General features: G+C 40.0%; 2 protein-coding genes and 1 non-coding gene across 5 annotated transcripts in view; 1 reads left to right on the forward strand and 2 right to left on the reverse strand.

The window, feature by feature from the left end:
- The first annotated feature begins 9,733 nt into the window (after window positions 1-9,733).
- Window positions 9,734-82,935, forward strand: sema3b (sema domain, immunoglobulin domain (Ig), short basic domain, secreted, (semaphorin) 3B). Of its 2 annotated transcripts, none has more exons than XM_041051707.1 (18): window positions 9,734-10,250; window positions 57,750-58,419; window positions 61,611-61,768; window positions 62,954-63,016; window positions 70,714-70,833; window positions 71,162-71,255; window positions 71,467-71,586; window positions 71,720-71,862; window positions 72,088-72,202; window positions 73,815-73,884; window positions 73,987-74,131; window positions 75,930-76,149; window positions 76,242-76,333; window positions 76,464-76,505; window positions 76,677-76,834; window positions 76,990-77,045; window positions 78,631-78,770; window positions 79,014-82,935. In XM_041051707.1, the coding sequence occupies exons 2-18, from the start codon at window positions 58,236-58,238 to the stop codon at window positions 79,524-79,526; spliced, it is 2,433 nt and encodes an 810-aa protein (XP_040907641.1). In that variant the 5' UTR covers window positions 9,734-10,250; window positions 57,750-58,235; the 3' UTR covers window positions 79,527-82,935. The 2 variants fall into 2 exon arrangements, with proteins under 2 accessions (XP_040907641.1, XP_040907650.1); XM_041051716.1 differs by lacking the exon at window positions 9,734-10,250 and adding an exon at window positions 49,638-49,821.
- trnal-caa lies at window positions 37,784-37,856 on the reverse strand. The gene has a single exon. It is a non-coding gene; the product is annotated as a tRNA-Leu (tRNA).
- Window positions 82,936-99,991: 17,056 nt separating the features above from the next.
- sema3bl (sema domain, immunoglobulin domain (Ig), short basic domain, secreted, (semaphorin) 3bl) overlaps window positions 99,992-144,179 on the reverse strand; it is a 67,894-nt gene continuing 23,706 nt past the window's right edge. Inside the window, exons 2-16 of one of the 2 annotated variants that reach the window (XM_041048676.1) lie at window positions 143,887-144,047; window positions 136,554-136,613; window positions 128,391-128,510; window positions 119,673-119,763; window positions 117,635-117,751; window positions 117,267-117,409; window positions 115,000-115,114; window positions 114,845-114,914; window positions 114,030-114,174; window positions 109,240-109,471; window positions 108,920-109,011; window positions 108,515-108,556; window positions 108,173-108,398; window positions 105,837-105,964; window positions 99,992-104,537 (exon numbers count right to left, since the gene is read on the reverse strand). In XM_041048676.1, coding sequence (XP_040904610.1) covers window positions 104,025-104,537; window positions 105,837-105,964; window positions 108,173-108,398; window positions 108,515-108,556; window positions 108,920-109,011; window positions 109,240-109,471; window positions 114,030-114,174; window positions 114,845-114,914; window positions 115,000-115,114; window positions 117,267-117,409; window positions 117,635-117,751; window positions 119,673-119,763; window positions 128,391-128,510; window positions 136,554-136,613; window positions 143,887-144,047 — 2,255 coding nt within the window. In that variant the 3' untranslated portion in view covers window positions 99,992-104,024. Of the gene's footprint in view, window positions 104,538-105,836; window positions 105,968-108,172; window positions 108,399-108,514; window positions 108,557-108,919; window positions 109,012-109,239; window positions 109,472-114,029; window positions 114,175-114,844; window positions 114,915-114,999; window positions 115,115-117,266; window positions 117,410-117,634; window positions 117,752-119,672; window positions 119,764-128,390; window positions 128,511-136,553; window positions 136,614-143,886; window positions 144,048-144,179 lie in introns of both variants that reach the window. The other variant, XM_041048668.1, reaches the window with a different exon arrangement.

The raw sequence follows: 144,179 nt of genomic DNA on the forward strand, positions 1-144,179 counted from the left end.
CTCATTTAAAAACAAACGTGTGGAAATACTCAGTTTTGAAAGAATTTTTGTGTGCAATCAAATTAAATGTATACTTGAAAAAAGGCAGGGATGTGATGGAAGAATAGGAGGAAGAATGGTTTGAAGAGAAAAGTGGAAGAAAGAGGGACAGACTAACACATGTAAATGGGTTCATCAACAATTTTGGAAATGGAATGAAGCATTTTCATTGTTAAACCACTTGTCACAACACAGTCACATTAGATTAGATCTCTTTTGATAGTGGCATAATCCAGAAGGACAGGTGAGAGACAGGCACAAAGAGAAATGGACTGAGGAAGACACAGAGTAAGCAAAAGGAAGAAGACATGCAGTAATGGGTGGATGAGTGAGTGAGTACAGAGGGAGATAAAGGGGTGTACGGTGATGGACAGAGCCAAGCCGTCCAGTCTACCATGGAATAATAACAGATAACTGACAGAGTGTCATTAAGGGAGTAGAAGAATATGCAGGTCATGGCTTACCAAGTCAAGTTAAAAGCTTTGTTATTTAGGTTAAATATAAATTATGAAAAGGAATGTGATTTTGTTTTTTTATTGTGTGCGGTGACACCCAAGTGTTTTAAAAACTACAGCTGAATTGTATTTATTGCTCTTTGGATGATATAAAACCAAATGAACTTATGGCAGTGAGTGCAAAATAACTCCCGCAACACATGACAAGACATATGATGAAAAGGAAAGTTTAGAGTTAGAAGAGGAGCTGAGGGGATAATTTGAGAGAATACATGTGGAGACAAATGAGGAATTGATGGGAGAAGAGCTAAAGAGAGGGGTACGGTGAAGTTCAGGTACAGTAGCTACTGATTTCACTGTTTGGACAGGCAGTTTATCTAATTAGAAGGGCTGTGTGTCATCAGCAATGAAGGGAGTGAAGGATGATCCGCCGAATGTGTTTACTTTCGGACGTTTCTTGATTCCCATCCTCCCTTAAATGGGAGGTTCGGTTCGGAAATGATATACTGCTGACACACATGATCTAAATATGCTTTTTTGTGCAACTGTTTATACTGCAAGTTTACAGTAACGCATCTATATTGAATGAATTTCAAACAGTCCATTTCCTCTGCAGGAACTTTATCGGGAACTCAGGAACTTGTTTAGAAATTTAGGAGCTTCACTTGCATTTCTCCCTTTAACTTGTCATCTGTCTGTAGTACCTGGGGGTTGTTTGGTCAAAAAGGGTCAAAAGATACTAAAACCATTCACCTCTTTTAAGTCTTTCAGCTCTGGCTCTTCTGACCTATTGTGCTCTGACAGTGTATATTTTCCCATAAGTTTCAGTGTCATTCCGTCCTGTGCTGTGGATCACTGGCTCTTGGTTCTGGTACTTGGTTGACCCCCAATCCTGGGAGAATCGCCCAGAACTCTGGGATTCATAACGGAGCACAGGGAACACTTTGTCCTTCTCTCCTTCTCATCCTTTCACTTTTATTTTTCCCTCTTTCTTTCTCTCACTCACTTTCTTTGTCTTTTTTTCCACAGATTGCTGTTTCCTATCTAAAAAAAAAAAGAAGGAAAGAAAGAGAAAGAGAGATTGTCGTGGGCTCAAATGTCAGAAAGTCAAGGGTTTCCCAGCCAAGCAATTACACAGACTGCGGGACAACAGTGACACACACACACACACATGCGCACACACAAGCTCACATACAACATACACATCACACGCATTAGCTTGTAGTAAAACCGCAAGACTCACACTTTGAAAAAGTCACAATTTCCAAGTCTACACACATGCATACTTTCCGGTTGCCACCTGTCACTCACGCTGAGGCCTGTAGACACACACACACAAACACTCAGTGAGGTCAGGTGGTATTTCAATCAGTGCAGCTGTGTGCTCTCCAGAGCAGTAAAATGATTTTAGGTCCAGTGTTGGCAGGCTTTGATGAGTCTAACACACCACTAAGTTCTGGTTCATTCTATCTGGCTACAAAGGCTCTGACAGACGGCTGCTTGACCATTATTAGGCAATGCAACTGCACCTGCTTGATGTGTGAGAGCACACACACACACACACACACACATTCACAGAATCACACACAATCGAGTACATTTTTCTGTATAGATTTACAAGCCATGGGAGAGAAGAGTTGAAAGAAAAATCAACTGGGTTCCCACTGGCCTTGAAAATGTCCTTTCATGGCCAGTAAAATAAGGCCTTGAAAGTTTTGAAAATGAATGGATATCTTTAAAAGTTACAGTTTTACACAAGGAAACTTTAAGTGGGTCCCTCAGGTAAAATTAGGATGGCACAGCAACCAAACATTTGAACATTTTGCTTTCAGTAATGTGTTAAAAGCACATTTTTAGCCAAGTTAGCAGCACGGTGCTACTGATGACAATGTCAGTCTATGGTTGGTCAGCTGCTCCACCTCTTGTCTGGTCCAGACTGAAATTTAATACTTATCTGTTGTGGATTGCCATGATATTTCGTACACAAATTCATGGTCTCCAGTGGAAGAATCCCAGTGACTTTGGTCATCTGGTCCCTCCAGCATGGCAGAGTTTACTCCTCTCTTCTAATGAAAGGATCTCCATGAAATTTGGTAATGCATGTTCATGTGTCCCTAAGGAGGAACTGTACTAACTTTGGTGACTCCTTTACTAGCACCAGCATTGGGTTAAAATTTCATTTTGTACAACTGAAACTTTAATTGTTTTGCTTGTCTCAAGTTGGCTCAAGTCTCAAGTAAAGTCATAAGTCTTCATGGTGACGATCATTTCTACATTTATTGATAATATGTGGTTCTCACTCCCTGCAGCATTTCAGAAGTGGGGACCACCAATATGTCTTAATCTAAATTCACCCTTTTTGACTTTTAAAAAAACCCTAAAGTCACTGAAATCCTATTTGACTGTCAGTCAGAGAGCATTCCTTATCCAGAGTCTGCTGATGTGTTGAATCATTTTGTGTAATTATAGGAGAGGCATGGAAGAAAATGAATTCTTTCCGGACTGTTTGGCCTCCTGGTCAACATGAGACTCATTTTTTCACAGAGTCCTAAATATAATCTGTCCATTGGGTTTTCTTACTAATGTAGTATTCCAACATGAAACTGGTATGCCAAATAATACAGGCCATTTTAGACACTTTTGGCTTGACAAATAGCCTTTCTAAAGTACTCTAATGCCTTCATTGCCTTTTGTTGTTGAGTTTTGTTATTGGATACTTCTTGGGTATTTTTTTTTTTGATACATTGGCCTCTTTTGATATTTACATGAATATATATGAGACCCTCTGCAATATCTTTGTTTTGGTCAAGCAGGAAGCTATAGGGGTGTTTTTTGAGAGCAGAATCTATCAGCTCTTCTCTTCTCATCCTCATGACATAAATCATTAATGAGATGTGTGTATCTGCCTGCACCTCTCTCTGGTCAGTCCCAGGCCTGCAGTGCACAGCACTGTGTGTATTTGTGTGCAAATCACCATCTTGTGTGTACAAATGTGTTGTATTTTCTTTAAGTTTATATACCTGTCAATGTGTACTTGTATGTGTGAGTATGAATCTGGTGTGGTGCTACTGTAACTGTACCGTGAATGAGTGCATTATAATGTACATGTGAGTCTGTAGTTGGGGTGTGAGTGTGTGTGTGATGGAGTGATGCATACACTGGGGTCTTTGAAGTGTAAAGTAACAGGCTTTTTTAAGTTTTGGATGTGAAATATTTATATGAGCAGGAGTGCTGCTTTGGGAGGACGAATCTAGAGAAAGAGAGACGAGGACAGAGGGATGAACTCGTGTTTAAATAACAAATAAGCAAAGATCCATGGTGCCTTTTAGAACCAGTCTATTATTAAATTGCCCTGAAAAGATTTGGTCACATCCTGTCATACTATTTCTATGTTTAAAATCTTTGATGAAAGTTTCTGCAGGTTTGAAGAAGACAGCTATAAACTGGCATCTTGGCGATTTGGAAGCAATGAATGATTTCTGTTTAACAAATAATGAAGGCGTACAACTAACACTGGCTTTAAAGAGAAACTGAGCTGAAACTCAGATGTGTATTACTGTAGCAATTAACAGCTGAAACCTTGACCTGTGTGTTTACTGAATTATAATTTATATTGATCTCTAGCTGTTTATTCAAATGCACATTTCTTTAGGAGCTTCTGGGCAGTGATTTTGTTGGAGCCAAGTTTTCATTGTAGCACACTTTCAATACTCCACCACTACAACGTGCAAACCGCATGTTGTTAATGTTTCTCCTTTCTCTGCATTACAATGACCTGTCAATCTAAACCAGTGAATACGGGCCTGAAAAGAGCTCAGTGGTGGAGACCTGGTGAATTTGGCACTCCTTCTGTGTGTGTGTGTGTGTGGTGAGGTAGTGTTAAAGGGTAAACTGAGTTTTTTCTAATTTACAAGAAAGGACAAAGGACAGAAGAAGCTGCAACCTTTACAGAAAGCCATGTGTACTATTGGATGCATGTTTATGAGTCTGAGGGTTTGTGTGTTTTTGCTCTCACATGGGTGTGTGTGTGAGTGTGAGTGAGTGAGTGAGTGAGTGAGTGAGTGAGTGAGTGAGTGAGTTAGTGTGTGTGTGTGTGTGTGTGTGTGTGTGTGTGTGTGTGTGTGTGTGTGTGTGTGTGTGTGTGTGTGTGTGTGTGTGTGTGTGTGTGTGTGTGTGTGTGTGAGGCCAGACATCAGTATTGACAATAGCCTGTTGAGACCTGGGAGGAGACTGGCTTCGTTAAAAGAGGCCTTGAACAAACATAGAATAGAGTCGGAAGGATAGAGGAAGGGAGGAAGAGAGGGAGGGATGGAGGCAGAGGGAGTATTTGGTGGGATGTAAGAGAAAGGGAGGGAGACAAAAATGGAGGGAAACCAAGGGAAAATGTGCAAATGAAGGAAATATGGTGCATGGAGTCATGGAGATTGTTAAAAGGAAAAAAAAAACAGGACTGGCATGTGGGGGTGTATGGATGTAGAAATGGAGGGAAACTGGGATAGATGAAAGAGAGGATAAATTAAACAAAGACTAATTGGAGGCAAGGAGGTAGAGAAAGAAGGATTAGAGAGGTAGTGAAGGAGAGCAGTAGGGAGGGATGGAAGCAGGGAGGAGAGGCATGGAGGGGGCAAATGAAGTCAGAATATGAAACAAAATGATTAAAGATGGATGGATGGATGGAGAAGAGAGGGAGGGGATGAAAGAAAGGTGAGGTGAAGAGAGCAGAAGAGTTGCATGAGAGGAGACTGGGGCTGGCCGGATGGAAGGATGATGGAGGGATTTAAAGGGGAGGAGGCGATTTTAGATGAATGCAGAAGAAATTGAAAGGAAAACCACAGGCTTCTCTGAGTAAAGGTTAGCTCTGATGGAGGACAGAGGCAACAGGGTCAAGTGTGTGTGTGTGTGTGTGTGTGTGAGTGTGTGCGTGTGACAGAGCAACACAAAGAGACAACAGAATGTACTTTTCCTCACACATGCCTCCCTGGTTCTGTGTGAATGAAAAAGTGGGAAAGGGAAAGGGGGTGTAGATGGTGTGTGTGTGAAGGTGTGCTGGTGTAGTAGGAGTAGCAAATCAATAACTGATAAATAAATTATAAGCCACAAAATTTCAAAAGGCTCCAGCAAAAACAAATGATTCAAGTACTCACAAGCTACAAGAGGGGAAAGAGGGGCGGGTGGGTACTGCAGTGTGCATGTGTGTAGTGGGATGGGTGTTTTGTGTGTGTGTTTCCGTTGTTGCAGTGGAAAATATGTGGTGGCTCAGTTGTGGAGGTGTTGATGTTGTCAACACAGCGTGACAGTTTTACACGCTCGTGTCCGGTTTGTGTCATCAGGTAGTGTTTAACAGGCTTATCAGACTTTGTATCTGGTGTCAGATAACGGTTAATGCAAAAAAACCTTCTTCATTACACATGCAAGCAAATACTGCACATATACTAAAGAATTAACTAGTTAAGAAATTTAAAAATAAGAAACCCACTAACATTATGGAAACCATGTTGGAGAAGAGCCAAAGCAGGTAGATAGCAGGTGAGGAGAGATTCTTCATAGGTGCTATTTTCATTATTTTACAATTATTATATAGTTTATTGTATATAGTGTTCCTATGTATAATTGTAAGAGACTGATGTAATGATAGCTCTAACACTCACTGTTGTATCAGCGCGTCATATTTTGTGATGTTTGGTAAATCTGCTTGGATACTTTATGGCTCAAAAAAAAGGAGGGGTATTTTTTTTGGTGAAACTAATGAGGGGATGATGGGAAAGAGGAATCTTTGTCAGTAAGGTAGAAAAAAAATCAAATGAGGTGTGATGCCAAAGAGAGGTGGTAAATGCAAAATGTGATGTTGTTGTTGACTCACACTAACAATGCCGTTGATATTTCTCATAAGTGTATATAGAAGTGTCATGTTACCTTAAGCGAGCCCTGCGGCAATAATGTAACTCAGAAAAGCCGTCTTAAGCAAGTCTGCAAGTTTGTGTTTTACAATGAGTGGAAGATGTAGGATGGGATGTAGGAACGTATTTATATCTATCAAAAACAAAATGGTGAAAGACAATCAGATATTATGCATGCTTTTATATGAGATTTCTATAAGATGGTATTTTTTAAAATACAATTTTCACTGGCATCTTAGAATCATTCATTTTTCATATCAAGTAGAAAAAATGAGAAAAAAAACAAACAAAAGAAATGAGCTCTGTGAATATGAGATGCCTAAAAATGGTGTAGTCTTTAAAGGAAATGATGAGATTTATGGGGTGGATGGGGAAGGTTGATAGAAAACTGATTGTAGAAATGAACTTGATTCCTGGTTGTTACCTGCTGAGTCTGAGCACTGCACAACAACAATAAAAAGCACCATAACCTCCAATACAGGAAATGTAAACGCTGGGTAAACTGTCCGTGTCAGACTGTAATGCAGCTTTATTCAGCACAGCTGGATGAAAACTGATTACAGTGGAGAGAGACAATCAACAGCAGCTCACAGAGAGCACATCTGTTGATACTACATTGTTCTAATGTTTAGTATTTATCTGTTTTCTGTGATTTTTTTCTTGGCTTGTTCTGCTCTTTTTGCTCTAATTTGTTCAGTTTTATTCTACTCACTGGTAACAGATAGACACAAGCACCAGCATATTTTCTGTTATCTACGCACACACACACACACATATACTCACACACTTCTTCTCCCAGTCTGGAGTCTCCAAGGACCTTCCGTGTGTGTGTGTATATGTGTGCGTGATAATGAAAGCTGCTGACTGGCAGTTGTGATTGGCTACCTCTGAACCCTCTAGAGATGGCTGTCTGAATGGTGCCAGCTAGACGCCAGACAGACGGCACACTGTGTGTTTATGTGTGTGTGTTTTGTGTGGGCAAGTGTGTTTGCATGCGTTTCTGTTTACATGAACGCACCTTCAGCAGGTGTGTGTGTGTACTTAGTGAGAGTGGACCTCCATGTGTTAATGTAAATGTCCTCATTGTGTTGTGTGTATGTGTACATGAGTGTGCGTCACTGATACCGTGCCCCACCCTATTGTCTGGGGCCTGATTATAAATACAATAAATTAGTCCATGTTTTGTGTGAGTGAGTCCCGTAAGGTGTAGGCTTTCACCCTTGTGGTATGTAATCTCTATTTCTGTCTCTCTTTTTTTGTCAGCCCCTTCCCCTTGTTTGTCCGTTTGTCTCTCATGGATTTACTGTCATATAAATATTATTAAATTGCTCTCAAGTGGGGATGTCATATAAGTAAATGATTAACAGATGTGTAGGTAATGCTGCATACAGTATACGCAGACACTACCTCAATGATATTGCTTTACTTACTGAAAAACTTATTATCTTCTTATTTTTTCTCTAGTTTATGATTTATCTATCCCATATTTGTTCTCGTATGCTCAGGGATGATTTTTGCTCTTATACAAGTTTAATTATTAAAATTCTGGAAGCTTCCTAGTAGGTTATATTTACAGATTAAGTGCAGTGCTCATGGAAACATCATTGGCAGATTGTCAGGGAAGGGAAAGTTTGGCTTGTTTGGGATTCTGTTCCTTAAAGCGACAATATTTTGCAGTGAAATCAGCTGAAACTGTCCTCCTGTTAAAACAAGACAAAACAAAACAAAAAACAAATAAACAAACAAAAAGCCCTCAGTCGTCTGTGTAAGGAGCTTATTAATATCCACAGTTACATTTTATTGTTAGGCAGCCATAGTAATTAAAAGAAGCATTGCTTCTTTTGACCACGACTGTTCCACAACCTTAACTGTGCATTTATTATTATAGTCATGACGATAAAAGTCCTCTAACCTTAAGGAGGTACTTATTTTAACCCAAACCACAATGTTTTCCTAAACCTAACCAAACCACAATTGTTCCACAACGTTGACCATGTGTTCATTATTGTTACCATGATGGCAAAGCTCGCAGCTGGTACACTTCTATGGGTCGTATCACAGGGCAGGGACAACTGACCTAGAAGGTCGTTTAGGTTGGAGGACTTGTTAAATCAAGTCAGTTAAATCAAGTGGAACTGCCACAATAAGAGGATCTGCTTGAAAGCACATCTTTTAAATAAAATGTGTGAACTTATTGCCCTGTCAGAGACTGAGCTAAGCTAACGAGCTAACAAGTTTGCCAACTGATTGTTAGCACAGTCCTTAGCTTGGAGAGCTTTAATTTTCCCCTTGAGTTCATTTTTCTAATTGAATCAAATGGTAAATAAAATACCAGATGTGTAAGCAGAACAGTATAGACTTCTTAGTAAACACAACGACAATCCCTAATATTTATTTCATATTTTAGTTTTCTAACCAATGCTTGAATTACACGAGAGGCCTGAATTTCCCCATAAACAACAGAAATTCTGAGCGGGACATTTGTAATGTTGCACCAAATTACATATTAAATAGATAAAATCATTAACCATCAATTAAAATCTAATGCCCTGTTATTGGTCAATTTGAAATTCTGATCTGGACCTGTGTAGGGTGTTTTTTTTGTATGACTAATTATTTATGTATATTTCTATCTCTCTCTGTGTGTGTCCTAACTTCTTCAGAGAGGCAACTTTTTGTGGTCAGCAACACATTTAAACAAGAGAAATACATATTAGACAAGCTTCCACAAAATCCCTAACAATAAAGTATTACTTTGCATTTTTTTCTTTTCTTTTTCAAGTTGCAAAGTAGGAGAGAAAAGGTCAAAGATATCAGAGTTTATAGTTTGATAATTTGGGTCTGAACCTTGAACTCAGACACTTGAATCAAGTAACATCCACTCATGGATGAGTTAACACTTTAAAGAATCTTTAAAGGAAGAATGAACTTTGTGATGGATCTTCAAACTGAAGTGTTAAGTGCACCCTTACAGTCTCACCCTGATCCTTATCACAACTAAATCAGCCAAAAAAATGTGCAGGATCACTTAGAAACACACACACACACACACACACACACACACACACACACACACACACACACACACACACACACACACACACACACACACACACACACACACACACAGTACTGAGCCTTTGAGGATAAAGCACGTTGAATCATAACAACAGGAGAAAGACACTGTGGCTGGGTGACAGAACCAGGCAGTGACTTTACCTCTGGACTGTGGCAGAGGGAGTGGCGTTGAAAGAAAGAGGAGGGTGTGGGTGTATGTGTGTATGACACAGGGAGCTTTGCTTTCATGTCATGCTGAGCAGTGAAAGAGTATGTGTCACAGACAACAAGGCAAAAGACAGAGCGTAAAAGTTAGGCAGAAAGAAAGAGACAGGGAAAAAGACAGAGGAAGAGAAAAAGGGGGAGAAAGAAGAGACAGGGGAAGAGTTGGCTGAAAGCAGCTTCTGTCTTCCCTCCCACCCTCTGACAGTCCTCCCCTCCTCTCTGCCTGGCCGGGAGCGAGAGGAAAAAAGAAAAGGAGAGCAGAGAGAAAGACAGAGAGGGAGCTCAACCACGCTTGCTCTTTTAGCGCAGGACTCAGGAATTCCAGGACCTTTGGAGCTGTGCGCACACATACACACACACTTACCCACACACATGCTGGTTTTCGTGTGGTGATACAGATCTGAACGGGACACAGACAGGGAGGATAAGAAAGAGAGACAGAGAGAAAATTAGAGAATAGCCCTTTCCAGCCCTTTCCTGTGGACTATTTGACCATGATGGCACCTGCCAAGGGGAAAGTGACTCGGACGGGTTGAGGACTGAAACAGGACACAGGCAGAGGAAGCTGCTGCTGAAGGTGAGATTTTGATTAAATTACATAATCTCTTAAGGTCTTGCATCTCTTTTTGTCTTTTATGCCAAGATCATTGTCTCTTACCACATTATCCCATATCTCTATCAAGTGAAGCTATTTATAAGAGGTTTTAATTTAATGAGAAACTGATGTAGGAAGTTATGTGTTTTACTGTGGGTCAAGACTGAAATGTGTTTTTACTTGCATGTTTTGAAAGTTGAATGATTTCTGTTTTTTATCTATATATTTTTGAAGCTGGAGAATACCCTGTGTAGGTGTTTGTTGGAATGGATTATGCACTTCTCAGTGTGTGTCAACTCTGCTGTATTTGTGGTTTCATATCAGTGTTGATCATTAGGGTGATTTCCTTGAGTAACATAATAGCGTTGCCGGACAGTGTGTGTGTGTGTGTATGTGTGTATTTTTTTGTTTTTTGAGGGAATGTATGCAAGTGAGAACATTTTGTTGGTTTGGTATTTTAATTGTATTTGATCAGTGTGTGATTCTTCTGAGCACAAATCAGGAAAGGAGAAAGAGTTTGCGTGCATGTGGGGGTGCATGTGTATGTCTTGGATGTTTTATTTCCTGATGGTCCACCCGTGAAAGTGGGGGATTTAGAGAGAATTATTATTGCTTTTGCGGAGAATCTGTCTTTTTCAGTTGGCACTGATAAGTAACACTTAGGTTGTATTTTCAGTTTTAGGACATTATAAGGTCTACATACATCTTATGGCTTGGATATATGAATAGTTTTTGTTGCTTTTGTTGCTCTTGAAAAATAAATCATTCTATGAATTTTAAGTGGACCAAAAATCATTGGTGAATAAAGAAAACAGTGGACATACAGAAGATTATAAGTCTTTAGTCCTTTTACACCTGTGATTATTGTGTGCCTCTTCCCTCCACTCCTCTCTTAACCCTCCATCCCACCACACTCTGCCACTTTTGTTCTCTAATCTCATTTACTTCTGCCTTTTCTGCAGGTTTTTGCTGAAATCCCACAACTAATGACAGAGGCTTATCCCATGCCACTTTGCCTCAGTATCATCCTCTCTCCCACCCATCTCTTTTCTCTTCTTCATCCTCTTTCTGACTATTCATCTGCCTTTATAAGGCTTTTGAAGTTTCTCCCCTTTTATACTATTTCTCATTCTCTCTCACAATGCAGAGTATCAGCATCTTCTTCACCAGCATGTTTTGTGTGTGAGTGGGTGTATACGTTTTCAAGCTCATAGGTGTGCATTTTGTCTGTCATCTCACCTATTCAGTCCTGTAATCCCAGGTCTCACAGGTCTTAATAAGCCCTCCACCCCAAACCCACCTTAACCTGCACTGCAACCCTTCCATTACCATACCACTGAAGCCGACACATTAACCCTTAATTTACCTTTGCAGTAAGGGTGCAGTGGACAATCAAACAAGGTGTTACATGTTACTTATTGTGCGGTCTGTTGTAGCTACACAAACTTCCTTTGTGATATCTTAAGTGATAATCAGTCACTGCTGACATGGAGTTTAGTTACAGACAGCTTAAAGATATCTCTGATAATTAAGTTGAGCCTTCCAGTTGACAGTGACTGTAAATACAAGAGTATTTTCTTCCCCATCTAATGACTTATACCAGGAATGATTTGATAAATGACAGAAAGCCATCTTTTTTGATCCCTTTGCTTCTTTAAAGAGGAAGATTTGTATAAAACCTTTTGTGACTCCAGAGCAAGCTGCATGAAATCTGATAAAATGCCTCTAGTGATGTCATTTGAGACGACAAGTTTCAAGCTGAAAAAATCTGGGGGTGTGGAGTTGGAAAGACGTGATACTGGACCTCTGTAGCTTGCTCCTCATAAAGTATATGCTTGCGGCTGGTGGCCTGAGGCTACATTAGCCACTACTAGAAAAACACATCTAAATCTCTGACCTTTTTGAAAACCTTTCCATTGTGTGCCCAACAGTCTTACTTGAGTGTAATGCTAAACTGATGATTTTAAGACTGTGTGTTACACTTTTGTGACATTTTTCTTTTCATGGCTACTCTTGATGTAGAGTAAAAAAGTGCTCATATCCATAAAAATCCTAAAAAACAGCTGGACACAGAAGGATCTGATTAAAAGCAACCTTACATAAGGTCTGATTGATACATTTTTAGGATTTTTTTTAATTTGATTTAGGAGAGGTATAGCATAACTAATTCAAATAAAACCTAAATAGCTCAGATTTTAGATTTAGAATTTATGATTTGAAAATAATTATAACTCACTTTTTGTTAACTTGTTCAGTTATTAACAAAGGCATTGGGTCCATGTTATTATCCTCTTTGTCTCTGGCCTTTTTTTTTTAGTCCAATGTTTTAGTCCAATGTTAGTCTACTTAGCCAGAAAACACCAACTCCAATGGCATTATTTCTCCTCCCAGTGAAACTCTGCCTCAGTGAAATATTTGTGTAATTATAAAATTAAATGTGCCGTATTTATCCAAGGCTTTGGAAAAAGACACTGTGACAGGCACAAGCACACTTCCTTGTTACAGTGCTGCAGTGTGCAGAGATTTTAACATAGTGGCCACTCGCTGAACTGCAGGTCGTGTGATGCCCTAGGACCCAATGAAACACTTTTTAAGAAATACCTATAAAACCAAAACAGGAATCTACTTCTTGGCATTGTCACAATTTGAACCACTGGCTCCAAAATAAATGTTAAAGCCACAAATACATAAAATGTTTGGATTCTTCATACATTGTTCATAAATTTATGAGCCGTTCTCTAGATGTCACTCTTTGCATTGTCTTTTCATCCATGGTGGTTAATGCTGCTCATGCTAAATTCCTAGCTCTTCTCCTATGTATTTCAAACACACTGCTTCTGATGCAATTTTAAAACACTACACTTCCTGTGAGTCAGATGGTGTTTCCTCAGGGCAGACAGGTAGAATGTCTAGAACAAGAGAAAAAAAATAGCTTTCACCACCTGGTCACATGTCGCATTCGCTTTTTTCCCCCAATCATTTTATAGCAGGGAGCAGCAAACTGGACATTTTTTTAAGCTAACAGCCCCTGTAGGTTCAAGGTGGGTCTGTTGATTACCTGGTGATGAATTGACCACCAAGGTAACTTTATGGTGAAAGAAGCTAGACACTGATCCACTGCCACGCCTTAAAACCCATTAACCCCCATTTCAACCCTTCCTCAGCGGAAAAACCCATTAACCTTCCTTTTAACCCTTCCCTCTGGCTGGAACATCCACCACATCAGCAGAAAGTTGGTAACAAATGCGTAAAGAAGAAACACAAACGTTTAGCAAAGTATGGTACAGTGTATATACTGTGTAGACTACAGGATAGATATCTTCTCTTGGATTATCATTACTGATCAATTAGCTATGTAATGGCTGCCTCTTTGTCTTTTTTCTATTTATGTGTGTGAAATATGAAGTGAAGATAGTAGAAAGATAAGCCACCAGAGTCTCATTCTACACCAGAGTCCAGGTGTAGAATGAGAGAGAGGGATGGGATAGAGAGAGAGAGGGGGAGAGAGAGAGGAGAGAGAGAGAGAGAGAGAGAGAGAGAGAGAGAGAGAGAGAGAGAGAGAGAGATTGGGCAGTGATGTCAGTTTTCCTTTGTTTGAAATATTTAATGAGTGTCTCTGCTCTCTTGAAATATTGACTTTTTCCCATATAGCCAGAGGGGACAGACAGGAGCGGAGGTTGTTCTCTCATTCAAATAAAAAGCAAAAGGCTGTTAGCATCAAACTTTCATCGGTTTCTTTTATTTATTTATTTTTTGTTGTCTTTTTTTTGATCCTTCTGATTAAAAAAAAAAAGATACTTGCCCTTGATTTGGAAGACTCAGCTAATGAAAAGTAAAAAGTGTGTGATGAGTGTGTGTGTCTGTGAGAGAGTTTGTGTGACACTGTAGATTTTCTGTGTGTATATTTCAGTATGTGAGACCAACATGTGGAACCCTGTGTATTCATAGGTGTGTGTAGATATGTGTGTGTATATGTGCATTAAACATTATACATTATTACTGTTCTACATTTGTGCAAAATCTGCACTTTTCAGATTAATGTGATGGGTATTAAGGGTAACAGTAACTGTAGACTGATGTACAGATTTCCAAACACTAGATTTAATACTGAAATTTGTTTAAAATAAATTTTTGCTTTGATATGATGTTTTCACATGTCTAAAAGTAACTATTTCCTGTTACATTAAGACACTGTTCATCTGCAGTTTCAAGCACATTGGGTCCTCTAGTGGTGAGGTCAACCCAGAATATTCTTCTACTGATACAAAGTAAAGCAAAAATGAAAAGAAAACATATATAATGCAGTGTGTTGCAAATAATTTAGTCTTCCAACTGAAAAAAAGGTGGTCAAAATAAAAAGATATGTTCAAATCATAGAATACTTTTTTATACAGTGGTCTGGCTTAGTCCATATGTACATCTAAATGTCAAAGGTTTATCTGCAAGTGTCATGAAACAGTAGTTGACAGGTCTTACATTATCACATTTCCCCTGATCATTCAGTAAAGCATGTGTAAAAACAACCCATGGGCAGGAATTTTGTGGAAGATATGGGATACGGTGGCAGATAATAGAGCTCATGTTTTAAAAGTGTCATTTGATATGTGTAGATAACCTAAACACATGGATGGATGGATAACAAAGGGGCTGAACCTGAGGTCAGCGAAAGATAATTTCCCCAGTCCATCACTGTGTTAAAAAAGTAGACAAAGGATGTTAGTTATTCTAACTTACATAAAAGTGCAGATAATACCTTAACTGATGTTCAAGCTTGGCCTTTTAAGGTGAAGGTCTTCAAAGATAACAAAGAAAATGGAGAAGGTGCACAAAAAAACATTAAGATGGCAGGTTTCTTTGATAATGATATTGATTTTCAGTAACACAGACAAAAGAATAATGGGTCAGAGTCACAGGCAGACTAGAGAAGTGACAAGAAATCCTCCCATTTAAACTGCTGGACTTCCCTTATTTGCCACTGGGCAGTGTCACCATCTAAGTGCTGCCTGTTTCACATGTCACACTTTCTGTCCTGGACAAATATAATTGTTCTGTAAGACAAGTAACATCCAGGGGCCTGTTTCACAAAAGAAATTTGTTTTGAATGGTGAAATGTGTCAAAATAAGTGAAAGAAAATGATAAAATGATATCATGTTAATCATGTTTATTCTACAAGGCTGTTATCAGATTAATATATTTCTCACTTTCTCTATTTTCTCCCTTCTTTTATTTTGTTCTACTGAACAGGAACAACGTTGCATGGTAAAGAAGAAAAACATGATTTAGTGGATAGGGTTTGTGCTGATTTATTTTGGCACGTGACAAGACCACAGTCCCTGCTTTACTTGGACCAGACTCGTTCTCCTCTTCATTCCTTGTGTTTATACTGACTGCCATCACCACACACACACACACACACCTCTGCATGAGTGGCATGGCTAATATATATCGACTCTGAATCTTTTCACATGCCTTGCTCAATTTTATTTTGGCTTACTTAATCCACTTTTAAAACCGAAGGTTAGGGTGTATGGTTTATTTTTTTGCCAATTCTTCCCCTTCATACCTTCCCCTCCTTCCATTTCTTTGCCCTCCACTTCCCCTTCTTGCACACACTCAGAAACATGCACACACACTTTTCCCATCCCTCCTAATTTCTTCTTTCTTCCTTGAATGCTCAGGTCTATCTATCACTGTTGCAGAACAGCTTTTCCTTTGCCAGACTGACCTGTAATTGCACTCTCAATCTGTGCAGATGCATGCGTATATGTGTGTGTGAGGGTGTACGTGTGTGCGTGTGCATGTATGTGTGTTTGTATGTGTGTGTGTGAGTTTGGACTCTGGGCCTGTCCTGTCCTATCACCTTGAGCGGTCATGCAGTGTTGAAGGTGATGTGGAATTAGGAGGCTTTACGCAGGAAGATAGGAAAATAACGAGATTCTCACCACCTCTGACACACACACACACACACACAAACACAAACACACACACACACACACACAAACATTATCACACATATACAAGCACCCTTATAGTTTCAGAAACTGTCTCTGCCTCTTTACACATGCACATACACAGACACACACTATGTCCCAGAGGAGTGCTCGAGGGGCTTACGCAGGGGATTTTGCTGTTCTGCAGTGTGCCTGTCAGATAAGACAGGAGACACAGGCCTGCCTGGTGACACACTACTGAGCGCATGCAGTGCACCCTCCTCTCCTTCCCCTTCCCACTTTAACCTGTCACTCAAGTCACCTGCCATCCTCTGCTGCCGCTGGTGATTATACCACACACACACATAAGGACTGTCAGGTAGCTCATTTGGTAAACTCAAACATACACACACAGACAAATACACACAGGCAGGGATTTTTCCGCTGAGTTCCCTCACACCTCTTTATCTGTCAGGCTGGTTTGGCTGGGACCAACTTGCTGTTACGAGAAGACTACTGGAGAGTATCCACCAAACTTAGGTTTTAACATTATAAACAGTCCTGATGTCACTATTTGATTTAAAAGAGGGTGGACAGTAGTTTGAGGCAGAACCTTTACTCTCTTCTTCCCTTCTTCTTTTTTTTTGTTTCCTTACCAACCTCCAACTCCTCTGTATTCTGCCTGCCTTTCCTTAATTCTTCACTCAGATCCTTTGCTTATTCCTCCTCCTCCTCCTTTCCTTCCCTCTCCTCCATGTACCCCCTTCTTGTCCCCTCCTTCTCCTCCCTCTTTTTCCCCTGCCCCCCCCCCCCCCCCCCCCCCCATTCCTCTCTTCTCACCACCTGTAATCCTGCTTACCGCTGTTCTGCAGCTGCTCAGGATCACAGATGGGAAAAGAAAGAGTTATAGAAAGCAGAGAGAGAGTGTGTGTTTATTGCAGGCGTCTGTATTTCAGCACTGATGCAGATTTTTAAATATTATTTTCACTACTAACACACTCTTGTTTTGATGCCAGTGTTGCCAGTAGAGATTTGGTGCAGTAATGATCTGGAGCTGCTTGGTAAGAAAGTGGCTTTTTGCCAGCACTTCCTGTCTCTCGCCATTCCCTGTACATCCACTCATGTTAAATTCTTCTGTAAAGCTGCTGTCAGCCCAACAGCCCTTCCTCTTTGTTGTTCATTCCCTCTTTCTTTTTCTTTTCAGTTGGTCCCAGACTCAACCTCAATTTTTTTAATTCCAGTCCTACTAGTCAGAGGAAGCTCGTGGTATTTCATTATTTATTATATTTTAACATAAAAATAATAACAAAAGTGACAAAAAGATAAATAATTTTGTTATTATTATTAGTGCTTTGCTGGACAATTATCTGTGAGAAGGAACAGGAAAGACTGATGATGAGTGGCAGGTTCTAGAAAAGCCAGAGCCCATAATGACTTACAGCCAAGTAACTGGGATGCCCTAGGGCTAGAGACAATTATTTTATTATTTTCATCACCAAGTCATCAGTCTTTTTTTTTTTTTTTTTTTTTTGGATGAAATCAATTCATTATTTAACTAATTGTTTAGTATACGGCAAACGGTGAATGGGATGCATTTACCTACTATAGCGCTTTATAATTTGCCTCTCATTCACCCATTCACACACACACACACACACACACACACACACACACACACTTGTGCACCAATGGCAGCAAGCTACCATGCAAGATGTTGGGCTGACCATTGGGAGCAATTTGGGGTTCAGTATCTTGCCCAAGGACAATTTGACTGTTGGACAGGAAGGACCGTGAATCGAATCACCAACCCTGTGATTAGAGGACAACCTGCTCTATACTTCACTTGATTATCAAATTGCTTTTGATTCATTTCTGTTTAGGCTAATAGTTGCAACCCATGTCCTTATATTTTTGATTATGGCTAGGACACACTGCTGCATCAGACTTGTGATGGACAAAGAGACCTGTCCAAAGTTTTTTCCTTCCCTCTGTCCATGTATGCATGGGGACATATTGCCCAGCCTGTGATTAGGTACTAACCACCAATGGAAATGCTTCAGCCTTTACCTTTTCTGTTTTTACAGTATTTTCCTTTCTATATTGTACAATGTTAAAGTGTCCAATCCTCTCTATAGAAGCCAGTTGTCCTCCCAAATCCACCCACCCTCCCATGAAAACCCTCTTGTCTCCGCCCTTGGTCTCTTCTGTCTCAACCAGTCATCCCACCACCACCACTGACACCATCCCCCAGCCCCAGCCTTTTGGCAGCTCCTCCAGGCAGGCTAATTGACTCAGTCCCAGGAGGAGGGGGATCATGCCACATTTCTAATTTGGCTTCCCCTCCTCCAGATAAAAGCTACATCCCTCCAACCTTCACACCACCCCCCCTTCCGGGTCTCTATCAGTCTATCCCTTTATTCACTTGTTTATAGTTCTATTTCTTTTTTAAAGGCTGGGCAACTTACATTTTCAAGTATGCAAAAACAACAACGTGTATTTCATTTTTGTTTGTCTGCTTCTAGGTACCTTCTTATTTTCTTTTTTTTTTTTTTTAGTTGGCTGCTTACATGACTGCCAGCCCCAAATATAGACATTATAGACAACTGAATACATGAAAGGACAGTTACACACACACTCAAAGAGCACAGCACCCTGCCTTTGCTCACCATGGGGTTCACCTTCAGAGAGCCTCCATCTCCACAAGCCGCACCTGGGGATTACAATGGGTGTGTCTTAATGTGTGTGCATGTCTGTGTGTATAAAACACACTTTACCCAACTAACAAGCAGACAGATGGAGAACAAAGACATTTTGTTATTGATTGTAACACACTTCAGAATCAGAAGAAATAATAATAAAAAAAAGTCTCCATGGTTCCCAGAACGGGAATATGAGATTTTGCTCTTGTGTACATCAAAAGATAAGAGATATATTTTTGTGAACCTTTATAGATGTCTATAATGTTTGCACAGGACTACCTTCACATAATTCTGTTTCTGTTGTTTGAATGCATTGATGGACATCAGTACAGCTGTTTTATATATGTGTGTGTGGATACATTAGAAATTCAGAGCATATGATTTAAATGATTAGAGTGTGTTATGTGCTTTTCTGGCCTTTGTGTGTGTGTGTGTGTGTTGTAAAAAGCATTTAAGGTTTTGTTTGTTATTATCTCTACAACAGAGAGGCAGAGTAAACCTCAAGAGCATTGACCCAAGGAGAACTTTTCTGAACGAGTGCCTGAAATTAAACAATAAATACACTCACCCACGCCAAGTATACACAGAGCAACACAGCAGCACAGCAGGAGTTGGGAATCTTGATAGATTCTGTGCAGGAAGCATGTTTGGTATGTAGCAGTGGCTGTGGCCATTAGTAAAATGACATTTTCAGATGGACAGAAAATGGTGTAATAATGGCATTTTGTTTTAAGGTTTTGATAAAGGTATTTTGGCTGCAGGCTAAGGGTTGACTGGTCTTGTGGAAAAGACATTCGACACGTGCAGAGCTGTTACCTACAGTACAGTATGTGGAAAGACTTCAGGCCTGCTCTTTGTATTTGTAGAGGAGTGGAAAATGAATCTCTGATCCTAAATAAGAAGTGAGAGCTGCTTGGATTGATAGCATTGTCCTTTTGTATGCAGATTTCCTTTTTACTACACTCAGAGGTACAGGAGAGCTACATTTTAGCGTGAAATCTTTCACAGATGTACCTGAACATAATGGGCCCCAGATGCCTTTACCTTTTGATCCACTATAAAGATACTAAAAGGATACTTAGGAAGGAAAACCTGGTAAAAGTTCAGCATGAACTAAAGATAAAATTTCTAAATTCAGTACAGCAGTGTTCATGGGTGGGAAGCCAGTGAGGGAACACGTTCATACAACATGTTGTCTGACCATGATGGAAGGCAACTGTTAAATCTAATTGATAGATTTAATTTACCAGTATGTCTATTCATATATCACATTGTTAGAAAAGCATTAACAGTTAAGAGTTAAACTGGGCTGAAGTATGTTTATAACAACACCATAAAGCAACATACAGTTTCAGATTTATTCAGATTTAATAAAGATGTGACTGGTTTCTGTCCCACTGCAGACATTTGTCACCAACCTTTTCTCTCCCTTTCATACCTTTACTGCTATAATGGCCTGGAAATGTCATTAAATAGCTCAAATGAGGGGTGATGAAATGAACACACATTAGACAGAAATTTCACACCTGTTTTTATTGGCAGGAATGACAAGATACCATCCACAAGTATAGAGCTGACAGTCTTTAATGTGACCACTGACTATGGAACTGGAAAAGAGAATTGGCTGGTGTCTTATGTGTGGGTGAGGGGGCTTCAAACAGCAAAGTCTTTCATGCTTCAGGCCCTATGTTTATATACTGCTTACTGCAACCCTCATTAGCCATGGATTTGTGTGTCTGGGTGTGTGTGTTTGTCTTTTGATGGCTGTGAAAGTGAATTTTCATGTTGATTAGAGAAGGAGAGTCTGTTCCTGCATACTGCATATATGCATTTGATTTTGCGCATATATAACACTGTGTTATATATATGTTTTCATGCATGTTTTTATAATGTGGGACAATATGACTGATTACTTACATGTCAAATGTGACTGTTGACAGCTGCACAAAGAGGAGTTTTAGGGAAGGAGAAAGAGGACAAAAAAGAGAAAAGAATAGTTGTTCAAGTCAGTGATGAATTGATGTGAAATATGTTGGAGCAGGTTAACTCTGTTCATTCACTTCAAGCTGTTTCTATTATGTAATGAAGATAAGTTGGTGTAATTACAGCTTCTGATCTCAGAAAAGTGGAGGCAACTGGTCACTTCACCCTCCCTGTTTAGGCATTTCTGCTCCATTTCTAAGCATTTTAAATCTTCACTACCCACTGTCCTCTGTCCTCCACGTATTCTCTTTTCTCTCTGACCTCTTCTTTTCACTTTCACCCTTCCACATGTCCTGCCATTTGCAGCCTTTTTCCCATAATGACAGATGGAGAGATTCAGAAGGTTGGATGGCAATGGCAGAAAATTGGAATGGGGAAGTGATGAGCAGGTACAACTGTCAGAAAAGCTTCATTTGTACCCATTTGCTGATAAGGTCAGTGTTACCTGAGGGCAACATAAACACCCACCTCCGTTCCTCCCTTGTATACCTCCTCCACATTAATAAAACTTCTTGTACAGGTATCCCACTTTCAGGTACACTTAGTTGTATTTTTATGCAAACATTTTACTAATGTTCTTTCAACATAGAAAATTACATCTTGACAGCATCATAACATTACTTTGGAGAAACAGTACAACAGCATTGAAACTGCATGGTTAGGAAGAAATCAAGATGACTGCACCGACAGCACAGAGTCATCACTCATGACAAAACCACAGTTTTTAAGATCTGTCATTGGTTGAAAGCTGGATTTGAACTTTATTTTGCACTCACTGGAGAGGCTGTCTAAATCCGATCCAGACCTTCTGACAGAACAGATCCAGATAGATCACTACAGGACACTGCACAGGACGTAAGAAACAATCATTAACAATCGACACTGATTGTTAATCAGTACTTTTAAGTTTTTCCTTTTACTTGAAAGTTAATTTTGGGAGGTGGAGGGGTGTGTAATGCAGGGGCACACAGTGCGCCATGGGCAAGGATTGCAACACAATTCCCCCCCTTGGCGATGGGCCCAGATTATTTCCTGCTTTATCTTATATCTGCTCTTTATTTTTATGCACATATGCTTTTTAACGAGTCCAGTATGTGTTTTTGTATCTGTTTTCTGTGCAAGCACTGTGCATGTGGCATCAAGATGGAGTTTAAGATGTGGTATCCATGTTAGAAAAAACTGTCTTGCGTTTATTGCTCGAGGGCAACACTTGTCATTATGCAGCTGGCAGAAATCTTTAAGTTGAAACTTGAAAAAAGCACAAATGTCTCCAGTGAAAACAGATTTTCTTAACTCCTGAAAAGCATCTGTATTTGGGGTTATGAGGTACTTACTGTGTGTGTGTGTGTGTGTTTCATTGTGTACTTCTGTGTGTGTGTGTGTGTGTTTTGACAGTAATGGTGATAGATGAAAGTCAGAGACACAACGAGTGACCAGCATTCTGCTGGGAGTTTAGTCTGTGTGCTGCACATATAAGTGAAGGAAAGAAAAGAGCAGGCTGTGACATGCTGAGGAACAGTTAGTTTCGCCTACATACCTGGACACACCTTCACTCTACACACAAATATGATGCATACTTATTCCTAAAGCTTGTAGTACATATGGTTACAGCTCTTAGGAATCCATATGATTGTATTAAAGTGAAAATCTCACACTGAATATGTAAATTTGGTATATGTGTTCTGTTTTTGATAAGACTGGATAGCATCTCTACTCAAGCCACATTTAAAGTTGTAGGACTAACAAAACTGGACTTGCTTTTAATAGAGCTTTGAAGTTTGTATTTTCTACAAACTTCTGAATTCGTCTTTTTTTTTATAAAAATAAAGACAAATTCAGATTTTGAGGTTCTCATGGTACATAGACCACTGATGTTTGAGTGTTATTTTAAAACTGTTTAAATGTTGTCAAGTAGTACCACGGAAGCAAGCAGAAGCTAAAACTGTTTGTTTGTCAGATAATTGTTGGATCATGGCTAAAAATGGCCACAAACTGTAAGTAAGAGTTTAGTTCACATGGGGTCTTTTAAGGTACAGTAATTTTGCACAGATATCCTTATGAGTACATTGTATTGCCTTCTATTCATTTTGGACAGCCCAGTAACCAGGCTTTGTTCCCCATGACAACTGGTCCCCACAAGGTCCTGGCAAAATGTGTACACACATACATGCAGACTTGTGAGGACATTTTATTAACTTCACATTCATGTTACTGGGAGAACACATGAACAGACTTTTATCCCCATAATGTGATAAATATATAGCAAACACACACACACACTGTCCTCACACCCTGTCATGAGTCCTGCAGGGCTGCTGCGTAGCAGAGGAGGGTTAACAGCAGGGTATAGCTACATACTGACATGCCGATGCTCAGTTCCTGAAAAAAAATGCCAAGCACAATTATTAGCCAAGTAAGCGAGACCTCTCTGAAAGCCAGTGAACCGTAGGGTGTAAAAGTGAAACTCTTCTATCCCATGCTGCGTGTTATGATCTCTCAGTGTGTGAGGTCCTGTCATCCGCCCTCCATGTGAAGCCTGAGACTCTGTAAAGACGCTGTAAAGTTGTCGGTTCATATCTGTAATGCTGTCACCAAGATAAATAGTGCTTGAAATTACACATTAGTGTTTAAAAAAGTAGTGTGTTTTTTTAGTGTTGCCAAACTCTTTCGCACAAAACTTTTTTGAAGGCAAACTTTGTATTAACTAGAAACCAACTGGCAATGGTATCACACCAGCCATGATACCTGTCAGCATGTGGCGTTCTGACTTATGAGTTCTCAGAAGATAAAAACAATACCAGCCATGCTGTTGTGCTTGGTAATAAATGCATGTGCTTAGTGACTGACGTACCCTTAGAGTTCTATTGACCGGTTACAATCAGCCAAATGTGCAGGCTCTGCTGCCTCTTGTGACCCCTTTTAATGGACCTCTTGCTGTAACTCCCAAGAGTCTTTAACAACCTTCTCTGACCCCGAATGCTGAACCTCCAGTTAATCATAAACTTTAATTTAAGACTTAGTTCTTGTTATTTTGAATACTAGTTTTACAGTATCAATAAGCAGCGACCACACCAAGCTTGTCAGTCAGTCAGTGTCCTAACTCCATCCATAGTGTGACATATGAGAAGACAAAGAAAAAGGAACGAAAAGCAAAGGAGGTAGGGAGAAGCAAATCTGCTGAATCCAACCCCGTATTCAGTTACTGGCCTCTCGTTCTCCCCTCTGCTCTTCCTCTCATCCTGACATGAAATAGTCATTAGATGTAGTGGTAATTCAGCCCAGCCGTCTTTCCACATTAGCTAATGTGCATCAGAAACGTCAGGCGTGCGTATGTGTGTGTGTGTGTGTGGTGTGTTCATGTATACAGTAACTGGAACCCTGTGTATGCGGGTCTGTGTGCGTCAGCATTTGGAAATGTGTGGTTCTGTCAGGACTACCGCTTGTGTGTGTATGTGTGTTTCTACGTCAGACGGTTCGCATGACAAGATTTTCTGTTCTACAGTCGACAGGTGCTAAATAATAAAAGCACCAAGAACAAGAAGGAGGGAAGGAAAAGACAAGACAGAAGTACATGAAGTGGAGACGAGGAGAGGCAAGAATAGAAGAAAGAGATGTGGAGAGTAGGAGGAGAAGAAAAAAGTGAGAGTTTGTTTAATTCTAAGACTCCAAACATCACTTTCTCCTCTGAGTGTCCTTGCTTTGTTTGGATTATCTCTCCTCTACTCCTAAAAAAAAAAAAAAAGAAACTTCTTTATTCCTCCTCCTCAGCTGCTGTTGGTGAGCAGTGCCAAACAGCAGCAGTAGCATCAGCATCAGCGGAACTCTTCTCATTATGGAAGGGAGCAGAGGTTTTTGGGGATGGGGAGGGAAAAGCAGCGCTGTAGGGCATAACTGGCATAACTGATGGTTTGTTGGTATTGTGTGTCTTGTGTATGAATAAGGTAATTTCCCCCTTTGAAACAGGAACTCCTTACACAAAGCAAGAGAGAGGGAGAGAGAGAGCGAGCGAGGGGGCGGTTGAGCAGAAAATGGAAAAAAAAACGACACAAAGGAGAGCAAGACATCACAAGGTGACATCTGATGTCAGGTTTCTGTGACTGTCGCCTCTGTGTCTGTATTCATACAGTACACGTGTGTGTGTGTGTGTGTGTGAGAGAGAGAGAGAGGGAGAGGGAGAGAGAGTATTTTAGGTGCAGGAATCTCTGTATGTTTTCACTTGATTTTCAGTTCATATTTAAAATGTATGTGCATAATGTAGCTTAAAAACAATAAATGTCACTATACACCAGCATCTGATGAAATGTACAATTTCTTCTGAGCATAAACTTGAGTGTATAATGAGAGTGTGGCAACAGAAAGTGTCAGCTATCTACCCGTGTTGCATTTCATTGATTCACCCAGATCTGAGACAGCTGCAGTCAGGGGCCCCTCTGTAACTCTATACATAACACATAGGAACACACACACATACTTACACACACTCAGAGGCCCTCACCTGGGCACAGTGAATCCTACCCCAAGGGCAAGTTTGGGGAGGACAGCTGTGAACAGCAGAGGAGGCCAAGATAAACTACAGGAAGAGCTAAATGTTATGGAAACTAACACACTGCAGCGCTACTGTGTGGCAGCTCATCAGAGCCGACCTCTGCATTCCTACTTTTTTTTTTTTTTTTGCAGTGTGTGAATATTACAGCGCATCCTGCATTTGTTTCAATCTGCTCACTTGAGGACCCAAAACCAAGAACACAGACTCAAGAGGTAGGTGAAAGTTTAAGACTCAATTTATTGCAGATAAGGTAATGAGCTTGGATGAAGGCGGTTGAGGATAGGAATGTTTGGGCCAAGCAACAGGCTGAAAATGGTCTGGGCAGGCAAAGTGGAGGACTGGCATAGCTAGATATGGCAGTTGTGGCAGAGTAGGACATGCAAACTGAAGCTGAACCTGAACAGACATCTGACAAAGACAGAGCCTGATGCGACTTCACAGCAGGAGTTACAGGTAGTGATATCTGAGGCACAGGGAAAAACAAAGCACAAGCATGGAGCAGGAGAAGCACTAGGAAACAAACTTGAGAAAAACAAAGAAGTTAGCTGTGGTGGTTTACCACACCAGTAAACACAAAGATCTGGTGAAGACTGAAGGTTTGAGCCAGAGTTTATATACTACCGTGGGTGGAGGAGTTGATGAGATGACGAGCTACAGCTGTGTAGATGAGTTTGGTGGAAGACAAATCAGGTAACCACACCCAGCTCCGGACACACACACACACACACGCAGTGAGAGAGACAAACTGAGGACAAACAACTGGGTTCAGCTGACAAAATGTCTGCTGGAATGTTTGAATTAAGTCATTTTTAACATGAGGTGTGAAATATACAGAAATTTGTTGTAGAAATCCAGACCTCCAAACAAAGAAAAGCAGTAAGCGAGAAACCAAAAAATGAAGACACATTTCTTTGTCCTTTCCTGTGTTTTATGATGAGCATGCTGTCTTGGGGGAGTAACATAAATCAATTTGACCGGACTTGGACGTGGCCACGGAAAAATATGTCATGAAGTCATTCTTGTGGAGCCCTGAGCTGAGTGTGCAGGTTGGCCAGGAAAAGAAGTGAGAGATGGAGTCTTCTGGAGGTTGGCAACAAAGCATTGTGCAGACAGAATGACTGGTATGTGTATGTATCTACAGTGTGTGTGTATGTGTGTGTCCCAGGATGGGTGAGTAGGCCGAGCACTGAGGCGGAGTTTGGACAATTGAAAGAATTCCTGACTGCATTCTTTCTCCCATGAAAACTCCCATACATACCACTGTTGGTTTGGTTGTGCTCTCTCTTCCCCAATCCCCCCCCCCCCAACATGTTTCCCTCGCTCTCTCATTCATACATTCACACTTTTCTCTCCCCTTGGCCAATTAAACTGTCAGTCTGTCTCATGATCTGGCTCTCTGTCTCACACTCTCTCTATTTAGATTCTTGTTTTGTAGAGTAAGCATTCGTACTACTCTCTTTGACAGAGAGAGAGAAAGAATGAGGAGAGAGTAGATGTGACTCCCAATATCCTCTAATCCGTTCCCCTGTGTGTGCGTGCGTGTGTGCGTGCCTGCATGCGTGCATGCGTGTGTGTGAATCCTCTCACTATGACAGCACCACACATGGTGAAGCTTATTACTGTCTTGCTGCTTACCTCTTTCGGTGTGTCTTGCATTCCTCAGCTACTCTTTGTTCTTATGTATCATGCTTTAGTGTGTGTGTGTGTGTGTGTGCTGCCTGTGTGCAAGAACTCCATGAGTGTTTAACACCTATTAGCGGGGGATTTCAGATCCCTTCACAGTAAACGACTAAGGTGACTTTATCTTTAAACACATGCTCATCTGCACCCTGCATATTCCCAAACTGCTGACAGCAAACACCCTGTGTTGTTGCTGAATTTCAGTAATGTTGCACTGCAGTATGAATTTTCCAGGATGCAACTTTGACTGATGAGACATTGAGAGTTGCATGCTTTTGTCTAGTTCACAAAACTCCAGCGTCAAATCTCCCTTTGCTGTAACTTCTTGTCTCTCTACACGACTTCAGGCATGTTGACACTTATGGAAATGAAGTGAGCTGGGGATAAGGGGATTTGTTACCAATCCCATCTGTCATCTTCCTAAGTGGTCTCAAATCCCAGCTTGCACTGTTGGATTATATACTAGTTCTTGTGAGAGGATGATGAGCTACACTAGGACTGAAGGTACAGGTTTCACTTTTTAACACCCATACTCACTTACCAGTGGAATCTGGCTTGAACTCCAAAAGGAAATGTTTCTAGAAACCTGGACAGCTGTTGCACTGAGTTTTGTTGCCATGTATTACTGTAGATTGGTTTTAAAATATAACAGCTGTTCATGGGGAAAATGAAGGGCATCTGCATAATAAATGCATTCAGAGCATTTCAAATGGCTAGCGCTGTTACCTGCACCTTCTAGTGAATATACACAAAATGCTCCAGTTAAATTCAATAGATACTTGAAAGTAGTAAGTTGTTGCACATTTGCCAGGAGTTGCAGTGTTCCTTTACTGCCTGGAAAATGAATTTAGTTGAAACACAGGCAGTTGTCTATTCGCTCCTAATTCACCACACTCCTGGGTCACATCTCACATGGCGTAAGTTCTCAGAAGACGACAATACTTTAGACATGTTGTCACTTTAGGAAATGAAGTGAGCCAAAGCTGCCTTCCTTGGATTTGTGACCAATCCCATCTGTCATCTTCTTAAGCATCTTCAAATTCAAATCTGCTGATCCTTGCTAAATCAACTACATTTTCATGCAATAGTGAACTTTGGACCATGGTTCAACTGTTGATGTTTTTACAGTTGTGGAATTACCTAAACATGCCATTTCCACATGTTAATTTTTTGTTTTGTTATGGTTACGGAAGAAAAACTTTAAAACCTCACTCAAATTAACACACACTCACAATCTTTTTTCACGATCACATCTTGTCCATATAATAACTTTGTGCACAAAAATTGTCAGCAGAAACATGAAGGACATGGGCAAAAAGAAATATCAAAAGAATACTTAACAGGGGTGTGTTCAGTGTGAAAGGGATCAGACACATTTCACGTTGTGTTTCCACATTGTGGCACTTGTGACCACAAGTATCCACAACTGACCTTCAGTTTGCCTACAAGGGCTTGTGCTCATTGTTAGCATTCCTCATGGGGAGCACAGGGACAGTTGTGCTTCGTTGGTCTCTAACTATCCCATTTGGTTTCAATAAGGAATCTTGATAATGTTTACAGGAAACGTGAGAACAAATGGAAACATTTTTATGTTTCCCTCTCAGAAATTTGCTGCTGTTGTGACAATTTACTAAACAACTAACCGTACAGAATGAGTTGTGCTTCGCTAACCTTTTGGCCCATTCTTTTCCCTTTCCATTGCTCTTTTTCTCTCTCCTATACATTGTTAAGGCGGCTCTCTTATTTACCACACCATGCTCTTCAGAAAGTGAGGTAAGATTTTGCTCTTTCTCTGTTCCTGATGTTTCAGATTGTGCTCAGCTAGTTTTGGTTTGGCAGACAGACTTTGGTGTATTCTGTAATCTTTCCTGCACCGCGGTCTGATCCACCCAAAATCAGGAACATAAGCCACAATGACACAGAACTGGCAGACTGAAGTGGTTAATTGGCTAATTAATTCTATGAAGCCCCAATCAAAGAGCCAATTAGCATGGGACACATGCAGTTTGACATGGCCAATTAGTGGCAGTGTTCAGCCTGAACTTGTTAACTATGAACTCGTTAAGTGTGTTAATTAATTAGGCAGGGTGAATGAGGGGAGCAGAGTGGATGGTGTACTCCCACTGCTCTATCTGCCTGAAAAGCAGACAATACTGAAGCTTCAGTCTATGTGTGCCCGCACACTATACGGAGTGTATTATAAAATATATTTCTGTTTGGATGGTGAGTCTTACTTTTCAAGAGCCACCAATGCTGAGCCTCTATCTGCTCCAACATTGTATCATTGTTAGATAAATAGTGCACTATGTAAAGTAGGACATATCATGTGATCTCCATCCTCTGTAATGTGAGCTGAGAGCTGGTTGACAACAGTGGTATCAAGAACCTGTATTTACTTTATATTCGGTAGAAGAAATGTATTTTAAATTATTTGTCTTAATCTCTAACTTTTCGCTTTAGTTATTTTCTAACGTTTTTTGCACATTAAATGCTATATTCAACTTTAGTTATGATTACTTTTACATTACTTTTATGTTTTGTCCAACTTTTATCTGTTAATCTATTCACACAGTCATGTGGGGACCTACCTGCCATCAAAGGTGAAAAAGGTGGTCCCCACAATATTCAAATTACTTTCTTTTAGGCTTGAGACTTGGTTTTGGGTTAAGATTAGATAAAATTTATGACTAGGTAAAGGTTGGGGTTAGGTATGTAGTGCTTATGGTTATGGTTTAGGTGATCCTTGAGGAGATACATTTGTCAGAAAGAAATGAAAAAGAACTTTTACAGGACTATACATGTATCCTAATATGTATTTAATAGGCCTGATTCAAGTCAGACAGACAGATTCAGGTTTCTGGGTCTGTGAGCCCTTTGTGAACTTCTCATGTGTAGACCTGGGAGAAGTATGTGTGACTCTGATCTGCCGTGATCTGTGTGTGTGAGTGTGTTAACATTAGTTAATTAGTTTAAAGATGAGGTGGTCACTGGAACCACCAGTTCAGCCATACCAGGTCATGTTGGGGTTTCTCCTCTCTGTGCTTGGCACAGAGTGTTTGGGATAAACTCTCCACTAATGTTAGTGTTGTCTAGAGACAAAAAAGAAACTGGAACATAAAAGTAGTCAGATTAAAGGTGTTTTTAGACAAGGAATAAACTGAGTGAACTCAGGTTTTTCATGCTTTCCTGTTTTAGTCCCAGATAACATTGGTCAGTTATTTGTGTAGACAGCACTGGCACACGTTTTTTCTTTATTTTTTTCCTCCCCTTAACCTAACCAGTCCTACAAGGCACTGGGAGAGCACTGCACTTACAGCTTATCATGGTATTTCAATTACACATTTTGTTTTCATTGAAAGTGTGACAATGTATGAGATTTTCACTTGCCAGCAAAGATAATAAACTGTAAGTCTCACAGGTACAGCATGAGACGACAAGTATAATCTGTCACAGACTGAATATACAGGTCGCTCAGAGAAAGTAGGAATCCAGACATTTACAATATACAGTAAAATGTCACAGATCGTTACTCTAACTGATGTAATTATGTGACGTTCCAAGTGGGACTCTGGTATTTGGCAGTCTGAGAGGAGCAGCATGGCAGAGGAGTGAGAAGTGTCATGAGGAGGTAAGAAAAAGAAGAAATGAAATCATTTATGAGCAGGCAGTATTATTCTTTCCTCAGTTATTCCTCTGGGTTCTGCCTCTCTCGGTTCCCTCTCTTTTTTCCTCTACTTCTTTCTCTCCTGGTTTTATTATCCATCTCACTTCTCACTGTCTCGTCCTCCAGCTCTCTGTCTATGCTGTCTCCCCTCTCTGTGTATAGTGCACATTGTGTGACTAACCTAATTAAGTGTGTCTGGCCTACAGCTCAGATTCTTGTTGAAACACACTCTCAGTGAGAATTCATAGTAGTTCCATTATATCACCCATCAGATACTACAAAACGGGCATGAGTAATCAAATTACAGAGGAAAGCAACGATCAGTATTTGTGACAAGTTGCCACAGAGAGGAAATAATTTTAGCATACAGTGGATTGTCCTGATCCAAAGCTCTGTGGCCTTCAACTGAAAGAGGTGACACACACTGTTAGGAAATGATGGATTGCACCAATTCATCACAATTACAACGCACTTACAGGCTGTGTAAGATTTAGTGATGCTTGACCTTATTCTCATGACACTCATAATTTTTGCTAAGTCTTGGTGCTCAAATATTTTCATGACAATACGTTAACAGATAAATGAAGACTTCAAGGAACACTAGCTAAATAGTGATCTGTCTTTTGAGCAACAACCTAGAACAGAGTAGCCAGAGCTCATCAAATTCACAGAGGTCTGAAGGCATTCAAGCTGAGAGGTTTGTTAGAAAGGGGTGAAAAGTTTTGGTTGTGGTCATAGCCTACTTAAAGCCAGAACAGTTACAGCAATGAAAGCCTGGTTTTGGTGCTCACAAACAGTGAAACAGTATTTCCACTCAAGCAAGAGAATGTCTATTGGCTACCAGAGCATTTCCAAAATCTGGGGAATCTACATTTTTTGAATAATTTTCTCCAGACTTCTCCTTTGAGAAGAGTCTGGCTGTGTGAGATCATTCACCAATAACTTGATCAGAAGTAAAGTTAGCTAGCTGCTGTAGCTATTGGCTGGATTACAGAAGCAAGATGTGGGAGGTTAAAAAAAAAGATACTAGAAGGAAGACCCTCAGTTCTCTTTTCCTTTAAATAAATTCATTGGTGCTCTCTTTAACACCAGTAAAGCCTGAAAAACACCTTTATACACAGTACAGCATCAGAACATCCATCTGCATTATTTTCTGCATAAACCTACTCACTGGCAGTGGCCATTTGCTCATAAGCATGAATGAATGCACTGCTCCAGAATACACCACTGTCCTGATTTTCAGTGTTGTTGGTGTATATAAGGTTCGCCTTAGCTCAGCTGTGGTTATTCCAGGTTAAAAAGGGAAAGAATTAAGTGTAAAGCTCTTGCTTGCTCTCTCAGTTTGAATATTCACACATTTGGGTTCAGTTTAGATTTCACATATAAAGCACAAACAGCTTGGCATATGTTCCATTTTCCACATTATTTATTGTCTTCAAATGATCTGATGTACTTGTTTTTACAAGACATTGCAGTTAAAGTAAAAGAAGTGAGGAAGTCTAAAAATCATAGACTTATTTGAGACGAAGTGCTTAAAGGCGGTGAGATCTTTCCATCTCGTGTTGATTTCCCAGACAGATCTCTGTTGCAGGTGTGGTGTGTTTATCCAGCTTTAGACAGAGTGCAGATACAACTGGTTGTCAGTGTGAGAAGATCCTATAGTGTCTGATGTGTTTCCCATCTGAGGGATCGAGTGGATGTGCTGGCCGGAGGCTGCATTAGGGGAAATCCATTGAAATAAGAAAGACAAAAATAATTAACCACAATGGGTACAGGCTGCCTTCGCAGTTAGTTTAATTTGGTCTTATTTTATTTCATCTTATTTATTTATTTATTTATTTTAATGGAAATGAAATGAGAGGAGGAGATAAAGATCATGAAGGGTGGAAAGTTGATCTGTCAGAGCAGAGGAGAAACATGGAGGGAGGACGATGAAAAAGAAAGTGAGAGGAAGGAAAAAGTGAGAACCCAAAGGAGGAAAGGAATGGAATAATTCATGAAGAAGAGGCAAAGAAAGAGTAAATCTCATTAAATGAGGTAGTTCCAGGGCGGGAAACAACAAAAAGGAGCAGGAAAAAGAAGAGGAGAAGGGAGGCAATCCCTTTCAGAGCTCCTCCAAATGGCATCATACTTTTGTGGTCGTGGACTGCTGCCAAACTCTGCGTGTGCATGTGTTTGTGTGTATGGCTTCCCTGACCAGTGCGCAACTTATTCACAACTTTGCTCCCTCATTTTTTCCTCTAACCAGCACTCAGTGAAGTCCTGACCACATATTTACAATGTTGAAAGGCACCACCTATTTTACAATCCTTCCTCAAACACATGGCAAGAGAAGCAGTTTGCTGCTGTGTGGCTGTGCTGACCAACATGCAGGGTTCACTGTGGTGGCCTTGACAGATGTCTCCCACAATGCATCTGTCTTACATTAGGAATCAACCCATTGTGTGTTATTTTTGCTATAGATGCACTCATGAGATGCTAGAAAGAATGGAAAAAAACATGAACACGGTAACATGCTGGCATTTTTTTTTTTTAATTGTTTATGGGATACTTTGCAAGCCAAACCACTTGTTTCTGCAGACAGACCAAATGTAAACCCGTGTCTATAAAAGTGGAAATAAAGATTCAAATCAATGAGCAACTTCATGACAAAAAAACAAAGAAGAAGGAAGTAAAATAAGCAGCAGTGCAACTCTGCATTACATGAAAAGTTTGTGGTGAAAGGAAGACCATCTACAGCATGTTGGCTTGATATATCTGTATTCAAAATTCACAATTTTTCTTTCAAGTGCTGAGGCCAAGCTTTGGTAAACCACAGGCAATGTTCTTTCAATATCCTAATACACTCTTAGACCAACCCATGCTAGGGTTATATGAGGTTGCATGCAACACACACATGCTCACAAGTACACACATACAGCATGCACCACACACTGCTGGTCACTGGAAACTCCAGATTGGTTATGTGTGTTACAATGAAAGCTGCTGACACACACACATATACGCACACAGTAATTTTATGGTAGAATAAGATTTGTGAGAGCAGACCTAAGACATATATCATAATATCCAATGAAAGCCTGAGTGGAAAATTGAAAATGATCACCTCTGGGCTTCCGCCAATTATTTATTAAGTGAAGAAAACTTGAATTGGGAAATTTTAAAAATAATTTTGGGCTTCACATTTCATTTTGTGTGTGCTTACCTAAGGCAGACCGCTTTGAGATGGTACCTCTGTGACCGTCAGCCAAAATTCTTTGACAGAAGTTTGGTCCTAATCATTTTAGTTCAAATCCTTCCTAAAGTTGAGCACAAAAGATTGAGATCAATTTTTATGCATCCAAAACTGAACAAAACTGGACAGAGTAGAACATGTATACACTTGTATATATATATAACCTTTTTCCATCAAATGTTAGAATCTTGCTTGTACCAGTTACCACAAGATTTGTCTTGGTTTTTGCTGTGGTCAAAGCTGTAGAAAGCTCATTAGTATTAACAATCAAATTTTGAAATGTAATGCTTTACAAGCAATACTTGAAGCTGGTATAATCAATATTTTTTATGTTAACAATGGATGACCACTTGTATTTTAGAGGTCCCTCAGAGTGACGAATTACCCCAACTCTGCAGTTACTCTCAGTTCTACGTTATAGTCTCTTTCAGCACATCATGATTCATTTCATTTTTCTTTTTTTTCTATTTTTCTGCTTGCAACTTTACTGTTTTTTTTTCCCCACTCTCACTGCTCCCATTAACACTGGTTTTGGATGCAGCAGGTAACTAACTGTTCCTGTCAACTAAAAAGCTCACCAAGCTGAAAACAGAATCAAATGGCGTTAGTGACTACCTGGTGACCATAATGGAGCATATGGCAGCTAAAAAAAACCCCCCCAAAAACCCCAAAACAGATATTGCCCTCTTTAATTTATATCAGGTGGCAATTAGCACAACTCCAAATCAATACGTCATATCAACTTAAAAGGTGATAATATGTCAGTGTTGTGTTTCTGCTGCCCCCAAGTGACCAAAAAAATCTGCAGGTTTAAGAGACTCCCCCTAGTACTGGCAATGCATTTTACCAGTTAAACACTTATTAATATACAGTACCAGTCAAAAGTTTAGACACACCTTGTCATTCAATGGATTTTCTTTATTTTTATTACTTTCTACATTGTAGATTCATACTGAAGACATCAAAACTATTAAGGAACACATAAGGAATTATGTAGTTAACAAGAAAGTGTTAAACCAACCAGAATGTTTTATATTTTAGATTCTTCAAAGTAGCCACATTTTGCTTTGATGACAGCTTTGCATACTCTTGGCATTCTCTCTATCAGTTTCATGAGGTAGTCACCTGGAATGGTTTTCCAACAGTCTTGAAGGAGTTCCCAGAGGTGCTGAGCGCTTGTTGGCTGTTTTTGCCTTCACTGTGTGGTCCAACTCATCCCAAACCATCTCAGCTGGGTTTCGGCCAGGGGATTGTGGAGGCCAGGTCATCTGACACAGCACTCCATCACTCTCCTTCTTGGTCAAATAGCCCTTACGTAGCCTGGAGGTGTGTTTGGGGTCATTGTCCTGTTGAAAAACAGATGATGGTCCAACTAAGCACAAACCAGATGGGATGGCATGTTGCTGCAGAATGCTGTGGTAGCCATGCTGGTTAGGTTTGCCTTGAATTTTGAATAAATCACCAACAGTGTCACCAGCAAAGCACCCCACACCATCATACCTCCTCCTCCATGCTTCATGGTGGGAACCTCACATGTAGAAACCATCCGCTCACCTTTTGGGCATCTCACAAAGACACAGCAGGTGGAACCAAAAATCTTAAATTTGGACTCATCAGCCCAAAGTACAGATTTCCACTGGTCTAATGTCCATTCCTTGTGTTTCTTAGCCCAAACAATTCTCCTTTTCTTGTTGTTCTTCCTCAGTAGTGGTTTCTTTGCAGCAATTCGACCATGACGGCCTCATTCACGCAGTCTCCCCTGAACAGTTGATGTTGAGATGTGTCTGCTACTTGAACTCTGTGAAGCATTTATGTGGGTGAGGCTGGTAGCTCTGATGAACTTATCCTCTGCAGCAACAAATTAACTCTTGACAAGGCACACCTGTTACCCTGGAATGAAAACCATTCCAGGTGACTACCTCATGAAACTGATTGAGAGAATGCCAAGAGTGTGCAAAGCTGTCATCAAAGCAAAAGGTGGCTACTTCAAAGAATCTAAAATAAATAAATAAATAAATAAATAAATATTCTGGTTGATTTAACACTTTTTTTGTTAACTACATAATTCCATATGTGTTCCTTCATAGTTTTGATGTCTTCAGTATGAATCTACAGTGTAGAAAGTAATAAGCCTTTACCTATATGTAATCATACCTTAAATGTAACACCACTTTCCAAAAAAGTCCTCTGAAGTCTAAAACTGGTCCTCACAAAGAGTACAAGTGCCTGCACACACAAACACAGACAAATCTGTCTTCTTTTCCACATCGTCTTCTTTATCTCTCATCTTATTTCAGTTAAATTTGCCTTGAGGAGATGTATAATGTAATTCAGCCAATTCACATTAAAGTAATAAGACATGAGGAGATGCACTATACTGTCTTATTTCTGTTGGAGCGGGTTTGCTGCGGTTGCAGTAAGGAGGCAGCAGGCTGTGTGTTTAATGTGTTCGGGAGTAGTCGGTTTGGCCAAGTTGGCTGAGGTGTCTTGGCGTAAATGCTCTTGTGGTTTCATTTACACAGAGAGAGGGACTGTGTCCCTATTTATCTGCCGTATGAGGCATATCAGCACTGCTGGAAGGCCTCTTGATTGATCACAGTCTGTGGTTTGAACCAGGTGTCCATCAGAAGGAGTGATGGTTGATGCATCCTTGTACTATTTCACAAATTAGGGGGGAGTTTGGACAAAAGTGGAGTTAAATCTAAAGGGATAAACCATTTAAAAGATAAACATTTTCACTGGAAGTTCTTTCCACAGAAGATATAGTTCCTGTAAAAACTATTAACATGTTTTTATCCAGTCTAACAGGGACACTGTTTCTGGAAGCAGATGTTGCTGTTGAGTTTTATAAATGTAATTTTTAATGCTATGAACACCACAAACAAATCTCACCTTTACCAGAATATAAAATGTCACTCCAGTTTAGTGTTTAATTCTTCTTTGCTTTTGTCTTCTGACACAACCTACTCAAAGGATGGCACTACGTCAAAGATAGCTCTTAGACTTTCTGGGTACAGTTTCATTGCAGCTGCTGGATGAGGAAAAGCTTCTGTACAAGCTCAGAGAGACAGTACAGACCGAGAGCTGTGGCTTACAAGTTCCACATGTTTACACTGTAGACAGCAAACCGAGGCACAAAGTTGAAGTCATTATGACTGTGTAATTAATCTTTTTAAAGAGCTAAAAGCTAAGAGGGAACAGTGTGTGTGACTTGGCTGATATTTGTAGAGCATTAGCTTGATCCATCCTGTAACTGACAGTGAGTGTGTGTGCTGTCTTCCAGGTCGATTGTGTCCTGTCCCAGTATGGATGTTCTGTACTTGTTGATCAGAACTGGCTCTTGTCTAGCGTCTTCTCCATTTCTGTCTGTTGTCTTCCCTCTGGACTGCAGCATTTTTCATTCCCATTTCTTTTTCCTTTGTCGTATATATTCATTGCCATCCATATTATAAGATGCAACAAGGAAGATGTTTTCATGTGGCACTCACCATGTGTAACTGTCACCTGCCGAACCACTAAAGACGTAAGCGGAAAGATCCAAAACAAGATCATGCAGTGGATTAGGCAGGATTTATGGTTGCTGTCTTGTTATGATTTATAGAAAGTTATTAAGTAATATAACATCCTAAATCTTATCTATTGCCACTGTCATGTCATGTCATCATCTGCCACTTATCTGGGTACAGGCCCAGGTCATGGGGGCAGCTCCTGCCCAATTCACAATGCACCGAAGTCCCATGGCACCTCCACGGGTGGTGAGCCCATGGGAGGTGGTGCCACCCGGAGTGGGATTCAAACCCACACCCCTGAGAGGTTGAGTCTCATGCTCTACCAACTGAGCTAACCGGGCAGCTTATTGCCATTGTTATCTTTAAAAGTGCCCAATGGACTAGATTAAGATAATGATAATGATGTCAAATGTCTATATGTATCCTAGCACCAGTGTTTCTTCATGTTTGTCAGGATGACAGCTTCAAGTCATGTCATGTTAAATCCACTTTTCACATTTGTGTTAACTATATTTGCAAACAGTATGTTCTCTTAAAGGTCCCATTGTATGGAGTCATTATGTTCTTAATGTGATACATTTCCTGCAAAGACAGGATGTTAGGGAAGGTTAGTCATGAACAGAAAGACAGTTCTTTCCTTTTGTAAAAGCATGGTTGTTTCAGACTTACTGGTTAAACCTACTTTTGCAGCACAATGTCTCTGCCCTCTGATACTTCTCTGTCCTGATGCACTGTTTTGCAGGAAGTAACACTTTTCCTTGAATTTCATGGCATCTTTAACTTATGGCTGAATTCATGCGTCACACCAAATACAAACCCAGACAAATGAATGTGGCTTTCTTTTGATTATATAGTGTCTCATCCATGGACATTTGTCTAGAGTGATTGTGATATCTTCGATGACTGAAGTTGTGATTTGTGCAATCACCTGCATGCTGCACATTGATTGCATGTCTCAGTATGTGACTTTGAAGCTGTATGTTAAGAATAGCGGCCATCAGCCACAATTCAAACTGCAACTGTCATTTCTTGTTTCTCCTCTAACTTTTGGTCTGAGTATCTCTTTCATCCTTCCCTCTTCATCCTCCCTCTCTCTTCAGGTTTTCATGCTGCTCAGAGTTTACACAGCTTTGTTTTTTCCCCTTGACACGTTGGCTCCAAAAAGAGGGGAGGAGTGGAAGGAGGGAATGAAAGTTGGGGGGGGTGGAGAAAGAAGAAGAGCTGAGCCAAAACAGAGGGAAATGACAGTTTGTTTGGTCAGGACAGCCTATTACTTAGAACGCTCTAATCTTCCTCCACTTGGCCGACTACCTGTAACCTCAAACAAGATGGATGGAGCGAGCACAGAGGCAGAGGCTGTGGCACAGAAATGATTTCATTTTATTTGTGGACTAAGTTGTATATTTGACCCATTTTAACACCATAAATAGAATAAACTACCAGGTTCTGCTTGAAATAGGCACAGCACAATATTTCCATAAATTATGGCCTTAAAATAGGGTGACACACAGCTACCAGTGGGCCAGCATTTATAGACAAAGATTACAGACTAATGCAGAATCACAAATACATTTTTAACATTTTCTGAAAAGCTGTGTGATGTCTTAATAATGCCTCCTGTCTGCCAGCTGTAACTGGACATCTTGAGCTGATGTGCTTGCCTAAAGCAGAAAAAAAGTATTTTCTATCTTTAGCTGACGCTGGCTTCAGATGAAAATAAAAGTTGTTGCATACTGCTTCAAAAATATATAGATTCCAGATTTTATTTTAGTGTGTTTAGACATTTTTTAGTGGGTGTGTGCAAGTGTGTTTAATCTCTGTGACTTTGGGGCTATGTTAATGACAGCTGTTGCCTCTGTGATAACGAGGTGATTTCCCATGTTTCCCTGGCAACCTAAAATCACACCCTGTGTCATCTAGTGTGTGTGTGTGTGTGTGTGTGTGTGTGTGTGTGTGTGTCAGGCTGGCTGACAGGCTCCTTTTTGCCTTGCTTTGTGTCTAGAATAAATGTGGACTCAATTGTTCTTCAATTACTTTGCCATTCAAATGAGTGCTGCTGTTAAAAAAGTCTTTGTTCTCCAATCGGGATTTGTATAAGGTCTTGGATAATTTTAGGAGCATTAAAATCCTAAACATGTTAAAGATTCCTCTTTGGGAGCCAAATTCATATTATGACTTGGAATAAATTTTCCATTATACCTGTGAAAAGTAGCTATTCTCTGTAACTCTGTGGATCAACAGAAAATTAAGAGATGTGACACTGCAGTTTTTCCTGTGCAGTCAACATATTAGAAGGTTCAAAGAACTGATACTGTGTGAATTATCCTGGTAAATTAAATTGAAAGTTAACTGAAAGGTGGTCTCCGCAGTTTTTGACCACTGTGTGAACTGTTGTTTGATTTGCCTGAGCTTGTGGGTGGGAATCCAGTGAAGGATTACATTCTTGTCGCTGCACAGAAAAGTCACGTTGCTTGGTTGGAGCACCTGCACAGTTGTGGGTGGATCTGACAGACAGTCCATGTGTCATGAACGAAGCACATGTCTGTCTGCAGCCTTTCCCAGAACGACTGCGGAGTTTGCAGTGACAAGAGTTGTGGACGTTTGAAATGAACGAAACAGGGACAAAAGTCTGCAATAAAGTAAAAGAAAATGTAAAACAGAAATGGTAGGAGTGTGTGTGGGCTCTGCGGTTTTTATATCCTGTCCTCTCCTACTCTTTTCTCATCATATAATCTTTTTTTTTTTTATGTTTATGAGATTTCCTGTTCCACTCCTTTATCATCCTCCTTGTTCTTTGCCAGCATTCTGGTTGTAAGAAATAACTTTCCAGGTGTGTTATGGGTGTCCTCAGTTGCTGTTTGTAACTTTAGCCAGAGATACACAAGGAGATGAACCCCAAAATGTTATGGCATTAAATCTGCTGCATATCATGTCACCTTCTACTCTTATATCTACCTCCTCTCATGGATGTTGATTCATACATTCACTCCCCTTCTTTCATCTGCCCCACTAACTATCTTCAATTACTGGTTGATGGTGGGGATTTCTGGCCCGCCAGACACAGACGGTGCTCCACACACCTGAGAAATATGTGCAGATGCATGTGTGTGGTGGGAGATTTAAGTGTTTGCGACTGAGCAGCTGTTTCGACAGCCTAAATCTAAAAGTGAAATCGCAATTATGGCAAAGCTGAAAGTGCTGCCACCACTTTTGTAATCTGCTTTAGCAGTGATGATCACAGGCTGTGTGTTTGATTAGTGTCTGCAGGTGTGTGTGTGTGTGTGTGTGTGTGTGTGTGTGTGTGTGTGTGTGTGTGTGTGTGTGTGTGGTTGCTCTCCATGTCTGGCAAAGGGAAGAGAACTGCTAGATTTTTTGCATGCCTCACTTTGGGAGAATGATTGTAAGTGAAGGTTTACATGGTCTGGTAGTGTTTACTTAAAGGTTTTGCTGATAGTGTGTTGTGTACAGGGAGTCCAAGATAGGCAGTAATTTCTTCCCACCAGTGTGATAAATCTCCAGTGTTTTGACACACTCACACATTTTGCATTTGAAACTTAAAACTTTTAAATATGATTGCGAAACCTGAAGTCTGTACCTTAAACAAAGCCATTTTTCAAAACCCTGTTTACATTTGGTTGTATCTCATTTAAACGTTTGAGGTGAATGCAGAATATACCAGTTATATGCCCTGGTTACATGTTGAAATATAATAAAGGCAGAGCAGTTCTGAACCTCACCTGTTGGTTTGATGGGTTCAAACAGACTAATTTTAAGGTCTTACACTTCTTACACATTAGCTTTGATATAACAGGGTTCATAAATGTGTGTGACCCCTCTGTTCTTGTGTTTACTGTTTAAGTTTTATTTGAAAAGCTAAAAAGAAAAATGTGAACAGCAGAAAATCCCATTTTGCCAAAACTGGGTTTAAAATTAATTACTACAGTTTCATATAATGTGATTCATAACTCTACCCACTGTGTTCACAATGAAGCCAGTAGTGCCAGACAGTGTGCTCATATATTTCACATATTGCGACAAGTAGAATCACCTGTGTGTGTCAGGACCGCTAATGTTCTCGTGAAATCTGCTCATTGCCGAGCTTCTCTCAGATTTCCCCCGGGGGGGTATTTGCACACTCACACACTAATAACTGCACAATCTAGAGTCTCAACAACCCATTGGTGTGAGTGTAAAGCTATGTGTGTGTGTGTGTGTGTGTGTGTTTTTAATCCATGGTGGTGCTGAGAGCAGCCTGTCTGGTTGGATCAGTGCCCATCAGGATCAGGAATCATTTCGTTGGGTCTGCTCACAGCTATCACGTCTCAGGCCTTAATGAGGCAGCACAGTGTGTGTGTGTGTGTGTGCTATCACATGCAGCCTATGTGCTTTATCGGCCTGCTTTTCAGCAAAAATGTCTCTCCAAATCCATGTGTTTACACAGCCGAACGTTTTTAACGACAGTTTGGATTTTAAGATTTTGTCTTTAGAATCACGGGAGTAAGAAAATTTCTGTCAGTTAATATTACACATTTCAGATGCATTAATCCACTGCACCCTCTCTTTCTGTCCTAACCAGTACAACATAACTCTTATCTAAAAAATGTGCAGTCAGAATACTGACATTGTTGCAGGTAGATGAGCTGCTGACTGATATTCTTCATTTTCTTCATCAACTACTACTGAGCTGCTTTAGCCCTAATTTAGCCATTTAGTCCATTATAATACATAACTTACAATCGTCAGCATGTTTGACAATGAAAAATGAATGACTGATCACAGCACTCATATTGATGTACATGTATGTTACCATGGTTACCAAAGGAGTTCCATAAACATAACAACAACATTGCTTAAACAGATAAGTTATTAAGATTGCCTCATATTCACAAACATAAGGCAGTGGATGTATTGGTAGCAGATGGATTTATTAGTAGTTTAGCTTTTCAAATTATGCTAACATCACATATCTGCTAATCACAAATGGTTGGTCTGTTTGCTTTCAGATTACAAATGAACCTCACCAGAGTCCACTTGGAAGTGGACCGAGACCTTCTTTTCAAACAATTTCTCAGTTTGGTTGTTTGGTCCAGGGGAACAGATGCATGTGTGGGCCTTTAAAACTGTAAATCTCAATTTATATGTCTGTGTGCGGGCTGAAGTTTAAAGATTCTGTCTTTTACTAGGTGATTTCCCCAGTCTTTGTCTTTCATCCATCTTCACTGTGATCTGTGCTGAATTCTCTCAAAATAGCAGCAGTGTACTGACAGCACAGGTCTGATTAGAGTGAAGCTCAGAATTACAGGGCCTGTCGAAGTATGTCAGGCAAAACCAGTCTATGCCTGTAAATCTGACACATCTAACTCTTGTGTCCATACTTGATAAGAAAGGGTGATTGTTTAGTCTGATTTTGTTAGTTTACAGATTTATTAATACTGTATCAAGTGTTGTTAAGACAAACCAACAACATGATCGAGACTTATAGCTACATTAAAAATGCTTTACAAAACAGATCAACTGAGACATTTTGTCTAAGAAGAATTGCAGCTGTTTGTATTACTAAATATTAGATGGAATGATATTATCAATTTATATCAGACATTATGAATTTATTGTTTCGTTCACTGCCTCTAGAAGCAGGCCTTCAGTGGTGATCAGCCAATTAGATGTAATAGTGGTGGGAACTGGTGGAGAAATGTGCATTCCACCGAGAAACAGTGCTTATCGCAAGTGTGTGTATGTGTGTGTATGTGTAGAAGAGAAAAAACCATGGTCATTCAAGGTGCGGTAATCCACTCAGTGACCTTCGGCACCTGCTCTGAGGTGTGTGTATGTGTGTGAAAATGTGTCACTAAAGCCATGCCATGCTTATGTTTGAAGGTGGTCTTATCCACCCGCTGACCCTCTGAGCCAGATGGTGTGTGACTGCATGCCTGTGAGAGTGTGTGAGATTGTGTCCCACCTCTGAGTCTCCTGGCACCGCAGTCCGTCCCCACACCCACCCATACCGGCCTCCTGACATGCTAACCCGCCACCCCCTGTGTCCTCCATCCTTTCAGTTGGGTGTGATCACATCAAAGTGAAACAGGGAGGATTACAGGTTTCTGTGCCCCAAGGATTCCCAGGCCAGGCCCTTCCCTCTCACTCTCTCCCTCTAACTGTAACCCTCTCTCTCTTTTCCGCTCCTGTCACTCTCCTCTGGGGCCCCTGTAATCCCTTTGCTGTCAGGAGGTCAGGGGACCATGTCATGAACAACCAGTCAGAACACTTATAGCACAACTGGATATGGATAGCTAGCTAGCTGAGACTGAAAACAAAGAGTAGTTAATGTTTCCGAGTCCGGTCTTTTGTTTCCTCTGTTTTTGGCTACTTTCACTTCTTCTTTTCCTTCCTTCCTTCATCTGTCTTTTTACCCTTCATTTTTCTTTTTCCACTTTCTCTTTTTTATTTGTATCAGGTTGTCGTCACCCACATGCTTCTTCATCAGAAAGCCCAACAAAACCACCCAAAATGGCTTTTTGTTCAACCCCATCTACACTCAATTGTTCGTTTTCAGTCCCTGACGCACTGCTGTGGTTCCTATTAAAAGACAAATTCATTGCACACACGCACAAACACACATGCACACAGGCACAGTGAAGATTAGTATGGTGTTACAGCTGGTGGAAGGGGCTCCGTTATCGTAATGATGCTAATGATCCACTTAGTACTGGTATTTGTTTTATGTTGGCTCAGCATGTGACACCCACAGAGCCCTCAAAACACACCAAGAAAGAGGAAAGTTCTTGGTTGTCTCAGTGGTATTTCATGCTGCTAATTTTACAAGCATGGCATTCAGGCCCGGATATTTCTGCATCTGCTGAGCAAATGTTTATAATGCAACACATGTAGTGTTGGCAGGTGTCATACCACCTCAACGTCACATTCATTTTACTGTTCTGGTTGGCCTGCTGTAAATACATGCCATCTGTATCCACTGTTCCTCCTTTGCTTTTGAAGAATCTGCCTGACTCTGCATTTGTGTGTGTAGCCTTGTTGCTACACCCTGATTCCTTCCTCATCAGGGTGTAGCAACAATGTGATATTCCTGTGTCATCTCAGTTATCCAGCTAAATTGAAAGAGACATTGAAGAGATGTGACAGAAGCATGGATGCTGATCATGATGATCTGAGCAAGTCTGTAGAACCCTGGGTGAATTCCCTGTGGTCCATCTTAATTAGAAAGGAGATGAACATTCAGCCTGCTCACCTGTCATCCAATTACAACCACACATTCACTGGCCACGTCCTTTCAAGGAGGTCACTCTCAAAACTGGCCATGTGCTCTCCGACACCAGGGAGAAGGAAATCGAGCTGGGGGCCGCTGAACTTCACAGCCACAAGCCAGAACACATCTTGAGATGTTGAAATTACCATTTGAATTCAATATTTTGCTGAGGCATTCTCTTCCAACAATAACACTCTGCTTCCACAGCACTTGTGTTAATAAGCACAGTTTTAAAAGTTAATATGGTATCATTAATTTCAATGAAACATGACCTTCCAACACTGGAGGACTTGTATTTTCCTTTTATTGTGGGTGTTTTGCCTGAGGTTGCCTTCAAAAATGATTCATCGCCACATTAGTATTAGTGCAATATGCTTTGGTAGTTGGAATACCTAATTCTAAATACCTGGAAAACCTATTCTGGGATCTGGTCCTTAGTGTAAGAAGCCAACTTCCAGTCTGAGTGTATATTTCTGTTTAGCACCACAAGCAGCAGGTACCCAAGCTTTTTGGCCGCTGCTGTTGTGCAGCTACGCTCAGGTTAGTGTTACTTTAGCTCCTGAGTAGATTAAAAAAGCTTCCTTGGGAAAATGTTTGTACATCCTCTGGAAAATGTAAGCACTATAGAACCATGTTTTTGTAATGAAATAAACAGTAGTGTTTTTGTAGGACTGTTGTAATCCAGAGTGAGAGCGCGTGTCTTTGGTGGTCACAGTGTACAGCGTGTATTATACATTCTACTCATTATATAACACAGAGTCAGTACATGGTTAAGCTAATCATCTTATGAGACCAACAGACTTTGTTTTCAGTCATCCACAGAAAAAAACAACAGTTTTGTCTCATGAAATATGCACTCAGTCTGGCTCAAGAATTTCCTCATTTTTTGATAGTGGATGTTTCCTATTTATTAAATTAACGCTCATCAGATCTAGAATGAGAAGTTCAGGGTTATCAGAATTTTGTTTTCTCTCTCTCTGTAAAAATAATAGAATAGATTCCCATTTTGATTCAGTTCAGAAATTCTTTTCTCAAGAGAGGCTCAACAACTTTGTCAAAGGTAAAAGAGCACATTCTGGAAGCACACAATTAGCATTGCACAAACAGTTTTAAATAAGTACAGTAATTAGAGCAGTCATGTGAGCATGACTACTTGTCTGATTATATAATGTAAAACACATGACATAAATCAATAGTATCCCTGACATCTTATGAAACCAGTGAGCTCTAACTATGGTAATCAACCCAACCCTGCCGAGACACTTAAACTTTGCAAAATCATCTGTTGGTACAAATTATGTAATGCTTCTGTGTGTTTTATTATATATCACTGTATGTATTTTATGTATTCTTTTAAATCAAAAGAATGCATGTCCCAAGCTAAGATACAGGCTCAGGCCAGAGTCCAAACCTTCCTGAAACAAGTTACAGCTCAGGCTGATGATGATATCACACAAAACACTGCAGAACAGCATACAAAACGTAGTAAAGTATGAATTAAAGGAAAGCTGTGACTCAGGTTATAGTCAGGAGTCAAGAGGTTTAATTGTTATGACACGGCACATTCTTGATGCTGAGCTAGTCACTCATTTCCCTGTAGGCCGACAACTTAAGATGAGATATAATAAAATAAATATCAGCTTTACACCTTTAGACTTTGATTTCTCTTCTGTATATACATTTTTAGAACACCTACATTCAATGATAAATAGACCTTGAGACCACAGGGGGAGATTCCTATGTGGGAGACGCCGGCCTGATTGAGGTCCCACCACAATCTAAAGATCATTTTGGTTCATCGACTTTCAATAAAACAAAGATTCACTAAGATGCTATTAGGAAACAGAGGCCTCATCTGCTTCAATAGCACAGAAGCTTCAGCTGAGACAAAAGCCTTTGTCAGGATCACAGTGCTCACTCTGCAGCCTGTAGAGACATCAGACTGGTTTATGACAGACAGGTCAGCAGGGGGCGGGCAGTAGGCTGAAAACGTGCGGCACAAGCACCCACACACACTCACTTACATCGATCGTTTTAATTGTGGGCATGCACTTTCATGTGCACGAAAGGGTTTAAAGGACTGAAGGAAAGTATGCATTGTGTGTAAAAGTGCAGGGATACTTGGAGACGACACACACACACACACACACACACAAATGCATGCATATAAACAGTGAACCCCCTAATGTGAGACCCATGACCTCTCCCTCTCCCAGCCCAGTCAGAGTGGGTTTCTAGGTGAGCGTGTGTTTGTGTGTGTGTCAGTCAGTGTTGCCAGGCACAGCGCCGCACCTGCCATTGGAATGAAGATTAAAGGAGAGGGGCAACTGGGAAAAAGACGGGCACACGCACAGAACGCAGTATAATTGTGAGTGTAACACTGTTAGAGATTTTCATAGCAATACACTAGTGTGTTTTTTCATTCTGCGTGACTGTAACATGATGCTGTTTAAAGAGATAAAAAAACATATTTTTGAGTTATGTCTACTGAAGTCTCTCTGACAGGAGGAGCCAGATGTGACACAGTCAAACTGTCACAACTGCATGGCCAGTACAACAATGTGCACAACAATGTGGACCATGTGGACTGTGATATTGGAGCAGAAACAGCACTGTACAGCTTCTATGCTGAGATGAGAAAACCATTCAACATCATCAAAGCTCTCTAAAGCTCCCTCAGGAGTGTTGCATTTAGTCATATTTTTGGGAAACGTGTTTTGAACACGAGCATAGCCATATCAGTGGACAATAGAGGAGTGGTTTATGCTGCAGGAGCTCTCTGACTAGTTGAATGGATGCTTTCATACTTTTTTCCCCTCGTGAAAACTTGTCATCAAAGGAACACATTGTAGCTAATTGTATTGAAGTTAACCACAGCAAATTTTCTCGGTAAAAAAAGAAAAGAAGCAAAATTTTACAATCACCTATCAAGTCTACAGGGGTAAGTGTGTGATATTCAAAATCTTTTGGCTTGAGTCCAACTGGATGTGAATTAAGTGAGGTAAAAAGTTGCTAAACTTCACTCTGGCATGTATGTGGCTTCTCAGAATCTGGTCTTAAACATGGGAAGAGACAGTTTTGTTCTTGTCTTCACGTCACTTTTAAACAAACCTTCCTCCTTCCTGTTTGTGTTTTTCATACACTTGTGTGTTCAGAGGCTGGCCATCATGAATAGCTGACCCATGCTTCAACCTTGATATGTTCAGAAGATGATGTAAACCCTCATATGGTATAATCGTATGCCAATTACCCTGTTACTATATGCACAGTAGCTTATCGGGCTTCATGTCATCCACACCAGCATACGGTTACTCTCTTGTATCTGGAAATCTCTCTCTTTGTTTGTGTATCTCTCTGTTTGTGTTTGTAGTGATTTTTATCCAAACTGCTCTGTTATCTAAATACATCAGTATCCTCTCTGCCAAAGAGATTGTTAAGTCTTTTGAGGGAAGTCATGAGTCTGCCAGAATAAGTGTCAAGAAGATTCTTGAGTCTAATTTTTGACTCATTTGTGACTTGAGGCATTGATGCAATGTGCAACATCAGTGATCCTGGTTCATCACATGTCACACTGTGTGAGGTGGGTCCATTAAAGTCTGGGTCTGATCATACAGTATCATTTCTGAGGCGTAACGTAACGCAACGTAGCGTAACCTAAGTAACTCCAATTTTAACTTTTCAGGAAATAGGCAAAAAGAAAATGTGAGGTAATGTACATTTCCATCAGACTATTGCAGAAGAAGAGTTCAGAACAGGACAATATACTTAAACGTGTGTCAGTCAAATCTCAGACAATGGAAATATGACATTTAGGTTTGTTTCATGTATTAATTTGAGGAGCAATATTTAGAATCGAGGATTTCAAAGATCAAAGATTTCACCACCTTTCTCTCACAACAGCCCAAAACCCACAATGTATAGGGGTTGTTGAAGACAGACCCAAGTCCAAGTCACAAGTCTATATAGTCTCTGCTGATGTACTAATGTTTAATGTTTTTAATAGACGTTAATTGAAGTCACTGATCACAGTGATAGACTACAAAGAAGAAAAAATGTTTTAACCAGGTACCAACACAGGCATACAGTAGCCTCATAACACACTGAGAACAACACAGTGATGTCCCTGCCCCTTTCCATTCCCCTCCTCTTACCTCCCACCTTTCCCTCCTCTCTTCAACCCCTCCCTCCCTCTCCCTCTCTCTTTCTCTCTCCCCTCTTGAATTAAGTCCATTATTCCTGCCTGCTCGCCCTCTGAGCACGTCTACTCTGCTCAGCTCCTGTGAAAACTCTGTGTGTGTGTGTGTGTGTGAACTCCTCGCGTGTGTGTGTTAAGAAGAGTTTTATGTGTGTGCATAGGATTGTGTGTTTTTCTAAGTGGAGCTGGAGTGGAGCTGTTCATCAGTGGAGCTGACTGCAGACAGGGGAATACTCAGATCTCACTGTGCTGCCGTTTAGCTTACACACCGGCTGCCATTTGGACTTTTTTTTTTTAAAGTCTCACTGGACTTTTTCGCACCAAAGTGGGACTCTGCCGCTGCTCTCTTTCTGCCTTCTAGGCACCATTCCCATCACTGGAATTACTGAAAAGATTTTTTTTCACAGTTTTGCAGGAATTTCTACCTGCCCCAAACTTAATTTCTTTCTTTCATCCTTGCAGTTTGTGGAGTTTAAAATTCAGTTGTTTTCATCTGATTCCAGATGAACCTCTTTGTACATTCACCTTGAATTCAGACATGCTCAAGCTTGAGAATGGGTCTTTTGCAAACACATAAGAAGAGCTCAGTGAGTGTTTGTAGGTGTATATACACCACTCTCTATACTGTGAGTGTATAATCAAGAGGCTTTATCTCATACGGGCATGTTTATTTTCTTTTTTATTGCAATGGAAAAACTATGAGAGATTAAACTGCAAAAAAGGAGTACTGTAACTATGGAAACGGCCAGTGCTGTCAGAGGCATTTTGGGCTCAGGTGGATGCTGATCCCAACCCGGAATGATCTGAACTCTTTTGGAATTTGGTTCCCCTGGCAACGGATGGACAGGTGAGTTCATTTTGACTGCGGTCCAGTTTGGAGCATTTAAGGTCACTGCTTAGATCTTTGAAGAGTTTTCAACTATCATTTCAAGTTGTCATCAAGTTAATGATGTAGCACAAAAAGTAATTTGGGTGCAGTCTGGTATTATTTCTGACAATTAACTTTTTGTGGTATACACTTATGACATATATACTGAGTTCCATACTTGTCTTTCAAATACCATGTATTTGAAAGATGATTCTGCTCTGGCTGAGAGAATCTGAAATCTTCAATCACAAAATAACAGTTATTATGGTGCTGATAGGAAATGTGATAAAATAACTGCAGTTCAGCCATAAAGTTCATGTTTTACTTAGCCTCTTGTCTTTGTGACCTCATCTCACGGACTGTTCTTGAGCCATTAGAAAGATAGCTATATCTCAGATATCTTTCTACAAGTCATGCTGATGACATGTGGGCTTCTGCCTCTGAGAACTGGTTTGAAATCTGCTCTGCTATTTTATTTAAGACAGCCGAGTGAGTTGTCTGCCCTTGGAGAGTTGTTTGGAGTGGCTCCAGTCAGGAGACCAGAGGCAGCTCTGTAAGGTCCTGACTTACTGCTGCTTCTGGGTTGAACAGGGCCAAATGGACGGCTACCAGCAGCCTGCTCTCGCCTAAGCGGCCCCTTTATTGTCTTTCCTTTCAGAGCTAAATACACCGACAAGAGGTTTAAGTATGATCACCACAAAGCAGTTCTCCAATAGGATATAGTTCTTCCTTGTAATATATCAAGTTGTCCACAATAATATCACTCTAATCAGCTCTCCCCACTCCGGCTGTGCAGGCCGAAGTGATGATAAAAAAAGATTAAAAAGATATCCATCATGATTAAGACACTTTAGCACTGTGGACACCAGTACTGCAGCTTCAGAAGACTCTTTTTTAAAACATAATTATTCATTTCTCCCATTCAGACTTTCACTACTGAGAATAATTTAGCCAAACAGGACAAATGTTAGCCACGGGTTTACAGGCTGGGAAACTTTCCATTCATGATGTTGAGCCAAATGGCTCGATCCCAGCTACCAGCAGAGTTCTGTAGCCTCCTCGGCTCCTTCATTCACTTCGCGTCTTTCAGAACAACCAGGCTCTCTGCCCTGGATCGTTCTGCCTTCTCTTTCTCACTCTGTTTTTTCAGCTTAAAACCCATAAAGACTGGTAGTCACTTTTGGCTTCTAGCTGATTTACTTTGTCTGTTTTGTGTGTGTGTGTGTGTGAGTGTGAACATGTGTGAATATGTGAAACTTTCATTTACTCCTTTAACTTGCTTTATCCCAAGACCCTCCACTGAAAACAAGGCTGTACCTCTAAGCTGCATTACACAGTGGTTAAAGAGCCTGAATTCTTTTCCGACCCTTCATATGACTGAGCTTTTGTACTTCATGTGTGCTTCTCAAAATAAATAACAGTTATGGGTCATTTAAGTCATAGTTATAATACAGAGCAGTATTAGCCTGTATTTTCCTTTTAGTTTGAGCAGAATCCTTTCTCTCCATTGGTGGTCTGTCTTTATCAACATTTGTTTCTTTTCCTTGTTTTCAGGGGAAATGAGGCACCGAACAGCTCTCCATTCTTCTGGGCAAAAGCAAAATGCCCTTGTGCTTCAGACCAATAACATTGTCACAGCTGTATTCACTCTTGTAGAAGTCAGACAGTCTGCTTGCTGCACCTCAGCTGCTTTTACTGCTGCTCCCTCTAGGAACTGTTTGTAAAAATCTGCAGTGTGTTGACGTGCAGCCACGCTTCCCGGCATCACCTGCTCTTCCTCTCTTGCTTCACTCTGGACATCTAAAGCTATTTGCTTGCATGTTTTTTTTGTCTGGAAATGAAGCAATCAGGCCCACAAGCCAAGAAGATTTTTATCTGAGCTGAATCAAAAAGTCACAATATTTTTAATGCAACAATTTCAGAAGGATTTTCTCAAACAGCCAAGGTGGGAATGTGGGTAGTGTGAAGACACTGACTCACATTTAGTCCCTGGATGCTTTCCCTAACCTTAACCACCACAATCACACAATGAACACCAACCCTTTCTTTAACTGTAAACTAGTTGTTATTTCCAACCTCAACTCTTAAACCAAGTCTCAATAAACATAAAAGCGAAATAGTTAACCTTGTGGGGATCCTGTGGGACATTAGTCTTGACATTGTGATGAATACATAACATGCACACACACCATTAGTGCTTTGCTTTTTTGTGTGAGCACTTTTTTACGATACGTGTGTCAGATTCGTGGCAAAGCAACTTCTGAACGTGAACTCAAACAGCAGTAAATTACCAAAATGAAAACAGTTGGCGGCATGAAACTTGTGCCTGCAGTTCCAATGCATTTCAGATGTGTTTTATTGGTATCAAAGTGACACAGTTTGATAAGAATGTAATAACTTAACTCTTTGTTGTGTGGTTATATGGATCCAGTATACCTGATTAAACTACCCCCACCACATATGCACTGTTTTCCTTCCCCTCTCTCTGTTTGTTCTAACCTGGCTCACCCTCAGCATCCATCCTAACCACCCCCCCGTCCCGTCCCCGCTCTTCGTCCTGTTTCTCCTCTTCATCGCTTCCCTTTCTTGTGCTCTCTCTCTCTCTCTCTCTCTCTCTCTCTCTCTCTCTCTCTCTCTCTCTCTCTCTCTCTCAATTCACTAAGGTTTTTAAAGCTGCTTTAGACCTGACAGCTCATAGTCAGCTTGAATTAACAGCTGGCTGAAAACGTGCAGCCCTTAGTCTCCATCTGCTGAATTACTTAATTTCCTCCTGTTTTTGCCATGTTTTGACAGTCCACCAAGGAGGAGTACCAGGGTCAGAAATGGGCAAATACTATAAGCACAATGCAAATTGTTTCTTTATTGTTTCTTTGTTTGGAATAATGAGATACATATAAAGTGTATCTATCTATCTATCTATCTAATACCTCTATCAGACCGGGGGGGGGGGGGGGCAAATAATTTTAATTATTTGCTTCAGGCACTGAAGGAACTGATAAATTTGACTTCTGTGTTCTTGCTTCTCAAATTCTTTATAATCTTTTTAACCTTCCACCTTCCTCTCGCTCCCACTGACTCCTTCGACCAGACAAACTGGTGCAAAAGCCACCAGCAACCTGCTGTTTCAGTCATTTTTCTCCGTAAAGCCGTGAGCCCTCCCTCCTCTTCACCCTCTCTCCCTCATTCTTCCTCTTCATCCCTGCATCTATCCATCCCTCCCTCTTTTCATTTCTCCATCACAGGGAGGCTTAGACTTGTTGGTCACAGGCCAGGGAAACTCTTTTCTCCCTGCAGGCAAAACAATTGGTCCCTTTCTCTCCGTCACCTCTCGCCTCACTCATTTTCTTCTCCATCCCTCCCTCCCTCCCTCCCTCCATTGCATTCTCTTTTTTCTGTGGGAGTGTATGGATGTAGGCAGGCTGCAGGGCTGAAGTGGTGTAATGCCTCGATCTTGGTCTTTCCCTTCACTTTTTCTCCCTCCTCCTCCACATCTTTGTCCTCCATTCTTTTTTCATTACTGTTGCAACCACTTGCTTTCCCTTTCTGTCTCCTCCTTCTCTTCCTTCTCTCTTTCCCTCCCTTCCCAATTCACTCTCTTCTACCTTTCCATTTCTCCTCTTCTCCTCTCTTTCATTTGCCTTTTCTTACTGCACCATCCAATTTCTTTCTCCATCTCTCTCTCTTCCTTCCCACCTTTTTCTCTCTCCTGTGCCTCAATAGTTCTTTGCTTTCCCTCATTCTCTTTAAGTTGTGCTTTTTATTACTGTCTCTCATTCCCACTTTCTTAATATCCTCTTGTTTCTTTTTTCTCCTTCTCACTCTCTCATTCTACTTGACTTTTGTCTTTTGCCTTTCTTTTGCCCCTAATTATGTGCTCTTCTTATCCCTCCTTGCCTCATGCATCCCTTTGTCTTTTTCTCTTCCTGGTAGCTGAATTCTTTATGGCTTTTTCATCCCCTTCCTTTCTGTCCTTGTCTCTTCCTGTATCTCCCTCTGTCAGGTTCCCTCTATTAGACCCTCAGAGTTTTTGTCTCTCCCTCTGTCACAACCAAACTAGGATAGAACCCAAATGCACGACTCCAAAATGTAAGATTAAGCAACACAGTCTTTAATGAACAAAGTAGCAAAACAAGGATTGCCCAACAGGGGAAAAAGGTACAAACACGAAAGATCCAAACCAACAAAAAATCACTCTTAGGAGGGAACAAAAAATCACTCATACAAGGAATAATGAAAAACAAGGCTAGAACACTGATCAAAACTTGAACGAGCAAAGTACAAAAGAATAACAAAACCTGACAAGAGATACAAGGACTTGACACAGACGCTGGTTGACTTGACATGAGACAAGACAAACTGGCACGGAACAAGGGGAGACGCAGACTATATGTACACAACAGGTAAGGGGAAACAGGTGGAAACAATTAGGGCGGGGAAGACAATCACAAAGGCGGGAAACCAGACAAAGGCAGGAAGTAAAATGAGACAAGAAACACAAGGACAATGATTTCAAAATAAAACAGGAAACCACGAGACAACATAGACACGAGACAAAAACATAACTTGACATAATTTCACAAACTATGACACCCTCCTGCTTTCTCCTCTCTAACGTGTGGTAGCGGAGGGCTACAGGTTAAACTGCTGATATCCATTCACTCATTATTGCATGCTGTACAGTGGGATTGCACTCTAACCTCAGTCTGAAAGGCCTGTCTTACCCTGGAGGCGCAAAGCTTTGTCTGCCCGTCTCTATTTAAGGTGGTTTTTGACAGGACAGCTTGTCCCCTCCTCCCCACCCCCCAAAGAATCTCTCTCTCTGTCTTTCTCTTTATTTTTAATCCACTCCCTCTTGGCATGCTGCTGCTCTGTGTCTATTGATGCTGAACTGAATGCAAGTGTCAGCGGGTCCAATGGCTTTTTTATTAAGATGCATTATGGAGCATGCAAGGAGTTTGTGTATTTGTGAGTGTGTGTTTGCAGATCTAAGTGTTGAGAAGCAGGAGTTTGTATAGAGTATAAATGCTCCTACATGCATGCATAGAAATGTGTGTGTGTGTGTGTGTGTGTGTGTGTGTGTGTACCCACTTAGGCTCTGGGATGAGACGAGGATGTGCAAGGAACAATAACACTCTCTTCAACCAATGATGGCAGATTTAGCAGACAACACACACACACACACACAGCTCAGGCAGACTCGCAGGAACAATGGGACGCTCGTTCCTTTTATAGCAGTCGACAGGAGTGTAAGGGCTTCAGTGCTGCCCCTGTCACTCCCAGGGACTGTGACGTGAATTGTGTGTGTGTGTTTCTGTTTGTGTGTCATGGAGCTGCAGCTGACGAGAGCACTGACGTCCTTCTCCTTGAAATACTGCAGCATCTCCGCACCTCAGCGCAGAACTCTGAGCACATATACAGTTGCCTTCTTTCTCTTGCCTCACGCACACAAACCACACAAACCACAATTTATGAATACAACCTATGATCATACATAATATGTATAATCAATTTTTGACACTGAATCGGAGAAATTTGAAGACTTCTGCTGAATTTGGCAGACCAGAGCTGTAAAATAGCCCTCACAATTCACACCTTACAACACCTCTTTGTGTACCTCTGAAACAGTGAGCTTTGGCAGAGGATGGCAGGTTGTATGCTCTTCAAGGCTTGCATGTGTGCTTTTGTCCATTCCCAAGTGTGTGTGGTCAGTATCGGTCTGTGTGTGTGTGTGCGTGAGTGTGTGTGTGTGTGTGTGTTTACATACTGCAGGGTATGTGGGAGTTTATGTTCCTGTTCAGCTCTGTCCTGTTGTGTTGTGGCCTGAGTGAGCTTATGAGAGCTCTCCTGTCTCCACGCCTCAATAGCTCCATTATTCATAAAACTCTGTGCCAACAGCCTGGACGGGTATGTGAGTGCAGAGTTTGTGTGTATATTCTCATCTTTGTGTACTTCAGCATGCATATGTGTGATTAAAAGTGAGTGCTGCAGCTTTGTGGAGTACTTCATCCGGAAATTCTAAAATTACTGTGCCAGTTTAAAATGAACGAGGTGAATTTTGGGCGGATTTAACTGAAGAAAAAATCTGCGTACTTTAAAGACCACATCAGAACTGCACTTCAATCAGTCATCCTCACTGACAACAGACTGGAGAATTGGATGAGTTCATCAAGCCTCATCTTTGGTCACCAATCATCAATCCAAGTCAAGAAATCAAGAAGGAGTTCCCCTATGAACATATGCAAGATTTACCACCACTATAAATACGTAAAACACATCCTAACTGGGATAAAGTAAATGGACAGCATGTTTAGAGACACTCTGCTCTGTTGGAGCCTCACTTTCTTACATTTTGTTGCACATGTTCTATTAACATATAGTGTAACATATACAAGTTGGGAAACTAGCAGCATGGTGTCTCCAGAGGTCCAAATGCACACTGCGTATAGTTCATATCTGGCTTCAGGTTTTGGATAAGTGGTGAATATTTGAGGCGTTTTGAGTGATCATTTGAGAATCAGCTCCAGTTAGCAGTGCTTTAGCTAGTTTTGGGCCAGTGCAAGTGTACAAAATTTAGGAGGCTGTTGGTCCAATTGAGTCCACATGGACCATCATAAGCAGGCTAAAGCTTCTTAGATGCCATATAAAGAAAGATATTAATTTTATGTCTGATACTACTGCCCCAGTCACTGACAGACTGAGCCTAATACTGGCCAAACAGTTGATTTCACTCCAAGACACAAGAGGGGATTTTACAGAGAGGAACACATGAAGCGGAGTGATAGAGGTAATTGTTAGATGGGGGAGAAGAAACAGATTGAAAGTGAAAAGGGAGAAAAGCAGACTGTCTGCTCATTACTGACTCAGTGCCAACTGTGAGGTGTAATATAATAAAGGAGGCTGTTTCTACTGAAAGGCTTTATTGTTCCGGCTGACCGCAGAGTCCAAAGTACTGAAAGAGAGGTGTGTGTCCCGTGCACATTTTTTACAACCCAGCGTTCACATACATGTACGCTTATAAACCAGTGACCTCATTACTGCTCACGCTGTGGCAGAGTTGCGGTTCACAACAACACGCTCACAACCGAGACACCAAGTTATTGGGGATTTTTCCGAAACAATAACAAATCTGTCACTTTAAGTTTGACTCCAATGCTCAAATAACTTTATAGAGTCCAGCAAATCCCTGCACACTCAGAAACTGAGATTATAGAAGCCATGTGTAAACCAGATTATAAAGTAAAACAACATTTGTGAAGCTTTGAATAACTTGTGATGTCGTTTATCTGTTACAGTGTAATTCAATATTGACACCAAATCTCGTTACAAAAGCCAACAGACTTTTGCTTTGTGTTGCCGGACACACTCATAAGTGACTTTGTGCTACGCACTGATGCACTCATCCATTCACACATCCATCCACGTCACTGTCGGCTCATTAGTCTTAAGCAATGAAGAGATCTCATCTGGTGACACCGTCTGCCGGAACCAGAGAGAGAGAGAGAGAGAGAGAGAGAGAGAGGGAGAGAGAGAGAGCGAGAGAGAAAGAGAGAGGGAGAGGGAGAGGGAGGGAAGCCGCTCTGAGTTGGCAGTGCCACAGCGCAGACAGCGAGAGATTGTGCTGTGTGAGTGTGTGTGTTTGCATGTGTGTGTGCATGTCTGTGTGTGTTTTGGATACTCTCCCCGAGTCTTGCTTGCTGTAATGTGAAGAGATTATAGTGTTGTTGCCACAATGGAGGCTGGCATTAACACAGCCTGGCAGGGGCATCAATCTGGCTCGGACTAAATATACCTCAGACGCCACTGTTTGTGTGTGTGTGTGTGTGTGTGGAGGGGCATCCCTGGCACAAGCACACATATGCTTGTAGTGTCCATTTCTAAATCCTCTCCCTTTCTGTCTTTATTTTTAGGGCCCTGTTCCCATATGTGACAATTTTGTCTCGTTTTGGATGTGAGAGGTGAACTTGGTCGTCCTTCCTGGGAGGAGCAGTGGATCTACCAAGAGAACTCTTTAGAAACAAGGAGGACATTATAAAGATTACTCTGAATATTAGCAACTTAAAAGGCAGGAGACTGAAGCTCTGCTAAAGCAAGCTACAAGAGGGAGAATCTGTTTTGGGCTTGCAAGATTGAGCTGATCTCGAATCCTTGCCAAAAAGGACTGAACACAAACCAGTCCAAGAACAGGTGGACTACATCTAATATACAGACAAAGAGTTTTGCTTTGAATCAGAAAACAGGACATTAACAAAACTAGTAGAAAATAGTACAAATATTGGGCATTAATGTTTGGTGGCATCTAGGTTAAGAAAGATTGAACACCACAATAGATTCACTTCACAGACTCAAATTTTTAGTCGACCGTTGAAAGAAAAGTTTCCTCTAAACGTGTCAAGATGATGACCATGATGATGATGATGGCGGCCATGATGGTCACCTGCAGCTCTCTGTTCCTGCTTGGTCTGGCCGCTGCCCATGCTTCTTCTAGCACTGTGACCCGCACTTCATCTTCCTCCTCTTCATCCTCCTCCTCATCATCTTCTTCCTCCTCCTCACCACGCATGAAGCTCTCATACAAAGGTAAGAACCAAAGCTTTAAGGAGGAAAGTTGAAGAAGGCAAAGTTGGTTCAAGAGTGGTGGTTTGTTGGTGCAGGCCCACGTGTGAGTCTTTGTCTCATCCACTGCCATAATAAGTATGAATGTATACTTTACTCTCCACACACACACACACACACACACACACACACACACACACACACACACTTCCTCTCTTTCATGTGATATTCAGCCATATCCTTTTTCAAAGTAAACAGCCCTGAACAGTAGACAGGAGAAATTTGTGGTGGCTGTGTTTCACAGTCATACACAAACAGATGCAAGCACACTCACAGACACACACACACACACACACGCACACACACACACACACACACACACACACACACACACACACACGCACACGCACACACACACACACACACACACAAACATAGCTTACACACACAGAGGCAGGGTTTTGTTTTCCATCTCGAATATTGTAAGTTAGAAGAATGCAGCTCAATGCCCAACACAACCACACAAACCAGGGATGTGTTCCATCACTGAAAGCTGACAATTACAGCCTGAACAAACTCACCAAGGACGTGAGGCTCACTGAAGGCCGTCCGCCCAGCTGAGATATGTGCTCCCTTTAATTTCGAATGAAGGTAACATGTAGCTGACAGGTTGGGAGGATAGCAGAATATTTTAGTTTTGGTTGACACATGAAGGACTAAAAGGGATCCTGATGACCTCATACATCACTGAAATAACTTATGACTTTAACTTAACTTATGCCAGCAAGTAAGCAGAGCACAGCAAACAGCAGCAGTCTGTAACCCAGGACTGCCGAGTTTTCAGTTGTGTCTGGCTGATGAATGGGTTCACCGGGAAAGAATCTATCATTTCTAACCAAATAATGTCTTTAATAATAAGCTATGTTATAATCATGTTGGTGGTGATTAAAATAACCCTTGACATTGAAATTCAAATCCCAGGGGAGCTGTTTTTTTTGCTCTGAGCAGTGCAGCTCAAGACATAATGTCATTGTGTCAGGCAGTTGGTCTGTCTAACTATATTGTTAGAACCATAGCATGCTAATGTTATTTTAAAATAGCATGATAAGTGTGAGAACATTATCATGCTAAATGTTACTGTTACATACTAAACATTAGCACGTCATAATGCCAACATATGGAGCGTTGCTTACTAAATGTTAGCATTTATGTGTAATACAACTGTGAGTTTAGAGAGTTTAGCTGTAGCCCTCATTCAGAATTCCACTGACATTTGCAATCACACTAATAACTAAAGCTACAAACTTGGAACAGACCCATTATTTGTTAATATAATTTGTAATAATATGTTTATTACTCAACAATGTACCCATATCAAAATGTGGACAGTGTATAATTGAGTAACAAATGAGATTCCATTGTAACTCTCTGTTTTAGATAAACAAATATTGTATTAGAACATCTCATGAACAACCGCACTGAGACAGCTACTGTAGCAGATGTCAACCACACAAGGTGACACATTTCCAGTACCAGTGTAGATGGGACATTATAAGATAAAATGGATAAAAGGAGTGTGTGTAGTTACTATTACAACCTGACAAGGCAGCTAGAGTGGATGTAGACTTTTAATTATTCAAAGTCTTAGGGACTTAACTCAAGGACATAGTAAGTTTTCAGGTTGCCAGAGAAATATGTTCTTTGTTTTGACAAATAACTTGAGCCAAGAGGGGAGATGAAACTAAGGAGAGAGACAGAAAACACTTTTAACACTTACTAGACAGTTACTGACTAGTAACACATTTTCTGAAAATGGCACATTAATATAAAACAAGAGCAGCAGACCTAAAGTCTCTGATGTCATGCAGGCGGCGATTGAGTGGCGTCAGAGCCTTAATTAAAGTTATAAATTCACATTATAACAATGGAAGACCAATAAAGCCATTTTAATGTCTAAGCAAAGAAGGCCTTGGTCTTTTCTCTCTTAAGCTCTTGGTTTAAGTCAGGCCTGTAGAGGAGGATGCAGTCCCTTTATTTCTTCAGCTTCTCAGGCCAAGAGCACTGTTTTTTCTTTTTTTTTTTCCACTGTCGTGGGGTAACTATTATAGCTTAAGTTTACAAATACAAGCTGAATTTTCCTGGGCACTGTTCCCCCAGAATTTGTTCTTGGCAGTTTGGAAACAACAGCGACACTCAGTTTTTCCATTGAAACCAATATAGTGTCATTACTGTCAGACGATTTTGTCCTGACTGTTCACAAGTCACTAGCCTTAGGACACAGCTCAGTAACGTCATTTAAACACTGAAATTAAATGATAATCTTCTTTATCAACCACGACTTGTTGCAGCGCAGTGGCCAACTAAATGTTTGGGATCTGATGACTTGAGGTTGTTTAGACATTGATTCTTTGATCTTTCAAATCTTTCTTAGGTCATTGTTTATTTTTACTTATGTTATTTAAGACATAGGAATAAACATACGATTAATGGCTATAAGTGAAATAGAAATGGTTTTTCACACTTCAGGAGGGTACGTTCAGCTCATTTGTCTCAACACGGTAACATGGGATTTGTTGTTAACTTGTAGTAATAACAGCTTGTTCAGGTTTTGAAACCTGACCAACCTATGGCAAGCCGTTTTACCATTTAATCAAACCACTTTGCCATCGGTGTGTCCTTAATAGCATTTCTCCGGGTCAAAAATGTTTTTTAATTGTTAATTACCATTAATCACCCATCTGGCTGGAATATTTCAGATATCCACAATGACACTCCTCCTATAAACTTTCACTTCAGTCAGTGTCAGTAATGTGTATTGAACCTTCAATTTCAAATATCCACAATTGCATTTGATGTTCAAAATGAACATTATGGATATGTGCAGTCACAAACATTTCAGATATCTACAATCCATTTACTACTAGTCACAGGTTTCATTTCAGATATCCAAAATATAAAACCTTTCCAGATATTCATTATGTCATTTTGAATATCCAAAAATATGTTGTAACTAGAAGGAGTGTCATAAGATATCTGAAATTGTCATTATTTATAAAATTACTGTAACCAGAGACACTGCAGAGGACTGTTATAACAGTATTATCTCCAAAGCCATGCATAAAGTGGAACCGGCTGTGTGTTGTAAAACCATAGGATGCCATCAGTACATCACATGCATAGACTGAGAGTAATGCTGTGAATCTGCGCATTTTCAGAGTTGCAGCAGTTCCATGGAGTACGCCGGTTCGATCTAGAGCGTTCCTGCTGCTTCAGCGCTCTGCTGTTGGATGAAGAAAGAGGCCGTCTCTTCGTCGGGGCCAAGAACTTCCTGCTGTCACTGTCACTGGACAACATCGCCAAGCAGGAACACAAGGTTGGTCAGAAACACCACCAGTCGGGGAGCTTATTAAACTGTGTTGTAATGTGTTGATACTGACCCAGCCATTATTACCGAGGTTTCAACACTTACAATTCTCAAAGACACAACACACACTGTAGTCCATCAAAGCAATGGCCAATAAAACAAAGCAGCTGTTTTACATGATTATCTTACGTGTCTCTATCATAAAATTACTTCATTACTTTATTGTCAAACTAGATAGAGGACATTACACAGAAAGGAGGTGATTCTCATTTACAGTGTCCTATTTTCTGATTCCTAGGAATCATTTATTACTGTAGTTATCAAAGTAAGGCCACACATGCTTTATGACTTTGTTTGTTTACCTAAAAGTGATGCAGAAAGAACATGTCCCTTTGAACATGACTGAATCATACCCATGTACATCATACACGTGGCACTCAAGTGAGCGGTCTCATGCGTAAGAGGGGAAGAAAGAGAATTGTGGGATTAATAGAGAAAGGTAGAAAATCAAAGAGGTGGACAGAGATGAAAAGAGAGCATTTATCAAAAAAAAAAATAGCTGTGATTAATATCTAAATCAAATACTTTGATTTAAGCCTCTTTGCCTTTGGAGTAGTTACGGGCCAAGTTTTAAGTGGCAGAAGGACACGTGCAGACTTGAATACACATTGTAGTATTTAACAGACTTATACAGAAATATACACACTGATGAAAACACTGACACAAAAAAAACCCACTGCTATACAAGCAGAACACAGCCTACTCCAAACATCTGCCCACAGCTGTTTGGAGTAAATTACACGTTTGATGCGTTAGTTGTGAAACCACTGTTGGTTTTAGGTATATGGTTGAGTGTGATTTATTGGCCTGTCTGTGCAGATTCACCATAGAGGAAGCTGTTTTTCAATGATGTGTGCTGAGAAGGGAGGACAAAGAGGTTATGATACAGGAGAAAGAAGCAGATAGGAAAAAGTGGGTGGGGGAGAGAAAGAAAGGAAGTCTTTAGCTGTCTCATTTGAGGTGTGTCTTTTATTATTATTATATTATTAATTTAGAAGAGTCAAACACCTGCTTTGTTTTTTTAAAAGATATTTTCCAAAAAATATACACAAAACAGACTTTAAATTAGTAAATTAATTTAGATAATTAGATTTCAGCAGCTATTTCATTTGAGTTTTGCCTACTATGTTTCAGATCTACTGGCCTGCCCCCGTCGACTGGAGGGAGGAGTGTAACTGGGCTGGCAAAGACATCACCGTAAGTCCTTTTACCTCACTTCATCTTACACTAATCCCATTTCTTCTCTCTTTAAATTTTGTTTCAGAAGGAAATTAGTTCTATGGGCCCTGAAAATGCTCATCTTATTCCTTTTCTGACAAATGATTTTCAATACTTTTTTTGTCCCAAAAGAAAAGAGAAATGTCAACATTGGAAATAAGAAGACAACAGCAATTGTTACCCTTAGTTAAAAAAAAAAGAATATAAAAAAAAAATATGATCAACTCAAAGTCCCTAGACATCATACACTGCACACAGAGTTAAGTAAGAGGACGGAGGATCTCCTCGTGGAGGTGGTAAACTGTCCACTCCCAGCCCAACACAATGGTACCTTTTAATCCACTGGAGTCATGGGAGTCATCACAAGACAGAAACACCACGTTTAAACAGATAACATGTAATAATAGGTGCAACACCCCTACTTTATGACCAGCCCTGTGGTGAGATCACTTCCTCTGCTGTTTGTTTAAACCCTATCTGAGTGAGATCTGCTCAGTTTGACGCTAAGCCAAAGACATTCGTGTTTTTCTACACAGCTGTTTACAATCAGTGTGCTTAGCATGCATTCAGTGGCTTTATGCAGAAAACTGATTTCTTAAATGTCATGTAAATATCATGTAAATAATAAACTTTGTAATTTGGTTGTAATAACTTGGTAACTTGGTTTGAGGAAAGATGCTCTGTAGTGCTTCCTTGAATACTTCAACTGAAATAGACACTAATTGGCTTCTAGAAGTCCGTGATCTTTTTCACAGCTGAACAGTTTAACACAGGAGCATCTTGTATCACAAACACATTTAAAGTACAGTAATGAAGATATGGTTAGAAAATGAGGTTGGATGTGGAAGAAATCTGATTAGTGACCCACGGCATGTGAACATGTGCTAGGTTATATTGGGTTACAGTGTATGTTTAACCTTTATTTAACAAAGCAGGCCTTGCTTTAAGGTTAAATCTCCTTTTCAAGAGCAGTGTGCCCATGATAGGCATTAAAATCAGTGCGTTACAGACAAACAACAAAAAAAGAAATGATTCAAAATATGTCACAAGATGAGAACTTTAAACATAAATTATAAAAACAAATAAAAAACAACCTAGTTTCTTGTGTGCTTGTAAACCCAGTGAATGAATATGCAGGGAAAGACCTGGAGACACACTGCATGTTGCAGGGACTGAACTCGTGACCTACTGTAATTCTCTCAGGACACTGCTGACGTACCAACATATGCCACCCTTGCTTCTTCTCTGAGTCTTTTTTATCGGTTTCCAAAAGAAAAGTTAAAAATCAAGATTTTCTCTTTTGATCCACAGAACAGTTAGTTTTAGTTTCCAAGAATATGTTGGGTAAATACTGCATGTGATGATTATGTTTCTAAATCTGATGTTCTGTATGTGGATGAAGTCTGGGCAGAGCAGGCTCAGCTTCACTGACCAATATGTAGAGGCCACCAAGAACCTATAGACCACCCAGGATTACATCACACACAATTAGCTAACTCTACATATCTCTCATCTGTGTGTGTGTGTGTGTGTGTGTGTGTGTTGTATGTGAACCCGTAACTTCCCATCAGCATGTGCAGACATGCCACAAATTTGTCTATAGTAGTATATAATGTATTTATGTTCATGTGTTTAACAGTGTGTGTATACATTTATTCATGTATGTTTAAGTATCCAATGTGTGTGTGTGTGTGTGTGTGTGTAAAACAAACCCTTCATCAGTGTGATTACACAGCTGTAGCAGACAGACAACGAGCTCCATTCATACAAAACTCCAGGCTCCAGTTTCACCTGACCAGGAGTCTGAATGTGTGTGTGTGTGTGTCCTGTTTGTGTGTTCTCGAAAGCAAGAGTAACAGTGGAGAAGAAGAGTGGTCTAGAGAATTAGTGAAATTGCTCCAGAGGAAGAAGGGCAGGAGAGAAAGATGTGAAGAGAGAGAGATAAGAAAATAAAAGTTTAGGGACATCTTGAAGACAAATGTTTGATTGAAAGGATTTTCCCCCTGATCTGTTGTTATTCCTGCTTTTTCTGGCGTTTGAAATATTATTTTTATACTTTGTTAAACACTCACCCCCCTGTTCCCTATTTGACTTTTAGTATCTGGGTGAATACTCACCCACACACTGAGAACTGAGCTGACCTCACATCGTTGACCCTAATTACAGAGAAGTGCATTTCTCTGTAGGAAGAGTCCAGCATTTCTCTCCCCTACTGGATCTCTCCCACCATCCTCTCCCACTCGCCTTACTTTCTCTCAGTCCTACTCTCTTTCCATGCTTTCTCAGTGTCTCATATTATTTGTTCTCTGGGAACCTGAAGTTTTTCGTACTGTTTTACATCCCACACAGTCCTTCATCATCTCTATGTATATACATATTGTGTGTGTATTCTGCGGTTCTGCAGAGTCATCAAGTTTCAACATGGTCTGCTACTTTTTTTTTCTTTTCTTTTTCTTTTTCTATTTTTTTTTTTTTCTTACAGGTTCACCAGTCCTATCAGACATGATGGCAGATCTTTCCAAATAATTTGGTTGCAATTGCTATTAAAATAACACCGTTATAAACATCCTTGCTTGCTGGGCTGTCCGATATAAAGTTCAGTATATTGCATTTCCACCTATTGGGTTTTTTTTTTTCTTCTTGTTTGACATAAATTCAAAAAAGGGGGGGTCTCAGTGTCTCAGGTGGTAGAGCAGCTTGGCCACTGATCCCTGGGTTGATCCCCAGGTTGCCTCAGTCAGGTCAACTTCTGCCATATCAAACATGCAAATGGTGATCCACTGTGGCAATCTAAAGAAGCCCAAAGACGACGACGACAACAACAACATAAATCAAATAATTAGTTCCCCAGTACAGTACACACATTATCATGGTAGCTCAGAAAAAAAAAATACACACAAGGTATGCGACGGGCTTGACCAGTAATAAACACTTCATTACACACACGCACACCCCTAGACCACAGGAAAGCCACCTGACATGCACACAGACACACTAACACAAACACAGACACATGCACATAAACACAGTCAGACAGTGGCAGTAAACAGTTGACAGTTCACCCAGACACTCAGTCTGACTCGGCACTCTGACTGAGGCGTCACTGTAGAGCCATATTTAAACCTACAGAGGTGATGGATTGTGCGTTTACGTTGTCATGTTAGAGCCCACTTTGTCACTTCCTTTGTCCTCCAAGACCAATTATCAATCATCCAGTAGGGATTATCAATGTAAAATATTCTCTTAATATTCTTTAGTCAAAAGGTACATGTTTAGAACTGTTTCTGATGTAAAACAAGTTTCCTCTGTAGATACATTTACTGGATGATCAATGGATTATATATGACGTGGGCGTATCTGAGAAGTAAAGTTCAGGTTAGGCAATGAGTCCTGTAAGCAGGAGACCAGTGACTGGTTAGGTTGGCTGTGAATGTTGGAAGTCAGAAACTGTCCTCACCACAAAAGCACCAGCACTGGTGATTGGTTTAAATGGCTTGAAATGTCTTTTGCACACACAAACCATATCCACTAATACAACTGAGCATTTCCATCCTGTTAATGGAAAAATGAAATCCCGCTCTTATTTCCACAGTATATCACTCCATGGTGATATTAATTTATCTGTACAGTCTGTAGAAGGTCAGAATCCAGAAAATCAGTCTGATCCAGGAGAAACATGTCAAACCAATGTCAGCGCTGTTACATTGTCCTGTTTGATCCAAAAGCAACCAAAGGCATTCCTCGGCTCTTTCACTGGGCTCTGTTGTGTATCTAATGGTCGTCTACTGTGTGCTGTGGTTCTTTGTGTCCAGTCAAAGGCTGTCAGCCATTAACTTTATCAAAGATTCCTGGACCACTCAGACTCTTTGCTCTCAGAGTCAAAACAGGAAAAGAAAGATGAACAAAAGCCCCGTGTCTATCTAAAGCTTTACAGTTATGCAATAAAATAACAACATGTATTTAAATGAGTTGAAAAAAATAAGAGTGGTAGGTAAAATGGGGAAAAGAGAGAAATTACTAGAGCAATTCAAGCTTAATAATAACTTATATGCACCTGGCAATATCCTAATGCACTAATTCATGGCCAACCACGACTGGTACAACACATGGTGGAAAATGTTTTGCTTTAAAGGATCATAAAGAATCATAGAAATACTGAGTAAATTATAAGTTTTTTGGCACTTAGTTCTTTATAACCCAATACATAATATTTCACATCAAACACATGAATGAAAAACCTAGTGTATGAGAGACAGAAATGGACAGAAGGAGCAGAAGGACAGATAATGGCTGTAATTATAAATGGGTTGATCGGGTTAATCATCTCTAGAATGGAAAGGATAAAGAGAAAAGGGGAAAAAAAGACATCCACCGCAGAACAATACCGCTTTACAAGACATGAAGCCAAGACCCAAAGCTCAGGCCGCTGTGAGGTCACCGCCTGCGGTTTGCTCACTGTTTCTACAAATGAGTCAGTGGCAGGTCAAAGGTTGACCAGTGAACCCTTTAGCACACACACACACACACAGATACACACTAAGGAAATGTGATTGCTGGCATAATTCACCTCCCTCGCTCTCCTCCTTCCTCTCTGATCTTTTCAAGGTCTTTCAAGCGTCTTTTCTCTTCTTACCTTTTCTTTTCCTCCTGCTGTCTTTCTCTTTTGTCACATCAAAGAATTGACTTTGTCAGACCACCGCTCCACTGACTCCCTCACCTTCTGCCCTCTGACACACACACATGCAATTAGATTGGGGAGGAGGTCTGTCTTCAGACACACACTAGGGATCCTGAGAAACAGACTGATTGAAAATTGGCATGGGTATTTTTTTTTTTTATCAGAGGAACATGTTGTTTGAAAGTGTGAAGCTGAAGTGTGTGTTTGAGTGTGAGTATGTTCATTCATGGTGTAAACATGTGTGTGAGCCTAAGGGTGAAGGCAAGTGTGTGTGTGCCCCCTTCTTTCATGGGAAACAGAGGTCTTCTGTGTTTGTCAATGGCTTAATCAGCCCATTGATTGGTTGAACGCCTTCACACATGCACGCACAAAGACAAACAGATGTTTTTGAAATACAACTGGTTACTGGTATACACAACCAGTACCTGGTAACTTAATGTTGTGGCTGATTTTTTAATGTCTCCACACACCAACAGCTCCAATTCTAACTCCCTGATGTGCTTTAGAGGTTGAAAAGTAGGCCATTGCTCCAAACTTATAAACCACTGAGGGTTGTGTGTGTGTGTGTGTGTGTGTGTGTGTGTGTGTGTGTGTGTGTGTGTGTGTGTGTGTGTGTGTGTGTGTGTGTGTGTGTGTGTGTGTGTGTGTGCGTGTGTGTGTGTGTGCGTGTGTGGTTGTGTGTGCGTGTGCGTGTGTGTGTGCGTGTGTGTGTGTGTGTGTGTCAGGCCTAATGAGACACAATTCCGCCTGTGTCACAGCTTTCACAACCTGGTCTTTCTGTCTGTCACCCTTGGGTGAGGCTGAAAGACAGAACAGAAACATGAAGAAAGACATTTGATTAAAGAGGAGTGTATACGTGTAGATTACAGGGACATGGAGCAACAGAAAAAAAAACAAAAAAAAATCTCATTGACTTCAACTTCAACTTATAGGTTGTCTTTATTGTTAAAGGAGCCATAAACCGTAATTGCAATCCATAGTCTAAAACATAAGCATTATAAAATATAAAAATAAAATAATAAAATTTAAATTAAAAAAGATTAAAAACAAAGGCCAATTGATGAGCTGTACCAGGTCATTTAGGCACAAATGTGAAGTCAAAATAAAAACATTATTCTTAACAAATTAAATCAGGAGGAATCACCAGACTTTGAACTAGTCCGTTGACACAGACACAGGCACAAATGATTATTCATTATCCCAGTCTGTAGCTGATGGATAGTTTCATTTATAAACCTCCAGTGACTCCCAGGGATCCCAGAGTGTTTGTAACTTGATCGACAGACAGATGTTACCACAGGCCGTCTGGGGAAAGGTCGACAGGAGAGAAAGGAAGGGATAGTTCCATTAGATGTGAGAACCAGTGTGTGTGTGTTCATGGTAGAGTATAAAGACATCAAGAGCTTACTGAGTATTCCAGCTATTTGAACAGACAACACAAAGCCTGGAGCCAAAAACTACTGATATTCATGGTGATATCTGTGAGTCTGGTAGTGTACAGAAAGTCTCCTGAGAGCCAGCTTACTGTAACCAGACTCGATGGACAGATGTGTCTGTGGGTCAATAACCTGCTGTCTAGAATACAGAGAAAATGATCGGCACCACTCCCATATATGTACTCCAGATATGAATGTAGCCACCCGCGTTGCTTAGGGTAAAGACTGAAAACAGGTGCAAAATGCTAGCCAACAGCTGCATCTGGCCAAGAAATAGTCTTTTACATAACCACCTCTAAAACTAAAACTTTGTTGCATAAATTTGAACCAGAGATATGAGTTAATGAATTAATGAGCTTTAAAGTTGCTGGTATTGTAGGCGGATTTTGTTACCTTTGGACGGAGCCTGGCTAGCTGTTTTCCCCCCATGTCTGTATGCCAGCTGGCTATATTCTATTGAATATTATTATGTTGTGATATCAGAGTTATCTTAATCCAGCTCTCAGCAAGAAACACAATAAGTGTATATGCCAAAATGTAAAACTATTCTTTCAAAAGGAAGTAAAATGAAGAAATCTGTGTGTGTGCTCAAGCTTCTTCATAGGTAGCTTTGTCTTTTTCTCCATGTGGTTCAGTTCCTGATTCATTTAACTGAGATTTACTGATGTAAATATTTTAACTAAGCAGGTATAAAACATGTACCAACAAATTTGTCAAACAAACATCAGGCTTAATATCCAGTTCAGTGGTGGAAAATAAACATAACCCCCAAACTTGAACTGGAAAATTGTAGTCCCACAGTGACCATTTTATAAATGACTTTATTATTCTTTTGATATGAATGTTCCCTGAAAGCTATGTGCTACGGTTAGAGATAGATATCTTACATATTATCATGCTATACATTATCTACTTAGAAACGCTTTAAAAAATAATAACAGGAGCAAACTCTGGATGTATATGTTTACTTTTTAAGGTGTTTCGGTCATGAGCCTACATGGACCACAATACCAGAATCTAGCCTATAAAAATGCAGCTATAAAGCAGTAGGATTCCTGCTTTTGGTTTGGTCTTCTCTTAGCTTACAGTTTTATGGCACTTATTATACTTTGACTTTTACACACATTCACATTTTACCCTCATTAGATACACACACATTCATACAAACTCATGCACACATTGCAGGCATGGTGTGCACAGCTAGGACACAAAGGCTGTCACAACAATGTGTTGGAGGTGGAGCTGGGGACTCGACAGTGTTGTCACAGGCAGACAGGGTGAGAGGAGCTATGTGAGGAATGCATGGTTTTGCTATCTTGTTTTTTTTTTTTTTTTTTTCTGGTGCTGTTAATTTGTTTTTACACTTTCTAACTAGAATATAGTAGAATATTTCTCATTTAAGAGGTTTTAGCATGATATAGGCGCAGTGTGTATAATGCTCTAAACCTGCATTTAATTCATACATGCAGGGAAAAATGAAAATTGAAGATTTTGTTTTTAAGACTTTCAAATTACTAGTTGTAGGTAAACTGACTCCGCATATCTGTGTGTGTGTCTTTCAGTCTGACTGTGTGAACTACGTGAAGATCGTGCACCACTATAATCGCACCCACCTATATGCCTGTGGAACTGGAGCCTTCCACCCTACCTGTGCCTTTGTAGAGGTGGGACACAGGATGGAGGTGAGTAATGTACAAAGCAAAACCAACCTTCAGTAGTCCATTCTTAATTTTCCATAAAATGCTTTAAATGCATGATAAGGTCTAACCTAATCTAGTTTTGACTGATGCTGCAGAGGAGGTAAGATATGTCAAACAGTGTATGCAAATCCACCACGCTTAGTTCAAGTTGCTGGTTTCAAATTTGTCTCTTCGTCCTCGTGCTGCCAAAATCACAAACATGAAATCTCAACCCAAAAACACCTGTATGGTTCTGGCAAAAGAAAACAAAGTGTATTGTACATGTGATCACACCTTAAATACATTTCTCTCTGTCCTCTCTCTCCATCAGGACCATGTGTTCAGGATCGATCCCTCTAAGGTGGAGGACGGGAAAGGGAAGAGTCCGTACGATCCTCGCCACAATGCTGCCTCTGTGCTCGTCGGTAACTAAAGCCATGCACATCAATACAATACAATACAACACAAAATTTTGGCCTGTGTAAGAAAGTTTCATCATAACTGATTCAGTTTACACCATCCTAAAACTGTGCTGACACTGCCTTAGAAGTGTATAGTCATAAATATATAAAGACCCAGTCATCATTAAAGCTTGCATGACCGATCAATGAGTTATTGATTAATTTTGTCTCCTAGGTGATGAGCTGTATGCAGGCGTGGCCACAGACTTAATGGGACGCGACTTCACCATCTTCAGAAGCCTGGGGAAACGCCCCTCCATCCGCACTGAACAGCATGACTCGCGCTGGCTCAATGGTTTGTGTGTTTATGTGTGATCAACTCCTTTTCACTTGAGTTTACTTGTTGCACTGAATCTGATAACTGCTTTCAGAGAAAATTCCAGTACAATGATGTTTGACTTTATTCCTCTTTGTTTTTTTCATGCCAGAACCAAAGTTCATTGGTTCCTTTTGGGTCCCAGAGAGTGAAAACCCTGATGATGACAAGATATTTTTCTTCTTCCGTGAAACGGCTGTTGAGGCCCAGGGGCTTGGAAAGTCCACCTACTCCCGCATTGGACAACTCTGCAGGGTGAGTGATTGTTTTATTACTATATTTCTATAGTGTGTAAAAAAAAAAAACAGTGTTCACCAGGCCCGCTCAAGTCATCTTCGGTTGAAAATTACACTTGGCACAGTGGAGGCTGGTGCCCAGTTAATGACCGTTGCTAAACCTTTTACTGTCTCCTTTCTCACCATAACAAATTCAAATTTAATATCCTGTTGAACAACTGTTGACCGTTTTGTCTTGACACAGAATGACATGGGCGGTCAGCGGAGTCTAGTGAACAAGTGGACGACATTCCTCAAGACCCGTCTGATCTGTTCGGTACCAGGAGCCGACGGCAGCGACACATACTTTGACGAGCTACGTAAGTTCACTGCGCACACAGTCAGTAGAACAGATACTCGTTTGTATCAGCTCATTTATGACTAAAATTATGTAAGGCTGAAAGTCTGATGTAACATAATTTATGGTTGAAGTGAAGGCCCTGCAGGAAACCCAAGTAAAAGTTGTCACATGTCCCTTTTTGATCTTGAAGACAGTCCACTTTTGACCTCACTCTGACCTTAACAGATGTGGTAATGTGGTGCGACCTTTTGTATCAACTCAAATAACAAAGTGGAAAAACGGGTTGCCAATCCAAAATATTCTTCAGTATGATGAAGTAATCCGATTCTTCAGAAGTTAGAAAAAGCAAAACAGAGAGTTTAAATTTGGGCTGATTTTCCAACCTTGCTTTGCCGGTCGGATTTTTAACCAGAAGCACATTCTACGGGTGCAAAGGGAGAAAAAGTCGAGGACAGCATAATAAATTAACCAGGATTTCTGACCTCAATTGTAGATTACTATTCAGCCCCACATTCCTGCAGACTTGGAGAAAGCATGAGTCAGAGATTAATTGGTAATAGATTCTGGCCTGATCCAAAGCCAGTGTTTTTGCTGTGGGTTCAAAGTAAGTTGCAGGCTTGTCTCTGGTGGGTCTTCGTATGACAAAAAGCAATAATGTGTTTTCATTAGACTGGATCCAGAGAAGAGGCTAAATGTCTAAAGCATGGATTGTGGGCAGAAGAAATATTTCATGATAAAGAAGACATAATTTTACTCCAGTCTCAGAGGAATTGTTCCACAAATGTCTGGTGCCAGCTCACGCATGCATTTCACTCATAAATATTTACAAGACAGAGATAAAACTGGTTAATCCTCATCCTAAAGGACATTTCTTTCTTTTCTTTTCTTTTCTTTTCTTTTCTTTTCTTTTTTTTTTTTTTTATATCAAAAGTGAAACATACAGATTGCAATTTTGCATTTGTCCAAAACATAAACAATCAACACATGGCAATGTAACACAAACCTACAGTCATGTGGTTTGCACAGCAGCTGCAGCAGTTTCAGCTCTCAAGATGTTTTTGATTGATCTCTGACTATATCTGTGGGCTGTAATATGACCTGTCTTTGTGCTTATCTTGTGACACAGTGAAAGGTGAACTAAGTGGAAAAATAAGTCCAGATTCTAATCCTACATACCTTAGGCTACATCTGTCCATCACATTCCCGCATGTGAACAATGAGTCTCTTATCTTGACCAAGAGTTTTCTGACCACACCTGAGGGCAGATCTTTAGAAATGACATCCCTGTAAAAATAGGTGTGTTGATCTGAAGCAGTAGCAGTAGATACACCTTTTAAACTGAAATGTGAGCAAAGACTTTGTGACTCTTCTTTGACCCCAAACTGACAGATGTAACAAAATAGTTTTATGGGGCTAAATCTTATTAAAATTAATTTTACAAACCACTGCATGAACTTGTGGTGTTTTTTGTTCCAGGTCATGACCCTCAGTTATCAGTGAAATGTCTCTTTAAAATAGTTAGACATGGCCATAGGGCTTTGTTTATCTTTCTCTCAACCTTTGACCTCTGGACAACCACCACCTAATCTGAGTGTGTGTGTGTGTGTGTGTGTGTGTGTGTCCCTCCCCAGGTGATGTGTTCCTGCTGCAGACAAGGGACAGAAAGAACCCTCTGGTCTACACCGTGTTCTCTACTTCCAGGTCAGAGTCCATTCATAGTGTGTGTGGGTTTATATGCATATGTACATGTGTGTTTTGTATGCGTTTGAAGTATCTAACCCAGCTCCCCATGTCCCCCAGCAGCAGTGTATTTAAAGGCTCAGCTGTGTGTCTTTACTCCATGAATGACATCCGGAGAGCCTTCCTGGGGCCCTTCGCTCACAAAGAGGGGCCCAACTACCAGTGGGTCCCCTTCCAGGGAAAAGTCCCCTATCCCCGCCCAGGAATGGTATGTCAGTAGCAGTAAAGACCCATCAATAGAATGACATAGCCATGATGAAAGTACATGGACAGAGGTATCATACCTCGAGAACTTTTATGTGTATTTCCATTTTATGGTACTACACTTGAGAGGGAAATATAGTACTTATTACCCAACTGAATTTTACAATCACATTACACCACATTTGACAGCTATAGTTATTACTTTGTAAACTTAGATTTCAGAAAATCATGTCATAGTATTATTAAAGATGATGCAGTATGTAAAAAAAGTTCAAATTCCCTCCACGTTGAACCATCTTTAAAAGTAAAAGTTTAAAGATTTATGTATATATGTTTATATATCAGTTTTTTAAAAAATCCAGTATTGGATGATAATAATAGTACGGAATTTTTAAGTCAAATCAGTAATGTAACATATATACATTTAATGAAGTACTTTAAAATTATGGTGATGCTACTTTAAGTCTTGAAGTAATGGTTGTGAATACTTTTTTACTCTGTACACTGTAAAAATACAAAGTTGTAGCAATAAGAATACATTAATATCATGTAATATCTTTTTGATATATCTTTGTAGCACTTCATACACTTGCACTGCTCTCTATTAGATCTCATTTCATCCGAATGCATTCCACAGTCCTCCCAATCAATATGTGCTTATTAGGGTTCATACATTCTGCTAAGCACACAAGCATAGCGTCAGCAGGATTTGTTATGCAGAGCTTCAGCTGTTACTGCCACAGCAGAACAATCCCCATTGTATGACTGCAGAATAGTAATTGTATTTGGCCTACAGTAAACCCTCTCTCACGCCATCATCACCTCACTGGGTTGTAAAATTAGCAGAACAAATCAAATTAAAAGAAAACAATCGTGCTTACAAGAGAATTATGCAAAAATGCCTACACAGCAGAGTCAGTGTTTAAAATGCATAAACCAGATCAAAAGTCCTTCAACTCATGGGAGCGGTAGGATTAAAAACCACAAATACATCAGAATGCTGTAAAACAGAACGAAAGGAAAATATTATAATTAAACTTCAAAGAATATTTTAGTAAAAATGTAGTATCCTAGAATGAAAGTCCAGGACTGGAATTTTAATTAGAGAGGGAAGCTGGACTATGACCTGGAGAAAATCTCTCTCACGTCCCTGTGACCCATCATGCCATAATCACCTCTCTGTGGCCTGCTGGACTGTGGCTTTGTGTACTTCGGGCCAACTGAAATGTTGACAAGCCAGACGTTTTATTCCAGCTTATGTGCCCGAATGCAAAACAAATGTATTCATCAAATATGAGTCATTATGGAATATTTGAGTCCAAACATGGCAAAGAGGCTCTGAGTCTCAAAGTCAGTCCTGTTCTGAAGAACAGTGGAAGAGGATTGGCTGGATTATTAAAGTTCTTTGAACTGCTGCTCTGCTCCTTTAAAAATATAAAGCATGCATGTTCACACATTCACAAACTGCCAGGACAAAATTTTCCATCCAAATGGTCACAGTGTGAATGATTATATCCGGATTTACAGAGTTTGTTTTTCATGCTTTAAATTTTCTTGCACCACTTTGTATCCCCATTGAACTTCAGCAAATACCACACTGTGTACCACAGTGGAACCAAAAATACACCTGCAAAATCATTACAAATGACTTCTTACATTTAATTGTAAGCAACAGCTATTTGCAAAGTATTTTATTGTGCTGCATCTCTTAATATTTCTATTAGATAAGACTTGTATTTAATTTCAAGTATGAATAAACAAGGACTTTATGAATTCAACTTTAATTTACTGCCTTCCTTTAGTGTCCCAGCAAGACATTCGGCAGCTTTGAGTCCACTAAGGGTTTCCCAGACGATGTGATCCAGTTTGCACGTCACCACCCTCTGATGTATAATCCGGTGTACCCTATGAGCCGGCGGCCTGTCTTCGTCAGAACTAATGTGGACTATAGCTTTACACAGATCGCTGTGGACAGAGTCAGTGCTGCTGATGGACAGTATGATGTCATGTTTATTGGCACAGGTGAATGAACTGTTTTCAGAGCTAACTCTTCAACATTTAAGCATGAAAATAATGAAACAACATATTAAAAAACTTTGCATCTATTATTTCAGACAAAGGGACAGTGCTAAAGGTGATCAATGTCCCCAAGGAGAGCTGGAATAATATGGAGGAACTTCTGCTGGAAGACCTGGAGGTCTTCAAAGTAAGACAACTATAATACAGCTTTTTTTTGTAGATATAAGCACTGTTGTACTGCACTGTACATCTGTGGGAAAACATGTCAATTCTTGTGTGATCGGTAATTTATTTACTGTATCTCCTCTGCTCTTCAGGATGCATCATCTATCATCAACATGCAGATTTCCTCAAAACGGGTAAGTCTGTTATACTTTTTGTATACTTTGTGCACTAATACATTTTGTAGTATATACTTGCAAAAAATATCACATGTACAGGAAGACTGGTTGGATTTCAACTGAATTTGATATGGGCATAGTCCTGAAACTCTTTTAAAACTTGTCCCTCCAACCTCTGTCTCTTCACAGCAACAGCTATATGTCGGCTCTGACACAGGCATTGCCCAGGTTCCCCTTCATCGCTGCAGTGTGTATGGGAAGGCCTGCGCTGAGTGCTGCCTGGCCAGAGACCCGTATTGCGCCTGGGACGGAACATCCTGTACTCGCTACCTGCCAAACACCAAGAGGTCTGTGATATGAACACTAATGACATGCACAAGATGACCATTCATTGCTTTGAGAACAACAACAAAAAAACAAAAACAAAAAACAATGACAAGATTTGTACCAATTAACAAATTCCTAAAGTAGACTGAAACTCCTTTTTAACATCATTTTACAGACGTTTCCGTCGGCAGGATGTGAGGAATGGAGACCCCAACACTCTCTGCTCTGGAGGTAAGATTCAGTGCACATTTAAACAATGCACTGATATGATGAGAACTGCCATCTTATCCAGTTATAGCTTAATTATGCATCATAAATCCATTATCATTATCTATATATTCTCTGACATTTACAAGCTTTTAAGATGCCAAATCTCTTTCTCCAAATCTTTTAAATTATCTTTGCCATTTTTATATAGTGTGTGTTCTTGCCAGGCCTTACACTGGAAGTGATATGTTTTACACTTCCTCCAGCAGCAACAGTGTTGTGTGGAATAAACAAATGATAAACTGTATTTTTTCCATGAATACATTTTCGCATTTTGTAGATGCATCAGGAAATCTATTGCCAGTCTATTGGCTATTCTTTGAATTAGACGATCAAAGCTCTGGAAGCTTTGATCGTTACCTTGTTCTAGTTTGCTGTCTGATCATTGTTGAACTGCTGCGGAGGTATGTTCCCTAAATAAGAACAAAGCCTCACTCTGCTCCTGCTCTGAATCACAGAGACTCTTGGCATCTGACATCTCACTGTCCCTGTGCCAAAAAATCCCAAATCCTTCCTCCCTTCACCTCTGGTGACCTCTGTCCTCCGAGACCACAATAGCGGCATTCTGTCACTATCTGTCTTTCTGCCACTGAATTGAATCAGGCTAATCGCTCAAACTGAAGGAGCTCCTGGGTAATACAGTTACATCATGTGGCATACAAGGCCGAGTTGTGTAAAACTAATGAAGGTCAGAGTAATTGTCTCTGATGAGAGCCCCAAAGAGCTGATCAGGAGTCTGGTTGGCAGTTTACCCACCATTGTTTCCCCAGTAATCTGTGTTAAGATGGTGGTTCGAAAAAGCGATCTTAATTTGACCCAGTTTTGGTCTTGAGGTACAGTAGGTCGAATTTTTCAGTCTTAAACCTTGTAGAAATTTGAGCATACTTACTCCCGCTAATGAATAAAATTGAGATTTTGGGCACAAACACTGTGTCTTTGTTGTGTGTTGTCAGTATAATTAATGATGATTTGTAATGACAGACAGCTGCTATCACAATAAAAATTCTTGTTTGATATCACACATTAAATGTGAACAAATTTTCAAATCAAACCTATTAAATTTTGACACATTCTCACATGATGTACATGATGCTATGATTATGTATGAGTATTCCTATCAGTACCCTATCATTACTCAGTGTTGACTAAGACTCTATTGTGCTACCAAATAATGGGTCACATAGTTTTCTTGTGATGCCAATACATAAATACATTTGCTTACAAGACCTAGAAACAATTTTAATAATTTAGTCTTTATAGATTATGGACATGTTTCAAAGAAAGTTTGGAGTTCTTAGCAGCTTTTAATTTGTTTCTGTCCTACACAACTCTGTTTGTATTCTCCTTGGTCTTTCGTGTCTGTTCTTGCCTTGTCCGGTCTTTTAAACTTTTCTCTTCTGACCTTTCTGCATTGTTCTGTCATGTCCTATCTTGTTCTGTCCTTTGCTGTGTTTTTTTTTTTTTTGTCCTTTCCATTCTGGCTTGGTCCTGTGAGCCCATATTCCAAGCAGCAGACCCATAATGTCTTTGTCTCTGCTGCCCCCTACAGACCACCATAAGCACCGTGTGGCAGAGAGGAAGCTGTATGGAGTTGAGGGAAGCAGCACTTTCTTGGAGTGTATTCCCAAATCCCTTCAGGCCAGAGTCACCTGGACCTTCCAGAAACACCCACAGAACCCACGAGAAGAGGTGAGACGGATGTGAGAGTGAAGAGAGGTAACAACAAAGAAATCTGACAAGGAAATTTAGATTTTACAATAGTGTGCATCGCACTTTGGAAAGCCACTCTCACATCACGTGCAGTTAATGTAAAGTTTTATTGTGATGCTGAAAAAAAAACAGACATTAAGGGTCTTTGTTCCATTAATATTAATAGTCGTAAAGTTATAAATTTTATCCAGACTGATTTATCAGCTCTTTCATGTTTTCTAGGTGCGTCTAGATGACCGCATCCTCCAGACGGACAGAGGCCTTTTGATTCGCCGTGTCCTGAAGAGAGATATCGGCATCTACCAGTGCCACGCCATGGAGCACGGCTTCACCCAAACTTTACTAGGCATCACTTTGGAAGTTGTACCCTCAACATCCTCTTCAGCCTCCAATCTACCCTCTGATGCCCCTCTCCGATTAGACCCCCGCAGTGCAGGTGGGCCCCCAATGACCAATCAAAAGCTTTGGTACCGGGACTTCATGCAGCTGGTGGACCACCCTAATCTGAACACCGTTGACCAGATTTGTGAGCAAGTTTGGGCACGCAAGAACGCCGGCAGTGACCCGGTGGATAAGATCTTTCCTGCTCCGGGGAAGGACGTCCTGCCTCTAGACCCTGCCGCCCGCCCAGCTAACAAGAAGTGGAAGCATCTTCAGGAGATAAGGAAGGGGAGAAACCGCCGGACCCATGATGGGAAACCAAACCCACGGGCACCACGCAGCGCTGGGGAGTAACAACGTAGAGCAAGAAATGGAGCGAGAAATGAATGACTGATACAGGGAGAAAGGAGGAGAATGACAGAAAGAGACTGAGAGACCAAGAACTCCTGGAGGTGTTCACACATACAGATATACAAGTGCACATAAACACACACACACACGCACACACACACAGCACCTCCTGTATTCTGTATATTTATCTATGGAAGCCCCCACTACATGGTACCCCAATCCCTGAGTCCTTGTCCCACTGGCCAGCCCCTGCATGTGCTGCCTTACTTCCCAAATTGATTCTGCACGATCCCTTTACACTATTCACTAGCATAGTCGAGTGTTGAAACAGGTACGTGGGAGTAAACCCATCTTTATCTGTGGGCAATAAACTTACTCACATGTCATTCCCTTTGCCACAGTATGTAATGTATATATGGAAGGTGGGTTCACAGCACAGGATGAGCATATCTTAAAAAGTTTGTCTCTACATGCCAGCAGCACTTGTTATATGTGGATAGCGGGTCACAGTACAAACACCTACACTCTGGGTTACACCACTCGGAACAAAAACAAAGTCTCCTCATGGCTTTTCTTACCTGAAGATTTAATAGCAGTGTAGAAAAATGATGGATTTCAGTGTTTCTCCAGAAAGAACGGAGAAACGTGACAACTGGAACATACTACAACGTAATGGTCTCTAACTGGAAACACACTTAACTATTTGTGTGCAATTTCACAAGCATGCAGACAAACACTTTTCAAAACACTATTTCTACATAAACAGATGAATGAATTGATCGACTTCCTGTGGTGCTCTTGGTGCACATATTTCCATTAACCTCACTTTCCACATGGTTTTGTGTGCATATTACATAATGCAGTCACAGATGAGCTAGAGATGCCAGCGACATGGGGCAGCCTGTGGAACAGATCAGTGTGATGCAGAACTGGTTATATTAGATAGTAGGTTTCTTAGTGGTTTCCTTCGGCACACTGAGGCATGTTGCAGCAAAATAAATCACACAATACAATGCAGTTACGGTTAGAGAGCAGTCATATCTGGCCAGATATGATTATATTGCTTTACTGGTCCAAACCACTAGAGAATGAAGGGTGGAAAAACTACTGGCATTCCACAATGTGAGAGAAAGACGAGATGTTTACAGTACAAAGACAAAGCTGGAGCACAAAGGAGTCAATCTCTAAAGGCAAATAAAAGTCCATATAAGACCTGGATTACATCTGAGCAAGTTTCAATTAAGTTTTATGTGGCATCTTCAACATACATTTATATTATAATTAACCTTGAAAGTGCATATTGAGTAAGAGATTTTACACTATCCAAAACCTCACTATAAAATTCACTATTTATTGGTTTTATTTGACTGTGTTCAACATTTTATGCATTAACATTAAGGAGAAATGAACATGGTGGTTTAGGTGGGTAGAGGAAAGATCTTAGTGGACTCCAAGTATGACAACCCAGGTTCCTGGGCTACAGTACAGTATATATATTAGCATGATATTTATGAGTGAAACTATGATTTTTTTTTTTCCCTTTGTATTCTAAGTGGTACGTCTACTCCTTGCTCTTTTACACTGTTCTTGCATATGTTGTTTATGATAAATACATATATGCAAATATTATGAAATGACTCCTCATTCAGCACAGAAAAACGTACAGAAAGCTGTTCTTCTGAGCTACCCACAATGCATTTCTGTTGGCAAAAAACAAAACACAAAAAAAACCTTCCATCTGACTTCATACACTGTTGTGGTCACTTCTCAATGTAGTGTTACAGTCATTAATATCATTGACTTTTGCTGCTTAACGATGTCATCTCTTCCTGATGTACAATTAGTATAATAAGGTCTTCCTTCTCTCTGTCTTTAGTCCAGTCTCTCTCTGTGTATTATCTGTAAAGAAACCTTGTTTGTTGGTTGTCTGTGCTAACATGGTGTGTGTAGCCTGTCCCCAAGTGTCCATTGTGTGTACAGGCTCAGATGAAGAGCCTCCCTGTGGTACCATACTTTATTATATCATAGTCTATTAACATGAAAGAAAGCAACTGCCCTTGTAAGATGAAATGTGCATTTATGTTTTGCATTCATGAAATCTCAATATGATTTTTAGAATGGATATAGGGTCTAATTTGTGCTGCTGCCATAAATGTCTCAAAAATCATAATGGCTCTAAAAGATTTCCAGTATACTCAGACAAAAATGTATTTTTGTAACAGTATTCTTGCTTATTTGGCTTTGGTGTGTCCATTAATTCACACAAAGAACTCCAAGTGCCAAAATGGCCCTTGGATCAAAGCTAAGGTTTTTTTGGAAACCAGGTCCTGATAATAGGAGGCAGCACAAACTAGGTCTGTGAGTGGATTTTAGATGTATGGAATCATTGTCGTTGTTATTTATATACCTTCTTTATAGAGATGTAATTAACTCTTTAAACCGAACTGAACTCAACTGTCTGACGCCTGTAAAAGGGACACTCTGCATTTTGACACCACATTCAGGAACAGATGATTCAATGCAAAAAGGAGGCATAAAATAAAAAAAATAAAAATAAAAATAAAAAAATCAAAACTGAGTTTAGCTGTGGGAAGATGTTGTTGGTCCATGCATGCACCAGTACCTGCATTTAAACCGCAGAATTATGGAGTTTAGGCTACTAATTCACTAAATGAAGAGTAAAGTTATTAGTCGTGTACTTCTTTTTCCTTTAATAAAACATTATTTTCATTGGTAGTGATGTCAGACTTGTCCGAGTCTCCCTTTTAAGCCAGCTGTTGTTTTGTGCTCTTTTGAAATTGCATGACCAATGTTAGTGGCTGAAGCGTTTGACAATGGTGTGGTGGTGAGAAAGAGCGAGAGAAAGAAAGCACAATGTTGAATATTATTATTATTCCTATGTATTTATGTGCAAAGATAAGCTGATATGTTGTGGTGGATTTTTATTTTTCTTATACATGTAGATTTACATCTGTATCGTTCATGTTCTGCTGAAAAAGGACTCATCCTCAACATTTTTTGTACATTACGGCCAATGGGGAATCTCTTCCTGAAAACAGTGTCCAATTGGTGTCTTTGTTGTTCACACAGCCCTCCAATCAACACCCTTGTTGTATCCCATGCCATGTGACGCACCCCTGTATGACAGCTCACCAGGAGAGGCTTGTGTGTGTGTGCGTGAGAGAGAAATGTGTGCTTGTGGTTTATGCGTGTGTGAGAGAGAGTTTTTGGGGGAAAGCAGAGCTCTGTATATAATGGCAAAAAACCAGTGGTGTGCATATGTAGAGCGGTCTGTTAGTGAAAGTTCAAAGGTCGAAGGCCAAAGTTAACATGGTGCACTGTAATACTCCCAGAGGTCTTTGTGAAATGTCATGTCAGATTGTTTTTGATTAACACAATAAAAATATGCAGTTACTTAAAAGTGAAATTCCTGATGCATTATCTAACATAAGGGGGAGGGGGAGTTACGAAAAAATCCTAACAGCATATTATAACTTAAAGTTTAATAATATTGAACCACTTATTCATGACAGTCAGGCATTTTTAAAGGATAAAGATGCTCATGACAATGTTGGTCATGTGCTTTCCTTTTTTAAATTTTTGTCAGTATGATGAGTGAATGAAAGAATGACCATGGAAACAAATACCAGTGTTTCAATAATTATGTTGTCTGTGTTTTGACCACATGGGGGCAGTCATGCAATGATTTAAGGTCTATGACCCATGAGAAATCTTAAAGAAGTGCTTCTTTTCAATGACATTTGTTAGGTTTAACAGTTTTGTTATTGTACTGCAAACAGTCTCTGTAAAAGGCAGTTGATGTTGTTTGGTACTGGAAAACTTTAAAATGAAATGTTGGATCAGGTGGAGCTTATTGATAAAAATGTTGATGAAACAGAAGCAAAAGACACACTCAAGGAAGTCAGTCAACCGAAAGCTGAAGAATGCCCCCCAAAAAATCAAGCTGCCAGTTACTCTCCTGTGACAGCAGAGGCCAGAGACCAGCCTTTTACCAGCTCTGAAACTATGCAGAGAATATACAATAACAAAGAAAACAAAATAAGAATTTCCTTGTTGTTGATGACATCAAAGTGTACCTGTGGGCTTATATGTATATACCCAAGCGCAGTACTTTAAGTTATGGCCATCTAATACAGACTAGGTTTACCCTTCTTTATTTTGACAGCGTCCACTCACTGCTTAGTGAAACCTAATGATGAACACCTGTTTTCACTCTCACTGAACTAGGTGATGTACAACCTAGAACAAAACAAAACAAACAAACAATAAAAAACATCACAACCATGTAGATGACCCTATTCCAACAGATCGTAACTCTGTGGAACTTAATGAACTGGTGTTTTGTTGTTTGTTTTACCTGAACAATAATGAAGTATTATCTAAAACACAGACATAAAATTAATGATTTGATACAAAAATCTACTAATGCTCGGAAGCAGATGAAGAGAGAATGAAGAAGACAGAAACCTTTCCACAGATAATTTGTTCCCATTTAAAAAATGATTCATCTCCTAAGACCAGTCATTACTTCTGAGGAAGATATTCACACAATCGTGTCAAGAGTAAACACACACACATTTGGTTTGGCCAACGATTTCCAATGGATCATTTGACAGATGACATAGTTTGCATAAAAGAGGTATGATAAATGAAAAATTGTTTCTCTCATTTCCTCCTAAACCACACAAAACTGCACAAGGTTTGATTGTTGGAGAACAAAAACAAGCACTATATTGTGAATGCAAGACAATGCAATGCAAATTCCTCTTAGTAAAATGACATACGGTACAGCTATTTTCTTTAGGTTGATGCCTGTATTGATGGGGTCTCAGGACCCCACCCCCCTGTTTTGTTTTTTTTTTTTACTCTCCCCGACCACTCGCCTTGTTCCATCTGTATATCAGTGTCTCCATCTTTGACATAAAGACCCACATTCTTCATACTAATATCATCATGACCTGCCTGTCAGCGCTGGGAACACAGAGCCACACAGGAGCACAAGACACAAAATACACAAAATACACACACACACACACACAAGTGAGACCACTTGTGTTCCTTTAGACATGAATAACATTCACATATGTTTAAGTATTCAATGACGCTTAGACTTACACTCACAAATACACACTCTCTCACTCACTCACTCACTCTCACACACACACACACACACACACACGAATGCAGTATGTGGTCACCAGCCATAAACACATAGGAAATGAAATTGGGTCCATATTACTCAAACTGGCAACCCATTAGTTCCCCTGTGTTTTCAATGGCCTTCAATATTTTACATGTGTGTTAAAATGGGTCTGCAGTGGTCCGTGGGGTACCAATTGAGGGTTCATTTCCGTATGCTGGTTTTACTGGGTACCACTTGCCATTCTCTGTGTGTGTATGTGAGTGTGTGTATGTTCTTGCATTTACTTTCTGAGGACTTAGTTTTAGACCTTGAGAGTGATAACAGTTTTGAAAAATAAAGACATTTGAGGACTCGCTTCTTTAAAAGGGCTGTTTGATGGTTAAGACTTGGTTTTAGAGTTGATTTTAGTTTAGGCTTGTCTGTGACTACATACATTTTGCCTGTTTCATACAAATGTTTGAGATGGGAGACAAAAACAACGCTGTTCCTTTGTGTCCATCCAGTTGAGTCATCTACTTTTGAGAGGTGTCAAGACACATGTTGACCCCATGGTAAGCTGTCCTGGACTGTAAAACCATTTTGAAACAGGTTAGATTTTTTTATTGCTAAAAACAAGATGTGCTTTGACTGTAGTTGGAGAGTCTTTAACCTGGGGGATGAGCATGTCCAAAGAGAAGACAATAGGAAACCTGGGAAAAAGAAAGACGGAGGCAGTGGACACACACTGTGACTTTTTGTACATTTTTGATTACAGTCACTATCATGTGTTCCTTTTTGCGACACCATCAACATTACAGACAAAAATATCTTGTAATGTGAACAATTTAGCGATTCTGGCTGTGATTCTGTATTACACAAGACTATACAGGGCACTAAATCAGCTAGGGTCCCTCTCTCTTTGTGTGTCCTTATCTTGGTATGTGTGTGTGTGTGTGTGTGTGTGTGTGTGTGTGTGTGTGTGTGTGTGTGTGTGTGTGTGTGTGTGTGTGTGTGTGTGTGTGCCATGCAGGTGCTTCTGTGCCTTTCTCTAGTAAAGCAAACATTATTCCATATATAGTTGAGTGTATCATTACAGGGTGAATGTAACTGGCACACAGTGGCCTCTGCATGAAACATGATATCACTGAGACCCAAGCGCGCGCGCACACACTAATGCCCCTTATATACACTAGCATGTTTATATTCAATTTGTCGCACCAGTAAATGAGAATACAGAGGACTTTTTCAAGTCATTCCCATGCCTTTCAGTGCAAAGTTAAACATGGACATATATGGAGCCAATCACATTCACTGCTTCATGGTGAGCTCATAACAGAATTTAGATTACAAAGATGCCATTTTTACCAAGAAGTAATTCCACCAATGGAATTATAAGGCCCAGCTGAGAGATGTAAAATTCTGAACACTGACTGAGGTGTGCTTCGTTTATGTGGCATTACATACGACCAAGATGCCATTTTATCAAAGGGAGTTGTGTGTTCACAGAGATGTGAACATTCAGTCCTTTGGCATCATTTTTCAGAAGAGGGGGATCTGTGAGGACTGCGTTCATGCATTTAAAGATTTACCTCAAGATCAGATTTTCTCTGTGGCACGACCACGTCAGTAGACAACATGCAACAAGACTGGAGAAAAAGGAAGTGATGACATGAAACAAAGATACTGACTTTATTTTCAATCTCTCTTAAACATTGTGACCATACATCAGCCGCTCATTCAATAATATGAGAGCATGTTTGGACTCTGTGCTGCAGAAAGGCTTAAGCTGCATCTGCTGCATGAATAAACACTATTCTTTCACTGCATGTTGGATTGTTTATGTTGGGCTTTAAATGAGAAGCAGGAGAATGTGTATCCCTGTGACTGAATCGCTGTCTTGTACAATAAACACATTGTATGGTAAATGTAAGCAGTTTAAATGAACCATTAGAAAACATAGCAACTACCATGCCACTGGTATTAAGAAATATTTTTACTCATTGAACTCTAGTGTATGTAGATCTTTTCTGAATAAATAGACAGATTATATTCCCCCAGTTGACTTCATGTGTTACATGTCAGGGAAACAAAGTCAAGTCACATTAAAAGCTACCATTTAAAAAACAAAAAGCGAAGTTTTTCATTCAAGTAATTCCATACAGTCAACAATTAAATATTTTCTGAAAGTTGTTTGCTTGGCATGCAATTTTTAGCGAGATGGTGGAACATCATAGAGAGCTGAGCCACTGAAAACATCTCAGTTTGGTCTTTGTTGATTGCTCTTTTGAAAACAAAATAATTTTCAACCACATTTTTGACACACGATAAACCCCATCATGCCTGTCTTTCAACTATTTATACACAGCAAACATACATGTGTGCACACACATGCTACCAGGCAGTGAAACAAGCTGACAGGTCTAATGATTGATGAGCCTAATTAACAGTAATTACCTCGGTGATTAACCTTAGCAAGTTAGAAAGCCTGTTGACACAAAGGAGACAGGGCTTCCACTAACGAACCATAGTCACACATTTAAACACACACACACACACTTGCACCTCTGACCACTTCTAGATTTGCAGTGATGGAAGCCCTACTATTCTCCTGTTTCAACAGAAAACAAACGCCTTGAAAAAGAAAAGGAATAGACATATAACAAAGTATAAAAAAGGGACGAAACTAAATACAAAAAAATAAAACACAACACAGAAAGAAAGAGCTAACTTAGGCATAAGACTAGAAAAAAAAAGATTTAGAGAAAGTGACAGCCAATAGTATGGGATAATTTAACCTACTCAGATATAAAAATACCTTAAATTATCTGTAATTACTACCTTGAGTACTAGTGGCCAAGTGACATTAGAGTTGTACTACAAAGACAGAGTGTAATGAATTGGCATCATCTCATACTAGCGCCTCGCTGTCTCTGTTATGTCAGGTGTCAGCACATATATTGTGCAAGTAGAAAGCTGGCAGTTTGAATATCAGGCTGCTATTGAGCTCTGTTAAGAGGAATGTGCACCACAGTAATAATGAAAAGGTTCTGCCAAAGTGAAATGTCCCCTGAGCAAAATCAGGTAATTTAATCATCTATTCCAGAGAAGGGGCTGCTGTGTCCCTGAATCACACCTCATTTAATCACCTCTTTATGTTGGAAACCTGGGATTAAGTGGAGAGTTCATACATTATACCTAAAACTAGTCGTGGTCATGGTTGGTGCAGGGAACAGAACTGATGTCACCTCAAGTGATATCACTTGAGGCGCCGATTTTAGGGCTAAGGACGACAGGGTTGAAAATGAGAAAAGATTTGGTGGTGTGGAGTTAGGAAAAAAGTGATCTTACCAGGCCGCTCTAGCCTGCTTCTCATCTCTATAGTATACACTATTAGCAAGACACACTCCAATCTCTGGCTGAACTCTTAGTGAGTTCACTTCCCACAAGTTGCATTGTGGGAAGTGAAGGCTCCAGGTTTTATGCCAGTCTTTTACTGTTACTGTTTACTCTCTAGTTCTGGATGAAAAAGATTGTAATCTCGTAAAACAGGATAAATGTATAAGCTCAAGAAACAATGAGCTGCATAAGTCAACAAACAGCCTATAGTGACATACAACAGCCACACATACACACACATACATACGAACACAGAGTAGGAAACTTTGCCTTCTTCTGATAATGCTTCAGTCAGACCACATGGGTGTTAGTAAGAAGCATGACATCCTGCAGCTCAAGGTGTGACCACAACTTTAGGAAGGAAATAGGAAAACAGGAAAAGGAGTCATCACTGCGTTTCACACAGTGCACTTCCTGTGACACAAACACACATAGGCCCATTTCACTCGTCTTACCTGGAGAATCAATTAACCCTGCTTACACAAAGTAAGTGAAGGTTAATCTTTAGTAAAACACACAGTAGGACTAATCACTTCACCTCTCCACATTGCAGCAGTGTATGGCTGGACAGAGAAAAGTACAGGGAAGATGATTAAATCACTATGTGTGTGATAGAAACTGTACAAGAGGCAAAGTCATAGAATAAGTTCCCCATAGAAATTATTTGTATTTTCTTATTTATTTACTTTTGTAAACTGTGATACACAAATACATTTTGTGTATTTCTTTGTAGTATTTGTTCATTTATGCAGTGCAGTCAGTCTTTATTTCTGTGCTTTGTCAACATGTTTTCGATCAAAAGTTCATGCCAATAAAGTGTCACTAAATAGTTTGAGAGTGAGGGAGAGATCCAGCATTTTTACAACATTAACCATTTTGGCAAATGTGTTAGAAAAGGTTTGGTCCCAGGTGGGCAGTTCCAGAGGTGCCTGCTCTGTTACAGAGTACAGCTGTTACTGCTATCACACACGCACGCACGCACGCACGCACGCACGCACGCACGCACGCACGCACGCACGCACACACACACACACACACACACACACACACACACACACACACACACACACACACAAGTACATAGACTTGCATTAATTTCCTGTAGACTTACCTTAACCTTAACCAGAAAAATCAGCTTTTTTTTTTTTTTTGGACAAAGCTTGTCACCAACTGGACAAGCCGTCCCCAGTTAACTGGTCTTTGGTCTCAAAATTGTCCCCAAAAGTAGACTATGACAGTCTCACACACACACACACACACACACACACACACACACACACCCACCCCCACCCACAATCACCCACCCACACCCACACCCACACCCACCCCCACCCACAATCACCCACCCACACCTACACCCACCCACAATCACCCATCCACACCAACACCCACCCCCACCCCCACACACCCCCACCCACACCCACCCCCCCCCCCCACACACACACACACACACAAATGGCCGGATCTTTCAGCCTGGTCATTATCACTGACATAATCAAGGCAATCTGGCAAAGGACCAAATCCAGCTTTAGTCCTAAACAGGAAAAGAACAGGAAGTTAACTGTGAGTGAGTGTGACAGTAAACAACAAGCAGTATGTGAGTTATTCGCCAGATTTCCCAGCAATATTCAATTAACATTTGGCATGTATGTGTGTTGGTGTATGATTTACTTCCACCTTTACATAACCTGGTGCTTTGTCTGTCTCTCAGTTGTTTATTCCGCTGTGGGTATAAACAGCACCTCTTTGTCTCTCGCTCCATCAGTTTCTAATACCTAAAGGATGACTCCAACGGCAACACAGCAGGAAAACACATGTTCTCCTCTGCGTTGCAACAAACATCTGCTTATGGGCCAGATAATGTTTGTTGATTGAAATGGATCTCGCTAATGCCAGGAAATTACAGGACAAATATCATCAGCTGCAGTTCTTGATGACAGGCCGAGTCCTGAATGCACTGATAACTCAAAAAAAAAAGCCAAGTGGATCATTTACTTGGTAAACGCAAGTGCAAAGGAGGTGACGCCATGGATGAATCATCATTACTTAAATGATGGTCAGGATCAGAAGGGTGAATACACACGGTCTGGCTCTTGGACTAACAACAATCATCTGTATTGCTTTAAAGTATCGACCTCAAAACCTCAAAAACAGACAAGTTGAAATACTTTTGTCTTGAATAAAACTTGTCTCAAGTGATTTTTAAGCAAACCAAACCAGACCTCTTTCCGTAAGTTTATCTATTTTTCTTCTTAAAGATCAAGTCTTCCATACTGCTCCCACTAATCAATAGTAAAAACAGGTTCATCATTACTAACAGTGACATGGTTGGAGCTTTTAACAATCTTTTATTGTGACACACTGCATGTTTGATAACCCATCTATACACACTGTCATAGGCAACACATCATAAAAGTGTCCCCTCCCTAGTCCTTACTTCATGCATGTTAGCACATCAGGGGGTGAGGATAGGAGAGTAGGTGGTGAGGATAGGAGAGTAGTTGGTGAGGATAGGAGAGTCTACATCTGCCCCACTGATCCTCAACACTGGCACGCCGCAAGGTTGTGTGCTCAGCCCTGCCCTCTTCACACTCTTCACACACGACTGCTCTGCCATCCACCCCACAAACATGGTTGTGAAGTTTGCGGACGACACCATATGATTAAAAGTTTGTGAGCAGCTGAGAAGACAGTCCAGTCCGCTTTTTTAAGTATTTATGTTATTATTCACATGTGTGCCTTTAAGCCGAGATTCTCTGAAAAATTTCGTTATGCTCGCATAATGACAATAAAGACTCTTGAATCTTGAATCTTTCACTCAATTCTGACATTCTCAGAAGTTTTATTCTCAATCCAACTAAGAGGTGAGTTTTCACCTACTGCATTTTGCAATTATATGGCTCCTCCACTGCATTTACTTGACACCTGAAATTATGAATCCATGTGAAAGAATTCTAAAGATTTCTAAGGGGAAAAAATGATTACATCCTAAAAGAATGAGACAGATTTCACATATTTCCCCTTCTAACTTTGTGGCCTGAGTCAAAGACCTGGACTACTTTCAACTGGTTTACAGTCAAGAGGTTTGGTATGGTTTACCGTTACCAGATGGAAAGAAACAAGATAACAAAAGCATTTAAGAAAAAAAACCTTCTTCCTTGGATTTCTGACTAAACTCATCATTAATATAAGCCAGCAAATGAATGTCCCATCAGCTTTGACTTCTTTTGTGACATTTCCAGTTCATGCTGGGAGATAAATTATCTTAAACTAGCGACATTTAGTTTTGCATATGGTCCGTTACAAATGTGTCACATGTGTCTGAGTATGCAGTGTTGTGTTACACCATTATCATATCTAAAAAAGAAAACACAGTCATTGTGATCATTAAGTAGAAAATATTAGTATGTTCTTCAGGAGATAAGTATTCCTGTCCACCTTTGTGTTTTTATGTCTATGACATTTTAAATGACATTTTTCCCTTTACGAATTAAATGTTTTAGAGACTCTGGCTAAAGTTCTTTGTCATGAACTTTTGTTGAAATGGAAAAATAAAAGACAAAACAACAGATGATTCATCTTTCAGGAGTGTTACCCCGTTGTTGCATCAATAAATCCCTTTCAGAGCTCTGTTGTCTTTCAAAGAAAAGTTGAGTGTTTGAGGTGGATATAAAAATTTTCCACACCATTTTAATTAAGTCTCATTTCAAGCTGTAGCAGGGAATTCCTCAGTGGTTTTTGTGAAAGAAGCCTGCAAGACCAAGCACATTCAGACCTTCAGCATGAAGGACGACGAGGTTTCTGTGGTTATGTGGAACATCAGGGGGTCAGTGAGTGATAAATGATGCTGGTCTGAATACTGAAAGATAAATAATATATAGTCCTGCTGAAAGTGGGTCATGCAGTGTTTGAGCTTGTGTCCTGTGAGATTGTGGTGTGATGACACTATCTATCTAATGAGTAATAAGTTTTATTACTGAGACTGGAAGACATGCTGTCCATAACAGCCCCAGTTCAGACAACCAACAGGCTGTGACACCCCCAGAATTAATTCTTTATTTCCCTTTTCCCCCAGAGGATGCATGGAACTGAACATAAGAGATTAATGACCAAACTCTCCTTCTTTACCCATGAGGCCTCCCTCAGATTCTGGTCATTTCTTCATTTGCCTTAAAGTTCTTCTTTTACTCCCTTCATCATCACTTTGCCTCCATATTTTACCAAGTGCCATCATACCCCTTCTTGTCTTTTTCTTCCCCTCCCCTATTTATTGATTTCAGGCTACCCCCTCCTTTTCCCACCTCCCCATTGTCATTAATCATTTTTTCCATCCGTCATTTATTCCTTCCATTTTCACCATTACATACACCAAACTAGCACTTGTTGCAGGTCTTCACAGTAGCAAACAACGCTCTCGGTCTATTTTTGGCTTTAGAAAGTTTGAAACTATTAGAAATACAAAAAAAGACATTAGATGTCAAAATCCTATGTTGCAGCTTTATTGTTTTCTACTTTTATTCTGTCCCTTTAACTCTGTGTAAGATGGAAACAATTAGTTTCAGTCTTGGGAGAGTTACTGTAAGAGCAACAATGCGTGTGGACCATATGTCATTTCGGATGCACACTGTGTCACCATGCCTTTGTCTAGACAGAGAAACAAAAGTCTCATCTGTGCTACATATTGAAATCTGCCTGGACAACCTCTCCATCTTTCAAAAAATTTAAGTCAGCCTGCCGGGGTTCAAGTTGTATCATAAAAACTGTTTTTTTTTTTCTGTGAGTCTTAGTGAGGTCCTATCAAAAAAAAAAAAAAAAAGCAGCTGAAGTGGCGTCAAATCAAGCAGTTTACAAAAAGCTTAAGAGAAATCCTTTACCTTGGAAAACTGCTGTGTCCATCAACACACTAACATGACAGAATGAGACAATGTTTTCTGCTTCAGCTTTTTCTTTCAAATACTGTACATGTGGTTTTCAGACCTGTTTTTTAAGTGCTGCTGACATCAAGACTCCAGGGCAGCCAGTTTAGCTGTTCAACGCTGATATTTTCCTTTTGAGAAATAGGTCTACAGAAATGGGAATGTTCGACTTAAGTGAAATATCACTTCAACATCTCTCCATCCCAGCCAGTCCCTCTCTGTAGATTAATCTTCATCAGTCAAAGTGGAGCCTCTACATCTATAGCCGACTCCCAATGGATCACTTATGCATGCCTGTCCCTTTGCACACATGCACACACACACATCCTCTGAACCCAACTTCACTGGCTTACAATAAAAAAAACAAACAAAAACAAACAAACAAACAAAAAAAAAAAAACAGCCCAAAATTTGTTATCACTATTAGTTATTTTAGCACTGGTCTCTAAAATTTCAAACTACTATGGTGAATTAAATATGCTGTGTTTAAAGGTTTGTATACTGTACAATTTATCGGAAATGTTTTCTTTTTCCATAGAATCCAGCTCATAAAATGGAAATAAAAGAAAACTCCAGATCCCCAAAGATGAAAAAGCGGCGAAATCAGCAACAATGGACATGCACAATATCCCTACAGCAGTGATGGATGAGAGCCGGGACGGCAAAGATCCAGATGGTCCTAAAGTAAGTGTGCATGGAAGCTCAGTCATATGGAGCTACAGCTACACATTTAGAAGACTGCATTACTGATATAATAATGCATATATATATATATATATATATATATATATATATATATGTATATGTATATGTATATATATATATATGTATATGTATATGTATATATATATATATATATATATATATATATATATATATGTATATATATGTATATATATATATATATATATATATATATATATATATATATATCTGTTTGATCTGCTGGTGAATTGGGCTGAGACAGTTTGATGTTAGATCAAACGTTAGTCTTGCAACCTGATTTATTGCAGTGAACAAAAAAGATCAGTGTTTAATTACAGATGTGCTCCATCTGCAAACAGCTGTTCAAAATGCACGATTCAAAATGCTCTCCACTCCTCTTGCTTCCACTTGCTGCACTTTACCTGTGCCTCAGGTTCACCACTCTCTTCTTCCCAGATCAAGCCACCACACTCAGTGCATTTCCTGACTTCAGCCTTCTACCACAAGAAAGCTCTGCTCAGCCTGGTCCTCTCCACATTTTGAGCTGGCTCAGTAGAAAGTTTCCTCCCTGGTTCTGTCAGCTACCCCTTCTGCCCCACCTCGTCTGAAATAACTTATTTTCCACTTAACAATAAACAATCAGCTTTTGAACTTTTATCCGATCTCTGTGTTTGAATCTAATGGGTCCAGAAACAGTTTGCTTGGCACAATGACTTAAACTGCATTTTGAGCTTGTCCCGCATTAGTGTGGAGATGACTCTACATGCCAGCGTTTTTATAGGAAAAAATAGTTCAGACATAAATGGATTAATGAGTGGGCCTACCAGACACAGGCTCAGGGCCCTAAGGGATAATGGGGCCCCCACCACCAAGGTTCCTGTATGAAGTGACTTAATTTTTGTTTAAAAGACAACCAAACAACCACAAAAAAACCCCACAGTGGTTTGAATTGAATCCTGCGTTTTCATTGCCATGTTTTGTCCCACTCTTTAAAAAAAATACTAAAGACATTAAGTATCAGGTTTGTAGACTGGCAAATTGTAGAGAAAAACCAAATGTACAACAAATAGTTGAAGCAAATCTGATGACTGTCATCTCACAAGCCAAAATTAAGCTGAAGTAAGCCAAAGTGAAATAATAAAACACATGTAGTGGAAATAATAACAGTATAGGAAAGAGCCTGAGTCTGCAGTCAGTCAGCATGAGACTGACACTTTCAAGCACACAGACATAAAAAGAGAACCTTGTGCCTCTCCGATCAGGATCAATGAGTTCAACAGACCACTCCAGTGGGTATGATCCCAACCAGAGCAAAAAAAAAAAAGAACAGGAGGAAACATGCTTGTAGTTGAACAGAAATAAAGTAGACCAACAGAGGCCTACAGGCTGACTGGGAAAATTGCTTCGGAGCAATAATACTGCTGTGAAGTGCAGTAATTAACCTAAATCAGAGGTTATAAAGCTGCTTTGTCTCATAACTTTGAATGCATTTAAAGTGACACTGGGACACAGGATTGTGGCTTCATATGTCTTGGAAACACACCAGACACAAACACACAACATACTTTTGGTCTGAGCAAAGGAAACGGCGGAGGCGAAAAGAAGAAGGGGAAACCACTGCTGAGGTGAAATACACATGCAGTATTTGGAGCATGAAACAACAACTGCATTCTGTCCCTTCTTCCTCACTTTTATAACTTCTATAAGATGTTTATTGTCCTGGGAACAGCTTTCAGCAACAGTCTTTCCAGTAGATATTAAACATCATACTGTGTGTGTGTATATATGTATGTGTGCGTGTGTGTGTGTAACCATTCAAACCATGCCACTATCAAATACAATACATATTACATACTTAGTTGTTCTTCTCAGACATTTTGTTGAAAGGAGTCCACATTACATTAACTACTCAACAATGGTTGTGGCATCATTACAGTAATTAAATCCGTTCAGTTTGGGCTATTATGTCTATTAAATGTATCCAAATAGACTTATTTAATAACATTAAATCTATAAATGAGAGTTATTCTGATAGAGCTTTGGCTGTGTTTACATGTGATTTCCATCTTCTAATGACTGTAAAAGGTCAAGTGTGTTTCCATGTGGTTTCCAGCACTTTAGGCAGACACAAAAGCCACTGAAATTTTCACATAAGATGGTGTACGCCTAAACTTGGATGTATTGTCCAAGCAGAGTTTATGCATGTATGTAATTACAAACAAACTCAAATGCTAAATGGAAAGATCTGACTATGATTTGGCTTCCGTCCAAACAAGTAACAAATCATGCAAAATTAAATACATGATATCATGAGGAAAACTACTAGTATAATCCAAGACAAACCCAAGCCGTATTCTTGTAAGAATCCTCCTAACATAAGATAACACAGCTGTTCGTACACCCACAAAAGCTAAACAAGATAAGTGATAGATACAAAAAGATAAATAAGATTGCAATACAAGAAGAGCCTCACAAACTAACACCACAATTGCAGCTCCCCTTAATGTTATTAGCAAAGTTTCAGCCAACTAGTCCCACAGAGAGTACTGCATCAAAACGCAGTGACATTATTCTGTCCCGCTGCAATAAGTCTGTCAGAAGAAGAATAAACACCCCAAACATATAGAATATTTAAAAACCATAACTACATTGTGGTTTTGTTACAGTATCACATGACACTCTCTCCCATGTAGAAATAATGGGTTTGCTGTGATAAGCCAAGTAAGCCTGTGGAACAGAAATATCTGATGTCAACACAGTAATTCAGCCATGTGTTGACTAGTTACATTGCTGAGCTTATTTAGATTTTAAAAAAGGTGACCTATGTGACTTTAAAGAGCAATTTACTCTCAATCAAGTATAACTGCAAAAGGAACAAAAAAGAAAAAAAAATCACAAGCATTTAATGCAGACTTGCTTTAACGCTTACCACAGCAAGCATTTGAAAAAAAAAATACTGCATACAATTGCCTTTTGACAGGGAACCTCAGGACTGTGGGCGGGAAGTCCCTCTCTTAAACCAAACTGGCCTCTAATCAGTCTCTGAACCAGCCTCACTGTCATCCATCAAAAGTGGTTTACGTTGACAAAACTAAATGTAAACCACCGTCGATGGATTTACACTGCCCTGTGGTCCTCGGCTTTATGTATAAAAGTGTGTTATTCCTGACATCCTCATTCTCAAGTTTACAAGTTAAAAGCAAAGTTGTGTGAAGTGAGTGCTTGTGACACATGGGAAAACAACCATAACCAAAAGCGGTAATTGTCAGGGTGTGTTTGTAACTTTGTTAGAAGCAGTTGTGCGCACATTGGTTTTTTTCAATGCGTCTGTGGTTGTAAACATTCATTTGTGTTTGTCTATTAAACATTTTTGCAGAGTTGAGGATTGTCTGATGGTTCTGTATTTGGTTCTGTATTTGTATCTGTACAACAACTTGAACTTACTGAAGAGCTTTAACAGTCGGGGGCAAAATAGTGTATATTTTGGCCTCTGTTTACTGCTGTGGGTCCCAAAAATGCAAAGATTTATCCTCTGGAGACCCAAGATTTCCACAGAAAATATAATATGAGACAAGGAATAGGTTTTTAACATGCTTTGCTGTGGCAGTTGGTCAAAAAGGTATTTTTTACAAGAGAGAAATCATGAACATGAATGACAAATTCAAACATCTTTGCTTTGAATCAAAGTGCTTGACAAACTGCCAGACTAACATCAAATATATTAAAGGTTTTTCCTTTTCCCCAAAAATTGTGGATGTGTAAATATTTACATGAAAAGAAACATGCACTATCTGTTCTACTGTGGAAAGAAAACTCAAACTGGGCAAGCCCCCAGACACCGGTATGTGTTGAGGTCTGTTGCTGCCTAATGAAGTGTGAAACACGCTCGGAGGAAAATAAACACACCAATTATTAGAACAAAAGCCACAAGCCATTCTACATTAGTACACTTTACTGAGGGGACTGAGATAAATGAACAGACGCAGATGTCTGAAACCAGACTGCTGCTTTGTTTCATCCAGTTCACTTAACTTTATAGGGCTTTGAAAGTCAGTGTCAAGCCTCACTGTGTTCTGTACATTTCTAGTCTACCATAGCTGTCTCTAGCTGCTGTTAGGTACAGGTGCTATTTTCTGTATGTGTCACTTCAAGAACATTTACAGTGAAAGATCAAGAGAGCAGATAACATACTGAAACAAATGAAGGGTTGAGGAAACACCAGCAGTAATGTTACCATTTGGAGTGCAAGAAACTGTCAGCCAGATTTAATATACCTTTAAAACTGATAATAGTTCAATAAAAGGTTTTAGCCAGCTTCAAATTCCTACAGGGTCAGCTGCACAGGCGTCCAAAATGCTAAAACCAATTCATTCCAATCTAATTGCTATCATCAGTGGATTTCCTCATGTGGGGCAAAGTAAATTCACACAAATTTTCACACTGACAACTTTGGTTAACTTTGAAAAACAGATTTATTCTGCTGACCAATAGCAAGCCACCTTGACAGTGCTGGCCTTTGTGGGAACAGAGACTATTAGCTGTGGACCATCCACTTTAATTTTACCCTCCTCTATGGTTTGCATGCGGTTATGAGACACAAGTCCAATACAGCAGGAATGCACACTGAAACTGTTTTTGGTGCCACAATAGACTTCAGTGACTTACAGCAGGAAAAACACAGGAATTGCCAATAATATTCATGGTTCTGTTCCACTTCAGAGCCCATGTTTGTCAGCACGTAACTTACCGGGACCCTGGAACATGCTCACATCAGTCAGATGCAGCTATAATTAATATTACTGACTACACCTATTCTTTTGCTGCCATGACACATCAGAAAATTTCTGAGGCTTGTACTATGGAGCAAGTTCATAACCAGGATAATTTAATTTCTTAAAAGTTGACATGCCATCCAGAGTGACCCCCCCCCACAAACCCGCCCCATCCACCCCACAAACCCCCCTACAAACCCGCCCCATCCACCCCACAAACCCCCCCACAAACCCACCCCATCCACCCCACAAACCCACCCCACAAACCCGCCCCATCCACCCCACAAACCCCCCCACAAACCCGCCCACAAACCCACCCCATCCATCCCACAAACCCACCCCATCACCCCCCACAAACCCGCCCCATCCACCCCACAAACCCACCCCATGCACCCCATCGCCCCCCACAAACCCACCCCACCCCCCCCACAAACCCACCCCATTGGTTTTGTGGGGCATGACCCAAATAAAACTGGACAAAACTATTTATTTTACATGACGAGATTGACGTCAGAATTGGCATTCTGAAATTTTACACAGGGCTGTGCATGGGAACATTTGTGTGCGTTTGTGGAACTTTATGCATGCACATCTTCACGTCTAGGTGTGCGAACCATGTGTGTACATTCATTCTACACTTCCTTGTTTATATGGTTGCAGTAATTGGCAGGGTGTGAAGTCATTTAGTGGGTTTGGTTGCAAGTTTGGTTTTTATGAGATGGTCTGTTTGCTAAAGTGACAAGCAGCCATTCTTACTGCACATTGCCACAGATGTTATAGCCAAATTACCCTCCAATCATACACATGACTGGACTCACTAACTGGGCAACATAATGGGCCAACACTGGGTCTGTAGATCTGCAGTCACACACACACACCCATATCCTCCTGCTAATACGAAGACTTTGGGTGCAAAGTACATAAATTACAAATACCAACAAGGACTTTTGCACTGAGATACAGTAACAAAAATTTTTAATCTACAGTACCTGCATTCATTTTCTAAGCCTAAGGTTAGGTTACCATAAACCTAACTGGTAGGGTAACCTAAGGTCAAACGTAATATTAAAATTGCCTTCAAAAGCCAAGAAAGATAAAATGTCTTCATTTTTTAAGCTTTTTATCCAAGAACATTTTGCCCTGACATGTAGAGAAAGAAGTAGAAGACAGGAACACACACAAACACACTCAAACACACACACACACACACACAGAAATAAAAGTAATAAATGAAATGAAAGCAGACATGGGGAATAGAGCCAGTCTTTTCCACCCTGACATTAAATGCCAAACAGTCCTGTTGCAGGTGTGCAGTCTGCATGTTGTTGATTCAGTATTAAATAGAGCATGTCTTGGTTTCAGTGAAGTAAAAGCCATGGTTTATCAAAGTGGCTCATTTCAGGGCACTGCTGTTTGGGCTCTGCTTATGTCACTGGCGCCATAAGTCTTATCTAGCCAAAACACAAAGAGAATTCTCTTTCATCCCCCAAACTTTCTGTAGAAATCTGTAAAATATTCAGTCAGGGATAACCTTCGTGTTAGAAAATCAACTTTTAATGTTGTTAAATAGCATACAACTACACAGCATGCATGGTAGAAAGACACTTAAATAAAACATAAATACACATTTAAATTAGGCTCTTTCTGTCAAAGACCCCACAGCCAGCACACGTCTTTACAGTGCAATGAAGGGAAGTTTCACAGAGTTAGTGAGCATTTTAAACCCAAGGGTCCTTATACTTTTTATCCTAGATTTTAATAAGAGTTGGTTTTGGTTTGGTGTTCAGTGAAAACTCAGTGGGGAAACCATGCTTATTGAACTCTTCAATTTCAAAAGGGTTACAAAAGCGTGCTTGTTTGACTTCTGACAAGTTCGTGGATAAATAATTTAAATGTGTTAACTACATTTTCTTCTCAAACATTTTACCCCAGACACAACCTCCTGACTGCTTCCTGCAGAGTAGCTGGGGAGAGCAAAGCAGGTGCAGGTATTTATAGAGTAGCAAGAACCACCAATCAGGAGGAGCAGCTAATCATTGGAATCACCTGCTGTAGTTTAGCAGGTGTGAAACTCTACCCCAGTTTCAGAAAATGTTTTACAATATTTATGAATGTTTAAATCCTCGCCACATAATAGATCTATCAGGTGTTTTCATAAATACACTGCAAAATACCACAGCTGAATTAAGGCCAAAAGGACAAAAGCTGTGCATTCAAACTGTGTTAATAGATACAAGTTAAAAAGAAACTGCACTGAAAACAACAAACTACAGAGAGTGGACATCAAAATAGTAAGTTAAATTTATATAAAATGTCAGATGCAATACCACAACACTTTTTGTACAGCTGTACAACAACTGAAATGCATTTGAAGACTTTGAAATGCCTGTTTTAAATGTGCACAAATGTTTGTGATATATAGTTAGTAATGGCACATTTTTGTCTGTTTCTACTACTACTTTGTCTGTTACTAATTCCTTATTTGCAAAAAGGAGAGGGCTGCTGATGAAATTCTGAAGCATTTTAAGCCTCAGAAACCCTCCAGCAAAAACAGTGTCTGCATTTATTTTGGCAGTTCCATCTTATGACAGTTGCCGTCAAATAGAAACTTGCATCTTTAGACAAGTTTACACACTAAATTCACAATCATAGTTGCAAAAATTGCAGGAGTTGTTGAAGAGCTTAAATTTTTCTGATGGCAGAAATTCAGGACTTAAAGAGGTGGAAACCTCAGCACCACCACAACAGACAAACAAAATAGGTTTCGTCGTCTTCATAGCGCAGATCAGACCAAGTATTTGTGTATCTGTTTCCAGAGAATTATGATAACATTAAAATCTAAAATTTTTACAGAGAAAAGTAACTTTTGTTGAGGGTTATTTTAGAGATCAATCAAGTTTGAACTCTATTTTACCCTGCAAGCAGTCTCTTTGTTTCATGCACACTACCTTCCTGTCATTCTATCATTTTTTATCAGTTTAGATATACATCAGAAGCAATATTTTCAGAGAAAACACTAAAATTGGAGTCTAGCGACCAGTCTCACAATCCTCAAACTAAGAAAATAAACTTTGCTAGAGTAAAATGTGCTTAAGTGTATTGTACAAAACAGTAAAATACTCACTTCATTCTAATGAATTGTGGGAAGAAGTGTTTTTAATAAGGATTAGGATTTTTATAAATTGCAAATACAGCCTTCACAAGATGCTTTTAGTACCTTATTATTTAATCTTGCTCTATCATTTCTTCTCACCTGAGCCACTTCTTCCCTCTTTTTGTTTCAAGTTCATTGGTGCTAATGTTGCAATTAGAGGGGCTCCCAGAATAGATATACCATCCTCAATATGTATACATATTATAGGGGTTTCATGTGAGGCAGCCATGTTGGATGTCCTCAGTTCTTTGGCTTCTATTGTACTTGACTTCTTGCTGATTGTGTTTCTGAAAGTAGGTAACTGTTGTAATGAATTTAATAGGTATAGATAACTTTTTTTTACAGTTTATAATTGGAAACCAATGGAAACCAACACTCATATTTGCACTGTTCAAATCCATTTTTTCTTTATCTGCCTGGCTTCTTTATCTTTCTTGTTCAGTCTTATTAATAAATTGAACCCTCTGTTCTCTTCAAAACATGGAAGGAAAACCATTTGGATTGAGTAACCATAAAAAAAAGTTATATTTTAAAAACAAAAGTGACATTGATAACAATGTGGATTATCATGTGTTCAAATCATGAACCGTCTTAAAACCAGTGTTTCCAAAGCAGAAAGACAAAAGGAGTCAGTCATTATGGATGACCCTTCTATTGTTCCCTCTATTGTCATTGGAAAGCTACAGCACACAGAGGAACTGTGGGAAAACAAGTTTAGTGGCTGATTAACATGTGAGGTTACCACAGAGTGGTCAGGTTATGTAATTTCTCCTTTAATGGCAAACGAGCTGAACTTTTTTCACCAGAATTCAATCTTATAGTCCAGATTGTCAGCGAAGGTAAACATAATGTAACTGAAATGAAAATTGGGTGCTTGATATACATTTTCTTTTGTTTTGAACACTTAAATAAAATGGCAGATCTTGGGCAGATCTATTGGAGTTTGCGTTAAGTGAAGTTGAGTTGCCTGAAAATTCCCAACAAAGCCAATACTGAGGATTGGACCGTGACTATTAGGTACATTCCAAGAGGTGGTACGGCACATAACCCAAAAGCATGAAATTAAGCCTCTGTGAAATATCCCTTAAAGGGTCAATGAGGGGGAATTTTGATCTCGAGCTGGTGTTTAATGGAAAGTTCAACCCATAGCAGTAAAAATAAAGCAATTTGCCTTTAATCTGTTGAACCATCAACAGTCGTCTCATGGTGGCTTCCAGTTTGAGTTAGCTGAGCTTATGCATTCAGTGTGATGGGTTAGTGGGATTTCAGTTTATAGAGAGTGTGTGTGTGTGTGTGTGTGTGTGTGTGTGTGTGTGTGTGTGATAGAGAGTTTAAGCCTGTATGCTTCATTAGCTTCATATGCTTCTAACAAATATACAGCAAAAAGTGTTGTGTCTTGAGCTGAAGTCACACATGAACAAAGTCAAGTGCAGAACATGGCAAGAGACATGGGCTGTTAAATACATAGTGAGGAGGAGATGAATCCAGTGATTGCACTGTGAAATGTAACCAACTCGGTAGTGAGGAAGAAAGAAATTGAAAGTAATCGTGTCAAAGCTGCACACGGCAAATTTGCTGTTTTGTAGTCTCCAAAGGTGCAAAGCCTACAAATGTGATGCTCCTCTCTGTTGAAGCCCCAGTTTGCAATTAGCATTGATATTTACATGAAAAACCTGCCCAGCCCCGCTTGGTAGTCGGATGAAACAATTAACACAATGATATGAGCCAACACAATGTTCATCAAAGAGTCAATGAGGCTGCAAAAGCAGACATAAAACAGGGTCTGCTGTTGGTTGAGTTAATGCACAGGCATGCATACATTTTTAAATCTGAGGTTTGTGATGTTTTGAAGGTTTTCTCAGTGAAGAATGACTTTCATGATGTAACGCAATGAAAGCAGTGTTCCTCATTTCAATAACAGTAGGAGTATACAAGGGCAAAGTGGTGAGAGGGGGACGAGTCCTAGGTAATCAAGATTTTTTAAAAAGCATCCTCAGAGTGTACTTGAAAGATTGTCTCTTATGTTCTCTTTAACAGTGTCAACAGCATTTCATCAACAACAACCTGTCTTGTTCAATAGCAGTCTCTACTTGTGTGTTGTCTTTCCAGACAACCAAACACCTCTGTCTCTTTTATTTTTTATTTTTTTTGGGGGGCCACAGTCAGAACCAACCTCTAGCACCTGACATACACATACACTGAGTTTCTACACTGATTTCATTAAATCTATTTTGTTAGGTTTGACAAAGCAGACGTGATGTTCTGATCTACCTTATTCTTACAGTGTGCCAGAGTTTAAACTATAAGGTTGATCTTGATCCTCTTGTTGCCCCTTTCATCTTGTCCTGTACTATTATTGTTCTCTCTTTTTCCTCTTTCGTTTTGTCCTTCTTTTCCCCTCTCACATTGTCTCCATTACTCCTCCCATGCGCTCAGATCCCGCGGCGTGCGGTTACGTTCGCTGGAGCTCTTGCTACGAGCCTTCCTGGCGCTCTCCTGTGCCTGGCGGTATTTCTCCAGCATGCCCTTGTGTTTCCTCCTCAGCTTGTCATTGCACCACATTCTCTCGCAGTACTCCTCCACGTGTGGCAGGTTTGATGGCCCAATCAGCTGCATGATATCTTTGAACCACGTACGTGATTGGCCGATTTGGCTTGATGAGCCACCCCTGCTGTATGCACTGCAAGGCATCCAGGCCCTGTAGCTTCCTGTAGACCGGTCTTTGAATGAGTCAGGGAGGCCGGCGTTGTCGCGTGCCATGAGCTCATCCACTGTCTCCCCCTGGAGGACTTCAAGGGTGAGGCGGGCCAGGGTTTGCGTGAAGCCATGCTCTCGGGAACGGCAGATGTACACACCTTCATCTTGACGGAAGAGACGACGAAACAGGAGACCCTGCTCCGTTGACATCACTCGATCATCTAGCTTCACCTAAGGAAGACAGGGAGAGAACATGTGTCTATAATTTTTATTTTTTGTACCTAAAAGTAGCAACACATTTTAAAATTTACCAAGTGACTTTGCAAGTGTGGTATTTTTAAAGTTCAAACTAAATTATTTTAAATTTGATGCTTTAGCTTACACACTGTGAAAATCACAAACAGCTCCATGTGCACCTAATGACTTTGCTTCTGTAGTGTATATACAGTAGATGTATGTAGATGTTCCAAAGCCTTTTGATTATAAATGCAAAGATTTTAAGTGGATTAACAAGAAAGAAAGCACGAAATATAAAACATTAATGAGATTATATAGTAGTATCTTTATCTTTCCAGTTATTCTGATGGCAGAAGCCTTTGTGGAAAAATCCCCAATGCAGTCAGTGTGTTCCCTTCAGCCCATTCATATGGCTGATGCAAACAAACTAAGAATCACCAAAATTTAGGCAAAGAGCTTGTATTTCACTTCATTGCATGTGAAAAGAAAGAGGCAAAACAGGGACTGTTTTCTCTGCTTGAATTGCAACAGCAAGAATGCCCCATGAAATCTAGCCACAGTAAGTTTTTACTTTCTTTACTATCTATTTCCTCTCGTTCTTTGTCTTTTCTTGCCTTTTTCCACCGAAACTCTCTCCCCTTCTTCTTTTTTTCTATCAACCTCCTACCTCTCCATCACACTTATTCCATCCCTCAGCTTGTCAAACTATCCTTTGGTGCCAACACAAACATGGCAGCCTTGTCAGTTAGAATGGCAGCCAAATGTTTATTTGCAGGGAAACGGAGAGGGGTGGTAATGCCTTAATACTTGCATGGCTGACCGAGGTACTCAGTTAAGCTGAGAGAAACATAACCTCAAACAGATGAAAAATTACTGTGGGTGTAGGCGCACAAGGCAACGTAATTTTCAAAGCAGCACTTTGAAAGGACTGTGTTTAAGTCACAGAAGCCTGTTAACCCTGAGTGACACTTCAGCTTTCAATGGCATGTGCTCAAAGTGTGCAAAGAATTCACTGTTTATCCAAGAGTAAAAGAGCAGTTGTACATTTTCCTTTGAAATGTAACTGTTTAATTTCAACCATATGTCAAATAGCTGTCAAATGTGTCAACCATGCGCCAAATTCACATCCAAATCTCACTTTCAGAGGCAGTTACTCAGGCCACTGTTTGTCAGAAGTTTCATTCCACCTTTTGTCTGCCTACCTTCCAACCATCATAGATATAGTGAGACAGGGAGGTATTTCACCATCTTGATCTTGATTTTGATGTGCTGGCTATTTACTGATTGTCTCACCTCTTCCTTGTGGTCATTGTGTTGGACGAGCCAGGTTACAGTAGCTTGTGGAGACCGAGGAACACACTCCAGGAATGTGCTGTTGTTCTCTGTCCCATACACAACCTTGTCCTCCGTCACATCAAGGTCTTCTGGTTGAAAGAGAGAAAGAGGTTGTGAAAGACTGAAACTGAAGACTGTAAAGCTGTACCATTTTAAAGAACTGAACTATCTGGGATTTTCCATACATACACCTTCTGTATTCTTAAAATATACCTTCTTCAGCCAGTAGCCTATCTTGTCAAATTTACCACACTGAGCCACGTGCATATGAACCTTTATGTATGCCAATCTCTAAATGAATTCTATAAAATACAGTTATTGTTACTACTTTGAATAAAACACAGACTGAGTGTGACATTTTGCATTTTAATCTCTTCATCTATTATTACGCCTGCTTTGGAGAATGCCTTAATGAGGCCCCTAGAGGGTATTTTGCTTTCATGTGTTTTGTCATGTGGTATTTTATCTTGTCTTCTTATCTTGCATATAAATATACTTTATGAACTAAATAAGTCATTAAACATTAGACATACAATCTTTCAACACGGGCACACAGCAGAGACTCGGGCTCCACAAACACATTCTATTCAAAATAGTTTAGACAGAATCTGTCTGGATCTAAAATTGTTCTAATCAACACCGGTGTTGGGAAGAAATAAATACAGAAGTTACATGTAAGTTATGGTCTACATATACTTTTCCTCATATTCTCTATCTTTTCCAAGCATCCCTAACTTATTCAGGGAGTGAATGTGTGTAGGATAAAAAAAAAAACACCAACAACAACCAAAAAATAAGCAGAGAGAATACCCAAATATCTGAAATAAGATGAGAAGATTGATACCACTATATCTATCTGTTTAATTTGAAGCTGGAGACAGTAGTTGTCAGCTTAGTTTATCAGAAAGGCTGAAGGTAGGGTGAAACAGCTAAACTTCAGTCTTAGCAAAGAAAACATATGGAAATCTTACTTTAACAACAACCTGACACCTTGGCACAAAGGAATCTTTTAAAACCAGGGTTCATCCAGAGGTTTCGAGGGAGGCATCTTTCATCACCTCATCTCCATACCTACACTCAGGTGAGCAAACACACATTCACAGCCTTTCTTACCTGCCTCTCAACAGCATTGTTTCTCTCCTTTTTGCCTGTCTTTACACTTTTTTCTTTTCCTCACATCTACATCACCTTTATCTATTTTCTCCCCCTTATTCATTTTTCTCAGAATGATAACTGATATTTATGGAAGTTTGAGCTCATGTGTCAGTCTCTCAGCTCTTCCTTCTCTCTCTCTCTCTCTCTCTCTCTCTCTCTCTCACATACAAACTAGCACCATCATTCCTTCCTTTAACACAAATGTCTCACAAAAAAAAATGTGGGATCTGGTGTGAAATAAGTTGTATTGCACTGCATGTGCTGTGTGTAAACAGACATGTGTTTTTGAAAAGTTAACATGTACTTTCTGTCGACGTTTGTCTCAAACAGCTTGGGATGAACTGACAGACCTCTCACATAAACACTCTTTGGCTCTCATCCTGTGAAAGAGGCTCACAGATAGGCTCTGATCCTTACAGACACAAACACATACATACAAACTTCATTCAAACACAGGTTGGCACATGTCCAACAACATCTTCCCCTGGACCTCAGGTGTATACAGAGACATGTACTGTATACAGAAGAGTGGAGCCTCACTGGTCTTCTTCCTATCTACAGCTAAATAGTTTAGAGTGTGTAAGGACAGTAATGCTGTTGTAGAGACAATACAAGAAGTAAAGCTGACCTACAGTGTCCTTGAAAGAATGTGGAAATCTGTTCTAGCAAATACTAGAAACATGACCTTAAAACCAGGACAACTCATTCAGCAGTAAAAAATGTGAATTGCCAGTGATATTGATCATTCTATATGAGAAAAGTCTGCTAAGTCAAATGCACTTGTTTGTACTTTAAATGTGAAGCTAAAGCCAGAAGCTGGTTTGCTTAACACAAAGACTGGAAACAGGGGGAAACAGCTACCATGGCTCTGTCCAAAGGAAACTAAATCCACACATCAGCTCCTCTAAAGCTCATTGACTAATATGTTAAATCTTGTTTGTTTAATCGATTCAAAAACCAAATTGTAGAAATGAAAATTTGTGGTTTGACACAGAGGTTACATGCAAGACTATTATCTGGCTGGGTGCCATCACCAGAAGGTTGCCAGGAAACCATCTGAGACTTCAGGAAGAAATAGTCCTGCATAATAAACAAAGATGGCACAAAAGAAAAGATGCAAAGGAGGTATTCTCACTCACCACTGAGATTCTGATCCATACACTGCAGCACAGGGTTTCCATGCCTGATGTCCTGCCTACGGTAGCGGCGTTTGCTGTTGGGTACATATCGTGCGCATGATGATCCATCCCAGGCGCAGTAAGGGTCTCTGGCCAGGCAGCACTCAGCACAGGCTTTCCCATAAGTCTCACAGCGGTGCAGCTTCACCTGGGCCACACCTATTGGAGAGCCCACATACAGGGCTTGCTGTTTGAAGTGATGAGAGGAGAAAAAGGCAAATTTAAAAAAAGATGAAGATAATGGTTGGTTTAACTTAATAGAAGTGAGTATTAAAGTTAGTAATTACAGTCATATCAACTTACCCTTTTCACAGATATGTCCATTGATGTGATTGGAGTTGGCACCTGCAATAATGAAAATAATTGACCTCAGGTATTTCACAGTGTGTGAAAAGGTTTACAATCTGAAAAGTCCAAGCAGATGTAAGAAAGAGCAAATTCAAGAAGAGAATTATCCTTTGAAAATGAGGAGAAAAAAATCAATTAGGTTTTGAAACAAGTTTTCTTTTTCAGACAAGTGTTTGTTGGTTCTTATCTGTAGGGTACAAAGAAGGTTTAAGAGACACACTGACAGAAATGTTATCTATGATGATGAATGGCAGATTCTTCGATGTGGCCTGCTGTGTAAAAATAACACAAGGACCGAGGAGGAAGCAAAGATAGACAGAGAGATTTACACTTTAAGATACTTGATGGAGTAAAACTTACTTTAAAGACTTGTAGCTCCTCCAGTGTGATCTCCTCTGTCTCTAGACTGTTTCCACTGTGCAGGGCAATGACCTTCAATACTGTGCCAGTGTCTGAAAGACAAGCAAACACACACTGTAAGCCACAGATACAGAACAGAATCAAAACTACTGCATTTTACGCCATGTTCCTCTCTGCCCCATTAATCCAGCTTCTCAACAGGGCGGCATAAAATTTAATCGACAAAAACAATTTACCCTTTGACTTCTGAACTGATCATATAATTTGAAAAGTTAGACAGTACAAATTTCTTAATCTGGATAGGAATGAAATGCACTTACCTGTGCCAATAAACATTACGTCATACTGCCCGTCCTCTGCCTCAACCCGGTCTACCACGATTTGTTTCAGCCTGTAGGGAATGTTGGCCTTTACAAGCACAGGCTGGCGCAGAGCGGGATACACCGGCCGCCACATCAGCGGGTGGCTACGGGCAAAATGCAGCACTGAATCAGGGAAATCCTTTGTGCTGCCAAACTCTCTGCCAGGCTGGTTGGTGATTTTACTGGGGCACTGGAGATTTGCAGGGATTGATGACAAAGATGTGGAGGAACAAAGGAAAAGGGAGAAGGGTGGAAAAGACAACCATTAAAAGATCCACTTGGGCAAAATCCTTGGCTGAAGACAGAAGGTACGCTGGAAAAGGGAAAAATGAAAGGAGGCAGGGATAGATAAATGGGCACAAGAAGAGTTTAAAGCAACGTTCTGGACATTTTCCACTTTCACACTACATTCCCTCCATTTTCCACCACTGGAAGCATTGCTTACCAAAAGAACTATGGCCTAATTATGGTCTTAAAGTCTTCTCAAAGAACCCTCATTAGCAGTTTTACTGTGCCTGAAAACTTTGGATGAAAATTCACAACCACTGTTGTAAAGTTATGTGTTTGAAAGCTGCTCTATAGAAGCACAGTTTGTTGTTAAAAAAAATAAAATAAAAACTCCCATTTGTGTCAATGGAGCCATGAAAAATGTGCTAATACTTTGCTGAGATATTGTATCATTCAAATAATTATGAAGGTTGAACAGTGTCCAAATGAAGGCATTTACACAAACCACATGACCTTTGAGATTGCTCGTGATTCAGATCAGCGATTCTTTGTGAAGCAGCCAAAGTCTTTGTCACGCACAGTTACTTTTTTTTTTATAAGTCTGCACTACAACTGTTTTACACATTTAACTGAACTCTGAGCAGGAAAATGTCAACTGTTCCATTCAGAGGTGATGGGCTCCATTGTCTCTGCTGGTGGCCAAAACCATCATGAGTGTCTCGTAGCTTGTTTGTCTGGTCCACCCCTGGAAGCAGATTTCCTCTCTTCAGAAGACTGCTTCTTCATATATGATTCTCTTGAACTGGGCTCACCTGCACTTTTATCTTATCAAGATCAATAACTGAAAAGGTACTTTTGTTTTTGAAAATAAACAGGAGAGCTGCAGCTGGGCAAGATCAGATTAGATTCATCCAGATTCTGTAAGACTCATCATCAGTTATTGTTTGTTTGAAGTTTAACTACTCTGTGATAATTTCTCTCAAGCATAAAAAGACAAATGTGGAGAGGACAGAGAAAAGATATTACTCTGAAAGACCTTGGAAGCCTAAAGAGGACAGAAAGCTGACAAACTGATAATGACATGAAGGTGGAGGTTGGTGTTACAGAGGGATTAGGACAAGAGAAGCTCCATCAGAAAAGAAAAGTAACACAGATACTGACTAAGATAAAAACACGTCAAAGTCATGAAGCTGGCAACTTTGCCAGATATCATAAGTTAAGGCTAAGGAAGAGGAAGAAACTTAATTGAGATTGATTCTCTTATACAGAAAAGAGAGAAGTTGGTCATTTGATCACCTTATTGTCGAAGGTAAGGTATTTATATAAATCTCATTGCTTGATATTGCTATTCCAGACTGTATTTCCATATGGTAGAAATATTATTACTCCTGCTTATCACAACAGTAACTAATTCACACAATAGCCCCATAATGGTCTGGATTCAGTTTCAGAGAGAGAGGACCTGAACTGTGCAGGGAGGTTAGATTCAAATATACACATGTATTGTACGTTCCTCTGAGTATACTTTACTAAATAGCATCAATTATAATTTATTGCAGAGGCTGTAGAATGTGTAAGCGAATCCAAGCTCGCCTCTCCCACTCACTAACTTCAAACGCCTCCCAAAAAATATTAATGTGTTTATAGTATGGCTTTTGCAACAATAAGCAGGGCATGAATTGTGATGTGTACAATTCAGAATGGGGTTCAAGCACACACTTTCCACTATCGCTTCCTAATCTGTGGGTAAACTGTGCAGCAAAATCAACCTAATTGTTATTTGTACATACTGAAACAAAAATCCAGGTCTTTTGCACTCATCCTTTGGAACTGAAGGAACATTTTCTCAGCGTGTTTGTGTGTGTATCTTTCACATAGTTACACACGCAGCTCCCAGTGCACGTCCTTGATGTGTCAAGTCTGTTTCAAAACTTCTCACTAAACTACTCATCATCTGTTTGCACAGCACGTAAAACCTAAACTGGAAGAGTTCCCAAGTCAGTTCTCAACTCATCCAAACTTTGCTGCAGCAAATCCACTGCTTTCAATCTCCAACTGAGAGCCAAGTGAGAATTAATGAGAGGGAGAGGAGCGTGAGCATATTTGGCAGACATCTATCCATTTCCATTTTTACTGTGGATGTGGATGTGACTGTGCTTCTGTGTGTGTGTGTTAAGCACAGTATGTGTTGTGTAAGCCCTCCTCCTGCATATAAAACATTGATCCGTAACAACAAACAGACAGAACAGGAAGAAGAAGGAGATAAGCTGAAATCTTGGAAAATTGCATTCCTCATTTCAACATCAACCTCTCTGTGGTTGTGGATTCACTCTTTTGCCCTCCAAGACAAAAAAGATTCTTGAAATCACCAAATATGAGTTCTACATCAAACCCAAATGTGACAGAATGTTTTTCATGAAACCAAACAAGTTCATCCTCCTGATGCACAACATGGATATACGCCTTTGCAAGCCGCCACAAAAGAACAAGATATTTAACTTCAACAGCTAAAGCTCTGAAAGTGACAAATCCAATGTAAACCCACTGACAGTGGAGATAAAATGAGTATAATTCACTGATTGTCAAAGTGACAGAATAATATAATATGGCTCATTTATTTAAATCATCAAAAATTATTTTTGTGTTAGCAATGTGTCTCCAATCTGAGAGATTTGGATAAAAATTGTCTGATAGCAACCTAAAAGTTTGCACCAAACAAGAGTTTTTATAATGAAAGTGAGTAACACAGATAACAGAGACCAGCAGAAAAATACGAAGTACAGAGATTAATGGAATTTCATGCAAAGGTCCAGGTAGGTCTCTGGTCAGTCTGCAATAAGAGACTATCCCATCATTTTGTCTGTTACAGGAATGAGTTCTGACACAAATTCAAACAACGTACTGTAACATTTCCGTCCAAGATAAATATCTAAGGAGGATATATTCACCAAATCTGTCTCAAATGACCTCTTTCAGAAGGTGAAACTAAAATTTTACTTTCTGGGTGAGTTTTGACAGGTGACGGAGGAGACATTGTGGATATTTCATGGGATCAAGCTTTAATCTGTTACATTGAAAAATCCAGAAAAATAAAAAGGGACTTAAATGTTCTGTCAGGTGCAAGTGAGACAGAAATAACAATCAACTGACTCTCTCTATCTTCTCATTCCTCTCTCTTCTTCCCATCTGTGCCTCTTTCCATCAGCCCACCCCCAGTCATCACCTTTTTCCTCTCTTCTTCTATTTCCTCCTTCCTTCTCTCTCTCTTTCCCATTTCAAGCCAACACATTCCTGTTAATCAGGGAGTCAGCAGAGTGAAACCACAGAGGTGTCTGTTCTCCTCTCACGTTATTCATACTCCTTCTGCCTCCATGCGTTCTCCTCCTTCACTGTGCTAATGAGGGCAGCATGATGTGTGTCTATGTGCATGGCCTACATGTGTGTTTGTGTGTGTAACAAGTCTGAATTACAGAAGGAGAACATGACAGATGTCCGCTGAGAGTCCGGATGTAAACCAGGAGAAGGGTCTGTACTCTACACAGTTGCCACAGCTGCACTACCACATATAGTGGTTTACTTTACTGATATGGAAACTCTCTACGCCTCATTTTTAAAGTTTTTATACCCAGCTACCCTCCAGGCTTTTTTTTCTCTTTTGTTCCAAGGACCTGAGCAGCCGCTTCTCCTAAGAATTACATTACACACACAACTATGTTACACTAACTAAATCTGTTTTGGGGAAAATGTAATGCCACCCACACTGTGTCTGAGAGAAAAATGAATCCAAGTCATTGGACAGGAGTTCAGTTTGAGCTGTTGTGGGAAATGGTACTGGTAGCTTTCCCAGTGAGGTCACAACCAGTAATAGGCATGGTCCACTGACCATTCAATGAATAATTTTAAATTGATTCTGAAGTGATTTAAGTACCCTCATAATAATTGCTGGTTTATTAGAAAAATCTAAGTAATATGTACTCTAATAAAACAGCCCTGCAATAAATCCTACCGTCATTAATGTTGTTTTTGTTAAATTTATCATAGAGAAGTATAGTTTGTGCTGCTGCTGCTGTTTTCCAGTTAGGTGCATGACATTAATACATTAATCAGTTTCTCAGAGTCAATTAGGGATAAAAATCCTCTAATTTCAGATATGTTTTTCAAGCAATGAAAATTATTTTAGTTATGTGATTTTTAAAAAATTCAGTCACCGCTGAAACAACTCTGAGATTCGTAATCTGCTAACTGAATAATATCCATCCTATGGATATCAGTCTGGTCTTTGTTAAATTGTAAACCATTCTGGACATCCAACAATTAATATTGTTAATACAGTTTAGAAGAGAAATGTAAATGTATAACAGTGTGTCATCAACATAATAAGACTGGGATCTGTTTCCTCATAATATTACCGAGCAGAAGCATGAATTATAGGAAAAATGATAAGTGCAGTATAGTTAGTATGGTTAACGTTTGAGTTAATTCACCATTAAAGGTGAAATACTTTGTGAACAATCACTCACCACTCCTGGTCTTGGATAAGGGACCCTGCCTTCATAAGCACCCCACTGGTAATCGGGACCCTCTTTATGAGCAAAGGGTCCATTGAAGGCTTCTCTGATGTCAGCCATACGGTAAACACACACAGCAAAGCCCTGGAACACATTGCTGTGGAGGAGAAAGAAGAGATGTCCACAAATATCTTTCTTATTTTGGATTAAATATTTGACAAGAAATGTGAGCAGCTTCAGTTTCATTTGGAAGAAACAGAAACTCATAAAAATGACTGAAGGGAGAGGAACAAAATAAAATCACCAATTTATATGTTCTAAAGTTGTTGGTCCCATGATGACTTTGAAGTCTAAAAGCAATAACATTATTGTTACACTGAAGTTACTGAGTTTTTCACTGCTTTCAAATCTGCTGAACCTCTCACTATGAGATAGAGTGAACCTTTAACCACACCCAACAGGCGATGTCAGAGTGTATTGATGCACCCTGGAGTACAATTTCACATCACTGCAGCAAGGTGTGAAGTAAAACTGGCAAAATCAAGATTTTTCCATTGGCGCCAAGTTGTTCTTCAAAACTGAGTGGAGAAGCCTCCAGCATTTTTACCACAACAGGACACTAACACTTAACAGATCACTGAGACATGCATCGCATTAAATCAAGAAAAAACATGACTGAACAACTGAAGTGTATTTTTTTTTTCCTCTTAGGAATACTGTGGACCAAATAAATACTTCCAGGTGTAGAGGAGTCTAGAATAGATAATATTAAGGTAAAGTCCTGGGGATTAACATGTAAACACATATGAGACTTCATGTGGTTTTACCTGATAGTACTGAAGATTGCATAGACATCTGGGTTCCTCTCATCCTTGGTCCTCAGCAGGAAAACATCCTCTGTTTTACATAAAAAGACAATGCCATGTTAGTGTGTGTTCATGTTCAGTGCATGACTTAGTGCCAAGGTTTGTGTTTGTCTTACCAAGCTGGTTGAAGTGTGTGTCGATGCCATGAGGTCCCGGTACAGAACAAACCAGTCTGGCTTTGATGAAGGTACTCCACTTGTTCACCAACACCCTTTGGCCTCCAACATCATTCTGGCAGAAAATGCAGAAATAAAATCAATAAAACAGAACTGCATATTAATTTCCACACACACATTTTTTTAATTGTTTTGGCTCTGAACTCCTGCACACTAGATTTGGATTGAATCAGTAACTGAGACTAAATTGCTGACTCTGAGCATTAGCTGTGGTATAAGGTGTTCACATCCATATGGATCAAACACTGAAGAACCTCTTAAACTTTTTCTTTCTCTTTTTAGATCTTTCTATAAATAGTTCCCCAGTTTTAGGACAATGAAGATGGACAGTGATCCTTATCATACAGAGAAATCCTATCATTTATAGCCAAACTGTTCTTGATTGGACAAACACCTGATCAGACTCATGTTGCCTGAGTCTGATCAGGTGTTTGTCGACCAAACTGAAGGTAAAAAGCCCCCGAAACAAGCAAGAAGTGAAGATGTCTGCAGTGCCGACCTGCAAGCAAGGAAGGCATCCAGTGTACGCTGATGATGTCCTCTGTTGATTTGAACCAAATGATCAATATGATGATCTCTTTTAAAGTACTTTAGTTTTTTTACTGAACCTGCTTTTATTAGACACAACATAAAGTGTACTCACAGCCTTTGTCACAAAGGATGTAAATACAATAATATATGCAGGCACAGTCCTTTGTCCTTTGCAGAGAATAAATGTGCAAGGACTCACAATGGATACCAAGGAAATACGTGAGCACACGTGTGTCCTTCGTAGTGTTTTTTTCATCAAAATTGAAGAAATTGTTTGTGTCAGTGTGTGTGCGTGAGTGTGTGTGCATGTGTATCAGCAGTGATAATTAGCTTTTTCACAGGAGGCACCACAGGGGAAGTGATGACAATGATTCAGATTTGCCTGAGGAAGAAATAGAGGGCTGAGGAGGAAACACTCTGATTTGTGTATGTGGAGAGAGAAGGAGAGACAGATAGAGAGAAAGAAGGGGAGCAGGGATAGAGACGAGGATGATGAAGAAAGTTATCATTTGAATTTGGTTTAGGGTGGATTTTATCTTGGAAGTTTCTGCAAACTTTTCTGGCAAACAGTCAAATGGTCTCTGAGGAAATCCTGCAGCTGTGTGTGTGAATTTTCTTGTATTTTTCCACGCATACCTGCGTAGTGCACACAGCAAGCATATGGCTTTTGGACAACAAATATACGCATGAAAGATTGTGGGAGGGTGTGCACGGCAGATGTGGGTTATTGCTGGGAAAGTTGACAGCTGTGTGCCTTTTAGAAGGAGACAGGATTCATATAATTCTGAAAAGCATGTTGTCTTCACGGTCTTTTGGGGAAATGTAAATATATGATTGCCCCAAAAGACATTTGTCTTTTCCATTTGAGGTTTTGGAACTGTCACAACGGGAGCATAAACCTATAAATCCATTACGTCCTGTCCTGGGAAGTTAAGCCCACAGACATTTGTGTGTGACAATATAGAAAAAGACCCCTAAATCAAACTGCTGTTTCTTGTTAGTTCATTTTTTTTTTCTTTTTGTGTTCCTCATATAAATCCTTATTCTAGCAGACTGCGGTGGGAGTGTGAATCTATACATCTCACTGAAAGGCCAGGCATAGACTCAAATTCTGAGACCCATAATGGATCCTCCAGAAAACACCAAAGCCCAAAAGGACTCTCCAAGATTACAACTCGACATCTTCTTCAAGTGAAACACCCCTGCAGGTGTCTCAGCCCTGGGAAGTGATATTTGTATAGCCATAGGGAGATGCATTGTGTAGCTCACCTGATCATCTGGCTTCACTCATCCCTACCTGCCAACAGAGAATCTCTCAATCTGCGCAGCTGTATCTAGTAACTGAGGTCTGAGGGACAATTCTGAGTAAGTGGGACATTGTTTCTTGAAAGACATGTGAAACTTTTCAATGCTTTCAGCGCCACTAATAAAATAAATCTCCACTGGAATGTAGTGGCAGGTAGTAAGTCTCAGCGGTGCATATGTCAAAACCTCAGCATGTTTAGCGAGTATAACTGGTATCTGCTTGGCTGGATACCAGTTCCACTGGATTTATTTACTGAAATCACTGTAATACAGGATTGCCAAGCTGCCTGGTGAACCCTCAATAGAAACATCACCATGTACTCAATCACAAAGTAAATGTCTACACATAAACAGCTTATGAAGGATCTTACCGCACACACTCGTCCCACACGTGTGTGTATGGCCCCCTCCCTGTCCCCTGCATCTGTGGCTTTCTCAGTGAAGAAGAAATACACTTTATCATTGTCTCTGTCGTCATTGTCTGGGATGAGGTGGGCAGCGATGAACTCAGGATCTGCAGGGGAAGATGGAAGGGTGAAGAGAGGAGGAAGAAGGGAATCAATTCAAAGAAAGCAGTGATCAGTTTGACCAGTTCAGAAATTTCAGGGGTACAAACAAACATGGATGTAGCTTTGTTTTCCAAGGAACTTTTCTTTCTGCCTGTGATAAGACTATGATACAATAATTGTCTTATTTGTGTTTTGAATCTAACAAATGTATTGAAACAGTGACACATTACCATGAAGAAGTTTTTCATCAGTCTCCGTCCTCATAGTGGAGCGACCTCCCATGCTCCTGAGGATCACAGAGTCTCTTCCCAAGAAATCTGCCGTCAGTCCTGTGTACAACTCACCACCTGTAGAGAGTAAGGGACGGAGGGGGAGAGAGACGGGATGAGTGGTCAGAGACTTGTAAAAATAATTGTAAGAATGTGGAGGAGAAGGAGAAGAGTGAATGTAAAGCAACAGCAGCCATCAAGGAAAAGGGATTAGGTGAAATGAAAAAGTTTGGCACGGAGGAAGAATAAGGAAATCATGGGTGAAAGGGAAAATTTTGTGGTTCAGGCAAATGAGGCAGAGGAAGGAAAGGAGAGAGGAAATGGGACAAATCCAATACAGAACAAACCAGGAGGATAATCTGAAACCTTAGCTCGAACACACTCATACGCTACATCTGCCACTGAGACTGCGACCATCAACGTGCCATTAGAAAGATTTCTAATGGCACGTTTCTCACATGATGCTTCAGCTGGTGTGGAAATAGCTCAGGATAGAAATCACTACAACACCTGTCAGATAATAAAGAATCATGAGGGATAGATGTCATGAGAGGTATGTCACAATAAGCATATTTTTCTTTTTTCTTTTTTTTTTTTTAAACAACTGTTTTTAATTTTTCCCAGCATAGTTGCTATTGTAGAAACTGATCTGGGCTGAATCTGGCCACAGACTACTCCCCTGTGAGCTCATGGGTGTAAATTAATTCCTCTTATCTTACTTAGCTGCAATAACAGTATTAGAAAAACACACATCCTTGTCTACCTTACAGACACACATACAGTCAACTCAATGTGAAATAACATATTCACACAAGCAATAATTTATGACAGGGCCTGGGGAGTTGAGCTTTGTGTGTTTGGGAGAGGATCACACTGAAGACAGGTCTTAGCCAGTGACTAGAACTTTCATCAGGTTTTACTGTTTCATTCTTGACACACTTTCTTTTTGTTTTTCATTCTGTGCATGGACATGTTGATCAGTCTCTATTTGCATGCCTGTGTCTGTGAGAATGAGACCATCACATTCAAAAAAGAAAAGCCTTTAAGCTTTTTATATACTATTGATCCATCCATCAACTCAAGGACAGTCCTGTAACAAGAGTCTGGTCGTCTTACGCAACCTTGCTGACCTGAAGGTCAGCAGATCTGCTAAGTCAGGGTGCAGGTGAACAAACCTTGAACAAATAACCCTGCTCTCCCAGCATGCACAATTTATACCATTATATCTGACAATCTGTCTGGATCTGGATCTATCTCTCTACAATGCTACAGGCGCAGCAACTTTCCTCAACAGGTTTGTGTGTATTGTTCTGTGTCTATGTGACCACTGTATATCTCCATTAAGGTCCAAACTAGTGAGTATTTGGCTTTAATGTAATGCTTTCCTGCCAAATACAATGCATTGTGGGATAATTTCTGATCCTGAAATCAACCAGCTGCAGAGAGAGGAAGGTGCACACACACGAACACACATGCATACACACATGCAGGATTGTCTGTCACTGGTATAAATCAGCATTATTTCTCAAGGTAAATGCCTTATGACATTCAGAGAGAAACACGCAGGACTATTTAACCTAGTCAGCACAACTCCAGAGAGTGTGTGTGCACATGTGCATGTGTGTCAAAGCCAAAGTAGGCTTTCCCTCATTGCTTTTCTTGGGGTTGTTATCATTTCAAAACATAGGAGACTGTACAGAGCAGTGAAAGGTGTAGAAACAGACTATCATCTAAATAGTTAGATGTGGCAGATAAAGAACACAAAACTGCAAAAAGGATGGTGCTGATTTGACAGCTTTGTCAGAGCAGGTTCAACTTCGTGAATGTGATGGATTGTTTTTGTACACTTTATTACACACATGCACAGGGATGAGGATAGAACTCACATCAAGACTTCACATTAAACCAAACACTACACCCACCACCCGGTTCAATAATTTCGGGTCTTCAAGTTATTTCATTTAGATATATCATTTAGGCAAAACAACACGGGACATACCACTGAAGGTGCTAGCGAAGGGGAGGCTGGGGTCATGAGGAACTTTTCCTCGTCCACTTTCCACATTCACAGGGTCCATTGTGAACACATGCTGGGGACGAAAGAGACACAGGGTTATTAGGCGAGAGAGGACATGCATCGAATTGATGTTTGCTTCTCTTGCTTTGAAACTAGTAAATAACTGACAAGATTATGCATCAAGAGAAGGTAGGATCACTACTTTCTCTTCAGATGTTGGTGTTCGTCATTTTAGTCCCTGCTCTGGGAGTTAAAGAGTCAGTGGCCCCACATTTTGATCAAATTAAAGAGAGAATTTCAAAGGGTTTGACTACACATGTGATCCAACCCAGACCTATTAATCTCACTGACGAAAGGCCATTCTTCTGTCCCATTGTCTCCACTAATAAGGGGAGCAGGAACCGTTTTCAGTTTCAGCCTGTTTCAAATCTATTTGTCCTTTCACTGAACTCTGTGTCTGTCTGAGAACTACGATGCTGTCTGAGAAAAAAGGAAATGCAGGATCAGAGTAGTTGCCAGGGTTGAGACAAGTTTCCCACCCGGTTCTCAGTGCAGATCAACTCTGAGAGCTGTACTGAGGAGCCAGCGGGGTAATAAAGGAAAACAGAGTGCATAACACTGTTATCAAATAAAAACTAAACTTAAAAATCCAAACTTTATCAACAGAAAAATATGGCTGATCGTTCATATAAGAACAGGTTCCATGACCCTTGTGGTGGTCATGGTATTTTATTACTCAATATATACATTACAGTATCTAACCAAGTAAAGATATAAAGCCATAACACAATGAAATTTCGATGTAAAACTGCTTCCACTGCTAAAGGATATGGTTGACAGGACAAACAAACTCTTCATGAAACCGTTTTCATTAGCTGTGAGAAGTGAATGGTGTCAGTTGGTGTCAATCTTCCTGGGAAAAATATTCAATTGCACAGGAAGTGATTTATATTTTCAGCAACAGCAACAACAAACTGTTTGAGAAAACAGAAGAACTGTGTTGTAGATTTGTCTGCATGATGAATCAAAACTGAAAAATCAGGTTTCAAAAACAAAAACAAAAAGCTGTACTTTCAGCAACGGATTATGGATTTCCATTTTACATCAAACTGCAGTGAAAATCTTTTTTTTTCTGACTCCACCAGTGAGGAAAATAAGGAAGCAATTAAAAATAAGAGTGGTTCTTTCTTCGTCATTCACCACTTAGTGAAGTTCACCTGGTGAACATGGGCCACCTCCATGGATTGTGTGATTTGTCAGGTCAGAACAAGGTCACTGTGAACAAAAGGCTTTTTGTTTTTAGCCTTTCTACTCTCACCTCGACGACATCGGTCTCTGACAGAGCCGCCTGGGTGTGATCAACGCAGGTCCAAATGCAGTCGACTTTCCGGGATTAAAAAAGAATGGAAGGCGACAGGACCCACAGTTAAGAGCTTGTGTTTGATTCAAGTCCATATTGGTGATTTAAGTGTCCTTACAGTGAACCCTGTGTGTCAGAGTCTCTGTTCCTGTAATAGACAATGGAGTATTGTCACTGGAAGGGTGAGTCTTCAGCTGAACGGAGATCACAGGGGAAACGATGACATTGAAGTCAGCGGGATAAAAATACTTTAAGAAACACAGTGGACAATGCACACACTCACGCACATTAAGCTTTGTACGTGCATAGACACATATTCACTTGTGTAAAAATACACGCTGAGTAACATGGACGCAGCAAATTGCTACTGTCAGAAACACACCAAAAATTATATATACACTGGCAAATCCAACAGGTCTCAGGAAATAAGGAGAAACAGTTAAAATTTAATTTGATCCACATGTAGCTTTCTGAATGTTCACAAAGAGGTTTGAATGAGTTTTACAGGTGTCAGAGTGAGCATGTACAGCCCACCAGCACACACAATGCACACTCTCACACTTGATTAAATTTCAGATGATGAGGAATATTTAAGAAGTGCTCTGAGTTTTGTCTTGGCCTAATTAAGGAAAAAAAATATATAAAAATGCTTTATTTGTTCCAGCCCTGTGTATCAATGTCCTGTAGCCCTATATTTGATTTGTCATTTTCACTAGATTTGCACATTGTGATTATTTCTTCATTCATTTCAAAGTTGTACCACATGTAATTTTTTTTTCTTTCCAAAATGAGAAATCTGTTTGCAGAGTGCTGTCTACTGACAAATCACTTGCAAGCACAGTGGTTCTCAAACTGTGGGGTGGGTAGGGCATGGAGGACCAGGGGAAAAATATGGATTGAGAATAAGTTGAATCAATATGACTTATGTAGGAAAAATAAACCAGAGAATGCGACCTTTATTTCACTATTGTCATTGTTAATACCTGACAAAAATTGTGGGCTGGAGGGTGTGAACTTTTTTCAGCTTGTGAAGGGGGCCATGCCAGAAAAAGTTTGAGAACCACTCGGCAGATCATAGCTTCTTTATGTCATCGAGATACTGAACACAATTTTCTTTCTTATCATTTTGTAGATGTGTTGTTTCTTCATTTTGTTGCCTAGTCAACCTTTTCCCTTCCTTCTTCCATCTCCTTCATAATTTTCCTTTTCTCCATTTTGAATTTCTTCTCTTATGTGAATGTTTTCTGCTCTCCATATCTTTTCCCGCTGAAGCCTTTTAGTTTCCTCATTAGTCATCCTTAGTCTTTCAGCACCTCCCTGCTCTGTTGTTACCTAAGTTAACGTCACTGCATCTCTGCATTCTCCATCTGAGTGTGTGTGTGTGCGTGTGTGTCTGTGCTATCTCATTACCAGCCGGAGGAATGGTGTGGCAGCCTGTGCAGCTGATTAGAGTGTCAGAGTCACTTTGGCCAAACTCTGCCAAGACAAATACACAAGAGCTGCGATTCACAGAGAAAGAAAGAGAGATCCAGGCCACTTTGTACTCAGCTGTGCCAAGCAAAATACATCAGGACCCCTGCTACAAAACCACTGAGACAAGTGACTACTGACACACACACATACATACATACATACACATTTGCAGCATTTAACTAGTGAGAAACTTCATTAATTTTTCTCATTCATTAACTTCCACCGTGTCAATTATGTAACTTTGCCCTTTTCCAAAATCAAAACCTTCAATTTGACACTTACTCATCTGCCTTAAGATGAGACTCTGTAAACTTTATAAAATAACACCTTTCCTCCTACAAATGAAAAGAAAGAATTCATCAGCAAAAACATTAAGCCCTGCTCAATTTGTTGCACTGCAGGAGTTTTTCTGTGACTGTCCAGCCTTACTTGGTCTGGTATGACCACAAGCCCATAGTTGTCACTTTTGGCCACAGTTGCTGCTACACAGCAAAGTTAGTCACCTCAAGAAGCAACAATCCACCCTAATGCAAATGCAATATTTTGATGTTAGCCCCAAAGAATGAAAGAGCTTCTTTGGACATATTTTCAAACCTACTATTTTACAACCATATATGTACATACAGGGAGAAATCCACTGTTAAGGAGCCACATATGCCAAGTTCTCCACAGACAGCAGCCTGAAAGTAAAAGACCAGAATGCAATACAACCACAAGACAACATTCCATTTTTGTATGAATGAGAAAAAAAAGAAACTTTAATAAAACTAGAAGTTTCTTTTTAGCTTGTTGAAAGGGATTCTATGAAATGAAGGAAATAACTACCAGAAGTAACAGAAGATGAGTTCTAGGCTAGATGCAGTTACATGTAAGTACTTCTGACATGGAATATGGAGTTGGAAGCTGGTACCTTAACAGATTGTCCTTGCCTTTCTGTCTTTGTGAGGACATTTGGACCTCCCCAGTTTAAGAAAAACAAATACAGTGCATGCAGGAGGGACAGAAAGGAGAAAAACAAGATTTCAGTTCAGTTTTAATCATATCATACCACCCAGTAACAAATCTGCTTCTTGGCTGCTGCTGCTGCTATCTCTCTTCCTCTGTCCTACTGAGGTAACCAAAGCAGACATCCACCTTTTGTACTCCTTGCTCCTTCCAGCCTCTCATCATCCTCTGCATCTTTCCTCCCCTCCTGTCCTCCCGCGCTGTTAATGTTTTGATGAAGCACAGGTCGATGATATAAACTGCAGCAAAAATGATCCAGGTCCGGCCCTTTTTTTAAATTTGATGATTTGAATCATCTGTCAGAACTTCCAAGTTTTATCTTTAAATTCTGAAATGTTTTTAAATAGTCCATGTTTTATTATTCAACACTGTACAAAAGTTAACTACACATTTAGCCTAAGGGTCTGGTTTGACAAATGACAAACGTCTAAGAGTCTACAGTTTGAACTTACTTTAAGCATCTCAAGGGCAACTTGGCCAACCAGCAGACCTCATTTGACTTGCTGTTGTACTTGGCCTTTTCCTCACTGTCCAATCAAATAATGACCGGGCTCCCTCTCTCACCACTAACTCTCACTCTCATGAAAACATGGGGATTTTTCTGATTTCATTTGTTTTGATCCTATTTTCACCAGTGTCCTCAGGGACAAAATTCTGAACATTCTTCAGACAAAGAAGACACAGAAATGGACAGAGAGAGTGTGTAAAACAAACTAGAGAGGACAGTGAAAGAAGAAAAAAAACAAGACCATAATAAAAAAGAGAAACAGGGAGAGACCCATAGGAATAAAAAAAGATTAAGAAGTATGATGATCATTACAGAGAATCTCTGATATGAAACGAGTAAAATTACTAGAAATTGAGTGAAAATGACTGAAAAGGCAGAAGCAGTAAAATAATCCTGAAAGAGGTTTCATTCATCTCCAGTTTGTTGGGCTTTGATCCAAAGGCAACATACAACATAAAAGGGTGATTTATGAGCAATTAATATGACATTATGCTTTCAATCTTTTTAGTCCACTTTCTTATCCACATTAATGCTGTACTATTGGCCCTGCTGAAAAGCGTTCTTTCTCTGTGCTTTTTTTCCCTGTTTCCCATGTATCTTGGGACTTCAAGAGGTTGTAATGGAGGTCTGGGGGAAGTGGACGACTCAGCAAGTTGTAGAAAAAAAAAACTGTACTGTTAAGGAAAAGTGGGCTTTTACTGAAAAATTTAGCATTTGAAAAGCTTCAATCTAGAGTATGGCACAGCCGAGGAGGGGAAGGTTCTTTGTGTGTCCTTGTGTGTGTATGTGTGTGTACAGCTTTTGATTGCTTTTTTTTTTTCAGTTCTGTCCGTTGATGTTAGGTGCACATAAAGGTCTGCTTCCCTGCATGTGTGTATCAATCCATGTGTCTATCTACACATTTGTTTTTATATGTTTGTATTTATGTTTTACTGTGCATGTCTTTCATCATGTTTGTGTGTGTTTCTGTCTGTATCTCTGCATATTTATATGTTCAAGTTTGTGTCATTTGTTTTGCTTGACTGTGTGTGTATTCGTGTGTGTGCAAATGTGTGTGTGTGTGGTCTGTATGTCATCGCTATAGTATCGTGGTTTATTTTCACACCTATCACACTGCTTAGGCAGCTGTGTCACTCACCATGGGGGACTCCAGTCTGCGTGTGTGTGTGTAAATCTGAGAGACAGAGGGAGTAAGAAACTCAAAGACTGAAGATGAAGATTATACACTTTTTTGGAAATTAAGATCAAGAACCCCATGTGGTGAGATTTAATCTAAACATTTTTTTTCACCCTCCAAAACCTCTGTCCTCCACAACCTCCCAAAAATATGAAAACTACTCATGCTTCCTTCCAGAGTATGTGTCAATGGATGCTAAATGAATTTCTTTGTTAAATTGTCTGGTTGAAAGCATGAAATATAGTCAGGGTTAGCTAACACTAGAGAACAATAACAGCTTGTCCAGTACTAATAAATTCTGTCATAATATTGTTTTGTATTAGAGGCTGTTTCTTTGATTGAACACAGCTGAACCTACTGCGCACAGTATTTCTTGCAACATTCTTAAGTTCTGGGTGAAATTTGTGACGGCAACACAAGACCGAGACAACGAGATAGAAGTGGCATGAGAAAGACAGAAAGAGTATGTGTATGTCTGCCGCTAACTGAGATGAAACACCTAGGAGTCCAAAGGTCATCCCACCCAGAGTCCAGTCCGAGAGTTCACAGCCTCTGTTCCCTCCAGAGGTCAGACAAACAGTTGAGTGTGTGTTCTCCACCAGTTAACGATTGGTTAAATAAATGGACAGGCTCCCAGTGGTGTCGTCCATTCAGAGAGACACACTGACTACCTGAAAGGACATAGTTGTGGTCTGAGTGATGGTAGGACACACACACACACACACACACAAGCCGGAGGACACCTGGTGTCTTCACATCTGTCAGGACAGCTGAGGTGGTCTGAGTTTTGACACGCATACAGCTGGCACAACCTCTTACCAGTCATTTTACACACGCCTGAGTATGGACATATACACGCACAAACACACTATCTCTCCCTCATAAATGCAAACACATATTCCCCAGAGTATGTCTGGGCTAGCAGGTCCCAGCAGGACTGAAGATTCAAATAGGTGATGTACTTTTCATAATATGTCTGTTATATCCTAAAGAGCAACATAACTTTAAAAATAAGACTTTCCATGGATCCCTTACACCTTCAGCTTTCTCGGTTGTCTCTGACAGCCTGTGGACTGATTTCTATGTAAAGGATTCCTGGAAAATTCAGAGCATGCGACCTTAATGCTCACTCCTGAGTGACTTGCCTCAGTGCTTCCGTTCTGCTTCCCTGCTGTGCCAAGAGTGTGCAACATTAGCTAATGTTAGCTCAGAAACTGAGCTCCACTAATGTCATCAAACAACCGGCAAGCAGCTGGTCCTCTCCTGGACCTTGTAGGCGGTGTCCTGGTCCATATGACCCAGGGGTCAGCGAGAAGCTGAAGTCAGCGAGCAGCTGGACACACCGCCTACAGCACCGAAGACCCCAGGACCAGCGAGCAGCAGGACACCACCTACATCACGTGGTCATTTTTGGTCCAGGTCCTGGCGAAGAGGTCCTGCCAGTCCTCTTTGGTCACGCCTACCGAAGACCCCAGATGATCCTGGGGCCAGCGAGCATCTGGGGTCAGCGAGCAGCAAGACACCGCCTAAAAAACCACTTATCTCCTGAAAATTTAAACTTTTCTAAGTTCTCTGGATGTCATTCCCACAATTTTCTTCCTCCAAAGCATGATAACTTATCAAGTACAAAGAGGCACTTATAGAGGTTGAGAGGTGGTATTGGAGGTAGTGGTTATAGTGAACCACAAAGTGAGCAAGCTAAATGTTCTAAAGCAGTACCTCCACGGACCCTCTGTTGAAGACCTCTGCTTTAAAGGATACCACTGACTTGTTTTTGTATCTCGAGATTTAGTTAACCACACACACACACCACCATATAATGTTCCTGGGCTCAAAGTTATTTCGCATGAGCAAAGGAAGATGTGTGCTGTTTTTCATAAGTCCAAAACCCACACTGACGATGACAGATTGAGAGGGAGGCAGAAAATAGCACCGGGGGAGAACACACACTAAGATGAGCACATAAATCACCAAGAAAAAAGTAACAAAATTCTGCAATGCACCTTTATATGCACACACGCGGCACACAAATTCACGCACGCCTGCACACATACACACACACACTGTTCAGACTAAAAGGTTGGCACTCTCCCACCCCACTGTCTCATTTTCCTTCCTTAGCTCTTTGCCAACATCCAGCTTTCCCCTCTCTTCTTGCCCAGTTCAACCCCCTCCTGCTGGGCCAGGCAGGGCAGCACACTGGGCTGCAATCTGGTCGACTGCTGTGAAACAGTCAGCTACGAGTCTGTCTTAATAGCTCCATTCATTGATTCATGTCTTTTAAATGGCTCCAAGTGTGAGACTCTGTAGAGGGTCCCCCTGAGCTGAGTGGCAGTGTAGAGAGCCAGCCTGTGCAACTGAAAAGACGTATAGATGTCCAAACGGAGCAGCTGAGTAGTGCTATAGAAGGACTAATGGCAGAGCTGCTCGCTGAGGTTTAACCTTGAACCCAAGGGATCTGAGAATAGAGCAAGTCCAGTCTCAGCTGTGTTTCCCTGAAAAAACATCTTGGCATCAACTACATTTGTTCCATTAGCCCAATTTCCACCGCAGGACAGCTTAGATGCCACCAACTGATACTCTATCATCTCATATGTGCAGGAATTCACATGTATAATGATGCAGCAGCATCCTATTTCTATACTGCATGAACAAAGCAGACATTTCTTTATGGCTTGTTCATATACTGTAACCTAGTTAGATCACCGTTCCTTTTTGTAGAATTCTCGTGGGTTAGTACTCAGCTTTCTATTAACCATCAGCTGAGTCCTGCTTTAGTCAGAGCTAATTTATTATCAGTTTGCCTGGTGTTGCAATAACACAATATATTTGATAACATGAAATCACAGGTACAGGTACAGGCATTATGCAATGGACCAGATTAGAATAGTCTTTCTAATGGTGGCACAGTGCATGAGGAGTGAATATAATTAACAGTTTCCAAATATTTCCTTCAGGAAATGGAGAATGAGTTTAGCTGTAGTTCAACATGCATGGAGTAAAATATGGGTCTTACACAACTGTGACGGCTGTATATCACAGAGTTTTCTTCAAAGTGATTGGTATCTTTTGCATGTGGCTGCCAAAACAAAGGAGTTATATGTTTGTGTGTCTGTTGTTGCCCCCCTCTCCCACCACACATTAATGCACATAAAGCTTATCTTCACCCTGACCTACCTCTCCTCTGTGTCCCACGTAGATGAAGGCACACATGGGCTGGAATGCACCAGTGCCACAGGCCAGGAGGTGGGTGCGGTTGTAGGGCTGCAGGAGGCGAACAAAGTTGGCACACTCTGTCTGTAAAACACAGATACACACACAGGTTAAAACCTTACATCTCAGAGAATTATGTGAGAAGGTACGGTGCTTCATGTAATATGGTGCTTTGAGGTAAAATATGATTAATGTTTTGCAGTGTCTGCAGTGAGTTCTTTTCTCACACTACAAAAAGTGAAAAGAATTTATGATGTCCTTGCACTATCTTGAGAATACATTGTTTTGATTTGGGTGTGCTGCAGATTACAAACATGCTTAACAGTCCATTAAAAAACAGGACCATTTTTAAAGTTTCATTTATCAACATATAGCATTACTTCTTAGAGATATTGACACACACTAACACACACACACACACACACACACACACACAATAACAAGGAAGGTTCTTATATAAATTAAATCACACAGTCCAACAGTAACTGTCATCCAAATGCAGATAGGTTGATTTTCAGGGTACTGAACTGAGTAAAAATTATTTCTTAAAAAGGCTTATTGATCCCATATGTTTGTCATGAGGCCAAGAAAAGAGCTTTATTAGATGAAAGGTGATACCCTCAATGTCCCACACTGGATTTCTATCTCTGATTTTTGGATTTCAGCCAAAATGACATGCTGATGTTGTAGGACAAGTTTCATCACATTCAGGTCAAAGGAACTTTGTCATGGCGTTCTGTAAATCATCAGAAATGGCTGGGTGTCAATGTAAACATGTGGTGGATGATTTTGGGGGTGGGGCTATAAGTAAGTTTGTGGAGATAGCAAAGATGTGATAAAGATACTGCTGATGAATATGAATTTAACTTTTGCTCTGTGTGAGAAGCATTAATTGTAAATATAGAAAAAGAAAAAGAAAGACAGGATGGCTCAAGGAGAAAGAAAAAAGGTGCTATTGCTTCTATGGGTACTCAGTTAACTCTGTAACTCCATACAACTGAGACAAGTAAAAAAAGATTCAAGTGGCTTAGGTTTTGGTCATGGAAACTCAAACACACATGTGAGTAAGAACAAAAGACGTGGGGATAGAGGAAACAAGTATCAAGACATTTCTGTACTACACAGAGGTCCAGAGGAAGCAGAGGGCACGACTACTTCCTTCTTCCTGTCTGTAACAACAGCAGCTGACAAAACTGGTGTCAGCTGAGAAGGACAGGCCGGGTGTCATTCTCTCAAGTCAACAAGGTCAAACTCATATCTGCACAATAAGCGTCTGGAGTGTCTCTGTTCAAAAAGTGTGCATGCATGGTGTGTATTCATGCACGAAGACATAAGTGATAAGTTGACCAAAAGACCAAAACCGATCTCAGATGGCACGTGCTAGGCTTTTTTGTATTTTTATAAGCACATGTGTTGTGCATGACTGTGTCTAGTGAATCTGTCATTGGTTTTGGGCCTGCAACCCTCTCAAAGTTGCAGTCAGACACTCAAACATCGTTGATCTTCTCCGTGAGTGCTTTGAGGCGCTGCAGACCTGATGTAAACTATGTCACTGCACTATGAGAAGTAGTTTACATCATCATATGGCCCGTCCCCGCTGGCTTGTTTCTCTACCCAAACAAAACCAGGCCACTAATAAACTAAACAGAAACACATTTGCATTAAGAATGTGTTCAGCAAATCTATATTCAATGCACATGAAAAACAAGCATCTGGGTTTGAAACATGCCTGCATATTTATACAGAGGAGGAGGTTATATCAAAGAGCAATCTTGGCCTGTGTTTTAAAGGATTTCTGGCATGTTGTTTCCCACAGATTATTTATCCCAAATTAATGCTGAATGTCTTCACCCCTGACAAACCACTGCAGAATTTACATCCAGCCTACTGGAATCATCTCCTGGACATAAAACATGAAAGGCTGGACAACACAGTATGTCTTTATCCTCTTACCAAAGATAGAGGAGGCCTACCAAGTGGACTGAGATTGAATACGAGCCTGTCTCTCCTGTGTTTCCGTTCTACTACTTAGGGAGTCATCTTAGAGATCTGTGTGGCCTCAGAGAGCAAAGGGTGGAATGAAATGGTGAAAAGAGAAAATATGTCTCTGTTCTCCCACCCCAGGATTTTGGGTTTTACACATCTGTGTGGTCTTGTCTGAGATTAAGTGGCAGTAAAGGGAGTGGTGTTAAACAAAAAAAATGAAGTGGTTTGATTGTATTTCTTCATCTCACTGGGAGATTTAATGGAAAAGTCTTAAACAGCTAGCCAGAACTGAAAACGGAGAGATTTAATCATCACATAAATAGCCAGGTTCAGGACTATTTGGTGGAAAAAAAAATCTAACAGTGTTCATTTATTAACCTTTTACTATCAAGGGAAGGTTGGCTGACCACAAATACTCTTTCCCAGCAGCATGCTGCTGTCCATCCACACAGTTCAAACTGAAAAACCACAAAAACCACTGTTTTGTGTCTTGGGGGTTAAAAAAGATATGTGTAGAATTTTAAACATGAAATTATTGTTACATTGACTTTGGGAGATATGTATCATTAACATAAATAAACAAGAACACTGCCAAAGCCTTTCTCTGCCTTGACAGTGTGCAATATAAGTATGATTTCCCTAGACAGCACTTCTAAAGCATAAAATAGGAGGGCACTGTGCTTGAATGATGTGTGAAACTGCAAAAGCACATCCAAAATGTCAAACAAAGATCAAACCACTATACTACTCTTTACTAGTGGATGAATTAAACCTTTATTTTACATCTGACCACACAGATGATGACCCGACATCCACTTTGGGCATGTTTTTCAGTACAGGAGCGAAGATAAATGTGTTTCTCATGATATAAAGAAACAGGGTTTATGGTAAAATGTGGTCTTTATTTTGAGAAACCTGAGCAGTAACAGTACCACAGGCTACAAATCATTTTAATCATGGTTTGATTTGTTTATGGTAAGCATAACACACCGTCACAATTTGAAAAATTTGCTGAAGGTTGAGGAAAATGTGTCTCATACTGTTTTGTCTCCAAGTTTGTCCTGGGCAGGCTGAAAATTCTGAACTTTCACCCTCTTTGTCAAGCTGTCACATGCGCATTGCTGATATTTCAGGGAATTTGAAGGAGTTTATGACAAAAAGTTAACAGTTGCCATTTGATGAAATGCTGTGAGGAGACTGGAAAAGCATAGTCAGTTAATTACCCAGTTTTTTTTTTTTTTTTTTAGCAATGTGGAAAATAGAGCACAACGATAGAGCTAACATGGAGGTAACAGCAGTGCTTCAGTGGCCAAACATGTTCTATGATGACTGACCCGGGCAGGGAGCGGCAAGTTTGGACATGGAGAGCAGTTTCCAGTATAAACAGCCAATGTTCAGTGGAGAGAAGTCAAATTCTGTAATACTAACAGGAAATGAGGGCCAACACATTCATGTACACAGGCACGCACACACGCACAAATGTGCGCATGTACAAGACTACAGTCAACAGGACTTCATACACAAACACAGTCACACACAAACATCATGTAGGCAGTTCAAAGCTGGACAGCTGGATGAACTCGCCTGTCCAAGTCTTTGGTCTCAGCAGCTATTTGATCCTTCAAAGAAACCACTTCACTATGTGCTCTTGACCGATTTCGAGACAGGTCTGAAAACATTCAGTCATGGCAAGAAACTCTTGCCAAAGTATGTGAGATAATTTTTCCAAATATCTACCAACCATTCCCAACATGTAACCAATCAAAATTTCATTTTAGGATAGAAAACCACAGTCACCTAACTTGGCCTCCTGGCAGGAGAAATCTGCAACCAACCATTTACCAGCATTTTGGCAGCAAAAAGAGAAAGAGACGGGTAGGGGCAGACCACACTTGGTCTTTGTGTGTCTGGTCACTGCAGCATCTTTTCCTCATTTATTAAAAAAAAAAAAAACAGTAAAGAGCCATGAAGAGGAACTACTGTATCATCCAAAATCTGGAGCTCACATGTCACTGTTAGTCATTTATTACACCATAGTGTAAACAGTAAATTTTCAGACTTAAGAGATTTACAGTTTTTTTCAGCTCAAAATATAAACATGGTTTACCAATGCACAAGTGAATACAGTGACTAAGATGTCTGCTAACTGGCACATGCCGTGTACTAGCCCTGCTTCAGTCCCATCATCTGATTCAAGGAATTATATTGAAGTGCAACAAGGCACAGTACTTCTGCATTTTTATTGATTTGGTTGTGGCCATATTATGCTCTCCCTCCTGCTCTCTCTTTAGCTTTAAATTACACCTGGATCACTTTATTCTCAGTCTGCTCACCTGCAATATGACTTTGTCAACAAGTACCTAAGTTGCAAAACAGGTAGTTTTGAAGTTATTTATTTCACAGTGACCTCAAGAAGTACTTCACTAAACTCGGAAAAAAAAATATCAAAGCCTAGATTGAAAAAAAGTGGAACTAATCACAGCTCTACTGATAAATTCAAACAAAAATTTATCAGTAGAAAAGCAGGACTACTGATACTATCAAGCTTGTCACGGAAGAACAAAGTGCAGAACTGAGCACACAAATTGATTTTTGGAATTTACACAAAGAATCATCCACACATTCACAATGCCTAACTTGTTATAACGGATCCCTGCTCTGTGCTCATAAAGTTTTGTTCCAGCTCAACATGCAAAACAACATAATGTGTCACAATTTCAGCTCCTTAAACATGGAGGAAATTACTGATCTGATAACCAATCCGACTGCAAGCAGAAGACGTGGATAGATGAAGCAGAAAAATGTGTTAACAGGCAAAGCAAGACAGAGCACGCTTGGCTGAAATCACTGAGTGCCTCCCATCTGCCTGTTATTTATTTGCCTGAGCTGTAATTAATGATGGTGAAGGTTATGAGGTTGTGACTCTGGGAGGAAACGCTATCAGTAAAAACATGTTTAAGGTGGTAGACAGTTGTCAGTAGAAGGCTGTGGAGACAGAGACTTTCATGAAAGAGATAACATGGACATCCCTCTCATTTGTTTATCTCTCACTCACTTTTAATGTGAAGGTATGCACATACTGAACGTAGGACAGTGTCACACAAGTGCAGAATTTTGTTTTGCCTGAACGTAATAATTCAGCCAAGACTGATTAAAACTGAAATGTTTTTCTTTTTTTTTTTCCTTAATTCACCTGGAACTCTCTTATATGTCTCTCTCATGTCTTTTCTATTCTTCTATAAACCATGACACACCCACTCACACAAAAGTCCAAAAAAGCAATGTGAGGACCTTTCACCTTTAGACCTCTACCACGTTTTGTCAAACTCAGTTGTGTTTAACAGACACAGACAGCAAACACGAGATGTAACATGTGTCTGTGCATGTGTGTGTGTGTGTGTTTGTGTATGTCTCTTGCTTTGTAGATGCCACAGGATTCAACAGCAATCCATCTAATTTGACACAAAAAACTGTGAAACAGAAAATGAAAGACGTGAAGGAATGCAGAAAGATGTCTGTGGTGTTTAACAAAAAGAGTCAAACATTTCTGTGTTACATTATTTCACACACACAAGGAAACACATGCACACACACTCACACACACACTTTATGACTCCTCTGGCACAAGTTAGGTAGAGTTACACACAGCCTGTTTTAGGACCTGCCTAATAATGCACTGTGACTCTTGCTCTCCACTAAGGACAGTACAGTAGCACACACACACACACACCTAGCGTCATGTGAGCCTCGTGAGCAATGTGCAGAGGAAACACCTAATAAAACTAGTATAAGACACCCAAGACACACCTGCCACTTCAAACACTGAGGACACATACCTACAGACACACTAACACACACACACACACACACACACACACACACACACACACACACACACACACACACACACACACACACACACCTTCTAACCCATTCCAGATGGAGGAGGTGGTCAAACTTCTTGCCATGAGCACAGAAAGATTTATAACTCTTACAACACAGTGTCTTCATTTTGCGCGCGCGTGCGTGTGTGTGTGATGTATGTTTGTGAACTAGTAATTAGTGCCAGTTTATGTATTCTGAGCACCACTAAAGCCACTGAGAGCTTCTTCTCCAACTGGGACCAAATTTAACGATGTCTCAAAACATCAAAGAAAAGAGGCTTCAGTACAAAATCTCTTCTTCTTGCTTCCTGTCTTCCTTTATTTGTTTCTTCCTTTTTCTCTTTCCACCATTCCTTCTTTCTTTTCCTGTATCTTATTTTCTGTCCTTTCTTTATTAGCTGCTTTACTGCACAGTCGTGCCGTGACCTAAATGTTAACATCAGTATGCTGAAATGCCCACAACGACAGTACTAACACATTTAGCAGGTATGGCGTTTACCAATGTTCATCATCTTAGTATAGCGTGTTAACATGCTAACATTTGCTGTTACTGAACACGGTAGTTATACAGGGTTTTAAACCAAAGTATTGATAGATGATGTACTGATGATGGCGCTTGATGAAAGGTGCCAAGTGATTATGATTCATCCTGACGGGAACATGTACAAAATGTTCAATCCGTTCATGACTTCCTGTGAAGACTGCCTGACTGACATTGCTATCCATAAACACTATTAGCACAACTAAAACTCACTCTTTCTGCTGGTTGCATGATCTCCCTAGCTTTATCAGTTCTGTCGTCCATGTTTATGATGCTTGTAAAACCGCCATCATCTCCCCCCTGTCCTCTTTCCATCCCCTTCATCTTCTGTGAAGTTGCTCCTTTAACTGCCTCCAGGTTAACAAATAGAGAGCTGAGCCACTTTGTGAGGAGGTAAACAACTCAAGATGCTGACACATTCTTTGGTGCTGGTTCCATTAATTACGCTATGCTGTTTTTATTTTTTTATGTTGAAACTTTATTCTGAAATGGTTTGTTTCTTGACATTATTTAAGGTGATTGCTTCAGAATCTCCCATTCCCCTCTTTTCTCGTGTTAAAAACATGGTCATAATTAGCTGGACACTGTCCTCCCTTTGTGTTTTTCTCTCCTCTCCTTCTCCTTAATTCCCTCCCGTCCTTCCTCCTTCTGTATTTTGAGTCTTCATTAAGAGATTCAGTCCTACCTCCCGTTCCTCCTTCACAGAACCACTAAAGGTTCACAACTTTGATGCTCTCCTGACCACATCTTTCCCTGCAGTTCTTTGTCTTTATGCTCTCTCTTCATTATGAAAGACCAGCCTTGCACATGGCAACTTTAAATTTTTATTATGATTATTAAATTATCTTCCTAGTGCTGTTGTAGAAAAAAAAAGTTTTCTAGGCTGCTGAGTCATATAATTTACTGTACCTTTTTGGGGATGCTGGGGAGCAGAGACTGGACCAGTTGTTTTAGGGTGGAAAACTGACATGTCAGCACAACACAACATGGTACTTAACAGTCTAAGTATGCTATTTAATGTATTCTTAATACTGTTAGAGGCACATTCTACACCTTCCATCACAAAACGTGCCATTTGGGGTCTGCTGTAAAAAAAAAAAAAAAATCTTAAAATGTCTTTCTATAAGCAGAATCTGAAAAATAAACTGAGATCAGAGCAGAGACTGGCATGGCCACTGGATTTAACTGGTCAGCAGCCAAAATCTCTGAAATCCAACTTGACAGGCCAGAGTTTGGAGGACACAAGTGCCATGGAGAGAGTCGCCTCTCTGTTTTTAACTGGAGGCGTTTGGCCATAAGTACAGAGCTGCTCAACAGCATAGGTCAACTCAGTCACTTAATTTATGGAAAAAGAAAGGTCTGTTGGGTTCATTTTTGGCCAGGTTTTTCTGTCAGAGTTCAAGTTACTGGAAACAGCACTGAGAATCCAAATGCAGACAACAAGACTCAGTTGATAGAATAAAAGGGTTACAAAACAGGCAGGAGGTCAGACCAGAAACACAAACTCAAAAATCAGCAGGTAGACAGGACATTGGCTCCAAGGAACTGGTTACAAAGTACAGATAGAAAACAGGAGACAGGTCAGGCTTCAACAGAAAAGCAACAGAGACTGACTGAAAACTGGCCTCTACCATTTATGCTGTTTTCTGCAAGGCTTATTGGGGATGTTGTTGGAAATGTATTAAAACAAACAAAAGTTAACTGTCAGTGACTTACCTGTTCCTTCCCTGTTTCAATACAGTCCTCTCTGTTGCCAGGTAATGGGGGCCAGTAGATCTATGAAGAACAAGGAAACAGGGAAAGACACAGAAAGAAGAAAAAGAGTGTGATGATTAATGACCACATAACTTAGAAATAAGGCAGACAACCACGTTATTCAGTCATGTTGCAAAATGTAATTGCTTTGTGGGAACCGCACAGACTTCGTGTGACTCTATTAATGCAATCAAAACATAATAATCAGCCCATGTGTCGTTAAATTTGAATTATTTTTTTTGCAAATGTAACTTACATAGCAATTAGAAGCAAATTGAGCAGAGCGGATCCTCCACACATGATGAAGCAGAGGTTTTGGAATGAGGAACCAAAGTGTTTAGGAGTTAACTTTTGGCTTGTAAAACTGAAACCTTGATTGAGACATGACAGACACATTTATCATCCCAGTTAAACAACCAGAAGCCCAAGCCAGTGGATATAAAAGGGTCAGTTAACCCAAATTCCACAAAAACACAGTGTATTCTCTCACTTGCTTCTTGTGGTATCGAGCCAAGCAGCTAATTTTAATTTTATGTGTCCAGATTGTGAGATCACCTGTCCCTGAGATTTCTGCCTCCACCCCAATTCATTGGAGGTCAACAGGATTTATTTTGTGTTGCTCACAGCCTTGAATAAATAACTAAATTTTAAAAAAGTCAACAGCAGTGTGTTCAGAAACAATGTCCTGGTTACTCTGGATAACCCACTGACTTCATAGTCACTAGTTTTCATTGGAACAACTTTCTGCTTAATAGTCTCTGTTAAATATGTGTTATGCAGAGCAGCCGGACATTGTTGTCTTTGAAAACTGATGTTGTTGAATTTTTTGTTGTTCCTCAAAATCCTGGTAAATTGAACCAAAACTATCTGCATGGTTGTATACCGCTGTAGGTAATACATAAAATGTTTTTGTCTTTCATAATTTGGGTTAACTTAACCTTTAACTAGCTTTAAGGAAAAAAAGCTAAATTCAAATGACAGCTAAAATCTACATCAAATATTTGTAAGAAATATTTTTTTCTTCTTATTAAGGATAACATTCTGTTTTCCACTAATGAGATATGGTAATTAGACCACTTTGTAATTAAGATTGATTTGTCCAAATAATCAACCTTTTTTTGCACAGCTGATAAGCCACATGCTCAAACTAATACATATTCTCAGCTGAAATATTCTTTGGGTAACAATCTATAGTACTTGCTTACAATGGATAATATTCCATTATCCAGTAAAAATCTTTGAAATGCCATGAAAGACTTTAAACTGGCTATAGATATTTGGAATAGAAGTTTGCTTTATTAGTCATGTCTCCAGAGACTCATTGCTCTGTCCCCTCCAGTGTCAATCTTCATTTTTGTGCCTAGAAATGAAATTAGAGCTTTGGCTATAAACAAACTAGAAAGCTGAGCTCAACCAGTCTTTCAGAATTTCCTTACAAAACCATCTGGAGCTTCAAAAAAAAGAAAACAAGACATAAATAAATAAAACTCTCTTCAATTTTCAAGTTCTCACAGTATAGATCCAAGACTGCCTGATTAGGAAAGTCCCAAAGTCATTATCTCTATGCAAATCCAATACGGAGATTAAATGAATCTCAGATAAGCATGAAATAAAATTTCACAATGGGACTAGTTTTGACTGTGCTGTCTGCAAATGAAAAATGAAATCCAATTGCCACTGAAGAGGAAAGCCCGAGTCTGTTTCAGTATTGAGCTTCAATGACGTGTGTAATACTGTAGTTTCGTGCAGACTACCAGACGTAGTTTCTCTGAGACAATGAGTCTTTGTCTGTTCCAGTAGGAAACCGGCTTTGTTTTGGCTAACAGGGAGAATAGAAACCAGGGGGAAAACAAAATTGTCCTGACTTGTATTACTCTGTCTGATTGTGTTCAGTGTGTATGGGGAGAATGTGTATGAGTCAGTGGCCTTCATAGCAGCAATAGGGTTGTTAAAGAATATGTGTGAATTGGAACTGATGAAGTGACAGAAACAGATACAGAGACACAATGTGAACTGAGTTGAAAAGATGAGTGAATGTCTGTTTTAGACTTGTTGGCTTACAGCTGAAGCATATTCTGTGTTTTTACGCATCACACCCCAAATATGATATCAGCAATAAAACTTTGAGACAGATTTTATCTTGTCCATCATAAATCTGAAGCCGTCACAGGCAGCACTGGACTCACTGTAAATCACAGTGACTGAAAGCTGGCTCACAGAGATTTAAATTCTCTGACACACAGTCGTCTTAATTTTAAAGTCATGTATGAATAAAGGATGTGACACTGAAGAGCCTGGAACTGCTGTAAGCACATACTTTAACATAGTGGAGTGTAAGCACAGAAACTCAGCCAAATAGTAATTGTGTGTGTGAAAGAAAATACAAATCATTATGATGAAAACTCATACCTACATTCATATCTACTGCACATGCACTCTGTTACAAACATGTGCCCTGCCTCAGTCACATCACATTTGATGCTTTGCACTGGAAAATATTTTCAGAACACATGCAATATATGTTTTCTTTGGGCAGATTCATACAGCACATGTTCCTCCTGATCAGTTTAACTTGGACATCTTTTAATTTGATCGTGATTTTTAATCACAATATAAGAAAATCAACCATAAGAGCACATTGCATTTGATTCACTGTTTTGATTAATGAGATTAAGAAAACCATGTTACTATGGAAACTCGTAGCACCATTGTCCTTCTTGATTGTGAGAAATCTTTCTGTATTTTATCTGATATTAGGAAGACTACTCGTGAGATACTTTTGCAACGCCATAAGAACAATTTGCAGCAAAAGTTTGTTAACAGCTTGGGAAATGCGCTTATTCAGTTTCTTGCCTAGACTTTGATGATAAAATTAATACCACTCTCAAGACACTAGAGTGTTATCAAACTGCTCATCTGACTCTTGACAAGAAAGGAGCGTGTCTTGTGAGGGTCATCACAATTTTATGATAAAAACAAAATCAGATCTAAACAAGCCTGCCTTATAACTGCTGTATCAGTCTTTTATTTGTGAAAACTCTCAGCACAAAATCAACTCCACTCCACTACATTAGACAGACAGCTCCTCCATCACATCATTTGTCACCTGACCTGCTTTTGTCAAAAAGCTGGCTTGCAGTTGTAGGAATCCATTAGACACAACCATTTGTTTCATGCCCGACTGAAATGAATATATAAATTTGGGGAGGTCAAAAGCTTGGCTTGAAGTGGTTTAGACCTCTGGAACAGTTTCTTTGGCATGATGCTGGATTGATATGAATGTGTGCCTGTGGAAACGCCTAGCTCACGTACACAGCCTGACCCAAAGCAGTCCGATAGCACGCCTCAGTGATACTGATATACTGTGAAATCAAGCTCTGCCTAAAATCTGGCTGGTATAATGGTCTGAATCAGTGTGCTGAAATATTCCATCCGTCATCCAAGAATCCTGTTCCTCACACTTTATGGCCGACCTCCACCAGCCATCCGTGTTCCTTCCTCTGTTTAACTGTTTCTTAACACTTCATCACTGTGACTGGGCCTCTTCAAAGTGCTCTTTAATTTCAATCGACCCTCAAACATAATTCACAATTGTTACTTCTTTTATCTTTGAACTTGGAACAGCGTTTGTTTCTGCAGACTGCAAATAATTCTGGACACGGGCTTTCCTTTGACTTCAAACTCACTCTGGTCATAGCTTTCAATCGCCTGTGTGAATAAACTGGCCCTTCAAAAGTGTCATAGCTCCAGACACAATGCATGAAAGGTGAGCCAAAATCCTGGAAAGATAAAAATCATCAAATGACAGAGTCTTTGTTCGTGTGCCAGCAGCCAAACAACATGGAATAGATCAAAATCCTTCAATGTACTTTATAGTTCACAATATACCAAAGTTGAGGAATGAGACGAAGCAACTGCTGAAAATTTGATCATCATACTTACTTTTTGCAATATGGACACAATAACAATTACAAATAAATGCATCACTTATATCATGGTTTTATCAAGATTCCTATTCGCCTTGTGGCCTGAATGTCCCAAAAAATACAGACTTTCCATGTTAACTTTATGTTTTTGTTTATATTGCGTAAGGGACCTGAACTTGCAACTGTTACTTACAAACAGTAAAATAGCCAGGGTATGCCCTGCTGTTTGCACTGTAGCAACATCATGTTGCTGCTCGCTGATGTAAGCAGATGCTTTTCCATTTTCGTCAGCTCAGTTGCAGTTTATGCACAAAACCATCTGTCTTTTTGTCAGCTCAGTGTTTCCAAGCCAAAGCAAAATTTGGCGGTGGCAGAAAGATGGAATCATGGGATGAGTTTATTTTTGAATCAATCTGGATGCAACAAGGCTACGATTGCCTGATTTAAAAATTTGACTGTACCTTTGCACACCGCAATCCTAAAACGAACTCAGAGAAAAAAAAAATATATATATATATAGTCCTAGGAAAGAAGGTTTAAATTTCAACACAACCTCTGCTTTTATCAACATGCCACTTTTTAAATTGTTCTACTTTGAGGCTAACGTTATTGCTCCAGAATGATGCTGCACTAAGTAAGCTCAGCCAGAAGCCATCTCCAATATCACCAAGGAAACACATAAACACAAGATACACTGTGCGTAACCAAACACTGAGCAAAATAAACCAGTTGTTTGACCCTGCTGAAACATGACACAGTCTTTAACACACGGCAAACACTGGAATGTTGCATATACAATAATCAAAGATGATACATCAGATACTAATCTCATCTGTTTATGTTTTAGCAAGGAAAAACTGAATATTTAGTCCATCATTTGAAATATTTACACAGACAAAATCTCTATTTGTTTTAGTTTTTTCTGAGTGATTATCACTAAGTGAATTCTTCCTCTTCCCAGATGATGATTCAGTAGGTGCTGGAATCAGTTTTAAGGCCTGGACAGAAACACACTGCATGCCCTGATATCATGCCATGTGACTTGTTTTCAACTGAAGCCTTGTGTTTAGAATAACATCTTATTCCCTTTTCCTATTTTATTGCACTCTTGGTCAGATTTATAGTGGAAAGAAAGGATGGTAAACAAGTTATTTATGCCACAGAGATATTGTGAGCAGAGTTTGAGTTGGAACACTTCAGGCTAGTGTAACTGATTTCTCAGTGGTTTACAGCTTCATTCTGGTAATGAAAACTGAAAAATGTTTTCTCAAAGTGTACATATTTTATTCAGATGCACAACGAGAAGTGTCAGAATCATTATTTGCTTATCAGTATAGTGCAGATCTTTTAACTTCACACTTTGGTGAATAAGGTGAATAAGCATATTTCCCCAAATGCTGAATTATTCATGTAAAACCTTCAAAATCATATCAGAGGCTCTGATTTTATAAAAGTATGCAAGGATCAGCTGTGGTCCTTATGACTTTTCAACACTGAGGCTGGTTGTCATAGCAACGTTGACTGGTAATCTGTCATGTCCAAGATTGTTTGAATTCATTCAGTTATTCGTTTTCTCCTTCTTTCAGCACTGGTTTGTGGGGTGTTTGGCACATGTGTGTCATCTTGTAAACTATTGTTTGACTGCGCTGCCATCACTGATGGATTTCACAATGGCTCTGGCATTGATACGAGCACAGGCATCAAACCTCAAACAGCTTGGAGCAAACCAGAGTATGACCAAGCTTCGTGTATGATCACTCGCCAAAAAGGCAGTGAGAGGAGGCTGAGCGAGGGATGAAGAGGAATTAAAGGGCGGATAAGGTGGGCGGCATCAGGCTCTGTGTGTGCTTAAATTCCCCATTCACCCATTCAACTCTGTATCCATCTCTTTGACCCAAGTATAGCAGCACAGATACACACACACACACTTATATGCACACACTGCTCTTAGCTAAAGTGGTTGAAGCACCCCCAGGGATTTCTTTTTTTAGAGAGACATATTTTTCTCTCTGCTTACTAGAAGCCTGTTTAATGGAACACAAAATACGCTGGTCGCCCTACTGCTGAAAAGTAATATCTGAATAAATATATGCTGCATATATATCCCAAAACTATTCCTCCACAGATACACACGCAGATGAAATGAAATCCTGTTTTAATTTAAATCTGCTCATTTCCCTGGTGTCGAATCCTTCCAATATAAACTCTGTGAAACCTCATAAGATATAACTCAAAGGTATAATAACTCCCTAACTCCACAAATCACAGCAGATCTCATATCTGTGTCTACTGTTGCACTGACTAAATTACATTAAATATGGATTTCACTGTAATATGAGAGACACATTTTTCCATAATTGTTAACATACTGTATCTGGTCTTCTTGATTTAAACCTTGTGATTCTTCTCAAAATTCATAAATTCCATTTATCAATCAAATACCTAATATTTAGGCTAAAAGAAACAATAGCATGACAGCCTTCTTTCTTTTCCTTCTCTCTCTGTTAGCCAGACTCTCAGAGGTTGATGACAATGAAACTTGATCGTAATTAGTCTGTCATGTCTTTCTGGCAACCAAAAGAAACTGTAACTCTCCCAGCATTAACCACTATGTTTGACAAGCTTTAATGACGAATTCATATACAGATTAAAGGTGACGCAGATGGAAATACAAGGTCTGATTTATGACTAGCTGAACTTTTACAGGTGTTCCTGCACCAGTAAGGGCACGAGATTGTACAAATGTTTTGGCAAAGGACGGAAGACATAAAATTTGATTGACATGCAGGTTTGAAGGCCGCAGTTTGTAGATCAAGAGCCAGAGGTGCAAACAGACATGATAACAGCACATTGTACAGCAATGAGTGTGTGTGAAGGAAAATTATTGGTTGAGAGTAACAAATTTAACCCATGAAACAGCTGTGTAATCCATTCAATGTTAGCTTTACTTCTGAAAACTGAGCTTTATTTTTTTTTTTAATTTAATATTTTCATCAGTTTTCTGAAACTATTTCAGTGATGATGCAATAGCAGTAATATAAAATAAAATGGCTGTTCAGGTTGGCGTCACTGTATTTATGGTTGATTTATGACAAAGAGTGCTTTCACAGATGTTCTGGAAAGAGGGAGCTCGGGAAAAACACAAAATCTTACGCCTATCTCTCTCTCTCTCTCTAGATATATATATCTATATATCATCATTCTACAGATTGAAAGCACTTGCAGAATCACTGTAACTTAAATCAAAATGGAATGTAGACTGCTCAGTAACTAACCTTTTAGCATACATCAATCATCAAAGCACAGTAGAATAAAAAAAATACAACTGAGCTTTGAGTGATATTAGTAACTGTGTTAAGAAATCTCACCTCTTTGGACTCGCTGCTGACAGGACCCAGCATGAGAGAGTACAGGACGTCTTTCCCTCCCAGGAAGAGCCGGTCACGGTACTCATCCAGGAAGACAGCAGTAAGAGAGAGCTGGCCATGATGACCGCTGAAGATAGACGACCTGTTGGTGGACAGCAGATCTGCAGAAAGAGGAGAGAGAAGGATGAGTAATGGCATCTAAAAGTTAACATAAAGGAGAGACTGAAGAAGAGGAGGAGGTGGAGAGACAAAGTAGACACAGACAAAAAAAAAAAAAATCAAATCAACAAGTA

Source organism: Toxotes jaculatrix, chromosome 2 (assembly GCF_017976425.1).
Source record: "Toxotes jaculatrix isolate fToxJac2 chromosome 2, fToxJac2.pri, whole genome shotgun sequence".
Lineage (NCBI taxonomy): Eukaryota > Metazoa > Chordata > Actinopteri > Toxotidae > Toxotes > Toxotes jaculatrix.

Excerpts from the sequence above, each read along its gene's own strand:
- sema3b (XM_041051707.1), top strand. The coding sequence starts at position 58,236 with ATGATGACCATGATGATGATGATGGCGGCCATGATGGTCACCTGCAGC. Across the intron at positions 63,017-70,713 it reads GGGCTGGCAAAGACATCACC|TCTGACTGTGTGAACTACGT; the intron begins GTAAGTCCTTTT and ends TGTGTCTTTCAG. Across the intron at positions 70,834-71,161 it reads AGGTGGGACACAGGATGGAG|GACCATGTGTTCAGGATCGA; the intron begins GTGAGTAATGTA and ends TCTCTCCATCAG.